Source organism: Hevea brasiliensis, chromosome 4 (genome assembly GCF_030052815.1).
Source record: "Hevea brasiliensis isolate MT/VB/25A 57/8 chromosome 4, ASM3005281v1, whole genome shotgun sequence".
Classification (NCBI taxonomy): Eukaryota; Viridiplantae; Streptophyta; class Magnoliopsida; order Malpighiales; family Euphorbiaceae; genus Hevea; species Hevea brasiliensis.
The window spans coordinates 27,243,386-27,387,564 of record NC_079496.1 but is presented as its reverse complement, the minus strand read 5'-3'; the positions used below and the strand labels follow the sequence as shown (position 1 = coordinate 27,387,564).

The following is a 144,179-nucleotide window of genomic DNA, read 5'->3' as shown; positions in this document are numbered from 1 at the left end:
CTCTGAATCACTGGACTAAACTGCTAAAGTATCAATATCAAGCTCCACCTGTTCTTTGACACCGTGATCTGATTTTACTATTGACTTCTCCCTCTGACTATCCAATGAAGCAGACCCATTAAATGTCACATTCCTGTTGATAATTAATCCTGGAGACTTTGGATCATTGCACCACAACCTGTAGCCTTTCACTCCAGATGCATACCCTAGAAATATACATTTTCTTTCCCTCGGCTCAAGCTTTCCATCTCTCACATAAGCATAGGCAGGGCAACCAAATACTCTCAGCTGAGAGTAATTAGCAGGTGAACCGGATCAAATCTCAAAAGGAGTTTTACACTTAATAACTGTAGATGGAGATCTATTAACCAAGAAACAGGCTATATTAATTGCTTCAGCCCAGAAATCCTTTCCCAATCCTGAATGTGAGAGCATGCTTCGTGCTTTGTCACAAAGCATTCTGTTTATGCGTTCTGCAATACCATTCTGTTGTGGTGTCCTTGTACAAGTGCCATGTCTCACTATACCTTCATTGCTGCAGAATGCATCAAACTCACGATTGCAAAATTCTAACCCGTTATCAGTTCTAAGACGCTTGACCTTCTTTTTTGTCTGCTTCTCAATCATCGTCTTCCACTTTACAAAGGTTGAAAATGCCTCATCTTTTGTTTTCAGAAAATACACCCACACCATCCGAGAGTAATCATCAATCAAAGTCATGAAGTACTTGGCACCGCTCTTGGAACGGATTCTGTTAGGACCCATAGATCTGAGTGGATATAATCCACCATTCCTCTGGTCTTGCGCACTACCTTTTTATCGAACTTCACCCTAGTCTGTTTGCCAAACACATAGTGTTCACAAAAGTCCATAGATTCTGTTTTCTGCTCGTCCAATAAATCCTGCTTGCTTAATACAGATAATCCTCTTTCAATCATATGACCAAGATGCATATGCCACAATTGAGTCTGATTCTAATTATTGCTTCTGGATGTTATTGCAGCTTCCCCTGAAATGGTACTGCCCTAAAGAAAATACAATCCTGAAACCAAACTGCTCTTCATGAGCATCATAGAGCCCTTGCACACTTTGAGAACTCCATTCTTTGCATGGTATCTGAATCCATGAGAGTTAAGTGTCCCAAGAGAAATCAGGTTCCTCTTTAGTCCTGGAACATGCCAACACTCTATAGTTCTGACAATGCCATTAAACATCCTCAATCTGATGTTGCTAATTCCTTCAACAGATAATGCACGATCATTGTCGGAAACACCTTGCCACTCATTTGTTTGTAAGTGACAAATTAGTTTCTGTGTGGACACATGTTATAAGTAGCACCAGTATCAAGAATCTAGGAATTTTGTTCATGATCTGAACTTACAGATAAAATTTCTCTAGCACTGTCATCGCCATCGGAATCAATAAAACTATCAACCACATTCACAGAACTTTCTAGTTGCTTTCCCTTTTTATTTTTCAACTTGGGACAGTCTCTCCTATAGTGAGCTTGCTCTCTGCCCTCAAAACAGTTGGCCTTTTTCATTCTTGACTTAGATCTGGCCTTAAATTTCTTCCTGCTGGAAGAACCCTCCCTTAAATGTGTTCTTCCTCTGGTCACCAAACCTTCCCCCTCAAATCTTTCTCTATTATCTGAAAATTTCTTTTTCAACTCCTTCGATTTTAGAGAATTACTAACATCGTCTAGTAAAATACTGTCTTTCCCATACAACAGAATATCAAGAAAAGTTTCATAGGAGGTTGGCAAAGAACATAACACAATAAGGGCCTGATCCTCACTATCAATCTTAATATCAATATTCTTCAGATCCATAATGATTGAATTGAATTCATCCAAATGTTCTTTAATGGGTGTACCTTCACTCATTCTCATATTGTGTAGTTTTTTTTTAGATACAGGCGGTTGGTCAGTGATTTGGCAGAGTACAGCTCCTCTAATTTCTTCCATGCCGCAGATGTTGAGATTTCACCAGCAATCTTGCGTAGGACATTATTAGTTACGCTCATGAAAATCGCACTCAAAGCTCTTTCCTTTAGATAAGCCTTCTCCACCTCTTTCATACCTTCTAAAAAGTTATCCTCAATTGCCTTTCATAGACCTTGTAGGATCAAGGAAGAATTAATTTTAATCTTCCACAGACTGAAAAATCGATCCACCATCAAACTTCTCTATCTCATACTTCGTTAAATACGACGCCATCTGTAAACCCTAGGTTTTGCGTACCAAGCTCTGATACCAGTTTTTTATAACAAGCATGCAAATCCAAGGCACACACACAAATCGCACAATCACACAGTATTAAAAAGAGAAAAAGAATAATACAGGATTTAACGTAGTTCAACCGTAAGGTCTACGTCCACGGGCAAGAGAAGAGAAAAAGTTCCACTATGATGAAAAGAGTAAGATACAATCAATCAGAACTCTCAAACCCTAACCTCAGTGTGTTTTCCGAATATCTCACAACTCTGTCGCAAAGGGTAGAATATTACTATATTTATACTAATCCATACTACAGGGGCATTGCCCCCGCACCCCCAAGGAGATCAGTGGTGGGCTTCGGGCCCAGGCCGTGCCCTCCGCTATCACCACAGATCTCACTTTTTATCTCAATCGGGTCACAGCGCGAAACTTTCAGGTCAGGTCACAATTCAGGCCCATGAAATCAAAGCCACAAAAAATTATATAACTGTAAGATGTAATTGGAGGTATGGAGCTGAATTATTAATTTTATAGCATGATCTTGAAAAAAAAAAATATTTTTTTTTGGAAAATTAATTTAATTAAATTTAAATAAAATTTTGTTTTGTTTAAATTTAATATGGATAGTTCTTAAATGGACTTAATTAAGTTTAATTGGGCTCAATGGGCCTAAAAAAGCCTTGTTATGAATTTTAAATAGAACCCATTTAATTTATTTTTTGAAAATCAAAATAATAAAATATCCTTTTCTCTTTCCCTCTCCCATACAAACTCTCTCTCCTACTTGGCCCCACTCTCTTCCTCATTCCCTATTGGTGCTGCTCCCTCTCCCTCTTTTCCTATTGGTTTAAACACATCACTCATATCTCAGTCTTAACCAAAATTTACAATCCCAGTTGTTTAAGTTATCTGAACCTTATCACTCTAGGACTCCAAATCCGATCACACCTTTCTCCCAAAACCCTATAAATACCCTACTGAGGTAGAGAAAAAAGGAGGAGGAAAAAAAGAGGAGAAGACAAAAAAAAAAAAGAGAAAAAAAAAGAAAAAAAAAGGAAAAAAAAAGAGATTTAAAAATATTCAGAAAATTTAGAGCTATTTAGAGATATTTTAGAGCTATAGGAGATTTAGAGAGATATTCAAAAGCTTTTTTAGTTCTTTCTTGTTTCTTTTCTTTTCTTCAAGAAGATTTTCTTACAAGATTTCTTAAAGGTTAGTTCTTGTTATTTTCTTTTCAAGATCTATGTCATGTAATATTTAATTCTATATTATTTGTCTTCTAATTATCTTGCATGTTCATGTAGATTATGTAATCATATTTAATTTGAGGGGATACACAACTCTACACATATTCAGTTTTCTATCTCCTAAGTTTTTATTATTTTTGGTTATCTTCTGAATCTACAAAAATTTTAGAAAAATTATATCATATTCTGCATGAAATTTTATTAATTTTAGGATTAAGAATCATTGAAAAAGTTTTTGTATTTTATAAGTTATGGCTGTTTGAATCTAGGGTTCCTACAAAACCTAATTTGCAGAATACCCAATTTGTGAAGCCCATATCTCTCTTGTTTCTTAATATTTTTTTGTGAATTTAGTATCTAAAATTAAGTTTAAAATCTTGTGAATCTTTTTCAATTAGGTTTGCATTCATATCTGTTGTGGTTTATGAGTTATGAATTTTATAAAAAAGTAGTACGATTTTGTCACTAGGAAAACTTACGATTTGTGTAGACCATTCGGCTAGGGTTTTGCTTGATCTATAAATTTTGTGGTCTTGTATGATGTTTTATCTATTTTTTGTAAATTTTTTATGATTTTTAGCCATGTCTAACTATTTTTTAAAAATTAAATTTCTTACTACTATCAATCTGCCAAAATCTAAGAATTGCATGTTTATGCATATTCTTATGTGTTCTTAGGTTCTAATTGATATTTGATCTATTTTTTTGTGTTCTTTTAATTCAAGAGATGTTATGAAGTATTTGGATTATGTTAGAAAACTTAGACCATTAGGTAGTTGTAACTGATTAGAAATTTTAACCCTTTTAGGAGACTAGAGTTAGAATCTAATGTGAATTGTTATTAGTATTTTCTTAAATTCCTTTATTTTTTTTAAGTTTCCTTATTTCTTATTACAAACAAAATTGGCAAGTATCCCTAAGGTAAGTATCAAAGAGGGCATTTGCATAGAGCTAAACGGGAGTAAGTCAGGGATATCATTGTCATACTAGAAAAGAATACCCTTTTTTAATGGTAGCTTGCCCCAATGGCAACTACAATTACTAACAAATAAGTAATCTTAAATTTCTAAAATAATTATTGGCATGAAAATGTAGTAATAATAGGATTTTTGTTTAATAAATTAAAATTAACTTTATTTTTAATTTAACTAAATGTAGTAATAATAGGATTTTTATTTGATAAATTAAAATTAACTTTGTTTTTAATTTAACTGAGTTTTGTAGGTAATTAATTTAAATAAATATTTGATAAATTAAAATTAATCTTATTTGTAAATTAAACTAATATTGGCATATAAAAAAATTTAATTTAATAATTGGTAATTATAAAATAAATTTGCATGTTAGAAATCTTTATTAGGTTGTGATTATTTAGGCCTTATGTGATATTAGAATAAATTACACATGTACATAATTAATTTAGTTTAATCATCCTTAGAGTAACTTGATGAAAAATTAATTAATTAGGTTAAATAGAAACTTATGGTTGTTTGAAATCAAATTTGTTTGTAAATTAAATTCTCAATAATAAATTAATTTTAGTCATCCGGTAAATATCATTTAAATAATTAGCAACTCCATAGATAGAAATTACTTGTTCATGAAAACTGTTTGTAAACAACAACCCTTTTGTGAAATACTTGTGTGTGTAGGACTAGAATTGCATTTTTAGGATAAAGTTTAATTGAGGAATAATAAACAAGACTTCTAGAAATATTAGTAGAGGACTGACACTCAAATTGACAAGGTTAGACCAAGCGTAAGGGGTGTCTAACACCTTTTCCTTATGTACCCACTATCCCTAACCTAGACATTGGGCTATGGTAATGACGGTTGTGAAAACTCTGCAAGGAGTAAGTTACCATCTATGACCCTTGGAAGAAACACTGAATATGTCCCAGTTATTACCCGGGTGGCAACTCCTGTCTATCTATACCTTCATGGCATAAATCTTTAGTACCGTGGTAGTATTATAAGAAGACAGTACTTACCAGTGGTTTGATTCTATTAGGATTGCATGAAGTGCATGTCTAGGAAATATTGTCTAAGGAGGTGGTACTTAAGCGAGACCATTGTGACTCTATCATCTTTCCTAGGCATTACTTGGTGTATTTTATATAATTCTAGTGGATGATATTTTGCCTCACGCCTTACTATGACACCCCCCTATTCCACACAATTGGATAAATGGTTTATTACGGGTTTCATAACACTTTAGGGATATGGAAATCTCTAATGTGTTATGGCTTAATCAATTCATAATTAATACAACCTTGACAAGTCGCACAATTAAAAGTTAAAAACATGACTAACTGGTGAATTAGATGTTAACACTTGTAAAGTTAGTAATGATTAGTGATCTTTCACTAATTAACTTAAGAGAATTAAAATCTCTAAGTATTAGAGATTAGAAGACAACTTTAGGGTTATGGAAATTTTTAAAGTGGTATAAGCAATCTTACTTTTGGTTAAATCCCTAAATGTTAGGGATTATTTTATGCTTTAGGGATATAGGAATCCCTAAAGTATAAAAAGGCTAAGTCTTTCTTTTGGAAGACAACTTTGGAGATTTTACTTTCTTCTTCCTTAATTTTCTCTCTAGCCAAACACTTTCTTCCTTCCTCTTATGTTTAATTTATGAGAAATTAGAAGTTGTCACTCTTCAATTAAAGCTAGAGAAATTGTTTCTCTACTCTTCCATTAAGGTTAAAACTAAAGAAACCTAAATCCTCTTCTTGTGAAAATTGTTAGCCAAACCAAAAGAGGGAGCATAAAAGAATTTTGGTGCAAGCTTGGAGCTTTGATCAAGTTGTTCATGTGGACAGACTAGAGGACCAACAACTAGAGGTCTTTGCTCTCGAATTTGGTGTTAGAATTGATTCTGTGCCTATTCGGGTAAAATCCCTAAATCTTGATATTTGATATGGTTTTAGTTTCTTAATCGCAAATAGGCTGATATCAATTGAGATACATAGTTATAACAAAAAATATATGTGTATTTGCAATAGGAAATTAACTTGTGTATTTTGCATGAAACACTTAGGAATTCAAAATTTAAAATTGCGTTTTTTTGGGCACCCTTGGAGGTGTTTTTCTTTCACCTCTTGCCTAGTCGGGGGTAGGGGAAGCTAAAGAACACTAGAGTAAGGTGCGAGCCCAAAGGAAAATGGAATAAAAAAGAGAAACTCTTTTTCTAAGAACAAAAGAGAGAGAGAGAGAGAGAGAGAGAGAGAGAGAGAGAGAGGGAGAGAGAGACTCTTGAAGCATTATCACATATACAATACTTAAGAGAAATGGGTCTCATATATTGTGAGAGAGAAAGCATGTGCTCCAAGAGCACTCAATATTTTTTTGAAACCATGAAGATCATACACTAACATGTGTAACCATAAAGCAAACATCATAGAGCATGTGTATTTCTTTGCCAATTACCACCAAACAAACTATTGTACGAATGAACTTCTCATCAACAGAGCTGATTCAATGCAGTATCCTCCTCCTCTGTTCTTTGTTACTCATTAATCTCCTTTTTGTGGTTCTAAGCTGCTCATTGGCTTCCTGGTTTTGGCTCTCCTTGTAGTCTACTCTACTTTAGGTGCAAAGGTCTTCTTTTCTTATTTGGGTAGAGGGGTCGTTTAGTTTTTGTCTTTTGATCTTGCTTGAAAGGAGTTCAACATTTTTGCTTGCTTCCTTTGGTTATTTGGTTTTCCACCTTGATTTGGTTTTAGTCTGTCTTTGGTTTACTTTGCCTATGAGGTGTTTGATAAAATACTCAAATGACTATCTATGACTAGTGGCTCTAGTTTGGTCTAGTTATTTTTTAGGGCTTGCTTATCTCACAATTATGATACTGGTATGTTGAAACTGTCAAGGACTACACAACCCCCTCACCACTAATCATCTTAAAGGTATGATTTAAACTCACTCACCATCTGTACTAGTTTTAATAGAAACTAAGAATCAAGCTACTTTTGTGAAACAAAAGCTGAGTAAATTGGAAGATATGCATCTCATAGATCCTTAGGGTATTGCAGGAGGTCTATGTCTTGTTTGGGTGAAATAAGTTAATTTGACAATGATTCACACAAAATAATTTTTTGTTCACTATCGAATTTTAGAGCATCACACTTCTAGGTGCTGGGATTTGCTTTTCCTTTATGCTAGTTGTGATGATGATATTTGAAACCTTCAATTCAAACATTGACTGCCTTATAGAAATGCAGTTGAGACAAATTGTATGTTAGTGGGTGATTTCAACTCTATTCTCTTTTAAGAAGAGAAAATAGGAGGAAATAATGCTACTTAGTCTCAAATTCATATTTTTCAAGACTTTATGAACATATGGGGTTTGATAGATGTGGGTGTCGACACCATATTTTGGCCGATCCCCAGAATCAACAAACTTCGAAACCGATCCCTAGCACTAAGTCTCTCCTTGCCATCTAATCACAGTTTCGATCTCTCTTCACAGAGAGTTGAGTCAATGCTAAGCTCTCGTATCCGTTAAAGCCTTACCGATTTCTCAAATCATTCACCGATCTCTCAAGCCAATTGTCGAATATCCTGACCAGGTAACTACATTCCCGATCTCTCTTGTCAGACGAGATTGAATTAACACTAGATCCTTGCTGCCAGTATTCATGGTCGACCTCCCTTTTAAAAGTTTAGGAATAATCGAGTTAAGCTTCTAATTCGGTTTAATGAAGATCCCGATCTTAGATGTTCAAGCCAAATTTTCAATTAAGTTCTGTTTAACGTTGGTTCTTTACCAATCTCATGCATATTGTGTTTTCCGATCTCTCACACTTAGGATAATAATCGCTTCCAGTTATTTCAATATACTCAGACAAACAAGGGTTTAGAAATTTTCCGATCACAACCATTCATCGAACAAAAAGGCATTCTATTTCATTTCATTGCAAAATTTGTACAAGTTATTCGGTGAGGATCACCGGCTGATCTACATTTCGCTCATCCTCTCCCTCCTCTTCACTATCCTCACCCTCGCCTCCGGGAGCCAGGTCGGCCATCCAAGATAAGTCCTCTTCTGGGTAACGCTTTTGGAGTTCGGCCAAGAGGTCCTTGTGAGCATTCACATAGGCACCAGCTATCCCTGTCACCATTTCTTCGTCTTTCGCCTTAAGCTCCTCGATAAGTTGAGCGACCTGAGAAGCTTCATTGGCGGGCGCCCGGACTTCCCAGGCACGATCCCTTTGGCGGAACATGATTACATTCAGGCTGTCTTCATAGAACTTCGCCCGCCCCTCAACTTGAGATATGTAATCCTGAGCGGATGCGAGTTGGGATCGGAGGGAAGTCACTTCCTGATTCTTCTTCTCGACCTCCTTGCCCAGGCAATGAGCCTTTTCCCGAACTATGGTCTGGTTCACCAGACACTCCACGTTCAGGCTCATGGATCGAGTCAAGATATCGTCAAGGCTGTCAGGGATAGCCTGTCCCGATCCTCCCGAAGGCAGATGGAAGACCCCAAGACTTTGGCAAAATCGGGGTTCTCCCGAACAGTCCGGTTATTCTTCAGGGACTCGATCAACGTTTGAGCGCCACAAGAAGAGGCTCTCACAGAAGATTGAGAAGGACCCCTTTCTGTGCTTGGAGCAACTGGAGGAGGTGGAGGCGGCTCTTCCTGTTGAGGAGGAGATCGGACGGCCGATGATCGGGGCCCCGAAGGTCGGGCGGTCCCTGTACCTCCCTAGGTTCATGGCCAAGGTGTTCAAGCATTTCCGAACGCTTCATCTCCTTTATTTTCCGGGAAATCTCTCTTTCTTTCTTCCGCTTCCTGGAACCCTCATCACCCGCCATACCTGCACAAAGAAGAGGTCAGTGAGATCGCTAAGGTCCTGAGATCTGAGATGTAGGAAATACCGATCGAGGTCGAGAGCGGAAGTTTGCGATCTTGGCGGTGGCGGTGTATGGTCCAATGGTGCAGCTCGGCAGTCATCGCATCTAAATAGGAATACTTTTGAGTGGCAGCCTGATTCTTTAGATCCATCACTATTAAGCTTTCCTCCTGGTTCAGGGTAATGCGCTTCGGAAGTAAGGGCCCCTGGTGCCACCAACGAAGTCCTCAAAGCGGTCGGATTTTTGCTCCTCAGAATAAAGAAGCGGTTCTTCCAATTTTTAAGGGAGGAGGGCAGATCGGTGAAGAGCCCGCAATGAGGCTTCGCCTGAAAGAACCAGTGCTCGTCGTCCTTTCGGTGAGTTAGCCTGTGCAGTTCGGCGAACACCTTAGCCGTAGGTCTGATTCCCTTAGCTCGGCATAGGCCTCGGAAGGCTACTAAGATCCGCCACGAGTTAGGGTGAACTTGAGCAATGAACACTCGGTGAAGTTTTAGGACCTCCTTGAAGAAGTCATCCAGAGGGAACCGAAGACCGGCCTTTAACTGTTCCTCGTATACCATAACCATGTCATTCTCTTTAAAGAAGTGATCGGCTCGGTGATCGCCGTGACACCGGATAAGTTCATACGAATCAGGACGAATATTGTACTCCTGGCTAAACGATTGCAGATCGGATTCTTGCAAGATTGATGGCAGCTCGTCCATAGGGAGATTCTCCCTCCCTGAAGAAGGTGCGTGCCTTGATGGTCCGATCTGCCCCCGAGCTGGAACAGAGACCCTAGGAGGTTCTGGTTGCGAGCTTGGCCCGACCACCTCTTCTTCGTCAGACGACCACGAGAACTGAATGGAAGGAGGGCTCGCAGCTCTCTGACCCTCGGCACCGCTCATTTTCAAAGGAAATAAAGAACTTGAACTAAAAAGAAGATCAAAGCCCTTACCGGAGTCTGATCGGCGTCGGAAGAACTTGAGTAAACGAGAGAACTTTGAGGTTGTGAGCGAGAGATTGAAAATGACATACAGGAGCAAATGGCTAACCCCTCACCCCTATTTATACTCGTCCGAGCATTTAATGCTCACGAGGTTCCATCGATTAAGCGGGACTACTTGGTGTTACGACACGTCTCACGAATATTCCCAAGATTCCATAAAGAGATCGATTAATTATAGAGCGGTAGATCCAGGTGTTTCGAATTACAGATCGGATAAGTGTCATTCAGGTAAAGAATCAGATCGGATAATCATATTAGAGCTCAGAAAATAATTAATAAGATAATAATTGACAAAATAAAATCTTTATTTCCAAAAGATCGGATTACATCATTTGGGCGATCTCAAGAGATCAGAATACATTTCCAAAAGTCTGATTACATCATTTGGGCGATCTGAAGATCGGATTACATCTAATTACATCAAAAGGCCGATCTCTAAAGACCAGCGGAACATCCTATCTAAAGAGGCCCATGTCAATAGTCAACATTGTGACTGATCCAAAGGGTGTCGCCGACCGGAGCTTAACCTGCTGTCGGAACACCCAATGTGGAAGGAAGACGCTGTCGGAACACCCAATGTGGTGAGAAGCCGAATAAACTCGGAAGGGCAACCGCCAAGGGTCGGCGGAACATCAGCAATTTGCTTGGCCAAGATCGGTTCGTCGATTATGCCGGTGGAACAACTCGAGATCGGCACGAACGAGGTCCACAATCCAGATCGGTTAATTGATTCAGTTCTCTCGCCATCATCAGATAAGGTTATTGCTATTATTCGATCACCGGGATTGTAAATTTTTAGTCGAGGAACAAAGGAGTTTATCGGAGAGGGATCAAAAACCACAATCATGGCCGGAACGACCGCCGTAGCAGCTAGAACTGAAAAGTAAAGAGGAAGAGAGTAGAATTGGATGAAGGAAAGTCTCTTTCTTCAGGGGTATATATAGGGGGAAAACGAGCATTTATTGCTAAGCAGAAAACGAAGCGGACGCTTCGAGAATCGAGGGGAAATTAATGCTTTGACCGGACCGAACCTAAGAAAGGGAAAGATCGGAATAAGAGATCGGAAGATGGGAGATCAGCATGAGAGATCGGAATAGGAGCGTGGGAGGGATCGGAAGGCAAAAAGAATAAGACAAATCCCAAATAACCGTCATCAGAATCAGAGCCGAGGTAGTTAAAGCGTGGCAGACGAGATCTCCACCGCACGCCTAAGAATCGCGCATAATCTTGGCAGTGCGGTATGTCATGACAGTCCTGTACATCCCAATCTCCACCATTGATTTCACTTGTAAGGACGAAGTCGGAGCCCTTGGATCAAGAGAGGAGACGACAAGACCAGCGCCTTTCGCTCTTAGCCCTCAGATCGCTCCGGACAAGAGGATTTGAGACCGTCAGATTGAAAGAAGAAAAGGACAAATATTCTGAAGAATAATCTCAGCCGTTCATTTTGGTTCTCTTTAATTCTCAAGCATCCGATCATGTCCTTCAAAATCTTGACCCTCCATCTCCCTCAAAATAAATCCTGACCCTTCACGGGGAGCACCCGATTCCTATAAATACCTGCATGAAAAACTGTTCAAAGGAGAGGACGGGTAAAAAAGAAAGGTAGTTATTATAGCAGAAGAACTCTGAAATTTCATTCAGTTTGTTACTCTGCTACTTAGAAGTGTTGATTAGAAAGACTTTTGAAACTAGTTTTCGGAAGTGTTTTCTTGAAAAGGATTACGAATCTGGAACTCTACATTTTTGGTTTGTTCATTATCCGTCACACTCTCACTTTCACCCTTTATCATCTCTGTTGTCAGTCCCATTGTCCAAGCTCAACTTCATTCCACTCGGTTTTTATCTTAATCTGATTACATTTTAGCTAAGCACCCTTCAGTTCACGATGAACATCAGCCCTCAGGCTAATCAGTCCGCTGTCTTATCACCAATTGTCACCCCGTAGTTATTTCAATAGATTTGGCTCCTTACAGGTAAGAGCTCATATTGCTGTTTTATTAAGTGTTTACGTTTACTTTTCGCACTTTCTTTGTTCTTCTTACGTATGCGATTTTCTCCAAGTTCATTTTGTGCAAAAGAACCCCAAAGAATGTTACTCTCGAGTTATCTCTTTAGTGATTAGTCCATCATTTTATTAATCTTCGTCATTTACAATGCAAGTTTTCTATCTCCTAGTAGCGTGTAAGTGGTTGGGTAAAACGTAGGTAACTGCAACTTAAGGGTCTCTTTTAAGAGAGAGAGCCTGAATAACACGTCAGGAAAATAGCCAAACTATTAGGCTGACGTAAACGGCAATTCGGCAAGATGCCATAAAGTGGAATAAAACCAAAGTAAATGAAACAGAATAGATCGGACATTAATAGGTACTGGTAAAGTGACCTTAGGGGAAGTCAGCAAAATTTAGTCCAGCTTCTCTTATTTAGTCACAAAATATCAATTAGAAGCCTTACCCCCAGCACCTTAGAACGTCAAAATCCTTAGCTTCAGGACCTTATGACATGTAGCTGAAATTAAAATTTGGGAGATCGGAAAGATCCCGTTAAGGTCCCTGTTAATTTAAAAGGAGATTGGAAGAGGGTTCTTATCCGATTCTCAACTCAAAACTTTAATTAAATAGAGATCGGAGGAGAGTTCTTATCCGGTCTCAAATCAAAATTTTAAATAAATACTTAATAGAGATCGGAAGAGAGTTCTTATCCGATTCTCAACTCAAAATTTAAAATAAACACTTAATAGAGATCGGAAGAGATTTCTTATCCGGTCTCAACTCAAAATTTTAATAAATATTAAATAGAGATCGGAGGAGAGTTCTTATCCGGTCTCAACTCAAAATTTTAATAAACATTAAATAGAAATTGGAGGAAAATTCTTATCCGATCCCTGAGCTAAAATTTTAATGAATAGCTAAAAGAGATCGGAGGAGAGTTCTTATCCGATCCTCAATCCTAAATTTTAAATACCCCAAAAGAGACCGGAGGAGGATTCTTATCCGATCTCCTCTCAGAATTTAAGAGAGATCGGAGGAGAGTTCTTATTCGATTCTCACACCTAATTTTAACCTACACGCAAAACAAACCCAAAACCAAAAATGATATGCGACGTCAATTCACTAAGGTTGTCTCATTTACTTATGTATCTGGGTGATCCGAATTTAGTGAAAAATTAAAATCTCCTTTTGACAAAAGGATTAACATGTCCATTTAAGCCCTCCTAACTAATACAAAGTTATATCTACTTACCCTTATTAAGGGACGATGTGGGGTGCCTAACACCTTCCCCACCCGTTTACGGACCCTGAACCTAAAATCTCTGTCTTGAAGTGATTTCATTTCAATTTATTTTCATAAATGGTTTTCTTTAGTTTCCCTCAAAACTAAGGTGGCGACTCCTCACTCTTTCCCACTTCGGTGAGGGTTCGTTCAGGCGACCGCAAAATCCCTTGCGAGAGTGGGTTATTGAGGGCCTCTTACATTTGATTAACCAAATCGAATTTTCAACTAACCGAATTGTTAGATGACTCCAAAATTATTAACCAAACCAAACTAAAATTGAGAGAAAAACGAAATTAACTGAAACTGAAAATATTCAGTCGATTATCAGTTATAATTGAATTAACAAAAAAAAATAAAAAATATATTTTATATTATCAATCAATTAATTAAATATTAACAAAAATATATTTATAATCCTTTTTTATTTATAAAAAATAATAAATATGATTTAATGTTAATAAGAAAATAATTATGAGTTAAATATTATTATAAAATAATAAAAATAATAATTATAAATAAATATATTATTAATAAAATTATAATTAATATAGTAATTAATAGAAATTCAGTTGTTTCGATTAATTCAGTTACCAAATCAATAATAAAATTTTTTTATTATTACTAATCGAAAATCAAATTGAATTGAATTTACTATTACTAAAATAAGCAAATTTCATCAATTTGGTTTTGTTATTTGGTTATAATCGAATAATGCACATCCCTAATAACAGGAGAGATGGGGTAGCTAATATTCAAGAAAGATTAAACAGATGCATAGTCACTTCTTGGCTTTTATTACATCCAACAACTGTGGTAGACCATTTTGATGACCAAGGATCTGTTCATAGACCTTGCTTATTACTACTATTATGCCTTTTGCTATGGAAAAAATTCCTCTTTGTTTTGATAGCCATTGGCAATATAATCAGGAGATAAGATAGCTAGTTATTAATACTTGGTCTCACCTCAATGGGGTTTAAATTTATGTCGTGTTTTCTCTAAATTAAAGAAATGTAGACATAAATTAGTTCAATGGCACAAGCTGAACCACAAAATGCTCAAGCAACAATTGTAAGTTTGCAAGATCAAATAGTTAGAGAAAAATTGACTTCCAAGGGCACTAATTTGGTTGAAATCAAAAGATTAGAACAAGAATTAGCCATGGAAATAAAATGAGAATAAGCCTTTTAGGCTTAAAAGGCATGTTTGAACTAGCTCAAGTTGAGGGACAAAAATATAACCTATTTTCATGCCAAGGGACACAACAGATATAACACCCCCGTTTGCATAGCCTAGTAGATTTCACTGTTCCGGTGACCGGTGTCGGTCCGGACAATTAAAGGGATTAGAACCATACTTAAGACAACTAGAGAAGCCATCAACACAAATAATTAGTAATGTTCAATTAGTTAAGTATAAATAAGAAAAACAGAACATAAGAAGTTAAACGAGCCGAGAGTCACAGCGATGGGTGACCTCCTCTCTCTCGAGCATTTAAGTCGTTTTAAACTCAAGTTTCGAACAGTAAACTGTGACGCAGCGTTCCTTAGTCCCATTATGACCACCGTGGAAAAGAGAACATCACGAACAGGAACTATTAAGCCAAATAATTAATTAGAGAGCCGAAGAAATATTGGATTATTTGCAAGCGGGATGAACCGACGAGGGCAATTTGGTCAATTGACCCGAGTGACTCTGACCTAATCAAATAAAATCGGGAAAAGAAAATTTCAGAATCGAATTAAATTAAATTAAAGAACTAATAGAAAAAAAAAGAGAGGAAAATGAAAAAGTAAAAAGGGTGATGACATCATGCATGACCTCATGCATGATGTCATAAAAGAATTAATTAATAAAAAAATTAATTACGTTTTTGTGGTCTTACATAACCTAAAATAAATAAAGAAAACAAAAGAAAAAAAATAGAAAATCTCTTCTTCTTTCTTCCTTGCACTTCACTTTTCTCCCAAATTCCTCCATGAATGGTCCTCCATTTAAGCTTACATTTAAGCTTAATTTTCTTCACTTAATCCAAATAACTCCCTTAAAAACCTCCCTAGAGCTTGTTATTGCAACTTAAGAAGAAGATTACAAGAAGAAAGAAGAGTTAAAGATAGGGTTTTGAAGCTTTAAGAAAGGTTAGTGTGCTAACTTACCATTTTACTTCTTTAAATGCATATGTAATGGTTGAAATGAGTTTAGAATTTATGAAATGAAATAAAAATATGTGAAGAGGACTAAACTGATATTTCATCCAGCTTGGAGGGAGTATGATTTTGTATGGTTTGAGGGTTTTGAATGAGTGTAGAAACCTTAATTAGTTGAATGATTAGCATTAAAACAATTAAATGTAGTTAAATACAATGATTTAGTGAGATTAGGGTTTGAATGTTAGGGTTTGTGAACCAAAATTTGGAGAAATGCATAAATGATGACTTTGACCTATTTTGAGGTGAAAAATGGTCAATAATGACCAAAGGAGATGTGTTTGAATTGTTGGAAGTAAAGCCAAATTCGGAGGTTGAATGGTCATGCTGCTGGCAGCATGACCAAGCCAACTTTGAAGGACCAAAACGGAAATTTTACAAGTCCAATTGATATAACATCAATTGGAGATGAAAATAGACATAAAATGCCACAATTTTCGTTAAGGAACCATGGCCAAAAACTGACTAAAACTTAGTGAACCAATTGACCAAAGTGAAATGAGAGGAGAGGCTGCCAAACTGACCAAATGAACAGTGTTTGTTCATTTGGTCATAACTCGAGCCAGGCAGGTCAAATTGACCTGAAATTTTACCAGTAGTTAGATCACATATATACCTAAAACTTTCATGAAGAATACAAGTCCAAATTCTGCTAGCAACTAAGTCATTTGGCCACCCCAAGTTAGTGACTCAAATCTGCCAGCACCAAAACTGCCCAGAAAATCTGGGTTATTTTCCATCCGGCAGCCCTGATTCAAAGGGCCATAACTTGAGTTACAAAACTCCATTTGGGGTGATTCAAAAAGGAGAATAAACTTAAGACATTAAGGAACATTTTATATGAAGGAAGTTTTGCCAAATTCCAACAGTAAAATTGCCAATGGAACAGTGCAACTTGGAGTACCAAAACTGAAAATTTGACAATTTGGCCAAAAGGATTTAAGCTTTGAGAAAATGACCAAAACCAACAAATTTAATGACCAAAATGTGGTATGTGGGTGAAGTTGGAGTTCCCATACCTATTAAACCTTAAAAAGTCAACAATTTGACTTGAATAGTGTAGTGAATAGTAACCCGAAACATAAAAACTTCGAGAACGTCGAAATTAGTACATTAAAGCTAGGTAAAAATGAAGTGAAATTTATTTTTGGATTTATGCTAAGTTATGGTACTGAAACATTGTGAAACTGTGTGTTTCAAAAAAAAAGACTTGAAATTCAAAGAGAGTCAAGTCAAGGCTTAAAAGGTTTGTGCATAATAAGAATTGTTTAAATATTTTAATCTCAAAATTTGACTTCTTTGATTATTTATGTCTTGTGTTGCCATTTTATAATCATAAATGTGACTTTGAAAATTGATCAAATTTCTCATAAATTATTGTATAAATTGTTTTGAATTGATTTTATGTTCACACTTAGCATGTGATATCACATTATTCCTCCTCCATTTATGGGGTTGAGATCGTTTATTTTCCTCCCTCTCTGGCTTGCCAGTTGAGGTTGTAGATCGGATGAGTACTCATTAGCTAGCTAGCCATCTCTCTGATTGATTTCGATTAATGGGGTTGAGATTGCTTTGTCGTGGTGTACAACGCGGCATTGATCAGTCAGAAATGGCTTTTGTGTCATGACTTTGGTAAGTTGTGTTTATGAAATTGTTTGATGAAATTTTGTTTGTTTATTAAATTGTTTGACTAAACTGTGTTTAATAGATTATTTGACAAAATGATGTTATTATGAACTTTAATATTTGTGAAATGTGATTGAGAAACATTTAAATTGTGTTTGGCAATGAATGATTTATTTATTACATTTTAAATTTTTATTGTGCACCACTGAGTATTTTTATACTCGTGATAAGCTTATTTTCTTTATGTAAGATAAAAAGCAGCGTAGAGTGAGTGTTAAATCGAGAACTACTCGATTGACTTTTATGCGGGTATTATTTTATACCCTTGTAGATAATCTTGATGTAAATATAAAAATGTTGTATGTATCAATGTAGTTGAGCAGTTGTAAATAAATTGTAATAATATTATTTTGGATTCTCTTCTGTAAATTTAATATTTGTACATATGAATTTTCTGCTTTATGCTTTGTGAATGGAGATATTAAATATTTTGAGATGAGAAATCTTGATTTGTATTGTGAAACTATTTTGAAGTGCATTGAATTGAGATGATTGAGTTATTGAAGGTGGGAGTTGTGAAATATTTTTTGGAATTGTTTTTTTTAGGTATTTGAAGAACTGTTTTCTCCAGTTTCAAACGGAACTCTGTCAAAATTTTTATAAAATTTGCGGCAAAATTTAAATGGACAAAAATTTTTACTAGTCTTTAAGCTTTGAATAAATGGTTTTTAATTCTCACTAAAATGCTCACCACTTTCAAAATGTAAGAAAATCATTTTAAAATCCCTTGTAGGGTACTTAATGAGTTATCGGTAGGTGAAGTTCGGTAGTTCATTAAGTATTCTACGGGATCATGTTATGCCGTACGGAGGGGTAAGGTGTGACATGTTTTAGTGGTATCAGAGCATGGGCTTTCAATAAATTTTGACTATGTGTATGAACATTTTATCGATAAGTACAACTGCTCAAGTGTCTTTAATTGATACATATGACATATTTACATCATGAATATGCACTAACGGAGGTCAACCTCCTTGTGTTTGATCTCAGGAAGTAGAAAATTTTGAAAAAACGGAATGGAAGGAGGAGATCATTCCGAAGAACAATCTGTTTGAGAGTGAGTTCAAGGAAGCGGCCTCCCGAGCGTGAGTGGGTCAGCCACTCCACTCCTGACATCATGATTTCTGCTCAATTTATGCAATGAGTGGCTGCGTTCTTCCGACAAATGGCGGGTAATGGTACCATGTGCCCCAAGCTCGGATGCAGTACAACCTGCACAACGGCTCGGCCCAATATAGCAATATGAAAAAAATTTGGGGCCACCGAGTTTAAAAGTTTAAAATGGATCCTTTGGGAGTTTGGAGCAGATGGTTGGAAAGAATGGAACGAGTTTACAGAAAACTGCAGTGCACGAAAGAGATGAAGTTTGAGTATTCAATATCTCTTCTTCAAGGGGACACATATGGATGGTGGAAGACCATCCCCCACGAGCCACATCTTGACATGAACCAGATTCTGAGGAATTGGTGAAATGGGTTCTGATGCATATGTAGATAAGAAATTACAAGAATTCTGAGTTTGAAACAAGGGGGAACCATAGCAGAGTGAGAGAGACTTCTCCAAGGCTAAGCCACTATCTTAGCTTAATCCACCCCGAGACGGATGCAAGAGGTTTGAGTCAGGGCTAAGGCCAAGTGCGAGGATGCAAGTTGTGGGTTTCGGGACGTAATTTATTTGAATTGATCTCACGAGGCCCTAGAACTAGAAAGGATAGAATCGGAAGAGGGTGAAGGGTCCTCAAGAGAGCGAAGCGAAAGACTACGGGGCAAGCATCAAAGTGGTTACGGAAAGAGGAAGCAGTTTGGGGATCTAGCTCCGTAAATGCTGCAGGGATTTTTACGGCCAAAACCACCACCCGGTCGTCGACCAACAAGCTTCTCGAGGATCTCTATCGATGCGACAATGTGAAACTTGTGGGAAAACTCATGGCGGGGTTTGTTTCAAAGCTTTTGGCGCATGTTTTAGCGTGGAGGCGGACATTTCGCGAAGGATTGCGGATCAGCGGCACGGATTTTGCTACATCGGAAGGATCAAATCAGCAGTCACACTAGAGGGTCACCATCGGTCGGTATTAGAGGTAGAGGCGGTAGGAGTCAGTAGCACTCACGGTAGCAACATTAACGACCAATATCGATGGCGCACCCGCGCAGTCGAGTATATACTATGCGCGTCGAGAGGAAGCGAAACATCGGATATAGTAGCTAGTATTTTCTCCATCCTTGACCAAGATGTGTATGTGTTATTTGATCACGGCTCCACACATTCGTATGTTAGTGCTAGGGTGATGTGTTCTCTTTGGTGTGTACCAATGTACCAATGGACTATGATGTGTAACTAGTCCATTAGGCGGAAGTCGGGTAAATAAGTTATATAGGGATTGTCCTTTGGTGATCCAAGGACACACTTTTATGCGATTTAATTGAAATGCCCTTGAGAGATTATGACATTATCTTGGGCATGGATTGGTTAGCGGTATCATGCGATGATTATTATGGGCGAAGCAGTCACTTTTGGACTTCCTCGGTATGGCGATGTAGTAATACATAGGAGAGAAGCGATTATTGCCTTCAAACATCATTTAATTGGCGAGAAAAATGATTAGAAAAGGGTGTGAGGAGGCATACTTGGCATAGATGTGACACCCAAGTGGGAGTCGGCGAAGGACATTCCCTGCGTATGTGACTTTCGGATGTGTTCCACGATAAATTGCCGAGGATTACCTCGAGAAGAAGTGCAGATGTTATGCAATTGTGTGGACCTAGTCTCCATAACACCATACGAATGGCCTCTGAGACTAAAAGAATTGAAAGTGCGTAAAGAATTGAAGTGCGGGCTTTATCGCCTAGTGTATCACCTTGGGGAGCGCCGGTGTTGTTTGTAAAGAAGAAAGATGGCACTCTCCGGTTATGCATTGACTATCGGCAGTTGAATAAGGTGACAATAAAGAACAGATACCCATTGCCCCGCATCAATGACTTATTTGATCAGTTAAGGGGTGCAGCTGTGTTCTCCAAAATTGACATGAGGTCAGGCTATTATCAGCTGAAAGTACAAAAGCAAAGTATTTCTAAAACTGCTTTCAGAACCCGTTATGGCCATTATGAGTTCTTGGTCATGCCATTCGGGTTAACTAATGCTCCGGCTGCTTTTATGGATCTGATGAACACTATCTTCAGACCATACCTCGATTAGTTTGTTGTGGTATTTATCGATGATATATTGGTCTATTCGAGGAATGTAGAAGAGCATGATAGACATCTGCGGATTGTACTGCAGACTTTGAGGGAGAAACAGCTATACGCCAAATTGTCGAAATGTGAATTTTGGCTGAAGGAGATATCCTTTTTGGGGCACATAGTATCAGCAGAGGGTATTAAGGTAGATCTTAGCAAGATTGAAGCTGTCCTTAATTGGAAGCCACCCAGAAATGTCACAGAGATTTGCAGTTCAAGTTAGCTGGATACTACCGTCGATTTGTGAAGGGATTCTCTATGTTGGCATCTCCATTGACCAAGCTACTTAGAAAGGATGTGAAATTTCAGTGGACGGACAAATGCCAGCAAAGTTTTGATGAATTGAAAAGATGTTTGACAGAGGCTCCAGTCCTGACTTTACCCACACCGGGTAAAGAATATACAGTTTACAGCGATGCTTCTCACAACGGGTTAGGTTGTGTGTTGATGCAAGATCGAAATGTCATTGCCTATGCATCACGCCAGCTAAAACCGCATGAGAGGAATTATCCGACACATGATTTGGAGCTTGCAGCTATCGTGTTTCTCTTAAGATCTGGAGACATTATTTGTATGGGGAGAAGTGCTACATCTACACAGATCATAAGAGTTTGAAGTATTTAGGCACCCAAAAAGAGTTGAATTTGAGACAGAGGAGATGGTTAGAGTTGATAAAAGACTATGATTGTCTGATAGACTATCAGCCAGGGAAGGCTAATGTTGTGGCTGACGCCCTAAGTCGCAAGACTATGGCAAGTCTACAGGTTACTCCTTTGTCTTTAGTATATGAGTTGAGATTATTACATGCCAATTTAGAGATTAATGATGAAGGGCAGACAGCAGTTGCATAGCATGTATAGCCAGTGTTAATTGATCAGATCAGAATGGCTGCTCAGAATGATGAAAAGTATCAGAAGCTGTTGGAAGAAGTTCGGCAGGGCAAGAAACCAGAGTTCTCAATCAGAGATGATGGTTTACTGCTACACCAGGGTAGAATGTGTGTTCCTAATGATGTTAATTTGAGGCAGATCATTTTGAAGGAAGCACATGAGTCTCCTTTTGCTATGCACCCTGGTGGTACAAAAATGTATAGAGGGCTAAAGGAGCATTACTGGTGGATGGGTTTAAAAAGAGATGTGGCAGAGTTTGTATCCAAATGCCTAACTTGTCAGCAAGTAAAGGCAGAGCATCAAGTACCAACTGGGTTATTACATCCACCGATCCGCGAATGGAAATGGGAAAGAATAACTATGGATTTTGTGATGGGACTTCCGAGGACACAGAAGAGTCATGATGCAGTATGGGTCATTGTTGACAGACTAACTAAGTCTGCTCATTTTCTGCCAGTCCGAATGGACTACAGTCTAGACAGATTGGCCAGGTTGTACATTGATGAGATTGTGAGACTTCATGGAGTGCTAGTATCTATTGTATCAGACAGAGATCCTAGGTTCACTTCTAGATTCTAGGGTAGTCTTCAGAGAGCCCTAGGAACTAGATTGAACTTCAAGATCGCATTCCACCCACGCATGCATGGCCACCGAGAGGGTAATTCAGATCTTGGAGGACATGCTACGGGCTTGTGTAATTGAGTTTGAGGGTAGTCGGGATACACACTTGCCTTTGATTGAATTTGCTTACAATAACAACTACCAATCAAGCATTGGGATGCCTCCATATGAAGCTTTGTATGGCAGAAAATGTAGAACCCCGTTTTATTGGGATGGCGTGGGTGAAAGAAAAATGATTGGACCCGAAATAGTTCAACAGACTGAAGAGAAGATCGGGATAATCAGAGATCGACTTAAAGCTGCATCAGACCGTCAGAAGTCCTATATTGATTTGAAAAGAAGAGATATTGAGTATGCAGTGGGTGAGAAAGTTTTCCTCAAGGTTTCTCCATGGAAGAGAATTATGAGATTCGGCAGAAAGGGGAAACTAAGTCCTCGTTTTATCGGGCCATATGAGGTATTGAAAAGAGTGGGTCCATTGGCATATCGTTTGGCACTACCTCCAGAGTTGGAGAAGATACATAATATCTTCCATGTGTCTATGTTGAGGAGGTATCGATCAGACCCATCTCATGTACTACCAGTAGAAGAAATTGAAGTAAATCCAGACCTCACATATGAAGAAGAACCCATAAAGATTCTGGCTTATGAGGTGAAGCAGCTACGGAACAAGCAAATACCATTGGTAAAAGTGCTGTGGAACCATCATTCGGGCCAAGAAGCTACTTGGGAACGAGAGGAGGACATGAGGAGACAACACCCACAGCTATTCAGAGATTGATACTAGGTAAAATTTCGAGACGAAATTTATATTAAGGGGCGGGGGGGGGGGGGAGGAGAATTGTAACACCCCCGTTTGCATAGCCTGGTAGATTTCACTGTTCCGGTGACCGGTGTCGGTCCGGACAATTAAAGGGATTAGAACCATACTTAAGACAACTAGAGAAGCCATAAACACAAATAATTAGTAATGTTCAATTAGTTAAGTATAAATAAGAAAAACAGAACATAAGAAGTTAAACGAGCCGAGAGTCACAGCGATGGGTGACCTCCTCGGGAACGACTGCGAAGTCGTTTTAAACTCAATTTTCGAACCGTAAAATGTGACGCCGCGGTCCTTAGGACCATTATGAACACAGTGGAAAAGAGAAAATCACGAAAAGGAACTGTTAAGCCAGTCAAATAATTAGGTCAGAGAGCCGGAAGAAATATTGGATTATTTGCAAACCGGGATGAACCGACGAGGGGCAATTTGGTCAATTGACCCCGAGAGCTGACTCCTGACCTAACTGTCAAATAAAATCGGGGAAAAGAAAATTTTGGAATCGAGAATTAAATTAAAGAACTAATAGAAAAATAGAAAAAAAAAAGAGGAAAATGAAAAAGTAAAAAGGGTGATGACATCATGCATGACCTCATGCATGATGTCATAAAAAAATTAATTAATAAAAAAATTAATTACGTTTTTGTGGTCTTACATAACCTAAAATAAATAAAGAAAACAAAAGAAAAAAAAAAGAAAATCTCTTCTTCTTTCTTCTTCCTTGCCGCCCCACTTTTCTCCCAAATTCCTCCATGAATGGTCCTCCATTTAAGCTTACATTTAAGCTTAATTTTCTTCACTTAATCCAAATAACTCCCTTAAAAACCTCCCTAGAGCTTGTTATTGCAACTTAAGAAGAAGATTACAAGAAGAAAGAAGAGTTAAAGATAGGGTTTTGAAGCTTTAAGAAAGGTTAGTGTGCTAACTTACTATTTTACTTCTTTAAATGCATATGTAATGGTTGAAATGAGTTTAGAATTTATGAAATGAAATAAAAATATGTGAAGAGGACTAAACTAAAATTTCGTCCAGCTTGGAGGGAGTATGATTTTGTATGGTTTGAGGGTTTTGAATGAGTGTAGAAACCTTAATTAGTTGAATGATTAGCATTAAAACCATTAAATGTAGTTAAATACAATGATTTAGTGAGATTAGGGTTTGAATGTTAGGGTTTGTGAACCAAAATTTGGAGAAATGCATAAATGATGACTTTGACCTATTTTGAGGTGAAAAATGGTCAATAATGACCAAAGGAGATGTGTTTGAATTGTTGGAAGTAAAGCCAAATTCGGAGGTTGAATGGTCATGCTGCTGGCAGCATGACCAAGCCAACTTTGAAGGACCAAAACGGAAATTTTACAAGTCCAATTGATATGCCATCAATTGGAGATGAAAATAGACATAAAATGCCACAATTTTCATTAAGGAACCATGGCCAAAAACTGACTAAAACTTAGTGAACCAATTGACCAAAGTGAAATGAGAGCAGGCTGCCACTGTACAAACTGACCAAATGAACAGTGTTTGTTCATTTGGTCATAACTCGAGCTAGGCAGGTCAAATTGACCTGAAATTTTACCAGTAGTTAGATCACATATATACCTAAAACTTTCATGAAGAATATAAGTCCAAATTCTGCCAGCAACTAAGTCATTTGGCCACCCCAAGTTAGTGACTCAAATCTGCCAGCACCAAAACTGCCCAGAAAATCTGGGTTATTTTCCATCCGGCAGCCCTGATTCAAAGGGCCATAACTTGAGTTACAAAACTCCAATTGGGGTGATTCAAAAAGGAGAATAAACTTAAGACATTAAGGAACATTTTCTATGAAGGAAGTTTTGCCAAATTCCAACAGTAAAATTGCCAATGGAACGGTGCAACTTGGAGTACCAAAACTGAAAATTTGACAATTTGACCAAAAGGATTTAAGCTTTGAGAAAATGACCAAAACCAACAAATTTAATGACCAAAATGTGGTATGTCGGTGAAGTTGGAGTTCCCATACCTATTAAGCCTTAAAAAGTCAACAATTTGACTTGAATAGTGTAGTGAATAGTAACTCGAAACACAAAAACTTCGAGAACGTCAAAATTAGTACATTAAAGCTAGGTAAAAATGAAGTGAAATTTATTTTTGGATTTATGCTAAGTTATGGTACTGAAATACTGTGAAACTGTGTGTTTCAGCTGAAAAAGACTTGGAAATTCGAAGAGACTGAGTCAAGGCTTCAAGGCGACTCAAGTCAGGTTTGTGCACAATAAGAATTGTTTAAATATTTTAATCTCAAAAATTTGACTTCTTTGATTATTTATGTACTGTGTTGCCATTTTATAATCGTAAATGTGACTTTAAAAATTGATCAAATTTCTCATAAATTGTCTGTATAAATTGTTTTGAATTGATTTTATGTTCACACTTAGCATGACAGTATCACATTATTCCTCCTCTATTTATGGGGTTGAGATCGTTTATTTTCCTCCCTCTCTGGCTTGCCAGTTGAAGTTGTAGATCGGATGAGTACTCATTAGCTAGCTAGCCACCTCCCTCATTGATTTCGATTAATGGGGTTGAGATTGCTTTGTCGTGGTGTACAACGCGGCATTGATCGAAAATTTTGTATCATGGCTTAAGTTGTATATGACTTTGGCAACACTGTGTTTATGAAATTGTTTGACTAAACTGTGTTTATGAAATTGTTTGACTAAACTGTGTTTAATAGATTATTTGACAAAATGATGTTATTATGAACTTTAATATTTGTGAAATGTGATTGAGAAACATTTAAATTGTGTTTGGCAATGAATGATTTATTTATTGCATTTTAAATTTTTATTGTGCACCACTGAGTATTTTTATACTCAGCGATAGCTTATTTTGCTGTCGCAGATAAAAGCAAGGAGAAAGCAAGAGAGTGAGTCATTAAATCGAGGACTACTCTGACCATTTTGTACGGGTATTATTTTATACCCTTGTAGATAATCTTGATGTAAATATAAAAATGTTGTATGTATCAATGTAGTTGAGCAGTTGTAAATAAATTATAATAATATTATTTTGGATTCTCTTCTGTAAATTTAATATTTGTACATACGAATTTTCTGCTTTATGCTTTGTGAATGGAGATATTAAATATTTTGAGATGAGAAATCTTGATTTGTATTGTGAAACTATTTTGAAGTGCATTGAATTGAGATGATTGAGTTATTGAAGGTTGGGAGTTGTGAAATATTTTTTGGAAGTGTTTTTTTTAGGTATTTGAAGAACTATTTTCTCTAGTTTCAAACGGAACTCTGTCAAAATTTTTATAAAATTTGTGGCAAAATTTAAATAGACAAAAATTTTTACTAGTCTTTAAGCTTTGAATAAATGGTTTTTAATTCTAACTAAAATGCTCACCACTTCCAAAATGTAAGAAAATCGTTTTAAAATCCCTTGTAGGGTACTTAATGAGTTATCGATAGGTGAAGTTCGGTAGTTCATTAAGTATTCTACGGGATCATGTTATGCCTTACGGAGGGGTAAGGTGTGACAGCAGATTAAGGCAGTAGCCATGCAATGTTTTTTTCAACAACTCAACTCAACTAAGCCTTTATCCTAAAAATTTGGGGTCGGCTATATAGATTTACTTTCTCTGCTCTAAACGATTTTGGGGTAAATCCTCAGAAATATGTAATGCTTCTAGGTCATGTTGTACTACTCTTCTCCAAGTCAATTTAGGTCTACCCCTTTTTTTCTTTTTATTCTCTAACATAATATGCTCTACTTGTCTAACTGGAGCTTCCGTATGTCTACGCTTCACATGACCAAACCGTCTCAATCTCTATTCTCTCTACTTAACTTCAATTGGTACCACTCCTACCTTTTCTCTAATACTCTCATTACAGATTTTATCTAGTCTAGTATGGCCACTCATCTACCTTAATATTCTCATCTCTGTAACTCTTATCTTAGACGCATATGACTCCTTCAGTGCCCAACACTCACTACCATGTAATATAGCCGATCATATGGCTGTATGGTAAAATTTTCCTTTCAACTTATTGGGAATCTTACGATCACATAAAACTCCCGTGGCACGTCTCCACTTCAACCATCCGGCTTTAATCCTATGACTAACATCCTCCTCACATCCCCCATCTACTTAAAGGACTGAGCCGAGATATTTAAATTGATTACTTTGGGACAGTACCACTCTATCCAAACTAACTCCTTCCCTATCACCAGTTTGGCGTTCACTGAACTTGCAATGCATGTATTCTGTTTTCGTTCTACTTAACTTAAAGCCCTTTGACTCTAGAGTATTTCTCCAAAGCTCTAGCTTCCTATTGACTCCTTCTCGCGTCTCATCTATCAGAACAATATCATTCACAAACATCATGCACCAAGGAATACTCTCTTGTATATATTTCGTCAATTCATCTAAAACTAATGTAAAAAGGTAAGGGCTTATGGTTGATCCTTGGTGTAATCCAATTGAGATCGGAAAATCTCTTATGTCCCCTCCCACTGTGCGCACAATAGTAGTTGCTCATTCATACATATCTTTCAACACTTGTATGTACCTAATAGATACCCTCTTTTGTTCTAACACATTCCATAAGACATCTCTTGGAACACTATCATAAGCCTTCTCCAAATCAATAAAAACCATGTGTAGATCTTTCTTCACATCTCTATATTTCTCCATCAAGCTTCTAATGAGAAAGATCGCTTCCATAGTTGAATGACCAGGCATAAAACCAAATTGATTGAGAGAGACAAAAGTATCATGATGTAGTCGATGCTCCACAACTCTCTCCCACAACTTCATAGTATAGCTCATGAGTTTAATTCCCCTATAGTTTGAGCAACTTTGTACGTCTCTCTTATTTTTAAAAATAGGTACTAAAATACTCCTCCTCCATTCATTAGGCATTTTCTTTGAGTTTAGAATCTTATTAAATAATTTAGTTAACCATGCCACTCCCATATCTCCCAAACACTTCTACACTTTAATTGGTATTCTATCGGGTCCACAGGCTTTACCCACTTTCATTCGCTTAAGTGCTTCCTTTACTTCTAAAGAACTAATCATTTTAGTATAATTCACATCCTTTTCTATTGTTCTATAGTCTATATTCACGCTATTACCATTTTGACTATTATTAAAGAGATCATTAAAATAATTTCTCCATCTTTCTTTAATGTCCTCATCTTTCACTAACACTTTGCCTTCTTTATCCTTAATGCACCTAACTTGATTGAGATCTTGACATTTCCTTTCTTTCCTCCTTGCTAATCTATAAATATCTTTCTCCTCTTCTTTAGTTCCAAGTTTCTTATATAACTTTTCAAAGGCTTGTGCTCTTGCTTGACTAACTGCCTTTTTTGCCTTTTTCTTTGCTATCTTGTACTGTTCATATGCCTTATTATTATCACATTTAGGTAATTTCTTATACCATTCCCTTTTTCTCTTCACTGCCTTTTGTACTTCCTCATTCCACCACCATCTCTCTTTTAAGAGTGATCCATGTCCTTTAGACTCTCCAAGTACTTTTCTAGCTACTTCTCTAATCTTTGATGCCATATGTATCCACATATCATTGGCCTCCATATCCAGCTTCCATGCTTCGGACTCGAGAAACTCATTTTTGAACTTCACTTGCTTTACTCTTTTGAACTCCCACAACTTTGTTCGAGCTACACTATTTCTTCTGACCTTACTTGAATTATTCATAAACTTGACATCCAAGACCACTAACCGATGTTGACTTGTTAAAGCCTCTCCTGGAATGACCTTGCAATCCTTTCATAGAGCTCTATTTGTCTTCTGGTTAAGAGGAAGTTGATTTGGCTTCTATGTTGCTCACTTTTGAAACTCAATAAATGTTACTCTCTTTTTATAAAGTAGGTATTTGCTAGTATTAGGTTGTATGCCATAACAAAATCCAGGATGTTTTTTCCCTCCTCATTTTGACTGCCAAAACCAAAACCTCCATGAACATTCTAATAACCTTTCCTATGACTTCCTACATGTCCATTCAAATCTCCACCAATGAAAATATTCTCTTCATTCGATATGCTTTGCATTAAATCATCCATATCTTCCCAAAACCTTTGTTTACTCTCATTGTCTAGTCCTATTTGTGGGGCATAAGCAGTAATTACATTTATTGTTTCTTCTTCTAGTACTAGCTTTGCTAGTATAATTCTATCTGCTACTCTTTTCATAGCTATTATTGCGTCTTTCAATGTCCTGTCTATGATTATGCTCACTCCGTTCTTATTTCTCTTTTTTTCGATAAACCACAGTTTGTACTCTGAATTACCCACTTTCTTGCTTTTCTCTCCTACCCATTTAGTCTCCTGAATGCAAGCAATATTCACCATTCTCCTTTAAACAATTTCCATTCCCGTTATTATAGACACTTTATTGCTTAATTTGCAATCTCATGTAACAATAGAGATGAATGAGCAACTTAATAGTTCTATACCTTTGGAAGAGATAAAGAAAGCAGTTTTCTCTATAAATCCAACTAAGGCTCTTGGTGTAGATAGTTTCACTAGCCTTTTCTTTCAACATTGTTGGCATCTTATTCGAGATGATCTTCATGTTGCTATTTTGGACTTCTTTTACACTGAGAGATTATTACCTGCTTTTAATCCCACAATTCTATCTTTGATTTCGAAAGTGAAATTAGTGACAACTGTGAAAGATCTAAGGCCCATTGGTCTTTATTCTATTTTCTATAAGATTATATAGAAAATTTTAGTTCACAGAGTGCAACCCTTCATGGATTTTCTGATAGGGGAAGAGCAGAGAGCTTTTACAAGAGGTCATTTCATCTCTGATAATATTCTTATTTGTCATGAGATGCTTCATAATTTTTCTTACAAACAAAAGGGATATTATAAGGTTACCATCCTTAACTTGGGTTATAACTGAAATAGTTGTTATACTTCAGACCTCAAATACAAGGGGTCATGATTTTTTTCTTAGGTTACCATCCCTCATTCATAGATCATGAAAGCAAGCTTTTCTTATGATTTAGGATAAGATACAATCTAAAATAGCAGGTTGGAAAGTAAAGCTCTTATCATAAAGACGGAAAAAAACTCTTATCAAAGTTGTCACCCAAACTATACTAGTATATGCAATGAGTTGTTTTCATTTACCTACTTTACTCTATCAAAACATTAACCAAATAATAGCAAAGCTCTAGTGGGGCCAAAATAAAGATGAAAAGAAACTACATTGGATCTCATGAAAGAGAACGTGTGAGCCAAAATCTAAAGGTGGGATGGGTTTTAAAGAACTTTAGGATTTCAATAGAGTTCTTTTATCTAAACAAGTATGAAGTTTGATTGCAAGACCCAATTCTCTATTTCCAAGAGTTATGAAAGGCAAATATTATCCCTTATCTTCTTTTATAGAGGCTACTATGGGCTCAAATGCATTTGTTGGGTGGTGGAGTATCATGTGGAGATGAAGCATATTAGAGAAAGTTGTTAGATGGAGGATTAGTAATAGTACTTCGGATTTATGCAAAACTGAAAAATGGTTCCAAAATATTTTCCTACTTTTTCTAGCATTATGTTGTCTTATGATCTGATATAAACTGGGCATCCCAATTAATGCATCCAAATAGTTGTTTTTGGAATCTTCAAGTGTTGTAAGAAAATTTTCAACATGATGAAGTTCAAAACATTATGGCAATTCCTTTATCTATTTTCAAAAGTGATGATCAACTCTCACAAAATTAAACCAAATCTGGAGCTTATACAATCAAATTTGGGTACTATGTGGCAAGAAGTATCACTCAGCATTCCTCTTCTACTACTGTGGTAGGTCCAAGTCCTATCATAGTGGCTACTAATAAGAGGTTCTGAAAACATATTTGGAATATTCCTCCACTAAGTAAGCCGTAAGTTTTCTTTTGAAAATTTGTTAAGAGTCGATTGCCTTGTGGATAACTAATTCATTAGAGAATTACATATATTCCTCGTAAATGCAAGTTCTATGGAGCTGTTTTTTCATCCCATGCTGATCATACTAAACTAACACAGTTGCTTGTTCATTTATTGTGGTTTATATGGAAGGCTAGAAATGCTCTAATAATTTTATCAATAAATATAGCCTTTTCATGATATTATTTCTAAAGCTATTCAAGCTACTGATGAATTTTTAGCAGCAAATCAAGTAGCAGTTCTGCCCTCCTCATCTTCTCACATCCAGAGAAATTGGTCTCCTCCAAATTTCGATGCTGCTAAAATTAACTTCGATGCTGCTATTGATGTATGTCAAATATAAGTGCAATGCCGCTACAGCTCGCAATTCTTCAGGCCATCCTCTTCATTGATTTTTTCAAAGGCTAGTTGGAATTACTGATCCACTGATTCCTGAAGAAATAGCTTGTAGAGAAGCTATCTTATTGGCAAAAAATAAGTAGTTTTCAAAGGTTATATTTGAGGAGATACTAAGAAAGTTATTTCTTTTGCTAATAGTGGTAATGTTTGAGCTGATCTGTTGGCAACCTTTCATGATATCTCTATCTTCTTGTGTCTCTCAATATCAATTTTTTTTTTGTTACCAGGAACTGCAATCGAAGTGCCTACTCTTTAGCTCATAATATGCTCCACAAGGACTCTTTTGCTTGTAATTCTTTAGAGCAAATAAACTTCGTAATCCTTTCTTTGTCTACTTAAGACTTAATGAATTTATTGAACCTTAGTTTAAAAAAAAAAAGAAACTGCTTTTTGTTTAAGATTTTCTATTATTATTTTTATCTTCCTCTTAAAACTCAAAACAAGGTGAATTATAATTTTTCTTTCAAGTATTTAATTTCTATATTTTAGAATTTATATTAATTAATATATAAAATTTGATTTTATCAATTAGTAAATTTTTTGGTCCAACTTGTCATTAGTGTGAGTTATTATTTAATTTTTGATATTGCTATTATTCATGAGTTGATCATTATATCTTGAAAATTATATCAATTAGTTTCTTCTTCAACTTGATCACCAAACCAAGTGCATATTATTATTATTATTATTATTATTATTATTATTATTATTACACAAATATGTTCCTTCTTAGTCAATGTTGCATTCTTTTCCAGCAAAGTTTTATTGCCTATATTTTTCAAATGGTTGATTATTATGATATTCTCTATCAAGTTAGTAGGAACTTTGAATATGTGGTAGTGTATTCATGTAATAGAGAACACTATGCTAGGAATTATTACCCTGATAAAATAGATTATTTTGATTTGCTTGAGTATTTGAAAAATGTATTAGTATCATGAACATTTCTATTTTAGCTACAAGATTCATCACCCATGAAACTGCAATCTTTGAATCAGACTTTATAATTATCTCAGCAATATTAAAACAAAGCAAGTGCTAGGAGTAGAGGGACAGAGTTCTAAAGTTTGGAGAGAGCTTTTAGTTATGCTTTTAGACATAGTTCTAAGGCAAACTAGTCAAGTAACACTGCCTTTAGATGCGTATAGCCAAGCCAGATGGAGGGAGCTTTGAAGAATTGCAGAAGGGAAGCATTAAAAAGGCATTTGTATAAGGATTGAATAGAGAATGCACCATTTATATTTGGCTTCCTAATCAAATTTTCACTTCTAAAGTAGCAAACGTTGATAGAATTCAGTACAGCTAAAAGTTGAACTAACTAGTTCAAGTTCCCATAAAAATAAATCCCTCTGCATGCCATTCCTAGATTTTGTTTTGCCAGAACCCATTTTCATTAATAACAGTGTCTGGATTGGATGAGAGGATGAAAAGTCTAGGAAAAGCAATTTTCAAAGAAGTGTCTAGAGCCCACTTATCACACCAAAAAAGAGCCCTTCCTCAATTACCAATCAAAAAGTAAAATATTATCCAACACTAAGGAATTGCTAATGTTTATCAATGAATGATATTTGTACATCTCTCTATATTGAGGACATAGAGCTAAGAGGAAGACCACACTTATTTCATTATTTACTTTATTTGTGGTGGTAATGATAAGAGGGCGGCAAATGTACCAACCAATGTTGGGTGTAGTGGTATGACCTATTGTGCTTTTAAAGGGAAAACTCGAGTTTGATCCTTGGGGAAGATATTGTTGGAAGGGGTAGCCATGAACACTGAAATGATTAGTCTTTTGTGAATCATAAAATAAATATAGAGATATACCCTAATAAATCCAAAAAAAAAAAAGGCAAATGTTGCGATGACTGGTCAGGGCCATTAGTCTGATTTTGACTCAAAATGAGACGAAACCCAACTAGTTTTTATTTGAATAAAAGTCCATGTCTTTCAAGATGGTTCAAATCGATTTTAATTTCAGGTTAAACTGATTTGATTTAATTTCCATTTTTTACTAGAACCAAACTATGGACATGATTACCATATACTCAACTACGATCCAAATTGGGCCCAAAATAAAATTGGAAGAGAGTTGGTCAAACTTGAGATCAAAATTAATCAACATTTTATGACAACAAATCAAATTGGAACCATGTTTAAGAAGGGCCAATCCATTTCCTTCAAACCGTACTAAACCAAAGCCAACAATTCGACTAACACTCTAGTCTAGTTTGAAATGCCCTTTTTAAAGAAAAAACTAAAAAAAAATAGATTAAATCAAAACTAGATCAAATTAGAATTGAATGAGAATCATAATTAAAATTTGACTGGAAATGGCAATTTTAAACCGTCTTTGAATTAGACCTATATCCTAATTGGACTTAGGCTAGACTAGGGAATGATGATGGATTATAGTTTACGAGCTCGAACCAAACAAAAAATTTCTTTCTCTTTTGAATCCAACAAAATCCGACAATTCTTGTCTAGTCAGGTTCAAAAATAGTTTTGGTCAAGTGGTTAAATGCATGCCACTCACTTGATGGGTGCTAGGTTCGAGTCTCAACTCTTTTAATCCCTTTATTAAAAAAAATAGAGAATAAAAAAAAATAATTTTTTTTTAAAAAAAAAGAACAAAGTAAATAAAATTTTTAACAATGAATTGACTCAAACTGAATCAAATCAGAACAAAATCAAAATTAAAACTGAAACTAGAATCATTCAATCTGGTTTTTGGCATTAGGTTCCACTAGCCAAAGCCACAGATTTCGGGTAAAAATCAGATCGAAATTGGCCCATAATTGTGGCTAATAGTGACAATTAAGCATGGCTAGAACCAAATTTGTCTAACTGTCTAAATTGACTTGATAAAAACCATATTGGAAACAAACCAAAAATGATTGATTTGAATTCGAGTCAAAACCATTTTTTCCTTTTAAAAATTAAAAAAGTCAATAATTAGATTTTATGAAACCACTAATGAAACCAAAACTGGGAGATCATGTGGTGCTTGAACCAATGAATCAAAAACTATTATTTCTTACTCAATAAATTCGGATTGAACTGACATCTGCCAAATGGCAATTAAAAAAAATAAGCAATTATGAATACCTTTGATACTCTTTAAGTCTTTCATTTTGTCTTGCCATTACTCATGACATGAAATATGTGTCCGATACATATTTATACAGTGTGACAAAAATCTCTCAAGATAAAAAAAACATATTAAATTAAAGGACAACTAAAAAAATACGTTCAAAAGAAAATTCAAAATCATATTCCTGTAAATTTTTATTTAGAAAGTTCACAAGTCTGCACGCGAATAAATGTATTCATATTTATCAAAACTCATACCTGAGTCCAAGTTACATAAATAAATACATGCATTTTTATATGCGGTGGACACTGTGCTAGTTAAAGTATAAATAACTATATGATATCATTATTATTTTATTACATTAAATTTTTCTTGAATGATTAAATAAAACATATGTTGGGAACTTGTACAAGTTCCTACATATGTTTGATGAATCATGGAAACCATAAGTGATGAAAATATTGATGGTCAAGAGTCATGAAATTAGTTTAACTGTAATGAAAAAGAAAAGAAATTAATTTAAATATAAAAATAAATGGTTAAATGGTCCTTTTGGACTAGTTGGTGTTGGTTATATATAACATTGACATGATACATACATGAAACAAACTGATTTACGTTGTACCTCATCAATAAAAACCATGGAAATGGACATGTCTTCAACTCTCTTCTCTCCATAAATAAATCTCCTTGAAACCCGTAAACACCACCCATATAACTTGGACTTGGTCTTCACCATTGATGCCATCTTCCCTTCCCTTCCCTTCTTTCTTTCTTTCTCATCTCTTTCAATAATAATTTCTTTCTTTCTTTCTTTCTTTCCTGTCTAAGCAAAACATGATGAGTCGTTTTATCAAAATTCTGATTCCATAGTCTGCATTTGCAAATGCTTACATTCAGATGTTGTTGCAAGAAAAGATATTGATATATAAGAGAAAAATTAAGAAATATTAGATAATTAATGGCTTCCTTTTCTTCCCAATTTTCAAAGAAAGCCATGCGTACACCTGGAGGCTCTAATGGATCCCAGGGAAGTCGTTCTTCCAATGGGCAAACCGTGAAATTTGCAAGAAGAACTTCCAGTGGCCGTTACATTAGTCTTTCCAGGGAAGACCTTGATATGGAAGGAGACATATCTGGTGACTACATGAACTACACTGTGCATATTCCTCCTACACCAGACAATCAGCCAATGGACACGTCCGTTGCTGTGAAAGCTGAAGAGCAATACGTCTCTAATTCTCTCTTTACTGGGGGATTCAATAGCGTAACACGAGCCCATCTCATGGACAAGGTTATAGAATCTGAAGTCACACATCCTCAGATGGCTGGAGCTAAAGGCTCTTCATGCGCAATGCCTGCTTGTGATGGTAAGATCATGAAGGATGAGAGGGGACATGATGTGATCCCTTGTGAATGCAGGTTTGTAATTAATAAGTATTTTTTATTCGTCAATCATTCTCCATTACTATATTTTACTAACTTTTTAATAAATTAGTGGACAAAAAATAGATTGAATAAAATAATTTGGTGAAATTATTATTACTTTTAAATGTTAAAGTTTAGGATGATAATATCTTATATATTATATTTTAGGTATATTTAGATATAAAATACATTTTTAAATTATATAAGTGAGTATAAATTATAATTTTATTTGGTACCTTCAAATATTATGGTCAAGCTCCGCCATCCTCCTTAATGACAATGTGTGCTTTCCAGGTTCAAAATTTGCAGGGATTGCTATTTGGATGCTCAAAAGGAGACTGGTTTGTGTCCAGGCTGCAAGGAGCCTTACAGAGTTAATGGAGACTATGATGATGATGTTCCAGATTTTTCTAGTGGAGTACTGCCATTGCCTGCTCCTAATAAAGGAGACAACATGACAATGATGAAGAGGAACCAAACTGGAGATTTCGATCACAACAGGTGGTTGTTTGAAACACAAGGTACTTACGGCTATGGTAATGCCTTTTGGCCTCAAGATGACAAGTATGGTGATGATGGGGATGAAGGGCTCAAAGGAGGCATGGAAGAAAATACGGATAAGGCTTGGAAGCCTCTCAGTCGCAAAATGACAATGCCAGCAGCTATTATGAGTCCTTACAGGTAATATATAACGTGCTTTTTTTTTTGAACATTTGAAAATTTTGATTTTGTTCTGCCACATAATGTTCAAATGAAGATGATAACCCTGCAGGTTGTTAATCCTGGTTCGGTTCGTGGTTCTGGCATTCTTCCTGAATTGGAGAGTTAACAATCCAAATGAAGATGCAAGATGGTTGTGGCTTATGTCAGTGGTGTGTGAAATATGGTTTGCCTTCTCCTGGATCTTGGATCAGATTCCTAAGCTTAGTCCTGTGAATCGTTCCACTGATCTTGATGTTCTTCGAGACAAGTTTGAAATGCCATCACCCTCTAACCCCACCGGGCGTTCTGATCTCCCTGGAATTGACATGTTTGTGTCCACTGCTGATCCTGAGAAAGAGCCACCCCTTGTCACTGCCAATACTATTCTTTCAATTCTGGCAGTTGATTACCCTGTAGAGAAGGTGTCTTGCTATATATCTGATGATGGAGGTGCTCTCCTTACTTTCGAGGCAATGGCTGAGGCTTGCAGCTTTGCTGATCTATGGGTTCCATTCTGCAAAAAACATAATATTGAACCAAGGAATCCCGATACCTACTTCAGCCTAAAAGTTGATCCAACCAAGAACAAAAGCAGGCCTGATTTTGTGAAAGACAGGAGACGAATAAAGAGAGAGTACGATGAGTTCAAGGTGAGAATCAATGGACTTCCAGACTCTATCAGGAGGAGATCAGATGCTTTTAATGCAAGAGAGGAAATGAAAATGTTGAAGCACATGAGGGAAAGTGGAGCTGACCCTTTGGAGCCTATAAAGATTCAAAAGGCCACTTGGATGGCAGATGGAACTCATTGGCCTGGAACTTGGGCCTCCCCTGCTCCTGAACATTCCAAAGGCGACCATGCTGGAATACTACAGGTGCCTTCTTTATTTTTCTTTTCTAATGAAATCTATTTCCATCATATAATTGTTGAATATGGATCCAGGTGATGCTTAAGCCCCCTAGCCCTGACCCGCTAATGGGGGGTGCAGATGACAAGATCATAGATTTCACAGATGTTGACATTCGCCTTCCTATGTTTGTATACGTCTCGCGTGAAAAGAGACCAGGCTACGACCATAACAAGAAAGCTGGTGCCATGAACGCTTTGGTAAGAGCATCTGCAATTCTGTCTAATGGTCCCTTCATTCTCAACCTGGACTGTGATCACTATATCTACAACTGCAAAGCTGTCAGAGAAGGAATGTGCTTCATGATGGACAGAGGCGGTGAAAACATTTGCTACATTCAGTTCCCCCAGAGATTTGAAGGCATTGATCCCTCTGATCGATATGCTAATCACAATACTGTGTTTTTCGACGGACAAATGCGTGCCCTTGATGGCGTGCAGGTAAATGATGGTGTCTACTCAAAACTGTAATTTGATCTAAGTGTGACATTTTCAGGAAATGGGAATGAATTTTTCTTGCTTGATGAGCACAGGGTCCAGTTTATGTGGGAACTGGTTGCATGTTCAGAAGGTTTGCATTGTATGGATTTGAACCTCCAAATCCTGACAAGTATGAGCAGAAGAATAAGGATGGTGCTGAAACTCGTCCACTGACAACAACAGACTTTGATCCTGATCTTGATCTGAATCTACTACCCAAACGGTTTGGAAATTCTACAATGCTTGCAGAGTCTATACCCATTGCTGAATACCTGGGCCGACCCCTAGCTGATCATCCTGCTGTCAAGTATGGACGTCCACCTGGTGCTCTGAGGGTGCCCCGCGAACCGCTTGATGCCACTACTGTTGCTGAAGCTGTCTCTGCAATTTCTTGCTGGTATGCGTTTCTTGATTTCCTTTCACTTTCATTTCAACTTCAAAAAGAATACAACAATGTGACAGGCACAAGGCATTCATTTCCGATAAAATCTTGGTTTGATGAGTCATTATGCTTAATGGAATTCTATATGAAATTGAATGTAATTACTGTTTTATAGGTACGAGGACAAGACCGAATGGGGTGATAGGGTGGGATGGATTTATGGTTCAGTCACAGAAGATGTGGTGACAGGTTACCGTATGCACAACCGGGGATGGCACTCGGTTTATTGTGTAACCAAGCGTGATGCATTTCGTGGATCAGCTCCGATTAACCTTACCGATCGACTCCACCAGGTCCTTCGTTGGGCTACAGGCTCTGTTGAGATTTTCTTCTCTAGAAACAATGCCTTTCTCGCCTCTAGGAAGCTCAAAATACTTCAACGCCTTGCCTATCTTAACGTAGGCATCTACCCATTCACTTCTATATTCCTGATTGTATATTGCTTCCTGCCAGCGCTATCCCTTTTCTCAGGATTCTTCATTGTGCAACGTCTTAGCATTGCATTTTTAGCCTACCTCCTAACCATAACTATTTGCCTCATCTCGCTTGCTATCCTCGAGCTAAGATGGTCCGGTATAGGGTTGGAGGAATGGTGGAGGAATGAACAATTCTGGCTCATCTCCGGAACAAGTGCTCACCTCGCGGCTGTTGTGCAAGGCCTTCTCAAGGTGATAGCAGGGATTGAAATTTCTTTCACATTAACTTCCAAGTCTGCAGGAGAGGACAATGATGATATTTATGCAGAATTGTATCTGGTAAAGTGGACTTCACTAATGATTCCACCAATTGTCATTGCAATGACCAACATGATTGCCATTGGCTTTGCTTTTATAAGGACAATTTACAGCACAACTCCACAATGGAGCAAGTTCATCGGTGGAGCTTTCTTTAGCTTCTGGGTGTTGGCTCATCTGTATCCTTTTGCTAAAGGTTTGATGGGAAGGAGAGGGAAAACGCCGACGATTGTGTTTGTTTGGTCTGGTCTCATTGCAATCACAATCTCTTTGCTCTGGATGGCCATTAGCCCGCCGTCAGCAAACGCAACGACTGATAGCAGTGGGGCAGGATTTCAGTTTCCATGAGCACAAAACGTCTTGGATAATGTATGTTACTGTCCTTGTAGATTCAATTGTAGAATTGAAGAAATCATCGACGTGAGGTCTAAGAAACAAGCAAGTAAAAGAAATTTTTGCAATTTTTTTTTCCTTTTTCGTTTAGCTTTCTAATATATGTTGTAAACTAGTAAAAGGGCCAAAAAGAGGCACAGGAAACAGTTGATTAATATTGAAAAAGACAAGTGAAACATCAATGTTTATAAAACAGAACATTATGTTAAATGTACCTGTGATAGTTTAATGTAAAAACTATGGTAAGTGGTTTTTGCAAAGACAATTGATATCATATCTCAGTCGATTAGAACAAATTTGCATAGAGATTGCAATTTTCCAAACCACCATTCCCCAACTTCTACACTTAAAATTTTGAATGCTTCACACACATGGTCCACTTAAGTTAAAATCAGATAATTATCAAGGCTACCAACACTAGATCTTTTGCTCCAGATTTGCATGACCTTGCTGTCTAACTTATTGGATAGGGATATGACTTCTTAACTAAAAGATAAAATCAAAGCAAAGACTTCTTAGCCCAATTTGATTTACAAAGCAGCTGTCTGATAGAACATAACAAATGGCTATTTCAAAATACATGAGAATAGTATAGTTGAACTTGCATGTATTTAATTCCCTACCAAATCCTCCTTCCAATTGAAAGCAAATGATAAAAAAACACGTTTAGAGATAGTTGTGAGAAACTATAATTACAGAATGAAAAAGACTAAAATGTAAATATACCCAGTGTCTCAAGCTTCGACTGTGAGAAATGACTAAACTCCTTACACTACAAAATTTTACTCCAAACTAGCTTTTTCTGACATGGAGGGAATAACGGCCAACTGTGCTTTAAGTTACAACCATCTCTGGGTTCTACACATCTGACTGCTCAAATGGGACACGCACAAACAACTGCCCATGCAGGGTGACCACAGCAGATGTCTGATGTGGATCAATTCTTGAAGGTAAGCTGACAACCTGTAAGCAGAAACCAATGTTAAATTTGTTTAGGATAAACAGTATAAAGTCTAGTAGTCTACATGGTACTCATTTTCAATTCATGGAATCAACAAGATCTACACGGATTTTCATTTTCTTCCATTATAATGTTCTTCATACAAAAGTGATATTTCAGTATTTACACTTAATTGAATTAGTGAATAAAATGGTCTTTATACTCTCCAAGTGACCTAAACTTGGTAAGAAACTCTGATGGACCACACACAAATACAAGAAACTTGAATCCATTAATCTTTCACAAACCTTTTTAAAGGGTGTGACACCCCAAGGATTATCCAGTTGCTCTGGTTGACCAGATATAATCAACCGTCCTGCTGGATCAGATTGAACATGCACCTGAAAAGTAAATATTATTGGCATAGAAAGCAAGAACTTGTACCAAAGTTCTTGAAAAAATATGAGAAAAGTTCATGGTGTTGTGAAAGGAGATGACAAAATGAGATTAAAAAGAGGGCTTTGAGATGCGTCTTACCTCCTCACGCAAAAGCCCTGGAACTAAAGCATATATTTCAAAGCAGTCATTCTGTGTATGGTCAAAAATTTAAAACCCAATTTTAAACTCACTATGAGAAGTTTAAGGATCAATATATTAGAGTATCCTAACTAATACAATTAGAAGTAGAGAAAATCTTACAGTTCTTTGCACATTGATCTTCACCCAATCAGCTGGAGGTCCAATGTCAATGACCATAGTATCCGCCCTGCCAAAAGAAAACGCCAATTTCAGCACTTTCAAATTGAGGATATTATGTTTCACAATCAATCAATGCCTATGGCAACAAAGTAACAAGTGATCGTAACTGCAGTTTCATTGTTTTCATGTGAGGAACATGGACAGCACGCTCAACATTCGATGGCTTTTTACGCTTCAGTAAACCTGAGTCAACAATCCAAGTTCAGAAAGAACAATTTTGCATCTGAAGTACTGAAGATGCTGATCCAGTTAATTAGTCATACCATTAGATTTTAGCTGCTTGTCACTCTTTGGTGTAGAATTCAAGTTCTTGTCCTAACTCACAAAAAGAAAAAAGAAAAAGAAAACAAAAGAAATAGCAAATTAAGGAAAAAGGTCTTGCTGAAATGATGACAATGCTACACGCGATAGACCAAGGCAAAAATTAATAAATATAAATCCCAAACAAAAATTTTAATCAAGTTTAGAAGTTGTCCACACACCTTGATGATTGGATCACAAACCTGACCATTATTAAGAAGACGCTGGGAGTGCCATCCCTGCATGGCACGAGCTGCAGCATCCCTTCGTGCCCTACCTGATCCAGGAGCTTGACTTCCTGGTGCCTGTAATGAAATTTATTAGGAAAATAAACTTGACTCCTGACAGAAACAAATTTAAATTCATACGAATAACATAATATATATATATATATATATATATATATATATATATATATATAATCTTCACCTAAGGAAGCAACAGAATCTACATTCAAATTACAAAGATAGAAGCAAACATGCAAGGAAATATGCAAAACAAAAGCAAATGAAATGAGTATATTTTGCACCAAAGCTATCCAGTAAGGTTACAACATCAAAATCATGCCTTAAATAACCAATCCTCAAAGAAGGCAACCAGAAACAGGCCCCACACCAATCTAGTGTTATAACAGACAACCTTCCCACTTTCGAACCATCATAAAAGGAGTCCAGAAAATTTCTCTCCTATAACGTAACTTTCCTACTGCAACATATCCTCCTCCGCATAGCAATTTGTTCTACTTAAAGATTAAAGTCCTCAGTGCAACCGCATTGCATTGATAGATGTTATACTAAAATTGAAGAATATATCAACAAAACTTAAACCTCCATAGTCTAGATACACAAAAGACGCAGGCTAAAATTATCTGAATTAGCTATTTTCAGATTACCTGATTTTCAACCCTAATAGGCTCTGTCACGGAAGCATCAGAAAAAGGGAGCTCCCCACAATGCATTTTATGCTTTTCATATTCAAGTAATGCCTGCAAAAAATGAACCTGAGGAAGTGCACAAAAGAAATAGAAAGCTACAATTCCACTCCATGTTGAAAGCTCTTTCAAATAGCATGAATGTTGAAAGTACTTAATTAGACTAGAGTGTTAGATTCTTCGTTTTATGACATATAGAAATGGAAAATCTTTTTTAATGTGCCTATACCCACTCAATATCTCTGGTAGATCCTAACACAAATTATGTATGCAATGAGGATGACAATCATTGATACAGTTTTTCCATAGATATACTTAGCAATTAGAGCACAACCTTCTCATAGAAAATTCGGAATGTCCACGAGACAGTAGTGCAGGTCCTGTTCAATCAAAATCATAATGAAGAATTAACTTAATCCAAACTAACTGAGAAAAGTTATGAAAAAAGCGGTAAATTTGACCATTCATATTCAAACCAGAGCATAGATATTGAGGGGGTTTGTAAGATTCTGGTAAATAAACTTATGGAATCACAGTTATAGGAACACTTCCTGCCTGCATGTAAATCCAACAAACTCAAAGAGACAATGACCATCAATGAAAGCAATAATCATCCAATCAGTTTTCAACTCTTGCAAACAATGAGAATAACACAATTATCCGCAGACAACCACAATAATTTACTATCTAAGCATCCAAATGTAAAAGGTAAACGCAATTCTCTTCTAATACCAGAAACTGTTCAATAATATAGAAGTCAGTGTCAGATATCAAATAAAGTCAGAGTTATCCTTACTTTGGGGGTCTGAATGATTCTCCCACTTGCCGCCATAACTTGCATGAAGTCACCTGTAAATGGTCACAAACAAAAAAAGAAACCTCATAATACCTTCCCAGAACCAACAAACAGATTTTCTAAAGATTTATAAGTGATTGCAAAGTCACATCAAACCACATTTAAGAAATTTTGTGTTTTCGATCAACAGTAAGTTAACAATATTCTTCGGCAAGTGGTGGAAAGATAACTAAGCAGATACTGAAAATAATGATAATGAAAAAAACAAAACCCAATTTAGCAAGTCATTTAGGGAAAAGCAGTTCAAAAAAAGTACCTTAGGGAAAAGTACCAATAAGGACCCATTCATAAAGGTCAGACACATTTTTTACCTTTACACCTTCACTTTCTGAAACTCTTTTTCCAAACAAGTTCAATTTTGTAGAAGAAGTTTTCTTAATATCCTCCATACCATTCATCATAAAAAGACCACGCAAAACCCTGCTACTTTTTAAAATTTATTTTTATTGTCAAGCCATTATCAGTAATCCTTTTATCATAAATAGTTAATAGTAAACACCCAGTTATTAACTAAGAAAAAAAAAGTGCTAATTATGAGAGAACTAAACAAGGATCATATGTTTTTCACTTGTCCTTTCAAGAAGACAGTATGTCAAGAACTACTGTAACATGCTTTATTATAGAAAAAGGGTTAATAATGTTTGATTAGGTTCGCATTTAACTGTACCAAGCATTTGAAGTTGTGTAGTAAATTATTGGACATAGAACAGTTGGAATTTTAACAAATTGTACACTGTTAGTTATTGATTAAAAAACATTAGTAGTAATACTTTTAATCTGAGTTCTGAAGCAGGAGAGTGAGAGAGAGCAGTTTGGGGGGGGGGTGGCCAGTCCGATTGTGTTTGGGGTGGGGTAGGGAGATAACAAGGGACAGAAGCTTTTAGTAAATCTGCTTATAGGAAGGATTATGAAGGGCATAAATTATTTTGTCTTGCCATTGGCCTAGTAGTCTAGTGAGTTAGTGCTTATCCCATAGTACAGGAAGTCAAGGGTTTAAACACTAGCTTCCCCTTCCCCTTTAAGAAATTTCCAATTAAAAAAGTTTTGTTTTATAAATTTAAACTAATTTGGGGAAAACAACTCAAAAGAGATTTCATTGGAAATAAAAGTTCAATTCTGTATATTTTTTCCTTTAAAAAAGAAAGGTAAACTTATTGGTACATTTCCCAATTATTTAACTTGTTCAATGAAATGCAAACTGACAAATACAGAAAGGGAATTACTCATCACAAAAATTGACTGATTAGTTCCCTTTCCAATCTTAAATTCAAGTATTATTCATTTATATATGAATACATGTCAGCTTGTTCTGACCTATAAGATTTACCATCCACCATATGGATATGAAAAGATAAGATGATATTGACCTCAAAATTACAGCACAATCATAATAAAGTAGAAAGCTTTTATGGCTCAATTGAATAAACATATATAAGCTGCACACAAGTGCATACACACAGAAGAGAGAAATTTAAGTTCCAGAAGTTTAATATGTCTGACATAGTTAATCAATTAAGAAGAATCTAAATTAAGAATCAATTAATATGCCTAATATGTCTGACATAGTTAATCCTTTGAACTATACATATGATCTATATTTTTACTATAACAAAGGCATGTACTTCTACAAGGCATTGCAAACAAATGAAGCCTGATAGGAGATGGAATAATTGTCATATAGAGACAGAAAGAAGGCAAACCTGTTCATAGCCTCCCAGTTTGACCACTGCATTCCATAACCTAAGTTAAATGAAATGGCAGGATAAGTAACATTTAGTTGGAAGGGTTTCTAATGAATAGCACATAAGCTTTCAAAATAATAAATAAATTAGAAATAAATAATAACAACTTACTTGAGCAAATTCAATTCTTCTTTGTAGAACTTTGGGGCCTTGAATTCTAAGTTATTTTCTTTATAAAAAGTTTCAACCTCCTTTATAAACGCAGCTTGCTCCTCTTCTGTTCCAGACTCATAACCCTCAGCTGAAGAAGGTTCAAAAAGGAATGATTTGTTTGGAGTGTTCATGGTGGCTTCATACTCTTCATCCAAGTTGGGTTTTGGCATCTCCTTTTTAATCTGTGGTGGAGACAAGTCCACCTTGGTCACCACATCTTTCACTGCCTCCACATTCATATCATCATCAACTTTCCCATCATGTAAAGACTTCTCATTCAAGAGATGGATATGACTATCCTCATTTTTAACATCCGCGTCATTGTTAATTTCATTGGCACCATTGTCAGCATTATCCTCAGAATTAAATTTCACATCTTGAAGGTCACCATGCATTCCATTGGCATTGGCTTTGGCTTGGATGTTACCACCACTAGTTTCATTTTCATGGATTTTACTATCGCTAACAGCTTTTTCATCCTTGTTATGAAAAGTCTCAGGACTTTTGGCACCAGGAGCATCTGCAACCTTTTCAGCTGGGATTTGTTCTTCTACTTGAACAACTGCGCAGTCCATTGCATCTTCGGTAACATCATCCTTGTCCTCAGCCCTCATTTTCCCATTTTCAACTGGGTTTTGAGCTTCCTGATCCCCAGGGTGAGACAAAGGATGCTCTTTGGCTTCCCCTTCAAGTAGTGCATCATTTAGATTGATATTGAGTGTTTCGTCCACATCTTTCCCCGCTTCTTTGGCATACACCATTTCATTACTAGTCATTTCTGTAGTAAAAAGTATAGAATAGCAACCAAAATTCGTATAGAAATTTAACAACCAACCCAACCACCCTTGTTAAAGAGAATGAGAGCTAAAACCCTAAAAAAAGAAAAAAACAAAAAAAAATCAGCTCCCAAAACCAAGAAACAAATGAAGGAGAAAATTTCGAGCAACTTACATATTGAGAAGAAATTACATGCAAAATTGGTAAGAAAATCAAAAATTAAACAGAAAATAGAGGGGAAAAGGGGGAAAAATGCGATGGAAGAAGAAGTATACCCTTTTGAGCGTAGAGCGTCTAAAACGAAGTATCAGCCGAGTCCAAACACAACCTTTTACCCAGAAGCCAAAGAATAAGCAACTGAGAGACTTGGTGTGCTTGTGTTTCTCTATTTACTTTCTTTCGCTTGTGTTTTCTTCCTCAAAGAAAAGAAATGGCACAGTGAAAGTGTTTGGCAGAGCAGGGAAGGAGAGAAACCAAACAAGGAGAGAGTTCAGAGTCTCTAGAGAGAGAGAGAGAGAGAGAGAGAGAGAGAGCAAAAGTCATGAAAGCGTTAATTTTTTTCCAATATTTATCTGTTATTGCGTCCATGTCCATCTCCAATTCTCCCGATTCAAAGCAAACAGTCGTTTTTTTTTTATAACAAAAAAATTAAAAAAGGAAAAATTATTAGTTATTCCACCTATTTTAATAAAATTAATTATTTTATTTTAATAAATACAGAGCAATTATTATTGATTGTCTTGTTTTACTTTCATCCTAATCTTTAATTTATTATTATCAAATTTTTAAATTTTAATTTCATAAAAATCTTTTCACCTATAATAAGTTAAAAATAATAAAATTATTTTTTTATTTTTTAAAGATAAAATTATCACTTTGTCATTTTCATTTTTCTTTCTTAAATTGAATAAAAATTAAAATATTAATAAAATATCACATATTAATAAAATAATATTTAAAAATTTAAAATTTCTTATTATTTTTTCTAAGTTTTTATAAGTTAAATTTTAATTAATAATAAATTATATATAAAATTAATAATTTTATTAAAAATATTTATTAATTAATTTAATCATTAATGTAAAAAAAGAGTGAAAAGGAGAAAAATAGTGATTTTATTCTTTTTGAGAGAATAAATGTGTAATTTTATTCATTTTAACCTAAAAATTTTCTATTACATGTCAGAAAAATTTTTGTCAAATAAAATTAGAGTTCAAAAATTTTATAATAGCAAAATAAAAATAACTAAAATTGAAAAATGATTGATTAAAATTATTCAAAAAATACATTAGCTAATCTTTATATTTTTATTCTATTTATTTTTTAATTCATCTTTTCAATTCAAATCAATTTTTTTATTAATTAATATATTTAAAAAAAGAAAGAAATTACTATTATCAAAGAAAATAATTTAAAATTTTGAAAATAAAGATACTATATAATTGTGTTTTCAAATTATAAAAATTAAATAAAATTCAAACTAAAACTTAAAATAGTTACAAGATTAAAAGTCAACAAAATAAAAAGATAATTACCAAGTAATGTTGTCACGACCCAACCTATGTGCTGGACCGACACTAGGACTTGAGTCAGCGTAAAACCCCCTAGGCCGGTAGTAAGCCTAACTATTCCTCAATCCAATTCTAAGACCCATTTGGTCTCAATTTCAAGAATTCAACCGGACAGAGTCCAGCCATAAAATGGACCATTGAATTGGGAGTTTTTAACTCGCTAGACTTGTAAACAAAATGTATAATAAATTGGGGAGCTCAACTCACTTTTCACATAATCAAAATGTCATAACTCAAACGGAAGCTCAGCTCACTCATTCAATACCTTCATGCATACATTTAATAATTTTATAAGTTCAACATAACTTTTATAATACAGGCCCAAAATAAAAATAAGTACTTCTAACACATGTGGAGTCTAAAATTTAACTCAATTGTATAAAATACATTAAATACTATTAATGGACCTGCGAAGAAGAAGAACAGGTTAGCCACAACAAATAATCCTCCTATAGCCTGAAAAAAATAGATGAACATGAGTGAGCATTCGACTCAGAGAGTAAAATACTAATTTTAACCACAATTTCTATAGCTAACTAAAGTTAATGCATCCCAAGGAATGTAATGCAATATCATCATTATTTTCATACAAACCACATCATAGTACTAAAAAGGCAATTTAGAGCACTCACCCACTCAACACTATTCAAATAGTACATATATGGGAGCTGATCCCCTATACAGCTATCTTAATTCAGCCTCTGCCAGCGAGTGTCTCTCAAGCCGGACTTTCGCTTAATAAATCAAGTGCGGAGTCCCAACGAGTGTTTCTTAAGTCGTGTCTACGCCGACTTATCTATAAAGGACCGGGTCCCAGCGAGTGTCTCTCAAGCCATGTTTACCTGTCCTGTCCATATCCAATACCATACCACACGCACGCCAACGCATACACACTGCTCCAAATTACCATAAACAACATCCATGGCACTTCATCAATTATGAATGCAATATAAAACGTACCTAGTGTTTAACTACATAGATACATATTTATAAATGATGCATGAGCATGCTTGAATATATAATAATATCGAAATTATAATTAAAATTAATATTTTACTCACTAACTTAACCGAGGTCACTGCGGCGGCTGGGCGAAGGAGGAAGGCTGTCCTGGCTCACCTGACAAATTTCATTGAAATTATTTAATATATTTAACTCGATACAAGCTTGAAAAAGACCAAAGACACCCTAGATCGTGTCAAAAATCCTGCAGAGTCTCTCCTATACCTAGGACCTACCCAACCTGAAAAAGGGTTCAAATTGCACTTCTATATTCACAAGACACACATCCGTAACTCAATCACATCACATGGCCCCTCCTGGGCTCACCCAAACAGTTAACAATCACAATTTAAAAAATTATAATTTAGTCCCTATAATTACCCCTTTTGCAAAAACCACCCAAATGACCTTTAAAATTCTAAAATTTTGTCCCGCGGTTCTTAGCAATATTATAGAGTTAACGCAAAAGGAATTATATTTTTCTAACCTACTACAAATATTTTATAGATTTTTAATCGAAATCAAGCACTAAATAATTAAAAAAAGTGGGGGTTCGGGTTTACCTATGCCAATTCCGACACAGGAGACGCGCCCGGGACGTCTGAAAACGGTGGAATAGCCTATAACCTCGACCCAATTCGAAAACTTTTTTGGTAGCCTGTCTGGCCGGCCCAAAATTACAGACCCGAGCAACTATTGAATTTCCATGAATTGAAAGTACCTATGCGAAGCCCACAACACGGGGGTTAGTATATAATTTTTACGGAATTTCTAAACTCATTTAATGCTCAGAAAAATACTGTGAAGTCTCGGGGGACCACCGAAAAACTGTATCGGAAAAATTTGAAATGGGTATTGCCACGAAGTTCTTGATGAGTGGAGTGCTCCGGTACTCTCGAATTTTTGATGGGGTTTACAGTTTTCTAGAAATCTAGTTCGAAAGTCAAAATGGACTAAAACTTTCCGAACAAAAATTAGACAAACCGCTTGATGGATTTTGGTGTTCTTGATGTCTATGGAAAGCTCTCGAGGTGTAGAAGTGTTTTGGGACAATACCAGGTCAGATTGGTGGTCGGATTGGCCGGAATCGGCCCAGGAAGGTGAAGTGGCGCGCTGCTCGCGAAAGCGCCTATGGGCGTATTTTTCTGGCGCTACAAGCGCAGCAGCGCGAGAAGGAAGGGCTGAGGTGGTGCGCCAGAGAGCTGAGGTGGCTGGGGGACCAAGAGAAGGAGAGATGAGAGAGAAAACGAGAGAGAGAGAGAGGGAGGGTGTCGGGGTTGTGCAAAGAAGAAGAAAAAGAAAAAGAAAATGGTCAGGTTTGATTCGACCGGTCGGATCCAATCAGGTTCAATTCGGCTGGTTCAATTCAAGATACCAGAAATTAAATTTTTACTTTGCTCTGGGATAAAAAATGAGGTCCAAAAATTTCGAAAAAATTCTATAAAACTCAAAAAATTCATAGATTCTAAATATATTTTTGGTTTTGCCACGTGGTCTTTAAATTAATTTTTTAAAAATCATCAAATTTTTATATTTTCGAAAAATCAAACCGATTTCTAAAATCCGAAAAATTTCAAATAATTTCCTAAAATTTAAATAAATAAAATATTAATATGTACCCATAAAACAATTAAATTAAAAATTAGGGGTGTTATAAATGTATTTTTTATTTTTTAAATAAAAATAAATAAATATTAATTTTGATAAATAGAAAAGACTAAATAATGATTAAAAAAAAAAAGGCATAGATGGCTTGGAATGAAAAATTCCAATTCCAATTATAACTTCAGGTAGGCCTCTTCTGGTGGAGAGTCCAGCCCATCATCACTTCCCAAACCCAATCCTGATTCTTTATGGATCTTTATGAATCTTTATGAATTAGATACATCTTAAACCATGCGCCCCTTTTTTAGCTGTTGAGAAAAATAATGTTTTTAATATATTAATTAGAAATTATTAAAAAATAATTTCAAATTAAATTTAATAAATTTTAAATATAATAATATTAAAATAATAAAATAATTTTATTTATTGTAAAAATAATTTGATTGACAAACGGGCGAGTCAAATATTGAGTATATCAATTATAAGTATATTAACTATGGGACTGCGCTTACTAATTTTTGAATTTAATAATTGTGAAAACTGATTACACTGAATATAGATTTACCTTTAAATATAATATAAGTGTGAAAGATAATTAAAATTAAAAAATAAAATTATATTGATTGCTGAATGAAATTACAAGCCTTTTAGAAAGTAAAATGCAATAACTTAAAAATTAAAAATTATTTAAAATTAAAATTTATAATAAATATAAGGGACAAACTGACTGCTGAAGTCTTCGATTGAATAAACTATTGGAATTATTAGATTATTGATTTATATTGTTAGATTGAGTTATTAGATTATTAGGACTATAAAGTTGCTCATCTGATATTTACAGCTCTCCTTACAAATATTTGAAACCACTCTTGAGATTTATCTCCTAGCAACTCATAATTATTTACTAATTTATCTTCATGCTTTTAATTAATTAAATCAATAGAATAAAGTTAATTAAATTAATTTTATAAAAAATTAGTTTAATTAATCTTGAGCTTAAAAATAATTAATAAATAAAATTAATTATTTTAATGCAAATAAACCTTTTCAAATTATTTTTTCAATAAAATTTAAAATAATACTTTTTTTTTTTTCTGAAAAATTCTTGTAGCCCTCTAACCTCAATTTCAAATAGAAACTTTGTATTTCTTATCTAAAGCATTGATAATTAACTTAGTTCTACAAAGGAATCAATTACCGTCATGTATATAAAGTAATATTATTTTGTATAAAATTGACCGAAACTCATTTTACTTATTTCAATAATTTAAGATACAATTGAATTATTGTTATTAATTCAGGATGTAATTATTAAAAAAATTTAATTCAGGATATAATTATAAAAATTATAAAGTTTAGAATTTTTTTGCCTTTTTTCTTTATTTTTTTTGTAATTTTTAGAATTTTTCTTTCAATCCTTGAAGAAATTTTGTGCTTTAATCCATATTATTTAAGAAAAATAAGAATAAGCAATATTAAAATAACTCACTATTAAAAGCTAAAAAGATAAAAATTAAAAAATTTATGATGCTTGGAAGAGAATTTTAGAGTTTATAATTATTCTAGGGTTTTACTTTAGAAAATTCTCTTTTAATTTTATAATACTTTTAAACAAAAAAGTAATAAAATAATTTATATGGGGACTCGCCTATTACCATTTTTCATTTCATTTCATCCTTTAAAATGAATGAAAATTATTATTTTTAAAATTGTTAAAGTTCCTTGCATTATTTGGAGATTCATCGGAAGAAAATAATAGATTGGAAATTCGTCAAAGTAATAATAAAATAAATTTTACATTCATTAGAAAATTAAAAATATTAATAATAAATTTTAATTTAATAATATTAATTTTTTTTATAAAATTATGAGATCTTAAATTCTATTTATTTTATAAAAAATATTTTTCACATTTTTTTAGGGTTTAGGATACTTAAAAAAATAAGTTAATAAAAATATTTTCTTGATTTAAGAGAAAATTATATCATTTTTAATAAAAATGACTTTCTTTTTTAAATGAAAAAGTAATTTTTTATTTTTTAAACTTTAATATTTTTATTAAATTGTGATAATACTTATTTATTATATAAACATATATCATTATTTAATATTATATTTAAATAAATAAAAATATTTTCAACGTCTTACAATTAAAATTCAAGTCAATTATTAAAAAAAATTAAAAATATTACGCAGCCAGAAATCCCAAAATAACCCAACGGCTAGAAAGTGAAAGATAGTGTAGTTAGGTGAAATAAAAAATGGTTGGAAATAGGAAAGAAAATAGAAGAACAGAGCATCCAAATAAGCCTAAGAATCTCATCCGTCTCTTTGGAAAAAAATGAAATGAATCCATTTTAAACAATTTCGAGAAAGGAGATAACTTAAGAAACCATTTTATTCCCTAAAAACCCTAGAATTCTTTACCAAAGATTCTATCTTTTCATTGTGAATTCTTGGCATTTGGGTTATAAAAGGCCAGTTCTTTCCTTTTAGTTATATTTACTATAATATGCCCATTAGATTGTAAGATTATACATTGTTTTATGCATAGAATTCGCATCCAGATTTCGAGTTTAATTCATTGGATTCAAAAGGATAATAAGGAAAATGAATTGTTTGAATTTGATATAGGCTTAAGAGGAGCAATTGTTGGTGGTGATGATGATGTTGTAGACATTGAGCATCCTGTTGATGATGAAGACATGCTTGATACTCCTCCTCCTACTATTGCTCCTCTTTTTAGGGCTATTAGTGGAGAAATTTTCCTTCCTGAGGGTGACCTTTTGGATCTTGAGCCTTATGAAGGTATGGAATTTGAGTTTGAAGAGGCTGCCAAGGCCTTCTACAATTCCTATGCTAGGTGTGTGTGTTTTAGTACCCGTTTTAGCTCGTCTCAACGTTCTAGGCGTGATAAAGCTATGGTACAAAGGTAGTTTGTGTGTGCCAAGGAAGGGTTTAGGCATTTGAATGAGAGGCACACTAAAGATAGAGAAATTAAGCTGCCCCGAACCATTATTAGAGTTGGATGCAAAGCATCTTTATTTGTGAAAATGCAGGATTCTGGGAAATGAGTTGTGTCTAGGTTTGTCAAAGAACACAATCATGAGCTGGTCCCTCCTGATCAGGTGCACTGCCTCCATTCTCATATACAAATATCTGGTCCTGCTAAGACCTCAATTGACACATTGTAGGCTGCTAGTATGGGCCCTCGTAGGATTATGTTTGCCTTGATAAAGGAGTATGATGGAATTAGCAAAGTTGATATTGCAGAGGTTGATTGTCGGAATTACACGAGGAATAATTGCTAGGAGCTTGGAAGGAGATATCCAGCTCCTTTTGGATTATTTGAGGTAAATGCATGATAAGAATCCCAATTTCTTCTATGCTATGCAGGGGATGAAGAGCAGTGTACCGACAATATGTAATGGGCTGATCTAAAAGCTAGGACAAACTATACTTACTCTTGTGACACTGTTACATTTGACACAACCCACCAGTCCAACAAGTATCGATTGCCCTTTGCTCCATTCATAGGGGTCAATCATTACGAACAGTTTGTTTTGTTTGGTTGTGCTTTTTTAGTAAATGAAACTGAAGCCTCCTTTGTCTGGATGTTCAATACATGGCTTATAGCAATGCATGGCTACCATCCAGTGTCAATCACCACTGATCATGATGCAATGATAAGATCAGCCTTCATGCATCATTTCCAAACACCCACTATCTTTGCAAATGGCATATCTTCAAGAAATGCTGGAGAAGTTATCCCATGTGTTTTTTAAACACCCCAACTTTGAGGCAGACTTTCATAAATGTGTTAACTTGATTGAGTCAGTTGAGGTTGCAGGACACCTTTTGTGCAGAGATGTCCATAACTCACAAAGCGAAAGCATGAACTCATACTTTAATGGTTATATCAATGCTTCAACCAATCTGAATCGGTTTTTTAAGTTGTATGAAAAGGCTTTAGAGAGTCAGAATGATAAAGAAGTGAAAGCAAATTATGATACAATGAACACTGCACTAGTTTTGAATAATCTCCGATGGAGAAACAAGCATTCGAGTTTTACAACAGAAAATTATTTATGAGATTTCAAGAGGAACTAGTTGGGACACTAAATTTCTTGGCATCTAAAGCAGAAGATGACGGGGAAAGCATTACATACCAAGTAGCAAAGTTTGGGGAAGATCATAAAGTGTACTATGTTCAATTCAATGTTTTAGAGATGAAGGCAACTTGTAGCTACCAAATCTTTGAGTTCTCAAATGTTCTTTACAGGCATGTTTTGGTAGTCTTTAGACTAACAAATGTGCTTACCAAGAGTAGTGTTACATTAGAAGAATGTGCCACCGATGTAAATACCAATTATCTAGAATCTCACACTGTTCGATATAATACCTTACGCCATGAGGCCTTCAAATTTATATATGAAGGTTGCCAGTCCCTAGACACTTATAATGCGGTAGTAAGTGCTCTACAAGAGGCTATAAAAAGAGTTGCACTTGTAATGAAGAGTGAGGGGCTATGATGAATGGTCATAGTAGAGGGGAGTTGACAGGTAATGAAAGTAAGATGAATTATACTAGTGGGACTCATGTAGGGAGCTCCACTCAATGCTTGTCTGAGGTCTGAATCTTATTTTGATATATTCATTATGACTCCTTGCCATTAATCTCCTTACTATTCTATGATGAGCATTGCATTCATATATTGATGTCCCTTATTTTATTTTATACTAAAACCTATGATTTACATACAATTTCTCTGCACTTATCTGTTACTTATTACTAAATATTTGTTCTTCTATATAGTTCCCTTTTCTTCTTAATTTTTTTTTTTGAGTTTGATGTGAAAATCCTGTGACTTAAATTTGCAAGTTGAATTTTTTTTTTTTTTTTTTTAATTTTAAGAGCCTTGCTCTACTCCAAAATACGTTAACTACTAAGAGGAGGGTATGATCAGAAATGTTACTAAATTATTAAGATGACCAATATTCTTTTGTTTTACCTGTTAAAATTAATTCTCTAATTTCATATGTTACTAATGTTGTTTTTCATGTTCACTTCACTTAATTTGAAGTGTTCATTATTATTGATCACTTGCATCCTGGGAATTTTTGTTTTTGTTCCAATTTCCTATATAAGACTAATTGGGCTATTTCTATGCCATAGCTATGCTAAATAAAGGCAAATTCCGTATCTATAAATTGATACATGATATTTCATTATTAATGGACTACTTGCACGATTGCCTAGTGTGCTATAGTGAGATTTTTATAAATATTCCAAGTGCTTGATGTTCACATTAGAGCCCAAATTTAATAATCGTTTTCTTGTTGCATAGTCAGCAATTAGGTAAGACAAAAATTAAGAATTTGTAAGTTGGCCTACTTATCATAATTTATCACAAAGTCAATGTTGGACCTAAGTGTCTTCACCCATGTTTTGATGATAATAAACAATTAGTGTGCTACTAATATACTTTAGAAGTGTTTGTGTTGAGTTTGTAGGCCCTATATTTAAAATTATCAAATTACTTTAAATCAAAGTTAAGAAAGAGCAAGATAAGGAAGCAAATATTTATGAGACCCTACAATGTAACTTTTATTTATTTTATATCTTGTAAATCTCATTTAATTAATTGTGTTGGCTTAAGTCTAGATGGTACTAAGAATGTCTTGTTCAACTTAGTTTTCACCTAATTCTTTATCAAGGGAAAATTAAATAAATTTTTCAAAAATTCAAAATTAATTTTGAAAAGTATTTTAGTTGCAAAATACATTAAATTAGCTTTCCAATGGTTCAAACGGATTAAAAATCCGAGTTCGGATAAAAAAGTTATAAGTTTTTTAAACTCTTAATTTCTTAGTGTCTTTACTTGTAACTTTTTCTTGACCAAGGGGGAGTAAAATAAAATTTTTATATTTGGGAAATGAAAATTTGTTTTTGAAAGTGTTTTCATTGAAAATTTGATCAAATTAGCTTTTCAACGGTTTAAACAGATCGAAAATCTAAGTTCTGGTGAAAAAGTTACACATTTCCGAAGCCTAAGTGCTCTTTTGACACTTTCTGTCGAAAGAGCACTTCAGCAGCCGAAAGTGGGAACTTTTAACCCTCAAAAACCATGATTTAAATAATGAACTTCAGCAGCTGAAAGTGGTTCGGCTGCTGAAGTTCATTCTTTAAATCATGGTTTTTGAGGGTTAAAAGCCATTTTGTCTAGAGAGCACTGTGGCAGCAAAAATTGGAAACTTCGACAGTCGAAACTAACTTATCAAAAGCTATTTTTTGGCTCTCCAACCTTTAGCAGTCGAAGAAAATAACTTCGGCAGCTGAACCTGGATTTCTGAAACTAGATAAAACAGAGCTTTGGGTGGTTGAATGGCTAGTTTTGCATTTAATGTACCCCCAATGGTTATTTTCTTGCAAAAACTATAAATGTGCATCATTTATGACTGGAAACTAGTTTTACAACAACAATCTTTTTGGAAATTTATTGTGTCCTAAAGATTTTCTTCATTCTCTCTCTCTAGAACTTGAACTACCATAGTTAGTATTGAGAACTTGATATTTGAGTTGTAAATTCTTTGTTCTGAGAGTTCATTCAAGGTTGTTATGAGCACTTATTGTAATTTTGAGTGTGATAGAGCTTTAAATAGCTCTTGAGTGTAAAGGAATTTGTAAAAGAGCTAGGGCTTGCTCTTGTGGTGATTGTAAGGGGTTTATTCTTCACCCAAAGAAGAATTTTAGTGGAGTTAACTCTCAAGGAGGGCCTTGAGGATAGGACATAGGCTTGGAATAGCTGAACCTCTATAAATTTCTCGTGTCATCATTCTTCCTCCACTTTTTTTTGTATTTAAATTTCTTTTAGTCTTTAATTTTGCAATTAGAACCCAATTCAACCCCCCCCCCCCCTCTTGGGTTGCTATAAGGGACAACAAGTGGTGTTAGAGCTAGTCTCCATTCTACAAGATTTAATCATCTTGGAGTAAAGATCAATGGCAACCCTCAATGCACAAGAAGGTCAATCGGTGGTAAGACCTCCTTTCTTTGATAGTAATGACTTCTTATATTAGAAAAATAGGATGTATTATTTCCTTAAATGAGAAGGGGTTGACTTGTGGGATGTTGTAGAAAATGAGCCATTCACCCTAACTAAGATTGTAGATAGTGTGCATATAGCTCAGCTTAAGGGTGAATGGAGTGAGCAAGAGAAAAGAAGAGTGGCTTTAAATGATAAGGCTATTCATGTTCTATTTTGTGCATAGAAATGAATATAATAAAGTGTGTATGAAGTCTACTGCAAAAGAAATTTGGGATGCTTTAGTGGTTACTCATGAGGGCACTAGTCAAGTAAAGGAGAATAAGATGGATTCCCTTATCTACCAATATGAATTGTTCAAGATGAAGTCGGATGAAACCATAAGTGAAATGTATGATAGATTTGTAGAGATTATAGGAGGAATTAAATCTCTTGGGAAGACATTCACAAATGAGGAGCTAGTAAAGAAGATTTTAAGAAGTCTTCTTAAGGAGTGGATACCTAAAGTAACTTCACTCAAGGATTCCAAGGACTTGAGCAAGGTACAACTTGATGAGCTCTTAGGAAATCTCATTGACTATGAGATGACCCTCAAAAGAGAGCAAGTGGAGGAACTTAACAAAGCCAAAAGGACCATTGCCTTCAAAGTATCTTCCAAAAACTCAAGTGATGAAGATGATGAGTTTGATGAGGAAGAATTGGCTCTAATGACAAGGAGAATAAGGAAGATGCTCTTTCAAAACAAGAAGTTCATCCTAAAGATGAACTTCAAGAAGGACAAGGGAGAAAGTAGCAAGAGGGATCCTCCCATATGCTTTGAATGCAATAAGCCGGGTCATATTAGAACGAGTTGTCCCAAATTGAAGAAGCCTTTTAAGAAGTTTAAGAAGAAGGCACTTAAAGCAACATGGGATGAAACAAGTGACTTCGAATATGAGGAGATTGGTGATCAAGTTACCCAAATGTGCTTTATGGTAATGGAGGAAAGCTCTAATGAGGTAACTTTAAATGATATTGTTGTTGAATTTTCTTTTGATGAACTAGTTAATGCTCTTAAAGTTATGAATAATGAACTAGAATTAAGTCATAAGAGAAATAAACTTTTGAAAAGTGAGCTTGCTAGTTTAAGGAAGGAGAATGAGACCTCATCTAAGGTTGATAGATCTTTAGATAGTAATGTGCAAAAATCCTTAGATGAGCTTTCATTAGAAAATGAGAAGTTGAAAAATGAAATTGTTGAGAATGAAATTGTTGAGCTAAAAACTTCTCTTTCTAAATTTGCTAAAGGAAAGGACAAACTTGATGCAATTTTTGGACTCTTAAAGGTCTCCTAACATCAAGTATAGACTTGGCTATAGTAAATTTGCCCAAGCACCTCCTTCCAAGACCATCTTTGTTAAAGCATCTAGTTTTAATGAGCCTAGTCCTCAAATGCCTAATCTAAAGGGTTCTAATCCTAGAGGACAAGAACCAAAGACATCTAGTGGAAATGAAACTACAAAGATCTCAATTCATTAAAATGCTTCTAGACAAAATGTAAGTAGGACATATACATCTAAGAGAGTTGCACCTAGACTGAACTTTTATAAGGGACATGTTACTAGGCCTCATAGCCATCATTACACTCACCATGCCTCATGCTCACATGCATATCATGGACATAAAAAGAATGGTCACATGAGACCATATTCATGCTCTCATGCATATAGACTAAGCATAAGAAGGTTCAATGGTGATTGTCACTATTGTGGCAAGTTTGGTCACACCAACTATAGGTGTGCCATTAGAAAAATCCATCTTGGATATGGTAGAATATTTGATTTTAGTGATGGAACTACTAACCCCCAAGGACCCAAGTACATTTGGATACCTAAAGTAAATTGAATTATCATGTGTAGGTGTGCTTGAAATCCTCAAAGCTTAAAAGCAAGTGGTACTTGGATAGTGGATGTTCAAGACACATGACTGAAAATACCAATCTCTTCCTTTCACTTGAAAAGAAAGATGGAGGTAGGCAAGTGACTTTTGGTGACAATGGTAAAGGTAAAATTGTGGGAATAGGTAAAGTTGGTAAGGAAAACTCCCCTATTCTTGACAAAGTGCTTTTGGTTGATGGTTTAAAGCATAATTTGCTTAGTGTTAGTCAATTATGTGATAAGGGCTGTAGAGTTGTTTTTGAGTCTAAATCTTGCTTTGTGTCTAGGATGAGAGATAACAAAATATTGTTTATTAGTGAAAGAATTGAAAATATTTATGTTATTGATTTACATGCTTTGTCTAACAAAGATGTCAAGTGTTTTGTTTCTATTAGTGATGACTCTTGGACTTGGCATAGAAGGCTTGCACATGCTAGCATGGACCTTCTTGCAAACTTGAACAAGGATGAGCTAGTTGATGGGCTACCAAAGATCAAGTTTTAAAAGGATAAGGTGTGTAATGCATGCCAAATGGGTAAGCAAGTCAAGAGCTCTTTTAAATCTATTCATAAGGTATCTACTTCTAGACCCCTTCAATTGTTACATATGGATTTGTTTGATCCTCGTAGAGTGGCTAGCTTAGGTGGTGCATATTATGCCTTGGTGATTATCGATGACTACTCTAGGTATACTTGGTTGCATTCTTTGCTCATAAGGATGAATGTTTTGATATTTTTGAGAGATTTTCAAAAAGGGTTCAAAATGAAAAGGGTTTTCAAATCTTTTCTATTATGAGTGATCATGGTAGAGAATTTAAAAATGAGAAATTTAAAAAGTTTTGTAACTCACTAGGGATCACTCACAATTTTTCCTCTCCTAGGACTCCCCAACAAAATGATGTTATTGAAAGAAAAAATAGAACTCTTTTAGACATGGGGAGGACTATGTTAAATGAATATAATTTGCCTACTTATTTTTAGGCAGAAGCCATTAATACGGTTTGTTATGTTTCAAATAGAGTTTTGATTAGACCTATTTTGAAGAAAACCCCTTATGAGCTATGGAATGGCAAGAAACCTAAAATATGTTATTTTAGAGTTTTTGGTTGTAAATGCTTCATTTTGAATACCAGAGATAATTTAGATAAATTTAGCTCCAAAACTGATGAAGGTATCTTCTTGGGGTACTCTACATCTAGTAAAACATATAGAGTCTTCAATAAGAGAACCTTAGTTATTGAGGAGTCAATGCATGTTGTATTTAATGAAGCTAACCCCTTTGGTCCTAGAAAGGATATTTCTTGTGATGATGATGTTGTAGGTAATCTTGATAAGTTGACTCTTGAAGATCCTTAATCTAGTAGAATTCAATATCAACATGGAAGATCCCTTGAAGGACTTGGGAGTTGATCAAGTTGAGCTTCAAAAGCAACAAGGTCAACCAGCTCCATATCAAAAAGTTCAACAAGATCGACCCAAAAATTGGACATTCAAAAAGGATCATCCTAAAGACCTAATCATTGTTGATACATCAAAAGGGGTAATAACTAGATCCTCTCTTAGAAATATATGTAATAACCTTGCATTCATTTCTCAAATAGAACCTAGGAGCATAGATGAGGCCATTAATGGTGAGAGTTGGGTACTTGCAATGCAAGAGGAGCTCAATTAGTTTGAAAGGAATAAGGTTTGGACCTTAGGTCCTAGGCCAAAGGATCATCCATCCATAGGCACCAAATGGGTGTTTAGAAACAAATTAGATGAGGATGGAAACATAACTAGGAATAAAGCTAGGTTAGTAGCCAAAGGCTATAACCAAGAGGAGGGCATTGACTATGATGAAACCTTTGCTCCTGTAGCCAGATTAGAAGCCATTAGAATCTTGCTTGCATATGCATCATGCATGAATTTAAAGCTTTTCCAAATGGATGTTAAAAGTGCTTTTCTAAATGGTTTTATTGATGAGGAGATATATGTTGAGCAACCTATTGGCTTTGAAAATCATGAGTTTCCAAACCATGTTTTAAAATTGACTAAAGCTTTGTATAGTTTGAAACAAGCTCCTAGAGCTTGGTATGAAAGGCTTGGTAACTTTCTTTTGCAAAATGGTTTTTCAAAAGGAAAAGTTGATACAACTCTCTTTGTTAAAAATCATGTAAATGACATCCTTGTAGTACAAATATATATTGATGATATTATATTTGGTACTACTAATGAGTGTTTGTGTGAAGAGTTTGCTAATACCATGAAGAGTGAGTTTGAGATGAGCATGATGGGAGAACTCAAGTTCTTCCTTGGGCTTCAAATCAAACAAGCTAAGGATGACATCTTGATCAACCAAACCAAGTACATCAAAGAATTGATGAAGAGATTTGGAATGCTGAATAGCAAGCCAAGTAGAACTTCAACAAGCACAAACACCAAACTTGACAAGGATGAAAAAGGAAAATTAGTTGATGAAAAGCTCTATAGAGGTATGATTAGTAGTCTCTTATATCTCACAGCTAGTAGACTGGACATTATGTTTTCCGTATGTTTATGTGCACGTTTTCAATCATGTCCTAAAGAGTTTCATTTGCATGTTGTTAAACGTATTCTTAAATACTTGAATGGTACATTGCATTTAGGTCTATGGTATCCTAGAAATGCATCCTTTGATTTATATTCCTACTCGGATGCCGACTTTGCTGGAAGCATCCTTGATAGGAAGAGTATCTCAGGTACTTGTCAACTCCTAGGACACTCTTTAGTTTCTTGGTGTAGCAAAAAACAAAACTCGATTTCACTTTCCATGGCTGAAGCCGAATATGTGATTGCGGGTCTTTGTTGTAGCCAAATACTTTGGATCAAGCAACAACTGAGAGACTTTAAAGTATCTCTTGCTCACATTCCTATTAAATATGATAACACAAGTGCAATCAATTTGACCAAGAACCCCATACAACATTCTAGAAATAAGCATATAGACATTAAACATCATTTTATACGTGATCATGTATTGAACGGTAATGTTGTTCTTGAGTTTGTTGATACAAATCATTAATTAGCTGATATCTTTATAAAACCTTTATGTGAAGATAGGTTTAATTTCATTAAGAGAGAATTAGGAATGCTTGATAACCTTGATGCTTGAGATTGTGATTTACTGTTCACATTACTTTTCACATGACTGTTCAGGTGAACAAAATATTAGTTTCCTATTTTTGGCTGTCATATGAACACAATACCATTCCTCATTAATTTACATTGTTCTCCTTGATTGTTCTATGAAGGTTATTTACCAAAATTCTATTGTTGCTTTGAATAGACTCCTTGGTGGTTTTACAAGTCCTATGCAAATGAAATTACTAAATTTATATTTTAGTCCTTTTAGCTCTTTAGGCTATTCTTGAGAATAGCTATTTATGCTACCTCTAGATTGAGCATACACTAGAGTGCATTTTGATGATGCCAAAAAAGGGAGATATATAGCTAGTAGATGAATAGTTCCAAATTTTAGGCTTTAAACATGATATATAAATGATGTTTTAGTGGAATATAAGTTTTAGGTATACTTATATGATGCTTCTTGGTAATCCTTTGATACATATTCTGAATTGTTTTTGATATAGAAATGACTTTGCATCATCATTCACCTAGGACTCGTGGCATTGCATTCATTGAGTCAAAGCCTCTCTTATGTGCTCTCTAAATTTATTTATTAAGGCACAAATTATTTTTGAAAGGGGGAGTACATTAAGGGGGAGAATTTTTTAAAAACACACTTCACTTGTGCTTAATTTTCCTCATCCACTAATTGTTTGTCATCATAAAAAAAGGGGAGATTGTTGGACTTAGGTGTCTTAACCCATGTTTTGATGATAATAAACAATTAGTGTGCTACTAATATACTTAGGAAGTGTTTTTTTTGAGTTTGTAGGCCCTAGATTCAAAATTATCAAATTGCTTCAAATCAAGGTTAAGGAAGAGCAAGTTAAGGAAGCAAACATTCATGGGATCCTACAATGTAACTTTTATTTATTTTATATATTGTAAATCTCATTTAATTAATTATGTTGGCTCAAGTTTAGGTGGTACTAAGAATATCTTGTTCAATTTAGTTTTCATCTAATTCTTTGTCAAGGGAAAATTAAATAAATTTTTAAAAAATGCCAAATTAATTTTTCAAAGTATTTTAGTTGAAAATACATTGAATTAGCTTTCCAATGGTTCAAACGGATTAAAAACCCGAGTTCGGATAAAAAAGTTATAAGTTTTTTAAACTCTTAATTTCGTAGTGTCTTTACTTGTACCTTTTTCTTGACCAATGGGGAGTAAAATGAAATTTTTTTACATTTGGGAAATCCAAATTTGTTTTTGAAAGTATTTTTATTGAAAATTTTATCAAATTAGTTTTCTAACGGCTCAAACGGATCAAAAATCTAAGTTCCGGTCAAAAAGTTATGCATTTCCGAAGCCTAAGTGCCATTTTGACACTTTTTGTCCAGAGAGCACTTCAACAGCCGAAAGTGGAAAGTTCGGCTGCCGAAGTTCATTCTTTAAATTATGGTTTTTGAGCGTTAAAAGCCATTTTGTCCAGAGAGCACTCCAATAGTTGAAAGTGGGAACTTTGGCAGCCAAAAGTGACTTTTTAAAAGCTATTTATTAGCGCTCCAACCTTCGGCAGCCAAAGTAAATAACTTTGGTAGCCGAACCTGAGCTTCTGAAACTCAATAAAACAGAGCTTTGGATGGTTGAATGGCTAGTTTTGCATTTAATGCACCCCCAATGGTTATTTTCTTGCAAAAACTATAAATAGGCACCATTTATGACTGGAAACTAGTTTTACAATAACAATCTTTTTGAAAATTTATTGTGTTCTAAAGATTTTCTTCATTCTCTCTCCCTAAAACTTGAACTACCATAGTTAATGTTGAGAACTTGATATTTGAGTTGTAAATTCTTTGTAACATCCTCCCGGTAGCAACTCCGTACATTCTACTGTTTCGGTGACCGGTGTCGGTCCGGACAGCTAGAACGTCCGGAAAAATATTTAAACTAAAGTCAGGAACCATAATTAACTCAAATATTAACAAGAAAAATTTAGTAAAAATTTTAGAAATAAAATACAACTAAGTTAAATGAGTCGGTGCCCAAGCAATGGGTAACCCAGAGGGAAGTTGCGGTTCTCGCAACGAGGAGCCCCAGACCTGGGGGAAAAATTATAAAATAATTTTTGGGACTCCAGAGAAGGGTCATTGAGGTTCCTATGGCATTAGAATGCCAAGAAAATATTTAGAAAAATTTTACAATCTGTACAGACAATTTTGACCCGTTAAGCCAAACAGAGGGCATTTTGGTCATTTCGCCTTCAGAGGTGATTTTTGGCCGACTTGTCCAGTTGAGTAAATAATTATTATGATCTAAAATATGAATAAATATTAGTAAAAATTTAATTAGAAATGAGTTAAAGAAAGAAGAAAGAAAAATCAAATAAAAAGGCATTAATGACATAAGCTTGATGTAATTAGAACCCCTTAGCCAATCAAATTAAAGGAAGACATTTATAATACCTAAATGGGCAGAAAAAGAAGACCATTTTAGAGAATTTTCTGCAGCTACTCTTCTTCCCCAATAAAACGTTTCATGCTTCTCTTTTCCCTTCTCCATTTTCATGCTTACAAAGCTTGAATCCACACCCTTTCTCACCTCAAAACCCTAAGTTATCTTCACTAAAATTAATCCACACACCCTAAGGAAGCTTTTGGCAGCCAAGAAGAGGAAAGAAAGTGAAGGTTTAACAAGTTGGGAATTTTATCAAATAAGGTTAGTGCATATTAACTTCCTAATCTTGTTTACTTATTGAAATTTAGTTTGAATATGAATAAATAATTATGAAATTGAAGAAAATCATGTGTGAAATTGAGAAGCAAATTTTGGCCAGCACTTATAGGATGAGGAATTGATGAGTTTTATTGGGCTAAAACCTAAATACAAGCTTAGATAATGACATATGAATGATTGATGACCTTAATTGGGATGTGTTGCATGATTCATGGATTGGAAGCTAGGGTTTTGGGAGTGAAAATTTGACTTGGCTTATGAAATGATTAATGGACATTCTAGTGGTCAATTAGTGACCATTTAAGGCAAGTTAATCATAATTTGAAGTGAGTTAATGCATGGCAAAACTGAAATGGAAGGCTGCCCAATGAGTGCAGCAGGTGGATCAAATTTCAGTCCACTTGGACTGCCATATCTTTGGCTGTGTTGGTCCAATTGGTGTTTGGCCAATTGGACATGAAACTAGGCTTATAATGGCACATTTTTGCTGAAGAAACTATGCCCAAAAGACCAAAGCAAGAGGACCAAAAGTTGGCCCCAATCCGGACACCCTGCAACAGCACCTGCAGAAATGACCAAATAAATAGTAACTGTTCATTTGACCATAACTCACTGTAGATTTGGTCAATTGACCTGAAATTTTTACAGCAACAAGTTAAGACATAGAAAAACAACTTTCATGAAGAAACTTACCCCAAATTATGATCAGAACCTAATCAAATTATTGAGCAAAGTGAAGTTTACTGTACTGAGATTTCCAGAATTTTCATTTGAGCATCAATGTTTGGAGGACTATAACTCTCTCTAGAAAACTCAGATTTAGGCGATTCTTGAACCGATGGAAACCTAAGGAATAGTAGAACATTTCATATGAAGAAAGTTAGACCAAATTAGGAACTTAACTTGATCAAATTACTGACCAAAGTTGGATCACCCATGATAGCAGCATGAACAGTGCACGTGAACAGTAAACTTATTTTGGCCATAACTTGAGCTACAAAACTCCAAATGGAGTGATTCAAAAAAAGGAATTCAACTAGACAAAATAAGGAACATTTTCTATGAAGTAAGTTTTGTCAAATTCCAACAGTAAATCGACCAATGAAACAGTGCAACTTCAGAGCACCAAAACCGAAAATTGGTAATTTTGCCAAAATGAACTAAGCTTTGAGAAAGTGACCAAAACCAACAAGTTTTAAATGAAAAATGTAGTATCTTTGAAGTGCCAAAGTCAATGTACATATTTTCTATACAAAAGTCAACATTTTAGTTGACTAATGAAGTGAATAGTGACATGAAAACTTGAAATAAGCTTGGAAATGGATTTGGTAATTGATTCCAACAAGTTTTAAATGCAAAATGTGGTACATCGGGAGTGTTAAAACCAATGTACCTATTGTCTATGCAAAAGTCAACATTTTTGTTGACCAATGAGGTGAATAGTGACACCAAAACTTGAAATTCAAAATTTGAAATTAGAAATGCATCTAGGGGACTTTAAATTGCAATTGGCAATTAATACTAGTAAATGTAAAACTCAAAATGTGGGATCTTGGTGTAATTAGAATTAATATATCCATTAAGTATAAAAAGGTCAACATTTTGGTTGACTAGTATGGTGAATAGTAATCAAAATGATTAGTGAATTAAGATGAAGACCTAGAACCAATTCTAAGCTTAAATGCTTAGAATTGTATGACAAATATGGACTATGCATCCTAGTCAAAATTGTTAAAAAAGAAATTTAGGCCATAAATTTGAAATCCATGAAATATTCATGGATTACTTGAAACATGAAAAATAAGTCACCTAATTGATGTGAATAGATAGTTAGGGCATATATGCCCATCACAAATGGAATTCATAAAATATTAGTAACTCAACTTGAAATATAAAATTTGTAATTACATAAGTAGATTCTTGAATGTATAAATGAGAAAGGAAAAATGTTTTGAATACAATGGTACGTGTGAACCATTGTTTAGAATTGTGATCAATATGAATAACATAATGAATGGATAAATAAACCATATTAATGTATGAATGAGACATTAGTTCTCATTATTGTAAAGAGGAAAAGTATTTTGAGTACAATGGTATAAAAGGATAATTGATGTGAATTGTGATCATATAAATGATCAAATGAATGTTTGAATTATGATTGAAATTTATCATGAAATAATGAAGTCATAAAGCACAATATATTAAAGAATTTTAAATTATCAAATGCCCTAGTATACCTAACAAGATTGGTTTGGATAGTTTGGCATGCCAATAGGGTATTGTTTTAGCAGTACTGCGAAAGGCTTTATGCCTGTATTCATGGCTTTATGCCCGTATTCATGGCTTTTATGCCCGTATTCATGGCTTTTATGCCGATTATGTGATATCATGGCCTTTTAGCCATACTGACTGCATACGTGGTAGACGTTCTGCGTCCCATGGTATGACGCCCGAGGCACCGCTGTCCAGTGCCAACGACCGTTATCCATCCATCTTCTAGTATAGGTTACTTGGGCGATCAATTAAAGTATTATTCAATTCAGCTATGTTAATTTAAGTATAATGAAAATCAATTACAATTTAATTAAGTTTTGAATTAATAAGCAAAATAGATTAGAAAAAGAAACTTAAGAAAAATATAAATTGCGTAACTGCATGACTTGAAATACAATACGATAGAATAAATTATATACCGCTAGTATTACTGAAAAGTTATAAACTAAGCACTTCCAAAGAGGAACAAACTAGTATATAAGATCGTTGATACTAGAAATACCATACCAAATTAAATTGATTCTTGAGTATCTGAATTATCATTTATTTCTTTCTTTACTTGTATATATTATTTCGTTATATTATTGCACCACTAAGCAGAAATGCTTAGCGCGATGGAATTGCTTCTCGCGCAGTAATCAAGGTAAAACCAGAGGACTGTCGATCGAGATTTTTGGAGTCCAGATCTGGAAGTGTCGAAGAGTTCAAGATTGTCACCTCTCAAAGAATGCATGTAGATAGGGCTCATTTTATACATGTTATGTATATTGTTCATTCCTAGCACATTGTAAATTATTTGTATATCTTGTACAAAATAAACTCATGTAATTAACCTATGAATTATGGAAGCTATTCAAAGTAAGTATTTTAGTATGTGAATTGAATTTGAGTTATAATGAGATTATACTTGTGAATATTGAGATATTGAAAATCTAATAAGATTTCTGAGAAATCTGGATACTGTATTGAGATACATTATGTTTGAAAATTTTTGAGACTATTAAGTTTGAGAAATTGAGTATATATTGAAATTGTCTTTGGCAGTTCAAGAATCAAGTAGTCCAAATTACAGCCGACACTTTGTCGGATTATCGTTAAAATTTTTGAAATTTCTAATTTAGTTAGATTTTGATAAAAGTAAAAATAGCCTAAATCTTCAATAAAGTTTTTGAATAAATAAATCAAGGACTATAATGAAATCAGATAAAATAGAGTGCTCCGGCACACTGAGTGGCATAACTTGCTCGGCTACACTGTAGTCGGGTAAGGGGTGTCACATTCTTTGTTTTGAGTGTAACACTCTCACTGTAGCAATTCCGTACATTCTACTGTTTCGGTGATCGGTGTTGGTCCGGACAGCTAGAACATCTGGAAAAATATTTAGACTAAAGTGAGGAACTATAATTAACTCAAATATTAACAACAAAAAGTAGGAAAAATTTTAGAAATAAAATACAATCAAGTTAAGTGAGCCGGTACCCTAGCGATGGGTAACCCAGTGGGAAGTTGCAGTCCTCGCAACTAGTAGCCCTAGACTAGGGAGAAAATTCATAAAATAATTTTTGGGATTCCAGTGAAGAGTCATTGAGGTTTCTATGGCATTAGAATGCCAATAAAATGCTTAGAAAAATTTTTCAATCAGTACAGACAATTTTAGTCTGTTAAGTCAAACGGAGGACATTTTGGTCATTTCGCCTTCAGAGTTGATTTTTGGTTGACTTGTCCAGTTATGTAAATAATTATTATGATCTAAAATATGAATAAATATTACTAGAAATTTAATTGAAAATGAGTAGAAAAGAAAAGGAAAGAAAAATGAAAGAAATAGGGAATTATGACATCATATGATGTCATTAAAAGTGCTCCCACCAATCACATTTGAACAAGCTATTAAAAACCAATTAAAAAGAGGTAAAATGAGGTCAAAACTAACAAAACACAATATGCTCTTCTTCACCTCAAATCAGACGTTTCCCTTTGCCAAACCCATTCCTGCATGGAAGCTTAATGAAAGCTTCAAACCTCACCTCATCTCACCTTGAAACCACTATCTTGCTTCACAAAAAAGTGATCTTGCATCTTGAATAACCTCTAGCCAACAAAAAGAAGAAGAAAGAAGGAAGCTTTGGAGACTTGTAAGAGTGAGCAAAAGAGGTTAGTGTCCAATCTCTTAGCACTTTTACTTGATTCATGCTTAATGCCATGAGATAAGTAGAAAATGTAAGAAAAAAAATTAAAAATTATGTGTATCCATCCCTATAAATTTCAGCAGCCTAGGGGTGGTTAGGGTTTGATGAATTTACTTGAAGTAAAGTGTTTATGAGCTACCCATAGCATGAGATGAGTGCTTGAACATGATTGTGTAAGTAAAATGCAAGTATAGTGCGTGAATAAACTTGAGAACTGGGACATTTGAATAACATTAGGGTTTGCTCATATAATGGTATGTTAACCTTGTAATGGTCAATTAGTAACCATTTGAATGTGTGAGAGGAGGAATTGAAGTGAGTAAGGATATTGGAGTGAAACTTAGGCATGCTGCCCTTGGTGACCTGCAGGACTGGTTGTGAGTCAAGCAGGTTTGGCTAGCTATAAATAGAGTTGTATAAGTTCAATTGATGCAAGGCCAATTGGACATGAAACTAGACACATAATGGCACAACTTTGGTGAAGAAACCCTACCCACAAAACAAAACCAAGTTGACCTAAAAATTACCCTAATCCGAGTGACTTGCATTCTGCCTAGGCAAAATGACCAAATAAATAGTGTTTATTCATTTGGTCATAACTCAGTGTAGAAACGTCCAATTGACCTGAAATTTTACCAGAAGATAGCTGAGATATAGACCTACAACTTTCATGGAGAAATCAAACCCAAATTTTCATCATAACATGTTCAAAAACTGACCTACAATCAATGTAAAAAAAAGGGCAGAATTAGTTCTGCCCAGAAAATCTAGAAAATTTATAATCCGGCCAGTTATGGTGTTTAGGCCATAACTTGAGCTACAAAACTCCAAATGGAGTGATTCAAAAAAACAAATGTAAATAGACACAATAAGGAACAACTTTCATGAAGATAATTTTGTCAAATTCCTACTGTACAAATGACCAATGGAACAGTAAACTTAGTGCTTGAAATCTAAAAATTGTGAATAACTAACACTAAGCTTTAAAATGGAATTGGCAACTAATGCCAACAACTTTAGAATGCTAAATGTGGTATGTTGATGATATTTGAACCAATATACCTATTATCTATGAAAAGTCAACATTTTAGTTGACTAATGAAATGAATAGTAACCTTATATATAAAGTACAAATATTCAAGAAATGACTTTATAATATGCCCTAGTAGGCCTAATGTGATTGGTTTGGATAGGTTGGCATGCCAATAGGGTTCTGATAGCAGTACTGTGTATGATGTATGGCTCCATGCCATTCTGTGATATGATAGCCTGTGGCTATACTGATTATGATGTTATACTTGGCTTTATACCTTATTGCTTTTATGGCTTATTAGCCATTCTGTTTGCACACCGGGAGACACATTGTGACCGATGGTGTGACGGCCCGAGGTATCTGGTACCCAGTGCTAGTTTACCCGTTTATTCAGTCTGGTCAATTTGTATAGGTTACTTGGGCATGGAAAAGTATAATTGTAATTGAACTAATTATTAAAGAAAATAAGGAAATGAAATATCAAAATAAAGATTAAGAATGATTACAATAAAATAAAGAAGCTCAAAATCATCAAGAAAACAATTAACAAAATGCATGAAGAAGTTAATATCATAAAATGTAATTAGCCTGCGACTAAACAATAAGTTAGTAATTATTTATTTTTTTCCATGAACATAATAACTAGGAAATTATTATTTTTATTAGCATATCATCTTGCCTTGTATTATTGGCACCACTAAGTTTTATGCTTAGTGCGTCGCTTTTGCAACGCATAGGTACTGAAGATTTGGATAGAGGGCCTAGTAGACCATAGATTGGGTAAGGCCGTTCACAGTTCTGCATAGTGTCCGTGTCATCTCACAGACTACAGTGCATTGGTAAGACACTAGGTCTCATTTTGTATTTTGTGATTTTTGTAAGTTTTGTAATTAAACTCTTATTTTATCATGTGTATTTGAAACAAATGTAATATAATTTTGTATTAATGTAAGTACTTGTAACTTGTGATTATAAATAACATATGAGAATTTATTTATGATTTGAGCATGATGATGATGTGAAATGAATAAATGACAAAAGGAGGAATTATTAATGAATTGTTGTAAATTGATGTGAGAATTGGAGTTGTGATTTGAACCATTATTGGAAGTGTTTTTTATAGGTTCCAAAGAACTGTTTTCTCTATTTTTAGCCGGCACTCTGTTGGATTTTCTATAAAATTTTCAGAACTGCAAATTAATTTATTATTTCAATAAAAGATCTAAATGAGATCAATTTCATAAATTTCACTTAATAAATATAATAAATAAATTAAGAACTGATAAATATCAATGAGATAAGTTATGGTGTTTTGATACACTGTGTGGCATATCTTACTCGGCTACACTGTAGACGGGTAATGGGTGTCACACTGAGAGTTTATTCAAGGTTGTTGTGAGCACTTATTGTAATTTTGAGTGTGATAGAGCTTTAAATAGCTCTTGAGTGTAAAGGGATGTGTAAAAGAGCAAGGGCTTGCTCTTGTGGTGATTCTAAGGGGTTTATTCTTCACCCAAAGAAGAATTTTAGTGGAATTAACTCTCAAGGAGGGCCTTGAGGAGAGGACATAGGCTTGGGATAGCCGAACCTCTATAAATTTCTTGTGTCATCATTTTTCCTCCACTCTTCTTTGTGTTTAAATTTCTTTTAGTCTTTAATTTTGCAATTAGAACCCAATTCACCCCCCCCCCCCTCTTGGGTTGCTACAATGGAGAACAGTCAATATTATTAATAAAATTCAAGAAAGATGTAACACCCCTTATCCAATCTACAGTATAGCCAAGCAAGGAATGTCACATTCGGTGCCGGAGCACCTTATCTTATCTTGTCTTATTCATTATTAGTTTTAATGTCATTATATTTTAAATTACTATATTTTTATGGGGAAATTGATAGAGTTTTCCCTGTTTTATTAACCTTCAACCTGTTAATCAATTACCTGTTTATAAATCTCATAATAATTTCAATCAATTCAATTCATATCATTTCTCATATCATCATGTATTCATATACTCATTTTATGTATAATCCATCTCATTTCATTCATAATGTTTATGTACATGATTTACATCAATATATTACAATCCCCAAAATTTAATTATAAACTTTATGATTAAATACATAATACAATGACAACAAGATTTCCTGTAACTCATGGGCCCTACCAAAATATGCTACTGAGGTGACAACTCTCCTACTACAGATCTGAGCACTACTGATCCTTATCTCCAATACCTATGCATGGATAAACCAACGTGCTAAGCATATTGCTTAGTGGTGTAATAATATAATGAAAATAAACTAAACAATAAAAGTACAGGTTTCATGTGTGTAATATCATAAATATTATGTTTATGTAATTTATTCACATATCTATGTATATTTCAAGTTTACACATTTTTGGTGATCTTTGGAACATTTAGTTCATTTGAATCTTTTTCATTCATTTAGTTAACATCCAATCTTATTATTACTTTTTAATACCCAAGCAACTTCTAACAGATTATTAAGACTGGATATACAAGATTATACTAGTTAGATACCCCATGTACCTATCAAATATACATCTGTTAGGCATAAAGCCAGTGGGCAGGCATAAAAGCTAGTAAAACATGTCAAGCGTAAAGCCAGAAGAATAACCATATCAGACATGCATTGTCTATCAGTGATAATCCATGAAGTAGGCTCGAAAGCCATGGGCAGTACTGCATCTGTGGTCCCTAATCGACATGCCAATCGATGTAACCCATACACTAATGTTTAGGTATACAAGGGCAAATTTGTATCATTAGGTGTTCATAAATCTCAATATTTTATCACATGTGTTATTCATGCTTCATAGCATTAGTACTCTATTCATAGTGGGAACATGTGTCCTAATCACCTATTTATGTAGTTCATATAATAATTAATCCATTTATGTCAAGTTCCTATCACGTTTCAAATCATTTATGAAAGTTTCATAAGTTTCCAAAATTGATGTTTTAACTTTCCCTAGCAATTTGGGCAAGATGTAAATTCAGTTTGGCCTCACTTTCTTCATGAAAGTTGTTTCCCTATGTTTGAAATTTAATTACCTTTTTGAATCATTAAATTTGAGGTTTTGTAGCTTTATTTATGGTGAAATTACCAAGGACTGTTTCAGGGTACTAAACCCTACACTTTCCTTGTTTCCAGGATTTTACCAAGTCTTGCAACTAGTATCTAAGCACTTGAGGCTCAGAATTGGTTTCAAGTCAAAACAAAGTTTTAGGCCTTGATCTTAGGTTTCTAAATCTTTTTGAATCACTTCATTTGGAGTTTTCTAAAGAAAGTTATGGCCAAATAACCATTCGGAGGTCATACGGCACATTTGCTGGAATTCAAGAATTCTAGCATTGTCACTTCTAAATTGTTCTAACAATATCCCTAAGTTGCCTTAGGATTTGTGTAACACCCTCACTGTAGCAATTCCGTACATTTTACTGTTTCGGTGATCAGTGTCGGTCTGGACAACTAGAACGTTTGAAAAAATATTTAGACTAGAGTGAGGAGTCATAAATAACTCAAATAATAATAAGAAAAATTTAGGAAAAATTTTAGAAATAAAATACAACTAAGTTAAATGAGCCGGTGCCCTAGCGATGGGTAACCCAGTGAGAAGTTGCGGTCCTCGCAGTTAGAAGCCCTAAACCCAGGAGAAAATTCATGAAATAATTTTTAGGACTCCATATAAGAGTCATTGAGGCTTCTATGGCATTAGAATGCCAAGAAAATGTTTAGAAAAATTTTTAGATAGTTACAGACGATTTTGGCTCGATAAGCCAAATGAAGGCCATTTTGGTCATTTTATCTTCAGAGATAATTTTTAGCTGACTTGTATAGTTAAGTAAATAATTATTATGACATAAAATGTGAATAAATATTGCTAAAAGTTTAATTGAAAATGAGTGTCGACACCATATTTTGGCCGATCGCTGAAATCAATAAACTTTGAAACCGATCTCTAACACTGAGTCTCCCTTTGCCAAATAACCACATTTCCGATCTCTCCTCAAAAGGTATCTAATCAATACTATGTCTCCATATCATTTAAAGCCTCACCGATCTCTCAAACCAATTGTCAAGTCCCCTGATCAGACAATTATATTTCCGATCTTTCTTGTCAAAAGAGATTGAACCAACATTAGGCCTTCGTGCCATCAGTCTTATTACCGATCTCTTATTTAAAAGTTTGGGAATAATAAAGTTAAAGTTCCAATCCGGTTTAATGATGATTCCGATCTTAAGTGTTCAAGTCAAATTTCCAATTTTAATCAAGTCCCGTTTAGCGTTGGTTCCCAGTCGGTCTCATGCTTATTGTGTTTTCCGATCTCTTACACTTAGATTAATAATCACTTTTAGATGTTGTTCTGATATGCTCAGACAATCAAGTGCTTATGCAATTTAGAGACTTTCTGATCACATCCAATCATTGAACAAAAAGGGAATTTCATTTCATTTCATATTAAAATTTATACAGGTCATTCGGCTAGGGGATCACCCCCAGCCTGATCTACATTTTGGTCGCTCCCTCTCTCACCTTCAGCCTCCTCCTCACTATCCTCACCTTCGTCCTGAGGAGCCAGATCTACCATCCAAGAGAAGTCCTCCTCGGGATATCGCTTCTTGAGCTCGGCCAAGAGATCCCCATGAGCGTTCACATAAGCACTGGCCTTCCTCGTCACTGCCTCTTCTTCTTTTGCTTTAAGCTCCTCAGTGAGGCGAGGGACATCAGCAGCTTGGAGCGCCCGAACCTCTTCAAGAACATGGGCTTGTTCGGCCAGCTTATCCTCGTAGAATTTCATCCACCCCTCAATTTCAGATATGTAGTTTTGGGCGGACAAAAGTTGAGATCGGAGGGAAGCAGCTTCCTGACCCATCCCCTATTTATACCCGTCTGAGCATTTAATGCTCACACTGTTCCAAGCGGTGCATCGGTTAGCGGGATTCACCAGCTTTTTTTCTGAAACGTCTCACGAATATTCCAGAAATTCCATAATAAGGAGAGATCGGCTAGTTATAGATCGGTGAATTGAGGTGGATGTTTGGAAGTGCCGATCGGTTAAGGGCTGTTCAGTCAGGAACCAGATCGGATAAACACATCAGAGATCGAAAAATAGTCAATACAATAATAATAAAAATGATAGCTGTCAAAATAAAATTTTATTTCTGAAAAAGTCCGATTACATCATTTGGGCGATCTCTAGAGATCGGATTACATTAAAAGTCGGATTACATCATTTGGGTGATCTCTAGAGATCAGATTACATTAAAGGTCTGATTACATCATAGGGGCGATCTTTAGAGATCGGTGGAACATCCTATCTAATAAAGGCCTATATCAAAGCCTAGTCTCGTGGCTGAATCAAAAGATTTGTCTGGCCATAGACAGCGGATAGATGTACAGCTCAGATGGGGTGATTATGACTCTCATGAGGATGGAGAGTCATCGCCACTGTCATCGACCAGAACCGAGCTGTAGTCGGGACACCCAATGTGGTGAGGAGCCAAATGAACTTCAAGGGGCAATCACCGATGTTAAGGGGAATATTAGCAGTCTTCTCGCCCGAAATCAGTTCGCCGACTATATCGGTCGAACGATTCGAGATCGACACGATCGAGGTCCTCGATCCAGGTCGGCAAATTAGTCCGGTTTTCTCAATGTCATCAAATGAGGTTATCATAATTCTCCGATCACCAGGATCGTAAATTTTCAGTTGAGGAATAAAGAGGACAATCGAAAAAAGATCAAAAGCAACTATCATGGCCGGGATTATAGTCGGAGCGGTTAGAACAGGAAAATATGAGAAGGAAAGAGGGGAAAATGAAATGCGGGAGGATTTCCCGTTGGGGGTATATATAGAGAAAGTCTGAGCATTTATTTCAAGCAGAAAACGAAGTGGATGCCTTAGGAATCGAAGGATATAAATGCTCTGACTGAATCGGACCGGATAAAGGGGAAGACCGGAGTAGGAGAGGTCAGAAGAGGGGAGCCCGACATGAGAGATCCGAAAAGGATCGTGTTAGAAAGATCGGAAGGGAAGGGAGGTCGGAAAACAAAGGGAATAAGACAACTGCCGCTAAATGTCGTCATAATCAGAGCCGAGGTAGTTAAAGCGTTGCAGACGAAATCTCCACCGCACGCCTCAGAATCGCCCACATTACTGATAGGTGCCAGAGTATGTCATGACAGCGCTGTGCATCCCAATCTCCACCGTTGATCTTACTTGTAAGGACGAGCCTGGGGCCCTTGGATCAAAGAAGAAGACGACAAGACCGGCGCCTTTTATTCCTAGCCCTTGAATCGCCCCGGACAAGAAAATTTGAGCCATCAGATTAGAAGAGAAAAAGGACAAAATTTTCTAAAAAGGATCTCAGCCGTTCATTCTGATTCTCTTTAATTCCCAAATGTCAGATCATGTCCTTCAAAATCCAAACCTTCCATCTCCCTCAAAATAAATCCTGACCCTTCATGGGGAGCACCCGGTCCCTATAAATACTTGCATGAAAACTGTTCAAAGAGGATGAAAAAAAAGGGGTGGTGACTATAGCGGAAGAACTCTGAAACTTAATTCAGTTCGTTACTCTGCTATTTTTAAGCTTTCATAAGAAAAACTTTTGAAACCAGTTTTCTGAAGTGTTTTCTTGCAAAGGGATTTTTGAATACTGAAACTCTCCATTTTTAGTTCGTTCATTATCCTGTGACACTCTCACTTTCAGTTCTTAGTTATCTTTATTTCCACTCTTATTGTCCAAGCTCAACTTCATTCAAACTCGATTATTATTTTGACCTGACCGCATTTTAGAGAAACATCCTTCATTTCAAGGGGAACCTTATCCCTCAGGCTATTAGCCCGCAGTCCTATTACGTTTTGTGATTCTGTAGTTAGTTCAATAGATTCGGCTCCTTACAGGTGAGTGCTCATATCGCTACTTTATCAAGTGCTCATTTTGATTTTACGTATTTCCTTTGTTTTTTTTATGTATGTAATTTTCACCAAGTTTATATTGCGTTAAAAAATGCGGAGAAGGTTATTCTCGAGTTTACTTCTTTGTTGATCAGTCCATTCTTTTTGTTAATCTTTGTTACTTCTAAATGCAAGTGTTTTAATCTCGAGTAGCGTATAAGTGGTTGGATAAAATATAGGTAATTGTATCTTGAGAGTCTCTTTAAAATAATAAAAGGTCTGAATAATAAGTCAGGAAAATAGTAAGGTCGAATCACTAGAATAACATGAAAGACGATTGGGCAAGAAGTCACAAGGTGGAGTAAAACCGAACCTTAGATAAGCAAATGGGATAGATTGGGTGTTACTTGCCAAAAGGTGCTGTTAAGGCGACTACATAGGAGGTCGGTGAAATTCGGTCTGTACCCCCTGTTTGGTCATGGGGTACCAATGAGTTAAAAGAAGCCTCATTCCGGTCCCTGGTATTGTTGGATGCCAGAACCCTTAGTCTTAGGCTCTTATGATGCATAGCTGTAATCTGATTTTAAGAGGTCGGAAAAATCCTTATCCGACTCTCATTCAAGTAAAAGAGATCGGAGAAGAGTTCTTATCCGATTCTGAACCAAAATTTTAGCAAATATTTAAAAGAGATCGGAGGAGAGTTCTTATCCGATTCTCAATCAAAATTTTAGCAAATATTTAAAAGAGATCGGAGGAGAGTTTTTATCCGATTCTCAACCAAAATTTTAACAAATATTTAAAAGAGATCGGAGGAGAGTTCTTATCCGATTCTCAACCAAAATTTTAACAAATATTTAAAAGAGATCGGAGGAGAGTTCTTATCTGATTCTCAATCCAAAATTTTAATAAATATTTAAAAGAGATCGGAGGAGAGTTCTTATCCGATTCTCAATAAAAAAAAAAAAACCTAATTTTAACCTAAAAGAAATCGGAGGAGAGTTCTTATCGGATTCTCAACCAAAATTTTAACAAATATTTAAAAGAGATCGGAGGGGAGTTCTTATCCGATTCTCAATCCAAAATTTTAATAAATATTTAAAGGAGATCGGATGAGAGTTCTTATCCGATTCTCAATCCAAAAAAATTTCTAATTTTAACCTAAAAGAGATCGGAGGAGAGTTCTTATCCGATCTCCAATCGAAATTTTAATCTAAAAGAGATCGGAGGAGAGTTCTTATCCGATTCTCAAATCGAATTCTAACAAATATACAAAATAACCCCTTAAACAAAACTGATACGCTACAGTAACTCACTAAGGGTTGTCTCATTAATTTATGTATTTGGGAAACCCGAATTAGTGAAAAATCAAATATTCCCTTTTACCAAGAGGATTAACATCTCCGTTCGAACCTCCTAACTATTAATTTTAGTTTATAAAGAACTTGAAGTTAAATCTGCTTACCCTCATTGAGGGACGAGGTGGGGTGCCTAACACCTTCCCCACCCGTTTACGGACCTCGAACCTAGAATCTCTGTTTTTGAAGTGGTTTCATTCTAATTCATTTTCACAAATGGTTTTCTTTAATTTCCCTCAAAATTAAAGTGGCGACTCCTCACTCTTTCCCACTTCGGTGAGGGTTCGTCCAGGCGACCGCAAAACACCTTGCAACAGTTTGGCGACTCCACTGGGGATAGGACTTTTCTTCAACCTCGGCCCAGAGGTCCAAAAACAGATTTAATTTTATGTTCCTATAAACTAGAATTATATTTAGATAGGTACAATTTACGAAATTCGAAAACCTTAATCTATTAATGTTTGTTATTTCCTCTAACCGCTTTGTTTATTTTTGTTTTATATCCTACAGCATTCTCCGTCTAAAAAGGAAAAATAAGAATCCCCCTGTATTGGGAAGAGGTAAAGGTATCCCTTCACACACTGAATACTCACATAATGTCCTCACATACTTCAGCCCTATACCTGGGCTTTTTTACCCTTTTAGGAAAGTAGGAGGGGGTCATGTAGCGGTACCCGTGGGTTTTACCCCATTAGTATCCGTGAAGGCTTCTGCTCAAATTGAAACTCATTCTATTCACTGTGATACCCGTGGAACTTTCTCGACTGTATCATGGGGGATAGAATGGGGCTCTACTGTTTACAGTAGGGGCAATTTGGGAACCTGTGGCTTTTAGAAGATTAGACCTTGAGCTAAACTTTCACGATAGTTGGAAGCCGTAGCAAGCTACCTTATAAGATAGAACTATCCAATTAGGTAGCACCTAGCCGGTACTAGGACTCTCCTTATTTTAGGATAAAAGGGGTATACTTACTCTTACCCTATTCTGTTTGTGTTTTATTTAGTCTTTATTTTTGAGGGTAATCTTGAATCATACTGTTAAGAAAACCTACACACTTTCCTACTTTGATAAATGTGTAGGTGTCACTCTGCCAACAGTATAATTCAAAATTACCTGAATTTATCCTGCTAATAAGTTTTTCCTGCAGGCATCACCAAAATAAGGTCTGTAAAAGGATAAGCATCATTTTTAGCACGGCATCCTCGAGTCAGTCGGCAGAAGAAGTTCTTAGACCAGAACATTGTTGAACCTATGAGGCGGTTCGGGCCATGGTTTAGCAAAATTGTGAATGAATAGTATGACTCCCGTAGGAACCCCCTTGCTAGGGTTATGCGAAAAATTGAATGTGCTATATGGACAAGTACCACAAATGTGCATTCAATCCAGTCATTCACTGTCAAACTATTGAATGATGCCATGATAAAAGTGAAGCAAATATTCTTCTGCAGATTTCACTCTTGGCTCTCAGATGCCACCGTATCCTTTGTCCACACCAGGACCCTTTTAATTTTTAATTCAAAATTCATTGAAAAATTTCCTTTTTTACTCCCTGCAAAAAATCAACATTGCTTCAAACAAAGCAAGCCTAACCAGACACGCAGTTCAACCTAGACGAGTGTACTTAACAAGATCATGAACAAGAAGGTTAATAGAAGACCAGGAACAAGTCCAGAAACTACAAGGACAGGTTTCCGAATTGAAAGACCAAGTCTCGGAGCTCATGAGACTAATGAGGGAAATGTCCCATAATAAGCCTGCTTCAGACCCTAACTTACCACTACCTCCCCCACCCTAACTTGGTTGTATTTTATTTCAAAAATTTTTACTAAATTTTTCTTATTAATATTTGAGTTAATTATGATTCCCGACTTTAGTTTAAATATTTTTCCGGACGTTCTAGCTATCCGGACCGACACCGGTCACCAGAACAGTAGAATGTACGGAGTTGCTACGGGGAGGGTGTTACAACTCTTCCCCTCTAATTTAAATTTCGTCCTCGAAATTTACCTGACTTAAGTAATCGAGGAGTTGCTACCTCCTTGTTTCTTCACTTCCTTGTATCACCTCATCAGTGTCTGGGTTGGGCTCTTCCTGAGCTTCCATAGCATATACTTGTGGTGCCACCCTGACTTCGGGCTTTTCAACTGTCTCAGAAACAATCTTCTGTGTAATGTCAGCCGTTTCTGCTCTACCCGATCTTTTACCCCTTTGAACTATAGGGGAAGGTCTATCAACTTGTACCGGAGCTATTGAACCACTCCTCTGAGGGCAATCTCTTATGAAATGATCCGTAGCCCCACATTTGAAACACTCTCCGCTTAACGATGACACTCCTCTGTGTCTTCTACCGCAATACATACATTCAGGCTTTGGGGTTGATCCCCTTGTTATTGTGCCCGGGGAACTAGCTATAGATATTCCAATCTGGCCTCTGTGGCCCTGTGTCTGATCTTGTGAACTAGAACCCTTAAACTTCTTACTATCAGTTGGTATACTTGACTGTCCTGGGCCCCTTTTCTGCTGTCTCTCCCTTCTGGTCTGCTCACTGATTCTTACCTTTTCAACCTTTATTGCAGCTTCCACTAGCTTGGTAAATTCTGTGATTCCCAAGGCAGTGAGTTGGATCTTGATGTTGTCATTTAGTCCCTCTTCAAATCTCTTGCACCTTTCGCTTCATTAGGGACTATCTCCCTTCCATAGCGGCTCAATCTTACGAATTCTTCTCATATTCGCCACCGACAACCGTCTCGCCAAAGTTAATAAACTCTCTTCTTCTCTCTTCTAGGTATACATTACCCACATATTTCTTCTTAAATTACGAAAGAAAGAAGTCCCAAGTTACAGACTTCCGTCGCACTTCATCGACACAGTGTCCCACCATTCGTAGGCATCGTCTTGTAACAAGGATACAGCAGCTTCTAAGTTCTGCTCTGGGGTGTAGTGGAGTTGTTTTAAGACTCTGCCCATTCTGTTCAACCAATTTTCTACCGCAATGAGTCATCTTCTCTCTTGCCATAGAAATCCACCGCTCCAAACTTTCTTAGCCTTTCCGGATGTGATTTACCGTGGAGCCGGTGGTGGTGGTGGTGCCGGCATTACCCCGCCATTTGTCTAAAGAAATCGGCCATTTGTCAAACATGGCTCGTGGAGGCCGAAAGGTGCTCGCTTGAGCCGGGCGGAGCAGATTCTCTCATGCCCCCGCCTCACCGGCCGGTGGAGCATGACTCTCCACTTCCTCCTCGACTGCTCTCTGAGATGAAGGGTCAATATCCTATTCAAAATAAGAAAGATAAACAGATCTGCATTAGTGTCACCTCGACTCTTACAAATGCAATGCATGGTATGGACTCAATCTAGGCCCAGAAACGCCTAAACCGTGCTCTGATACCACTAAATGTGACACTTACCCGACTACAATGGCAGCCGAGCAAGTTATGCCACTCAAGGTGCGAGCACTCTATTTTATCTTAATTCATTTTTATCATAGTTTTGAAAATAATTTGTGAAATATAATTCATTTACTGAAATTGTAATTTATTTGAGGTTCCGAAAATTTTAAAGAAAATCCGGCAGAGTACCGGCTAAAAATGGAGAAAACCGTTCTTCTAACTGTGGAAAAACACTTCCTATATTCTTATTCATTCATCTCAACTCCATTTATCAAAATCTCAATATTTTTCAGTTCACATTCATTTCTCAATCATTCATTTCATGTGATAATCATATATATATCACGGATAAACATTCACTTTTTCATTTACAAACACAATTCTCATTATTTACATGAGCATCAAATTACATTTCATAAGTTCATTTACACATGAGAAAATAAGATCAATTACAAAATACCAAAATGACACCTAGTGTCCTACCAATGCAATCAGAGTCTGTGAGGTGACACGGACACTATGCAGAATCAGCAGGATGGACTTACCCAACTGTGGTCTATCGGCTCTCGATCAAGATCTTCAGCACTCACGCGTTGCAAAGCGACGCGCTAAGCATAAAGCTTAGTGGTGCAAATAATAAAATAGAAAGAAATAATATGCAAATAAAAATCATAATTTCTTAGCCATTGTGTTCATAAGAACTGAATAATTACCAACTTAATGTTTAGTCGAGGGCTAATTACGTTTTATGATATTATCTTCTTCATGCATTTTGTTTATTTATTTTCTTCATGATCTTGAGTTTCTTTGTATTCTATCGTAATCATTTCGATATTTAATTTTCGTATTTTCTTTAACAATCAGTTCAATTACGCTTATACTTTTCCATGCCCAAGTAACCTATCTTTGGACGATCGATCGATAAACGGGTAAACTAGCACCGGGTACTGTACTCGGCCGTCACACCATCGGTCACAATGTGTCTCCGGTGTGCAAACAGAATGGCTAATAAGCCATATAAGCAATAAGGCATAAAGCCAAGTAAAACATCATAATCGGATAGCCATAGGCTATCACATCACGTAATGGCAATGAAGCCATACATCATACGCAGATCGCTATCGTAACCCTATTGGCATGCCAACCTATCCAAACCAATCACATTAGGCCTACTAGGGCATTTGATACTTTTGAATTCTTCAATTTTTGAATTTCAAGTTTTTATGTCACTATTCACTTCAATAGTCAACAAAAAGTTGACTTTTGCATAGATCATAGGTGCATTGGTTTTAACACTCCCAATGTACCACATTTTGCATTTAAAACTTGTTGGTTTTGGTCACTTTCTCAAAGCTTAGGTCATTTTGGCAAAATTGCCAATTTTTGGTTTTGGTGCTCCGAAGTTGCACTGTTCTATTGGTCGATCTACTGTTGGAATTTGACAAAACTTCCTTCATAGAAAATGTTCCTTATTTTGTCTAGTTGAATTTCTTTTTTTGAATCACTCCATTTGGAGTTTTGTAGCTCAAGTTATGGCCAAAATAAGTTTATCGCTCACGCAATCGCTCATGCCGCACTTTTGGGTTTTGGCAGATTTTGGTCCAAGTGTGGTCAGTAATTTGACCAAGTTAAGTTCATAATTTGGTCTAACTTTCTTCATATGAAATGTTCTACTATGCCTTAGGTTTCCATCGGCTCAAGAATCGCCTAAATCCGAGTTTTCTAGAGAGAGTTATAGCCATCCAAACATTACTGCTCAAATCAAAATCTGCAGAGTTGCAGGTTTGAACAGTGATTGTGACTGCCATTTGGGTTAGGTTCTGGTCATAATTTGGGATAGGTTTCTTCATGAAAGTTGTTTGTATATGTCTTAACTTGTTGCTGTAAAAATTTCAGGTCAATTGACCAAATCTACAGTGAGTTATGGCCAAATGAACAGTTACTGTTCATTTAGTCATTCTGCAGGGGCTGTTTGCAGGGTATCCGGATTGGGGCCAAGTTTTGGTCCTCTTGCTTTGATCTTTTGGACATGGTTTCTTCAGCAAAAATGTGCCATTATAAGTCTAGTTTCATGTCCAATTGGCCAAACACCAATTGGACCTACACAGCCAAAGTTATGGCTGTCTAAGTGGGCTGGACTCACAGCCTCCCTGCTGCTGTCACTAGGCAGCCTACCACTTTGGTTTGTAACACTCTAGTACACTTCAATTTATGATTAACTTACCTCAAATGGTCACTAATTGACCATTAGAATGTTCTTTAACAATTTCATAAGCCAAATCAAAATTTCACTCCTCAAAACCCTAATTCCCACTATAAATGTTCACAACATACCTTAATTAATCACTTTCATTCCTTACATATATATATATACCTTAAAACATACTCTCTAGTTCACTCTAAGTCCATCAAAACAATCTAATTCATTCCTTCCTTAGGGCTGCCAAAAATTCATGGTATACATACACATGAATTTAGTCCATTTAATTTACCATTTCATATCAATTTCAAGTTCCTAACATGAAATAAAAGGAATACTTGCATAAATAAGCACTAACCTCACTTGTGACCTAACTTGGACTTGCCCAACTTCAAAATTTCCTCAAATTTCTGCTGCCTTATGCTTCCTCAAGGTTTAGGGATAATTTTTTGTGAAGGAAGTTTAGGGTTTTGGGGTGGAGAGCTTAGGGAAAATCAAGCTTTGAACAAGAGCTTTCATGGAGTTTTTTTCTTCTCTCTCTCTCTCTCAACGTTTCTGCAGCCCAAAGATGAAGATGGCTGTCCACTTTTTCCAATTTTTATCTCCTTTTATTCATGTTTAAGTAGTTTATAATGATGTGTCAAAATTTGGTTGGGTGAAGATATTTTAATTGCATCATGCTCATGTCATAAATATGACTTTTATTTCATTTTCTTTTCTTTTCTTTTCTACTCATTTTCAATTTAATTTTTAACAATATTTATTCATATTTTAGATCATAATAATTATTTACTCAACTGGACAAGTCGGCCAAAAATCGCCTCTGAAGGCGAAATGACCAAAATGCCCTCCGTTTGGCTTAACGGGTCAAAATTGTCTGTACCGATTGAAAAATTTTTCTAGGTATTTTCTTGGCATTCTAATGCCATGGGAACCCCAATAACCCTTCTCTGGAGTCCCAAAAATTATTTTATAATTTTTTTCCCGAGTCTAGGACTCCTCGTTGCGAGAACCGCAACTTCCCTCTGGTTACCCATCGCTAGGGCACCAGCTCGTTTAACTTGGTTGTATTTTATTTCAAAAATTTTTACTAAATTTTTCTTATTAATATTTGAGTTAATTATGATTCCCGACTTTAGTTTAAATATTTTTCCGGACGTTCTAGCTGTCCGGACCGACACTGGTCACCGAAACAGTAGAATGTACGGAGTTGCTACGGGGAGGGTGTTACAGAGTTGACTGAGAACCCTGCAAAGAAAAATGCCAATTTTGGTAAAAAGAAGGAGGGTGATGTGCATTCCATCACTCGGCAGAACAATCACTCCCCACTTCCTCAAAATAATTACCGGCCATATCCTCCCCCTCATGGCCAAACCATTGCAAACATTCCACCCCCTTTCCCAAATTATCCTCACCCACGCCCACAGTATCCACCACCGATAACTTACCAGCCCAAACCTCCTCCACAAACCACTCAACCCAGACCACCCGAAAATAACACAAGACCCCAAAGAAACCCTGATCCACCTCTCCCCCTCCCACTCAACGAAATGTACTGATACCTCATCGGTATAAACCAACTAGTGCCGATTCCCCTTGACCCAATTCAGTCGCCATACCCCAGGTGGTATGATGCCACTGCCCAGTGCGAGTATCATGGAGGGGCACAAGGGCATTCAACCGATAACTGCGGGGCACTCAGGGGAAGGGTGCACGCCCTAATCAGAAATGGGTGGTTGAAGATTGAAGGGAATGGTTCTCTCCCCAATGTTAACTCAAACCCATTGCCCACTCATGGTACAGGCAATGGCGTGAATATGATAGAACCTGGGGATGAAAGCAAAGAGTCTCCTCTAGAACCATCCATTGATGTCATCCATCTTGATTCCTTGTATGAAGCTCTAGTCTCGCCAATGGCTGAAGAGCAAGAACTAGACAACTGGACAGCAGAGAACATCTCTGTACTCAATTTCGAGTAAAGTACCTTTGGTTATCTACACTTGATCATTTTATCCATGGTGGCAAGTGTAATACTATAAATGGACCCTTTTCTTATGTCATAAATATTAATGAATTAATAGCGCATGTTATATCCAATTCTCTTCTTCTTTCCTTTTTGAAATCCATTCTTATAATATATTCCATTTTCATTTCTTCAGGACCATTCATCAATTAACACCTAATAATTCAATAGACTCAGAAATTCCTCTGGTTAATTTTGAAATCCCCGTAACTGCCATTACTTCAAGTGATTCTGAGGTGGAACTCACAGAAGAAAGAGATGAAAGAGATGAACCTTCTCTAGTGCCTTGTGGGGACGAAACGTGCACCGTAAACTTAGGCACGGAAGAAGTGAAAAGGGAACTTAAGGTTATGGAGAGTGAAGAATTAGAAGATATGATCAGTTTGCTCAAAGAATTCCTAGACGTATTTGCTTGGAGCTATGATGATATGATTGGTTTGGACCCTCATATAGTGATGCACAAAATTCCCTTAATTCTGGGGACAATCCCGGTAAAGCAGAAATTAAGAAGAATGAATGAGGTCAAGAAACAGTATGATGCTGGGTTTCTGGAAATAGTTAAATATCCCCAATGGATAGCTAACGTTGTCCCAGTAATGAAGAAGGATGGGAGAGTCAGGGTGTGCGTTGATTACAGGGATCTTAATAAAGCAAGCTTGAAAGATGATTTCCCTCTCCCTCACATTGATGTGTTAGTAGACAATGTTGCGTGATTGGGCAGGTGTTCGTGTATCGATGGGGTATTAGGATACAATCAAATCCCAATGGATGAGGAAGACAAGGAGAAAACTGCTTTTATCACTCAATGGGGGGTATTTTGTTATCGGGTCATGCCTTTCGGGTTAAAGAATGCTGGCGCCACCTACCAACGCGCTATGGTCACATTATTCCATGATATGATGCACAAAGAAGTGGAGGTGTACGTGGATGATATGATCATCAAATCCAGGGGAGAAGAGAGCCATGTGCAGGTGATGAGGAAAGTATTCGAGAGACTCAGGAAATATCACCTGAAACTGAACCCTGCCAAATGCATATTCGGAGCTAGATCTGGGAAATTGTTGGGATTCATAGTGAGCGAGAAAGGAATAGAAGTTGATCCGAACAAAGTTCAAGCCATTCAAGAGATGCCATCCCCAAAAACAGAAAGGGAGGTGCGCAGTTTCTTAGGGAAGTTAAACTACATATCAAGGTTTATTTCCAATCTCACCGCTAAAGCTGAGCCTATTTTTAGACTACTCCGAAAGAACAAAACCACTCAATGGGATTCAGTTTGTCAAGAGGCTTTCGAGAAAATCAAGCAATACCTGTCCAACCCACCAGTATTGGTTCCGGCGGTGGCAGAAAGGCCGCTGATTCTGTATATGGTAGTCCAACAAAGCTCAATGGGATGTGTTTTTGGGCAACATGATGATACCGGCCGAAAGGAGAGGGCTATTTATTACCTGAGCAAAAAATTCAATGATTGTGAGTCAAGGTACTCTTTCTTAGAGAAAACTTGTTGCGCGTTAGCCTGGACAGCAAATTGCCTCAAACACTACATGTTGAATCATAAGACATGGCTCATTTCCAGGATGGATCCTATTAAGTATGTATTCGAAAGCCCATTCGTGCCAGGAAGGATAGCCAAATGGCAGGTCATACTCTCCCAATATGACATTGTCTATATGACCCGAAAAGCAGTCAAAGGTAGCGTGATCGCTGATCTCCTAGCAGAAAACCCTATCCAGGATTATGAAGCTTTGGATTTTGAGTTCCCTAATGAGCATATTAACGAAGTAGACTGCGAAGAAGAAGAGCCAGCTGATGGATGGGAAATGTATTTCGACGGAGCTATCAATTTGTCCGATAGTGGAATCGGAGCTGTATTGGTATCCCCGGATGGAAAACATTTTCCGATAGCTATCAAGTTGAGATTTGACTGCACCAACAACATCGCAGAATACGAAGCTTGTGTGATGGGATTACAGGCTGCCATCGAAATGAAAGTCAGGAAGTTGGAGGTATATGGAGACTCAGCCCTGATCATTTATCAAGTCAAGGGAGAATGGCAAACTAAGGATCCGAAGCTAATCCCATATCAGAAGTACTTATTGGAGTTGATTAAGAAGTTCGAAGAAATCTCTTTCACTCACCTTAGTCGAGACAAGAATCAATTTGCAGACGCCTTAGCCACCCTGGCTGTTATGGCTCAAATGGAAGAAGGGCAGACGACTCAGGTATTAAAGATTAAAGCAAGGAGTGAGCCGGCTTACTGCTTCATGATCGAAGAAGAACCTGATGGTAAACCTTGGTATCATGACATCTTGTTTTACATTAGAACCAGAGAATTCCCCTCGGGGACGAGCAAAAATGAAAAGATGATGATTCAGAGATTAGCATTGGGATACTTCCCCAGTGGAGAAATTCTATACAAAAGGAGCTCCAACGGTGAATTGTTGAGATGTGTGGATGCAAAAGAGGCAAAAAGAATCCTTTTCAAGACTCATGAGGGAAACTATGCAACCCATGCCAATGGGCATATGATGGCTAAGCAAATCATGAGACGAGGATATTTTTGGACTGCCATGGAAAAGGATTGCGTTGAGTATTTCCGAAAGTGCCATAAGTGTCAAATCTACGCAGATCCAATAAACGTTCCGCCTCACCAATTGTTCAACCTCGTTTCACCATGGGCTTTCGCAATGTGGGCATCGATGTGATTGGCCCCATTAACCTTAAGGCATCAAACGGGCATAGATTTATCTTGGCAGCTATCGATTATTTTTCTAAATGGGTCGAAGTGACATCATATGCCCACATTACACAGAACACATTTCTCAAATTCCTCATAAATAATATCATCTACGGGCACGGCCTCCCCAATGAAATCGTCACTGACAACGCCAGGAATTTGAATGGTCCGAAGATTCAGAAATTATGTGATCAATACAAAATCCGACATCTCAATTCCTCACCATACCGTCCCCAGATGAATGGAGCAGTGGAAGCCGCAAATAAAAATCTCAAGAGAATAATTCGGAAAATGACAGTCACTTATAAGGATTGGCATGATATACTTCCCTACGCCCTTCATGCATACCGGACTTCTGTAAGGACATCAACTGGGGCAACCCCATACTCACTGGTTTACGGGATAGAAGCTGTACTACCTATTGAAGTAGAAATTCCTTCCCTAAGAATTCTGAAGGAATCAGGGATTGATGAGTCAGAATGGATCCAGTCAAGGTTGGACCAATTAAACTTGCTAGATGAGAAGAGGCTAGCGGCGGCATGTCACGGGCAGTTATACCAAAGAAGAATGGCCAGGGTATTTAACAAAGGTGTTCGCCCACGTGAATTTCAACCAGGGGACCTAGTCCTGAAGAAAGTGCTTCCGAATCAAAACGATCTCCAAGGTAAATGGTCACCAACCTACGAGGGACCCTATGTGGTTAAAAAGGCATTTTTCTGGCGGGGCCTTGATCTTGACCCACATGGACGGTGAAGAATTTCCAAGACCTGTGAATACAAACACCGTCAAGAGATACTATGCCTAAAAAAAAAAAAAAAAAATTTCTAGGGGTGAAAACCCGAAAGGGCGCTCCTTGTGCGAAAGAAGGCAAAAACCCTGGAAGGGTGCTTTCTGTAAAATGAGTGAGGGACGAAAACCCGAAAGGGAGTCCTGAAAGAGCGAGCAAAAAAAAAAAAAAAAAAAAAATCTAGGGGTGAAAACCCGAAAGGGCATCCCAAGAACCAAAAGGGAGAAATAAGGAAGGGGACATGAAATCGAGGATGAAAATAAACCATCATGGCATGAGGCTCTAGAGTACTTGAAATAAGGGCAGTTAAGGGACTTCAAAGCTAACTACAAGGAATATGTGAGATCTATCCTTGTACCCTTTTTTCTTTAAAACTGTATCTTTGCTTCTTAAAGCCTTAATAAAGTCATCCTTTCTCTCCAATCTATCTTCTTCACGTTTCAATTTGTCTTTTTTGCTTTATCTTTATACTCACACTCTAATGCTATTTTCTCTGCGCTATTAATCAGTTAAGATTTTGCCATAAGATTAGGATTTGAAAATAGATAACCTCACATACTTTACTATGAGATTTGCAGGGAATGGCCTAAAAAAAAAAAAAAAAAAAAACTAGAGGTGAAAACCTGGAAGGGCTCTTCTAGTCAAATGGGCAAAAGGAAAGTGAAAACCTGCAAGGGCGCTTTTATCAAAATGAGAAGAAAGTCAAGAACAGAAAAGGGGCATTCGAAGAAATAAGGTCATAGGTCAAGTCTTGTAACTCGTCCTCCATTAATCATTGGCCTTCGGGATCCTGTTAAGTACACTTTGTCGTGGAGGAACTTCTCGTGTCGAGATTAGACTTACTTTGTAAGTTGATTTTAATTTTTCTTCTTTTAAATTTCCTGTCAATCAACCTCTGGTTCCTTGATCTAAGTTGATTTTAATTTTCTTGCATTTAAATTTCCTGTTAATCAACCTCTGGTTCCTTGATCTAAGTTGATTTTAATTTTCTTGCATTTAAATTTCCTGCTAATCAACCTCTGGTTCCTTGATCTAAGTTGATTTTAATTTTCTTGCATTTAAATTTCCTGCTAATCAACCTCTGGTTCCTTGATCTAAGTTAATTTTGATTTTCCTGCATTTAAATTTCCTGTCAATCAACCTCTGGTTCCTTAATCGAAGTTGATTTTAATTTTCCTGCATTTAAATTTCCCGTCAATCAACCTCTGGTTCCTTGATCTAAGTTGATTTTAATTTTCTTGCATTTAAGTTTCCTGCTAATCAACCTCTGGTTCCTTGATCTAAGTTGATTTTGATTTTCCTGCATTTAAATTTCCCGTCAATCAACCTCTGGTTCCTTGATCTAAGTTGATTTAAATTTTCCTGCATTTAAATTTCCTGTCAATCAATCTCTGGTTCCTTGATCTAAGTTGATTTTAATTTTCCTGCATTTAAATTTCCTGTCAATCAACCTCTGGTTCCTTGATCTAAGTTGATTTTAATTTTCCTGCTTTTAAATTTCCTGTCAATCAACCTCTGGTTCCTTGATCTAAGTTGATTTTAATTTTCCTGCATCTAAATTTCCTGTCAATCAACCTCTGGTTCCTTGATCTAAGTTGATTTTAATTTTCTTGCATTTAAATTTCCTATTAATCAACCTCTGGTTCCTTGATCTAAGTTGATTTTAATTTTCTTGCATTTAAATTTCCTGTCAATCAACCTCTGGTTCCTTGATCTAAGTTGATTTTAATTTTTCTAGCATTTTAATTTCCTGTTACCAACCTCAGGGTGCCGACCCAAGTGGGTTTTAGTTTCCTGACTTTAATTTCAAATTTCAAATTTTAATCGTCCAAAATATGGATCTAAATCTTTACATAATCCCTACACGGAAATTTTTTCCAGTAGGAATTATGTAAAGAGGGGCAGCTGTCGACACAATATTTTGGCCGATCCCTGAAATCAATAAACTTTGAAACCGATCCCTAACACTGAGTCTCCCTTTGCCAAATAACCACATTTCCAATCTCTCCTCAAAAGGAATCTAACCAATACTATGTCTCCATATCAATTAAAGCCTCACCGATCTCTCAAACCAATTGTCAAGTCCCTTGATCAGTCAATTATATTTCCGATCTTTCTTATCAAAAGAGATTGAACCAACATTAGGCCTTTGTGCCATCAGTCTTATTGCCGATCTCTTATTTAAAAGTTTGGGAATAATAAAGTTAAGGTTCCAATCCGGTTTAATGATGATTCCGATCTTAAGTATTCAAGTCAAATTTCCAATTTTAATAAAGTCCCGTTTAGCGTTGGTTCCCAGCCGATCTCATGCTTATTGTGTTTTCTGATCTCTTACACTTAGATTAATAATCACTTTTAGATGTTGTTCTAATATGCTCAGACAATCAAGTGCTTATGCAATTTAGAGACTTTCCGATCACATCCAATCATTGAACAAAAAGGGAATTTCATTTCATTTCATATTAAAATTTATACAGGTCATTCGGCTGGGGGTGATCTACATTTTGGTCGCTCCCTCTCTCACCTTCAGCCTCCTCCTCACTATCCTCACCTTCGTCCTGAGGAGCCAGATCTACCATCCAAGAGAAGTCCTCCTCGGGATATCACTTCTTGAGCTCGGCCAAGAGATCCCCATGAGCGTTCACATAAGCACTGGCCTCCCTCGTCACTGCCTCTTCTTCTTTTGCTTTAAGCTCCTCAGTGAGGCGAGCGACATCAGCGGCTCGGAGCGCCCGAACCTCTTCAAGAACATGGGCTTGTTCGGCCAGCTTATCCTCATAGAATTTCATCCACCCCTCAATTTTAGATATGTAGTTTTGGGCGGACGAAAGTTGAGATCGGAGGGAAGCAGCTTTCTGACCCATCCCCTATTTATACCCTTCTGAGCATTTAATGCTCACACTGTTCCAAGCGGTGCATCGGTTAGTGGGATTCGCCAGCTTTTTTTCTGACACATCTCATGAATATTCCAGAAATTCCATAATAAGGAGAGATCGGCTAGTTATAGATCAGTGAATTGAGGCGGATGTTTGGAAGTGCCGATCGATTAAGGGCTGTTCAGTCAGGAACCAGATCGGATAAACACATCAGAGATCGGAAAATAGTCAATACAATAATAATAAAAATGATAGCTGTCAAAATAAAATTTTATTTCCGAAAAATTCCGATTACATCATTTGGGCGATCTCTAGAGATCGGATTACATTAAAAGTCAGATTACATCATTTGGGTGATCTCTAGAGATTGAATTACATTAAAGGTCTGATTACATCATAGGGGCGATCTTTAGATATCGGTGGAACATCCTATCTAATAAAGGCCTATGTCAAAGCCTAGTATCGTGGCTGAATCAAAAGATTTGTCCGGCCATAGATAGCGGATAGATGTATAGCTCAGATGGGGTGATTATGACTCTCATGAGGATGGAGAGTCATCTCCACTGTCATCGACCAGAACCGAGTTGTAGTCGGGACACCCAATGTGGTGAGGAGCCAAATGAACTTCAAGGGGCAATCACCGATGTTAAGGGGAATATTAGCAGTCTTCTCACCTGAAATCAGTTCGCCGACTATATCGGTCAAACGATTCGAGATCGACACGATCGAGGTCCTCGATCCAGGTCGGCAAATTAGTATGGTTTTCTCACTGTCATCAAATGAGGTTATCATAATTCTCCGATCACCAGGATCGTAAATTTTCAGTCGAGGAATAAAGAGGACAATCGGAAAAAGATCAAAAGAAACTATTATGGCCGGGATTATAGCCAGAGCAGTTAGAACAGGAAAATGTGAGAAGGAAAGAGGGGAAAATGAAATGCGGGAGGATTTCCCATCGGGGGTATATATAGAGAAAGTCTGAGCATTTATTGCAAGCAGAAAACAAAGCGGATGTCTCGGGAATCGAAGGATATAAATGCTCTGACTGAATCGGACCGGATAAAGGGGAAGACCGGAGTAGGAGAGGTCAGAAGAGGGGAGCCCGGCATGAGAGATCGGAAAAGGATCGTGTTAGAAAGATCGGAAGGGAAGGGAGGTAGGAAAACAAAGGGAATAAGACAATTGCCGCTAATTGTCGTCATAATCAGAGCCGAGGTAGTTAAAGCGTTGCAGACAAAATCTCCACCACATGCCTCAGAATCGCCCACATTACTGACAGGTGCCAGAGTATGTCATGACAGCGCTATGCATCCCAATCTCCACCGTTGATCTTACTTGTAAGGACGAGCCCGGGGCCCTTGGATCAAAGAAGAAGACGACAAGACCAGCGCCTTTTATTCCCAGACCTTGAATCGCCCCGAACAAGAAAATTTGAGCCGTCAGATTAGAAGAGAAAAAGGACAAAAATTTCTTAAAAGGATCTCAGCTGTTCATTCTGATTCTCTTTAATTCCCAAACGTCAGATCATGTCTTTCAAAATCCAAACCTTCCATCTCCCTCAAAATAAATCCTGACCCTTCATGGGGAGCACCCGGTCCCTATAAATGCCTGCATGAAAACTGTTTAAAGAGGACGAAAAAAAAGGGGTGGTGACTATAGCGGAAGAACTCTGAAACTTAATTCAGTTCGTTACTCTGCTATTTTTAAGCTTTCATAAGAAAAACTTTTGAAACCAGTTTTCTGAAGTGTTTTCTTGCAAAGGGATTTTTGAATACTGAAACTCTCCATTTTCAGTTCGTTCATTATCCTGTGACACTCTCACTTTCAGTTCTTAGTTATCTTTATTTCCACTCTTATTGTCCAAGCTCAACTTCATTCAAACTCGATTATTATTTTGACTTGACCGCATTTTAGAGAAACATCCTTCATTTCAAGGCAAACCTTAGCCCTCAGGCTATCAACCCGCAGTCCTATTACGTTTTGTGATTCTGTAGTTAGTTCAATAGATTCGGCTCCCTACAGGTGAGTGCTCATATCGCTGCTTTATCAAGTGCTCGTTTTGATTTTACGTATTTCCTTTGTTTTTTTTTATGTATGTAATTTTCACCAAGTTTATATTGCGTTAAAAAACGCGGAGAAGGTTATTCTTGAGTTTACTTCTTTGTTGATCAATCCATTCTTTTTGTTAATCTTTGTTACTTCTAAATGCAAGTGTTCTAATCTCGAGTAGCGTATAAGTGGTTGGATAAAATGTAGGTAATTGTATCTTGAGAGTCTCTTTAAAATAATAAAAGGTCTGAATAATAAGTCAGGAAAATAGTAAGGTCGAATCACTAGAATAACATGAAAGATGATTGGGCAAGACGTCACAAGGCGGAGTAAAACCGAACCTTAGATAAGTAAATGGGACAGATCGTGTATTACTTGCTAAAAGGTGCTGTTAAGGCGACTACATAGGAGGTCGGTGAAATTCGGTCTGTACCCCCTGTTCGGTCATGGGGTACCAATGAGTTAAAAGAAGCCTCATTCGCGTGGATGCCAGAACCCTTAGTCTTAGGCTCTTATGATGCTTAGCTGTAATCAGATTTTAAGAGGTCGGAAAAATCCTTATCCGACTCTCATTCAAGTAAAAGAGATCGGAGGAGAGTTCTTATCCGATTCTCAACCAAAATTTTAGCAAATATTTAAAAGAGATCGGAGAAGAGTTCTTATCCGATTCTCAACCAAAATTTTAACAAATATTTAAAAGAGATCGGAGGAGAGTTCTTATCCGATTCTCAACCAAAATTTTAACAAATATTTAAAAGAGATCGGAGGAGAGTTCTTATCCGATTCTCAACCAAAATTTTAACAAATATTTAAAAGAGATCGGAGGAGAGTTCTTATCCGATTCTCAACCAAAATTTTAACAAATATTTAAAAGAGATCGGAGGAGAGTTCTTATCTGATTCTCAATCCAAAATTTTAATAAATATTTAAAAGAGATCGGAGGAGAGTTCTTATCCGATTCTCAATCCAAAAAAAAAAAAATCTAATTTTAACCTAAAAGAGATCGGAGGAGAGTTCTTATCGGATTCTCAACCAAAATTTTAACAAATATTTAAAAGAGATCGGAGGAGAGTTCTTATCCGATTCTCAATCCAAAAAAATTTCTAATTTTAACCTAAAAGAGATCGGAGGAGAGTTCTTATCCGATCTCCAATCGAAATTTTAATCTAAAAGAGATCGGAGGAGAGTTCTTATCCGATTCTCAAATCGAATTCTAACAAATATGCAAAATAACCCCTTAAACAAAACTGATACGCTACAGTAACTCACTAAGGATTGTCTCATTTATTTATGTATCTGGGAAACCCAAATTAGTGAAAAATCAAATATTCCCTTTTACCAAGAGGATTAACATCTCCGTTCGAACCTCCTAACTATTAATTTTTGTTTATAAAGAACTTGAAGTTAAATCTGCTTACCCTCATTGAGGGACGAGGTGGGGTGCCTAACACCTTCCCCACCCGTTTACGGACCCCGAACCTAGAATCTCTGTTTTTGAAGTGGTTTCATTCTAATTCATTTTCACAAATGGTTTTCTTTAATTTCCCTCAAAATTAAAGTGGCGACTCCTCACTCTTTCCCACTTCGGTGAGGGTTCGTCCAGGCGACCGCAAAACCCCTTGCGACAATGAGTAGAAAAGAAAAGGAAAGAAAATGAAGGAAATTTAAAAATATGACATCGCATGATGTTACTAAAATGTCCCCGCCCAATCATATTGTGACACCTATCTATAAACTTAATTAAAAGCATAAAGTGGGTAGAAAAATTGAAGAAAACAATTTGCTCCTTCTTCCTCAAATAGCCAGCCGAAACCTCACTTCTCTCTCCCTTCATTGATTCTCAACCAAAGCTCCATTTCCCTCTCCATTTCACCATAAAACCACTAGCTTGCTTCACTAAAATTCGTCCTTGCAACTAGAGCAAGCTTGAGGCAGCAAAAAGGAAGAGAAAAGAAAGAGTTTTAGAAGCTTAGAAATTCCATCAAACAAGGTTAGTGCATATACTTCTTTCCTTCCTTCCTATCTTTTGTTTAGAAAGCTAAATTGAGTTCAATTTGTTGAAGAATAAAAGAAAATATGTATGTATAACCAACCATGAATTTTGGCAGCTTTAAGTGAGTGATGATTTTGATGATTTAAACTGAATTAAATTGGTTTAATGATGGTGTTTGAGGAGTGTGTATGGATTAGAGGTTGAAGTCCAAGTGTTATGCATGAGTAGGAAAATTGAAAATTTAGGATTAGGGTTTGGGCAATAAATTTATGATTTTGCTCATATAGTGGTGAAAGAAAGTTCTAATGGTCAATTAGTGACCATTTAGTTGTGTTTGAGCAGGAAATGAAGTGAATTGTGCCATGGGAATTGAAGTTAGAAGTGCTGCCTTGAGTGACCTGCAGGGGTGGGTGTGAGTCTAGCAAGGTTGGACAGCTTTAACTTGAGTTGTGTAGGTTCAATTAGTGCAAGGACAATTGGACATGAAATTAGAAACATAATGGCACAACTTTGATGAAGGAAACCTGTCTAGAAAACAAACTTAGGATGCTCTAAAAATTGACCAAATCCGGGTAGCACCAATTCTGCTTGGGCAAAATGATCAAATGAACAGTGTTCATTCATTTGGTCATAACTCAATGTAGAAAGGTCCAATTGATCTGAAATTTATATCAATAGAAAGCTTAGGCAAATTAGAACAACTTTTATGTAGAACACAAAGTCAAATTCTGGACTTAACTAAATGAAATTGCTAGCCAAAATTGAAATGCCAAATCTGGCAGAACCAAAAATTGCTCAGAAATTCTGGGTAAAGGCAATCCGACCAATTATGGTGAAATAGAAATAACTTGAGCTAGAAAACTCCAAATGGGGTGATTCAAAAGTGAAATGTAACTAGACACAATAAGGAACAACTTTGATGAAGAACATTTGGCCAAATTCTCATTGTAGAATGACCTAATGGAACAGTGAACTCTAGCACCCAAAATTGAAATTTCTAATTTATTTTTCATTGGTTAGAAGTATGGATAGACAACTAATGCAAACATTTTTAGGAACCAAAATGTGGTAAATCTATGTGATATAAACTTGTGTAACTATTACATATGTGAAAGTCAATATTTTGACTTAAATGACCAAATAAATAGTAACCTTACATGTTAAGTACAAATATTCAAGAAATAACTTTGTAATATGCCCTAGTAGGCCTAGATTGATTGGTTTGGATAAGTTGGCATGCCAATAGGGTTCTGATAGCAGTATTGCATATGGCTTCATGCCATTCTGTGATATGATAGCTTATGGCTATACTGATTATGATGTTATACTTGCCTTTATGCCTTATTACTTTTATGGCTTATTAGCCATTCTGTCTGCACACCGGGAGACACATTGTGACCAATGGTGTGACGACCCAAGGTACCTGGTACCTAGTGCTAGTTTACCCATTTATCCAGTCCGGTCAATTTGTATAGGTTACTTGGGCATGGAAAAGTATAAATTTAATTGAATTGATTATTAAAGAAAGTACAGAAATTAAATATCAAGATAAAGAACAAGAATGATTACAATAAAAAGAGACTCAAAATCATTAAGAAAACAATTAAGAAAATGCTAGAAAGAGTTAATATCATAAGATGTAATTAGCCTTCGACTAAATAATAAGTTAGTAATTATTTATTTCTTATAAGCACAATAACTAGGTAATTTTTACTTTTATTTGCATATTATATTTTCTTGTATTATTGGCACCACTAAGCTTTATGCTTAGCGCGCCGCTTTTGCAATGAGTAGGTACTGAAGATTTGGCCAGAGAGCCCAACAAATCACAAACTAGGTGAGACTTGTATACAGATCTACATAGTATCTGTGTCACCTCACAGACTTCAGTGCATTGGTAGGACACTAGGTCCCATTTTGGTATTTTGTACTATTTGTATTTTGTAATTAAACTTTTATTTTATCATGTATAGTTGAAACTCATGTAATATATTTTAATATTAATGCAAATATTTGTAATTTGTGTTTATAAATGAAAATGTAGTATTTATTTTTGATTTGTACATGATTATCATGTAAAATGAATGAATGATAAATAGAAGAATTTATGAGAAATGGTTGAGAAATATTGAGATTATGTTGATATAATGGAGTTTGAGAATGATTGAAAATGTATTGGAAGTGTTTTTCATAGGTTCCAAAGAATTGTTTTCTCTATTTTTAGCCGGTACTCTGTCGGATTTTCTATAAAATTTTCGGAACCTCAAATGAATTTATAATTTCAATAAATGACTTAAATGAGTCAAATTTCACATTGCATTTCATAACCATAAAGAAACAAATTAAGGAAGGATACAAATAATTGAGATAAAATATGATGTTCCGGTACACTGTGTGGCATATCTTGTTCGGCTATGCTGTAGACGGGTAAGGGGTGTCACAATCTGGGTTCTGGTCAAAACACAAAAGTTATAGTTCTATGCGTTATAAACATTTTGGCTTTGGAATCACTGTATTTTCAGTTTTGTAACTCAAGTTATGGCATTTTTGCCAAAACTGATTGGGTACCTAGATGGTCAGGATTTCAGGTATAGTCCAGAATTTAGGGTAGGTTTCTAGATCAAATTTGTCCAGTAATTTAGTTGAGTTAGGGTCATAATTTGGCTCTGGGTTCTCCATATGAAATGTGCTCTATGTCTCAGGTTTCCATAGGTTCAAGAATCAGGTCAAGTGGAGTATTCTACAGTAAGTTCTGCTTAATTTACCAAACACTATTCATATGATCATTTCTACTGGTCCAGAATGTGTCATTCCTGATTCAAGCCTAATTTAGACCAACTTATGGTTAGTTTCTAGGCAAGCTTCCTTCATGATATTTCTAGCATAATGTCTTAGGTTTAATCTCCAATTGGCCTCACACCAATTGGAGCAATGTAGCTCAACTTATAGCCATATAAATCCACTGGACTCAGAGGTCCAGAATTCCTACACAAAGGTCACACTTCCAATTTTTCAATTCAACTCAATAACCAACTTCAAATCTCAACCAACACACATCAATTGGTCAATATTTGACCTCAAACACATCAATTGAGCATCATAGCATCAAATCCCCAAATTTGTTCAAAACCCTAACTTCATAATCACAATTTCATGCTACCATATGCAAATCAACATATAAATCATGTAAACACATTAAAGAACACTAATTGGCATGTTCTAATTCATCAAATCATCAAATCCCCAAACTCCTTCAAGCTGCCCCAAATTTCATACCCCTCTTCATGCATGATTTCTTTCATTTTATTTGCAATTTCAACTTATTTAAACTTGGTATCAAGAATTAAAGAAGGAGAAAGTCAAGTTTAAGCACTAACCTCACTTGACCAATTCTTCCTTTTGCCAAACTTCAATATTTTTCAATTCTTTTGCTTCCAATCACTCTAGCTAGGTCAATTAACAAGTTTTAATATTGGTGGTTATGGAAAATATGAAGAGAAAAGTAAGAAATTGAAGCTTGAAATGAAAGAAAATGGTGGAAGGAAAATAGAAGAGAGGTTTAGCCAAGCTTTAAGGGAAGAAGAAGATGATAATCATGCATTTATGTCATTTGTCTTTTTGTTTATCATATCCATTCAGTCATTTTAAATAAATATTAATTATAATATTATAATTATAACAATTTAATTATTGCCTTCTATGTCCCTTTTTAATTTTCCATACAACTTTCATACTTTTAATTCATTTTCAATATTTTAATCTCCCTCATTTTAATTGACATTTAGATCAAAAACCAACTCTGAGAGTGAATTGACCAAAATGCCCTTCATCGGGTTATAGTCAATCTTTTTCGGTAATACCGATTAAGTCCATAACCCGATGGTCACTTTAATTTTTATACTACTTATCTCTATTTGTTTTCATTCTATTTTTAGTCCTTAGACTGGCTTTGAATAGTACTATTCACTGACTGAAAATGGTACTATTCAGAGTTTAGAAGTTAGGGATGTTACAGAATAACCTCGTATACTTGCTAGCAATGTGTTGGAAGATCCCTTTTATTTCATTCCCATGGGACAACAAATCTTAACTTTCATAATTTGACATTTGGTTAGTTTTCTAATTGGTAATTCACCCAAAAGCAATCCATCCTAAACTCATTTTTCTATAATATTTCGATATTGATGACATGTTTCTTAAGATTTCTCTTTCTTAAATTTGGTACAAATATCATTTTACTGACAATTGATATGCATTTTCCTTGAAAAAACAAAGAAGTTTGATAGACTTCAATGCATTTTTATGTTCCTCATGTCTGGTATGACAATGTGGCTTCTGGTTACATGTATCATGAGCTTCCAAGGCACATTTTTTAAACTCATCTTTTCATTTATAACTTTGCAGGACAATATGGATAAGAAGATACAAGAACTTAATAATGAGCTGGAGTATGCAAATCAAAAGTGTGAAGTTTATCGGGCTAACATACTTTTAGTCTTAAAAGGCATAGAAGACCATAAGATACAATTGTCAATTAAAGTGCAAAATATAAAGATTAGTATGAAAGACAATATCTAAAAGTGCAATGCAGTTTCATAATGTGGTTTGTTCTTTCCTAAAATTAATTTCCAAGTCAATTTGATCACTATTCTCTAAGCCCTATTGACCTTTTGGGTAGTGTAGATTTTGTGAAATATTGCTATTAATGTTCCTCTTATACAGATAACCTCCTGTCTAAAACATTTCTGTAGAATTTTCTTTCAAACTTGTTATAATGCCATAATAGGAAACATGATGAATCCTAATTTCTTCTCTTGCATGCACATTTATATGTTGATTCCTCGTATCCTGGAGGAAAGAAGTCCAGTATAATGCCTCACTGATGATAAAATGGTTGCTAAGTTTCATGATAAAAAATTAAAAGAGAATCTTGCATCAAACTAAAACCACAACAGGAAAGAGTCCACCATGATAGCAATGGGTTTGTTGATACATTGTTGCCATGTTGCAAAAGGAGATATTTTGACTTCTTTATTATATAGCAAAGGTACATCCAAGAGAAGCTTGAATTATGTTAATATCCCATATTAGTTTGGAATAGGGTAGCGTGCCCTTATAAAGTTTTGCACTCCTACTTCTCTCATTTGAGCTAACTTTTGGAATAAATTGGGTCCAATTCATTTCTTAAAATAGTATCAGTGTCACGATCTGATTCCATGGGCCGAACCAGCACTAGGACTTGGATTGGTATAAAGCCCTCGAGACCCACAGTAAGCTTCACTATTCCCAAACCCATAACTAGGGCCAAAATTAAGGCCTAACTTGCAAAAATAAAATAAAATATTATATTTTTATTTGGGTCAACCCAACCCGATAACCATCAGAAATCAAAGCTAGGGGAGCCGAGCTCAACCCTGATACCATCATGTACAAACTATTTAATATCATAATAGTTTTTCATTAATTAATACCATAATGCATAGCTCAATGTCACAGTGGAGTTTTAGTTATTAAACAAATAAAAAAAAAAAATAGATACAAGAAACTGTTAAACTAAGAAGCAAAACCTGCGGAGGAAAAATGTAGGTTACACTTGAAGAAATAAACTCGCTCCTCCTGTAACCTAGGAAAAAATATTTGAACAGAAATGTGTATTTGACTCAGAGAGTTTAGATTAATTATAAAAGTAATTTCTATAATTATATAAAATTAGTGCAATCCTACTATGAAATACACATCCAACACATAAAACAATTAATTCACCCGATATTCGTACGAGAAGTTAATTTGAAGCTACTTACACACCTAGTGTATCACATCAATATATATATATATATGGGAGCTAATCCCCTATACAACTCTCTTAATCTAATACCTATCAGCGATGTCAACTCAAGCGGGACTTTCGCTTAATAATCCAAATGCGGAGGCCAACGAGATCAACTTAAAGCTGTACTCACTCTAACTTATCCATATATAAGGATCGAGTTTCAGCATGTAACACCCCTCACCCGTTTACAGTGTAGCCGAGCAAGGCGTGCTACACGGCGTGCCAGAGCACCTGATCTTATCTGATTTCATTATAGTTCTAGATTTACTTGTTCAAAAACTTTATCTGAGGTTTAGGCTATTTTTACTTTTATCAAAATCTGACTAATTTGGAAAATTCAAAAATTTCAATGATAATCCAGCAGAGTGCTGGTAGTAATTTGGACTAACAGTTCTTCTGAACCTGCCAAAAACAATTTCAATATATACTCAAATTCACAACTCAGAATCAGTCTCAAAATTTTTCATACTCAATCTCAATAAGAATCATCATGATCAGATACTTAACTCATATATCAAAATTCTTACATTTTATTATTTTACATAATTTGCCAACTAAGTACATAAATTTATCCAGTACAGAATATACAAATAAAATTACAGTTACTAATTCACATTACAATAATAGCAGTAATTATAATTTACAGATTATAAAACATGCTTAAAATGAGCCCTATCTACATGCATTGCTGAGGAGGTGACAACCTTCAATTCTTCTGACACTTCTACAGATCTGGACTCCAAAAATCTCAGTCGACAGTCTACTGGTTTTACCTTCAGTACCTGCGCGAGGAAGCAATTCCATCGCGCTAAGCATTTCTGCTTAGTGGTGCAATAGTATAACAAGAAATAATATATACAATAAAAGAAAGAAATAAATCATCATTTCGAATATCCAGGAATCAATTTAATTTGGTATGGTATTTCTAGTATTAACGATCTTATATACTAGTTTGTTCCTCTTTGGAAGTGCTTAGTTATAACTTTTCAGTAATACTACCCAGTATACAAATTATTCTAACTGTATTGTATTTCAAGTCTCTACGATTCTGCGATTTATATTTTTTTTATGTTGCTTTTGCTAATTTCTTTTACTCATTCATTCAATACTTAATTTAATTGTACTGAAATTTCATTATACTTAACTTAACTTAGCTTCTTGAATTGAATAATGTTTTAAATGACTGCCCATATAGCCTATACACTGACCAGACTGGATAAACGGATATACTAGCACTGGATACCTAGTACCTCGGGCCGTCACACCATCGGTCACAAAGTGTCTCCCGGTGTGCAAATAGTGTGGCTAAAAAGCCATATAATCATTTAGGCATTAAACCGAGTATAATAACACAAACTGTATAGCCATAGGCTATTAAAATCATAGTATGGCATAATAAGCCATAAAACACAGAATGACGTAAATTCATTTACAGAACAGCTGTCAGAATCCTATTGGCATGCCAACCTATCCAAACTAGTCAACTAGGCACATTAGGGCATATTACAATGTTACATATTTAATTCTTTATTCATAGGGTTTATACATCTTTATGCCTTTCACTAGTCAATAAAATTATTGACCTTTTTATGCATCATGGATAGGTTGATTCTAGCATCGACATGTCACAATTTATAATTCAATATTATGTCAATATAATGCAATTTACCCTTTTCACAAGTTGGCATTCATTGCCAAATCACTTCAAGCATCATTTTATGTAATTACCAATTTTCAATTTTAGTGTGCTAGATTTGTCTAGCTTAAAGTCCTATTTCCCTTGGTTTTTAGCTTCTGGTCAAAGAAGAAAAATTGTAGCTCAATCTACTAAAGCTGGACAGATTGCACCTTTACTTCAAAATTTGGTCAATTTCTCAATTTTTTTGTGCTAGATTTGTCTAGCTTAAAGTCCTATTTCTCTTGGTTTTTAGCTTTTGGTCAAAGAAGAAAAATTGTAGCTCTATGTCTTATTACACGCGGGATAAAATTTCAGGTCATTTCGAGTTGTATAGACCAAGATATGGTCAATTTCTCAATTTTTGTTTGCTAGATTTGTCTAGCTTAAAGTCCTATTTCTTTTGGTACTATTCCCTTTAGTTCATTTCATTAGTCAACCTATAATGTTGACCCTTAATGCACTCTACGTGAGTCAATTCTATTGTTACCAATATGTCACATTTTATAGCCCTTTAGTGTTGGTATATGCTACCAATTTCATTTCCAAGTGTATTGCATTTTATTGCAATTTACCGGATTTCGGTGTACTATTTTACCTAGCCAGACGACCTAGTTCCCTCAGTTTTCGGGTTTCGGTCCAAACTACAAACTTGTAGGTCTATGTCTTATGGATCGCAGGGCAAAATTTCAGGTCATTCTGAGTTATGTAGACCAAGTTATGGTCATTTTACTATTGCTGGTCAAAATGTATCAAAATTGGTCACTTTAGGTCATTTTAGGTTCGGCCAGTTTTTGGACCCGAACTTGTGCAAGCTTTTTGACTTGCTTATGGTCATTTCTTGTAACACCCCTGATTTTATATATTATTATTGGGCTTCGTGTAGGTATCCTCAATTCACGAAAATTCGACAGTTGACCGGGTCTGTGAAATTCCGGCCCAACAGACCCGTTACCGGAAAAGTCTCCGAATTGGACCGAGGTTTTGGCTAGCCCCCATTGTCAGACGTCCCAAGCGCGTTCCCGAAGTCGGAATCGGCAAAGGTAAACCCGAACCTTGTTTTTACGTAATTTTCTAGTGCTTAAATAGGATTAAAAATCCGTAAAATATTCGTGGTAGCTTAGAAAATTATGATTCTTTTTGCAATAGCTTAGTAATATTGCTAAGGACCGCGGGGCAAAGTTTTAGAATTTTTAGAGCTTATTTGGACAGTTTTTGCAAAAATGGTCAATTATAAGGACTAAATTGAAATTTTACATATTGTGATGGATGATTGATTTGATGGGCCCAGGAGGGGCTGTGTGATATGATTGAACTGTTGATGTATGGATTGTGAGTATAGAAGTGCGTTTTTAGCCCTTTTGCAGGTTGGGTAGGTCCTAGGTATAGGGGAGACTCTGCCGGATTTTCGGCACGACTTAGGACGTAATTGGTCTTTTTCTTTATTTGTATTGAGTCAGATTGTATTAAATAAATGTAATATGATTGTCAGGTGAGCCGGGACAGCCTTCTTCCTCCGCCCAGCCGCCACAGTAATTTGTCGTCAAGTCTGTGAGTAAAATATTAATTTTAATTGTAATTTCGATATTATTATATGTTCAGCATGCCCATGCATCACTTATATGCATATATTTATTTAGTTAAACTCTAGGCACGAATTATGTTGCATTCATAACTGTTAATGTGCCATGAATGTTGTTGTGGTAATTTGGAGCAGTGTGCGTGCGTTGGCGTGCGTGTGATGTGGTGTGGACTATGGATAGGGCCAGGCGATCCACGGCTTGAGTAATTCATGGGACCCGATCCTTCGAGGGTAGTCACGGCTTGAGTAATTATTTGGGACCCTCGATTTGGTTATTAAGTGGAAGTCCGAGCTTGAGTAATTCGGCACCGTGTTGGATTTAAGAGAGAGGCGTATGGGGATCAGCTCCCATATGTTATGATTGATACTACAGGGTGTGTGAGTGCTCCAAATTACCTTTTTGATGTTATGATGTGAAAATGTTGTGTATGTTGCATTTCACTCTACAGGTTGCATTAGTTTCAGATAGTTATAGAGATTATAGTTAAGATTGATATTTTACTCTCTGAGTCGACTGCTCACTCTGTTCAAAAATTTTCTGAGCCACAGGAGGATATTTTGTTCAGGTTAACTCGCCTTTTACCTCGCAGGTTGTTTATCAATATTGTGTAATTTTAATTACTCCTAGAATTTCCGCATGTGTTAGCAGTAATTATTTGAAATTGGTCTGTAATATTATATTCATGTTGGACCTGTAAACTTAATATTTTAAGTCTGTTTGATGGATTGGATGAGGGAGCTGAGCTCCCATTTATTATTATGTTGATGAGTATGTGGAGGGTGAGCTGAGCTCCCCAATGGATTGTTTATTGTGTTTACAGGTCGGGTGAGTCGAAAACTCCCCGTTTTAAAGTCCATTTTATGGCCGGACTCTGTCCGTTTGTTTTCTTGATATTGGGCCCAAATGGGCCTTAGAGTTGGGTTAATGAATAGTTAAGGCTTACTACGGGCCTCGGGGGCTTTAGGCTGGCCCAGGTCCTAGTGCCGGTCTGGCCCATAGGTTGGGTCGTGACATTTCTGGGTTTGGGTGTCTTCATAAGACTTGTAGATATAGGTCTTAACTATTCATGGTCAAACTTTCAGGTCAATTGGACCTGTTTTGAGTGAGTTATGGCCTAAAAACTAACTGCTGCCCAAATGGTCGTTTCGTGCCTTAAATGCACTAATCCGGATTTGGTCACTTTTTAAGGTCAGTTTCTAGGCAGAATTTTGGCAACCTTTCTACATGAAAGTTGGCCTATTTGGTGTCTAGTTTCACCCCATATTGGCCTCATATCAATTGGGTTCATAGTTTGGCACTTATGGCCTCATTTAGGTGCTGTCTTCAATACACAACCTGCACAAAGCTCATACACTCCCAATTTAATGTTCCTTCTCCTCCTCATTACTACAATATTCAATCAACAAAACTTCCATACATATATTGTACACAATCCCAGCAAAAATTTTGGGCAGAATACTCAAGTGCACAAGGCACACAATACACCATTAAACTTCAATATTTTCATCCACCGAAATTCAACATACTTCAATGTTAATATTACACATATACTTCAACATATTCATACTTCAACATCACTTACACTTGCTGCCCACAAATTGACATTCACATATATCATTAATAACCATATATTCACACACAATTTCATGCTATTAGGGGCTGCCAAACATGGCAGTTTGCTCAAGGCTTCAAGGTTCCATTTCACACCTTTAATCTAAACACTACATGTACATACTTGTGCACAAACTTACTACAACTTTCATTTGGACAATTCAACCTTCATTTTCATTCATTAGAAGTAAAAATAACTCAAGCTCAACAAGGGTTCATGGCTGCCCAAAATGAAGCAACATCACAAATCTCCAATAATTGTTTCAAACCATAATTTAAATTTCTCAATTTCAACCAATTCAAGTCCTATCACTTCCCATATATATACCCATATCAAACATCATCTTTAAACTCATCTACATCATTTAAACACATCAAAATCCCATGAATGTCTTGGCTGCCGAAATGAAGGGCTCACCAAATATACATTAATTTACTCAATTTCTTCACAAATCAACTCACCCAAAGCTCAAAACAAGATCTAATGAAAGAAAATGGGGAGATTAAGCACTAACCTCATCTTGGGCTTGATTAAACTTCACCAAAACTCCTCTTTCTTGCTTCCTACATGCTGCCCATGATGTGTAGAACAAGTTTAATGAAGGACTCTTGAAGAAATGATGGCTTGATTAATGGTGCATGAAGGCTTGTATATGGGCATCCATGGATGAGCTTGGGAGAGAAAATAAAATTCGGCAATGCTGATGAAGGAGTGAAGAAGATGAAATGGTTTAGTGGAAAATGCTGTTCACTTATGGTTTTATACCCCACTAAACATTTAAATAATAGTTAAAATAATTAAACTTTCATAATTCTAATTATAGCCCCATATTTCCTTTAATTGCATTTCATTTATAATTTCATTTTTCATTAAATTTTCAAAATATAATACCACTTATTTTTCATGGACATTTAAGTCAAAAGTCAACTCTAGATGTCAATTGACCAAAATGCCCCTCTTCGGGTCAAGTTCGGACTTTTTCGGTAACACCGATTTACTCCCTGTACCGCCGATTTCTTTAATTTTTATTTTTCATTTATACTAACTTTCTAATTTTTCTTTGACATTTTCTAAGTGTAATATCATTTATTTTTAATGGAGATTGAGGTCAAAAGGCAACACTATGTGTCAAATGACTAAAATACCCCACTTCGGTTATATTCCCGATTTTTCGGTAATACCGATTTTTGTCTGTTTCTCGATTTTTCATTTTTCTTTGTACTAATCTATTAATTTTTCTTTGATATTTATATTATCAATTACATTTCAATAAACCTTTATTTATGTCTCAAAATTAAATTCAGAGGGTTCTCCAGGTCTGGGTCGACAACGGCCTTCCAGTCTGATCACCCATCGCTGCGGTGCCGGCTCGTTTAACTTAGTATCATTTTCTCTCTTTCATTTTTTTGTTTGATTTTTCTTGTATTTTCTTTTTATTTATTTCATCATTATATGTCTGTTCACTATCACCGAAGTGTAGTTCCAGACATCCTAACTTGCCTGGACTGTTATTTAGCCACTAGAGCAACAGAACGTACAGAACACGTACAGTGGGGATGTTACACAGCAAGTCAAGTTCCAACTGTGACTATCCCTCCTACCCATATCCATATCCATATCTGCACCATATTCACGTCAACACACACACATAGCTCCAAATTATCCTCAAGGCGACAATCACAAATAAATAACAATAATTAAATATGCAACAACTAAAATGTCTCTAATATATTAACTATTTATGTACATAATTAATTATTTATAAAATGCATGAGCATGCCAGATATATAATTGATATTGAAATTACAAAAATAATCAATATCCAACTCACAAACTAGTTAACCCATTTACAGCTAGTCCGGCTGGAAAGAGAAGACGGCCATCATCGATCACCTAAACATACACATGGACTTCCATAAAAAAAATGACAAAATTAAATAAGTAATTCAAACTATAGAATCAAAATAAATTCTAAGGTCTTGCTGAAATTTCAGCGAAATTTCTCCTATAACTGAACCTAACCCCCTTGCAAGAAAAATGCAACCATAGCAACCAACAGGGCCTCAGGCTCACAATAACAATTATAATGCCCATCCAGGGCCTATAAGAATCTTAATCTAGGTCCAATCCTTCAAACTCTCGCTCGGGTCTCTAACTCCTCAACAGTCCAAATAATTATTTTAGCACTTCATAAATTATAAAAATATTCCTTGAGGTCCTCCATATTGTCCTTGTATTAATTAAAATTATTTTATTTAATTTTACTAAGGTAGGAATATTTTACAAATTTAATCAGTTAGCTTAATTAAGGCACAAACTATACAACTTGAGTTAGGGATTGCTTTTGCAAATTCTGCTACCTGAAATGCATCCAGAATGTCTAAAAATGCTGTGATTGACTATAATATTGACTATGTTTTGAGACGGGCCGTCAAGCAACTGGATTAGGCTGAAAACTCAATCCCGAGCACCTCTAATCTAACATTGATTTGATTATATCTAAACGAAGCCCATAAATTATTAATAATTATCATACAATTATATTTAATTTACAAACATCGAAAAAGGTCAAAATCTCACTAAGCGATCTAGACCGTCTGATTATCGCCTCTTTCAAACGGTGTCCGATCGGAGCGGGGTCAATCTCATCTAGAAGGTTTCATAGCTTTGAGACCATTGGTGGTCTCGGATTGTTGATCTAACGGTCAGATCATTGATCCAACGGTTGGATTATCCTAGATCTGATCAGAAACCTTAAAAAACCCAAAACTTCTCTTCTCCAAAACTTTTTCCTTCCAACCATCATTTGCTGCAAAATTAGTGTCAAAAGAAAGCTTTTAGAATAAGCTTTCCAACGCCACTAAGCAGGCCTTGATCAGACGTCGAATGAAGTTGAAATCACTCCTGAAAGCTTTTGCCCCTGCGCGCGTATTGAAGGAGAAATTTCCTCCATTTGCGCCGCTGCTGGTGCCGCTCCGGCTGGCTGGTGGCTAGCCAGCATCGCCCAGGGTGGTGGCACCCCTTGTCGACCATGGGTGGTGGGTGGTGGCTCACCGACAGAGAAAGAGAGGGAAAGGGAGAGAGAAAAATAATGTTGCTGCCTTTGTTTTCTTTAATTTGGGAATGAATCTGGACAAGCATTTGTTTAGATTCATTCCTAAAAAGTTTTAATTCTTTTTTAATACTTGATCTTTTTTATGTTTTTAAAATAAGTCCCAAATTTCTTTCAATTGGGTCTCAAAATTCAACTATATATACAATTAAAATATAAAGAAAATACAATAAATAATATTGATAATAATAATCAAATTAATAACGATAAATCAAATCTTAGAACTAAGGTTAAAAATAATGAAATAATATATTTTGTTAATTGGTTTAACATTAATATTTAAAACTAATCATTTAAATTAAATTTGGATTATTAAATAATTTATAAAATATGTTTGGAAATAACATTAAATATATATAAATAAAAGTTTTACAAAAATTATAAATTAGTTAGATAATATTAAAATAATATTTAAATACTATATAAAAATATTAAAATTTATATTTTAAAAAAAATGCTGGTTATTACATTATTTCCCCCTTAAGAAAAATTTATCCCCAAATTTTCAAACAAACAGGGGATCAAGAAAAGAAAGTTATTAGAACAGGTGCGAGCATTGCTCCTCCAGCTATGCAAAGATGGTTAAAAGCACTTTGCTTGCAACTATCCCTATTATAGCACGCTAGCTACCATCCTTTATCTGAAACTAGGCCATTACATCTGAGTACTTGTTGATCTTTTTCTGATATCTCTAGTACCCACTATGCTTCCACTGCACTCAGATATGGTATATAGCAATACTAGTCTTGATTTCCTTCTATTACCAATCTCTGTGGTGCAAAGATGTGAATCATATTGTCTGCTTTACAAAGTCTTATGAAGTGCCCTTTTGATATAACTACTTTTATACGTAACTTACCCGAGATCATTACTGATTCTGTTAGCCATTGAAACTTTTGTAAGACTTTCTCCATGCTAAAAGCACCTGTACTTCTTAATTCCATAATATTATGAACTTCCCACTTACTTCACGCCACTAACAAGGTCCTTGTACTGACTCCTACCTATCTCATAGGAAATCAGCTATGGAGAGTTCCATCCAAAAGCCAAATGTTCCTTACACCATTTATAGACATCGAAAAGTGAACTGGTCTCTCTTCTGACTTAGCAATAGTTTATGTAATCTCGAGCTACCCAATCAACATGACTTATCATATCCTCATCCTTTCTTAAAAAGGGAATTCCTTGACTTCTGCTTGAAACTTCTTACTATCTGACATACATCCTCATACATTGGTACTTCGATCGAGGCTCTATCGCCCCCTAAACCTGCCATTTTACCATAAATTTTCCATAATTTTTCCTAAACATCCCTTAGCGTCTCTCTCATACTATTTCTTTTTATCTTTTCTCACTTTATGCCTTTTCTTTGAAGATATCCATCCCATCAATGTTAACTTTAACCTTTTCATTATTTCTTAATCCTAACTTGATTTTTAAATCCATTACTTCCAAAATTCTAACTCTACAATTAGTTTCCATTGGCACATACAACATATCGTATAACACTATAGCACTAACCTATAACTCATTTTATGGAACTCAGGCAATTCACCGTGGATGATCCTTCCTGTACCACCTTCCTAACTTGACCATTAAATATTATCATTCCCTACTATCTTTTATAGGGAATTTCTCTTCATAGTTAAATAGGTATTCTTGAACCTATAAGTTCTACCTAAGCTATCATGGTAGTAAGAAATGTGTGTTGTACCACAATCCTAGACAAGATACTTTATGCATTCATTTTCCTTGATATAGCCACATCTATTGTCTATAGCTTTCTAGACTTTAGCCTCAAATCTGCCCATGTCTCTTGATCCTCCTCTTCAATTTTTCATCATCTCTTCGCAACTAATGTGCTCTATTATAAGATATCAGCTGTACCTACATTTTGCTATACTATTGTCCTACCTAACATATCATCTTAGAATTTATAGTCTCTTCTTATTTTCTATTTGTCCTCTACACATATAATCACTTGTCTAGTGCCCCTTATATTCTGCTATGTTCTGGAAGATAAAGCACTGATAGATTCTTCCAGAATTAACTCTAGTCTTGCCAACAATCACTCCTCTAATCCTTGTACTTTTTAATAACTTATGAGTAACATCTATACCTATCCTATCCTTTCTTCTACTATTATTCTGTTGCATATTATCAAATTGTCTCTCATTTTTCCTTACAAATTCAACCTGTTGGTCACATTACAAACACTTGCCTAACCTTTTATTACAGACATTTGAATCCATTAAGTTGTGTTTTATTCAACTTACTACCTATTGACTTCGCTTCTTTGTTTGATAAGATAGTTTGAGTTACTATTACACACCCTCTAGCTATTACCTACTTTGGTTGCAAATTTCACCTAACTTTTTTCATACTATCAATAGTCTAAAGGGTCCTTGTCACATTGCCCTTATTTTGCCTTAGGGATAGCAAATAGACATAGTCTAATCCAGATCTTATAACTCTGAGCTCTATGTTCTGGCTCCTAATACTGCACCAACTATGACCTATTATGAGTCCTGCACTTTTAGGTTTTATACCATGATAAATGTTCTCCCTAATGCCATCCTTTTCTAAGCTCTTTATCTTTACCTTTCTGTTTATCTCATTTACCTTTCCTAGAACTGCATTTTGCTTCCTCTGTATCTTGACTCTACTCTTCCTAATCTTACCCTAATATGGGCTTTTTAGTTTTTTTTTTTTATTATTTTTTTTAAGCCAACTCCTTTTATCTTACCCAAATCAACTTTAATTATTCTATTCTTTAGCTCTATCCTCTTTCTTGACCTAACTGTTATGTTAGAAACTTATATCCCTTCACTGTCTTTATCAAGTCATCAACATCTTTATGTTACTCAGAATTGGTCCTTTGACCACTCTAGCTAGCATTTTCACTGGTATTCGGGTTATACTGCATCTGCAACCAACTGTCCAAATTTTCATTTCGACACTTCCTTTATTTACTGGCACTCTGTAATTTGTCTTTGCTAACTTACTACCCTTAAAATTATTCTGTTTAGAGTATACTCTTGTATTGAGCACTAAGAAGTTAAAGAGGAATTTAAGAAGTTGTAGCCATCCATTCATTGTGTGACCTCTGTTCCTATCCTTTAGACTATATACTACCCCTTACTACCTCAAGGAGGGGATTTACAGTAATTATATTTTTTCATATTCACTCAATTAGCTAAAATTTAAGGTACTGGGTACTCAAATCCGTCATTCAATTTAAAGGCTTTACATCCAATATGATCTAATCACTTATGATTCCTACAATGAAACTTGTACCCTCTCCAGGGTACCTGAGCCAATAACTCTCTACCTCACTTTATGTCCCATTTAGGACACTATTTTGTAGGTCACCATCATCAATAGTAACCTTTTATCTCGTCTGAAAGGATAAGACCATAACTTACATCACAATTTACTGTAAAAGAGGTACTGCATCTGCCACCTTGCCACAATCATGTCAGACTATCTACTCTCTTATAACACTGCAAACCCCTTAAAATGTCATTCCATAAGCTATGAACATCATTCATAGCATCTAGTCTCCTCTTAGGGAAGTAAAGTCATACTTTATGCCTTGCTGCCACACAAAGAAGATACTATTTTTACTAATCTTTAAGCAAAGCATCCATTGTAATGCCAAATCTATCCAAGACCCCATATCGGAGACCAGATTGTCTCACTTTGTAGGTGTTACCTTTACTTTGTGACTATATTGAAACCTTTAATCTTATGGCAATTCCTGATATAACTCTAGCTCATGCTAGGGCAACCAAGTCACTAACTCTAGTTGCCACCCAATTATGACCTTCGATATTCTAGCTCAAGGGTTTAAACCTCTAACTAGGAGTTCCAAACTCTTGTGCAAAAATAAAACTCTATTTTGGCATGTCTATACCAAGCTAGAGGTTATCTACAAACACCCTCATCAGGGAACACCATGGGAATGCACACAGCTCTACACAATAATCCCATGTTGGTATTATAATCTGCACCTTACAGCACAACTTACAGGATCCTAAGGAATTACAGAAGAAGATGAAATAGGATCCTATACTCCACTTGTGACAACTTTAGGTATACACTTTCCCATTAATCTAGAACCTAAGCTCTAATACCAACTTTATCAAGACCAGATTCCATGGGTCGGACCGACACTACTACTGGGGTCGACATAAAACCCTCGAGGCCTATAGTAAGTCTCACTATTCCCAAAACCATAACCAAGGCCAAATTAAGGACCAATATGCAAAAATAAAATAAAATATTATATTTTTATTGGGTCAATCCAACCTAATGACCATCAGAAACCAAAGCTAGGGGAGTTCAGCTCAACCCTGACACCATCATGCATAAACTATTTAATATCATAATAATTTTTCATTAATTAATACCATAAATACATAACCCAATATCACAGTGAAGTTTTAGTTATTAAATAAATAAATAGATTCAAGAAACTATTAAATTAAGAAGCACAACCTGTGAAGGAAAAATGCAGGTTAGATTCGAAGAATTAAACTCGCTCCTCCTATAACTTAGAAAAAATATTTGAACAGGAATGAGCATTTGACTCAGAGAGTTTAGATATTGATTATAGATGCAATTTCTATAACTATCTAAAATTAGTGCAATCCTACCATGAAATGCACATCCAATACATAAAACAATTAATTCACCCAATGTTCACATGAGAAGTTAATTTAGAGCCACTCACACACCTAACGTATCACATCAATATATATATATAGCTCTCTTAATCCAATACTTACCAGCGAGGTTAACTCAAGCTGGACTTTCACTTAATAATCCAAGTGCGGAGGTTAGTGAGATCAACTCAAAGTCGTACTCACCCTGAATTATTCATATATAAGGATTGAATCCCAGTGAGTTAAGCTCCAGCCGTGACTACCCATCCTACCCATATCTATATCCGCAACATAGTCACGCCAACACACACACACTGCTCCAAATTATTCTCAGGGCAGTAATCACAAATAAATAATAATAATTAAATATGCAACAACCAAAATATTCTTAATATATCAACTATTTATGTGCATAATTAATTACTTATAAAATGCACGAGTATGCCAGATATATGATTAATATTGAAATTATAAAAATAATCAATATCCAAATACAGACTGATCTACTCATTCGCAATTGGTTCAGCTAGAAGGAGAAGATGGTTGACACTGATCACCTAAATATACGCACGGACTTCTATAAAAAAATTGACAAAATTAAGTAATTAATTCAAACTATAGGATCAAAATAAATCCTAAGGTCTTGTCGAAATTTTGGCAGAGTCTTCCCTATAACTGGACCTAACCCCCCTGCAAAAAAAATGTAACCACAGCAATCAACAAAGCCTCTAGCCCATAACAACAATTATAATGCTTATCCGGGGCCTACAAAATCCTAATCTAAATCCAATCCTTCAAACTCTTGCTCGGGTCCCTAACTCCTCTACAGTCCAAATAATTATTTCAGCACTTCATAAATTATACAAATATTCCTTGAGGTCCTCCATATTGTTCTTGTATTAATTAAAATTATTTTACTTAATTTTACTAAGGCAGGAATATTTTACAGATTTAATCAATTAGCTTAATTAAGGCACAAATTACACAACTTGAGTTAGAGATTACATTTGCAAATTCTGCTACCTGAAATGCGTTTGAAACGTCTAAAAATGCTAGAATTGGTTGTAATATTGACTATGTTCCGAGACGGGCCACCAGCCAGCTGGATCAAGCTAAAAACTCAGTTCTAAGCACCGATGAGCTAACATCGATCCGATTACACTTAAATGAAGTCCATAAATTACTAATAACTATCATACAATTATATTTAATTTACAGGCATTGAAAAAGGTTGAAAATCTCACCAAGTGATTTGGACCGTCTGATGATTGCCTTTTTCAAAAGGTGTCCAATCGGAGTGGGGTCAGTCCCATCTCAAAGGTTTCATTGCTTTGAGTCCATCGATGGACTCAGATTATTGATCCAACGGTCGGATCGTCCTAGATCTGATCAGAAAACTTGAAAAATTTAAAATTTCTCTCCTCCACAACTTTTTCCTCTAACCATCATTTGCTACAAAATTGGTATCAAAAGAAAGCTGTCGGAATGAGCTTTCCAATGCCACCAAGAATGCCTTGATCGAACGTCGGATGAAGCTGGAATCATGCCTGAAAGCTGCTACCCCTATGTGTGCATTGAAGGAGGAATTTCCTTCATTCGCGCCACTGCTAGGGCCGCTCCGGCTGTCTGGTGGCTCGCCGGCATCTCCCAAGGTGGTGGCGGGCCTCGTTGATCATGGTTGGTGGGTGGTGGCTCATCGGCAGTAGAAAAAGGTTCCAGGGGGGGGGGGGTGTGGTGGTGTGGAACAAGTTGACGGGAGAGAGAGGGGAGAAAGAGGGAAAGGGAGAGAGAAAAATAATGTTGCTGCCTTTTTTTTTTATATACAATCTAGGAATGAATCTAGACAAGCATTTGTTTATATTCATTCCTGGAAAGTTTTAATTCTTTTTTAATCCTTGATCTTTTTTTATGTTTTTCAAATTAGTCCCAAATTTCTTTCAATTGGGTCCCAAAATACAAATATATGTATAATTAAAATATAAAAAAATACAATAAATGATATTGATAATAATAAGCAAATTAATAACGATAAATCAAATCTTAGAACTAAGGTTAAAAATAATGAAATAATATTTCTTGTTAATTGGTTTAACATTAATATTTAAAACTAATCATTTAAATTAAAATTAGATTATTAAATAATTTATAAAATATGTTTAGAAATAATGTTAATTATATATAAATGAAAGTTTTACAAAAATTATAAATTAGTTAGATAATATTAAAATAATATTTAAATACTATATAAAAATATAAAAATTTATATTTTTAAAAAATTCAGATTATTACAATCAAAGTCTCTCAACTAGTGTTTGGACTCTCCATAAGTATTCTACGCTCCAAATATTTGATCTGAATGTGTGAGAGTGAGTTAATATACCAAATTGGTTTGAAGAAGGGTTACACTAGACTGTTGAGACAATATTTTAGATAAAAAGTTTGGTATGAAGCATGTTCAAACCCCATGCCTGTAGACTCAATGGTCATTTTAGCTTTTGAAGTTCAATATGCCTTTGGGAGGTAGGAACATTAATTGCTGATGTGACCTTACTTGCAAATGATCATATTAAGTTGTAAGATTAGCAAAGAGCGAAATTGTTAAATGACAATGGCAAAGAGAGCAAGTTTCTAAAGATGGGTAAAATTGTTAAATATTGGGAGATTAGCAGGAAATTTATATATATATATATATATATATATAGAGAGAGAGAGAGAGAGAGAGAGAGAGAGAGAGAGAGAGAGAGAGACGATTCACTTGAGGATCTCTGTCCTATTTTAAAATTTTGACTTAGTTTTGGTCTTACCAAATCAAGTTGCTTATATATATATTGAGAAAGCATAGCTTGAAATTATTGACTCTTAAAGGCAAGTAAATTGACTCATTAAAACTTCAACTTTTACAACTAATCATTCAACCAATGCCCTCCAATATACAAAGAAAATCATCATATTCAAAAGTCTGGAAATAACTTGGAAAAAAGCAATGAAAACTAATTATTCCTTCTTTATATATATATATATATTGCATATCTTCAAATTCTTTAATTATATTCTTGATTATTTAATCCCCGCTTCCTTCTGCATATTCATCTTCTTCCTCCATCTATCAATCTCTCTAATGGGTATCCAAAATCAAACTTGTTGGATTTCACTTATAATCTTTTCCAATCTTGCGTTTCTATCTGCTTCCTCTTTTTCTTCTTCTTCTGTTGTTGCTGCTGAGCAATTTCATTTCAATTTTCTAAGTTTTCATAAGGAGAATACGAGTTTCTTGAAGTTTGAAGGCAGTTCTTCCATCAACAATGGAGCTCTTCAATTAACTCCTGAGTCCCTTAATGAAGCTTTCCATCAGACTCACATCAACAAGTCCGGTAGGATCTTTTATCCTGAACCTTTCAGGATCTGGTCATCATCATCATCTGATGCAATATTAGCCTCCTTCAACACTAGTTTTGTCATTAACATTTACAGAAAATTTGAGTGGATAGCAGGTCATGGCTTGTCTTTTCTTATAGCTCCAAATTCTAGCATTCCAGCAGAAAGTTATGGTCAGTGGCTTGGTCTCACAAATGCCTCCACTGATTCTAACCCTGAAAACCACATTGTAGCAATAGAATTCGACACCCTGAAGCAAGATGACATTGATGTTTTAGATGGAGATCACATTGGGCTAAATATCAATACCATCAAATCAGAAAAGGCCGTCTCGCTCGATGAGTACAATCTCACACTCTCTCCTCCACCCCCAGGTGCTAACTACAGCGTCTGGGTTGATTACAATGGCACCACCAAAGTGATGCAGATTTACATGGCTAAAGAAGGAAATTCCAAGCCACAAGAGCCTATTTTAAGCCACATCATTGACCTGAAAAAGTACCTGAAACAAGAATCTTATTTTGGGTTTGCAGCTTCCACAGGGGATCCACAGATTGAATTAAACTGCGTGCTGAAATGGGATTTTCAGATAGAAAATATCCCAGAGGAAAGAGATGAGAAATCTTGGTGGAAGATTGTTGTTGGGGCAGGTGTTCCAGCAGGAACCATAACAATGATAACAGCAATATATGGATGTGTTCATTGTATGAGAAAGAGGAGATCATCATCTTCATCGGGATCAAGAACAGGATCTGCTGAAGCAGAAGAGCAAGCAGAGTTTGGAAAGTTGAAATGGTTGCCAGGTATGCCAAGGGAATTCAAGTACAAGGAATTAAAAAAGGCTGCAAACAACTTCCAGGAAAGTATGAAGCTAGGGGAAGGAGGATTTGGCATAGTTTATAAAGGTGTCCTCCATGAAAAAAGCAGAGAAGAAATTGCTGTGAAGAAATTTTCCAGAGATAATATAAAAGGAAAAGATGATTTTCTTGCTGAGCTCACCATCATTCATCGTCTTCGCCACAAGAATCTTGTTCGTTTAGTTGGTAATTACTATTCCTCATTTCTATCACAAACTTATTTTTCAATCACTTAAAATTCTTAATATTTAATTTTTTTCCCACAAATTAAAGTAAAAACTATTATTTAATCTTTTTATTTTAATAAAATTAATCACTTTGTCTTCTTACTTTGAAAAATATATTAGTTAATACAATTCTTTTTATTCTGTTTAATCTTTAATTTCTATATTCAAGTTAAATTAAGTTTTTTATTAATTAATTTATTTAAATAAGAGATAAATTGACATTACGGAAATAATTCAAGACTTAGAAAATGGAAAGATTATATAATTATGTTTTTCAAATTATAGGAATTAAATGAAATTCATACTAGTTTTTAAATGATCAAAAGAACTAAAAAGTAAACAGAATAAAAGTATAAGGACTAATCAGTTTAAATCAAATTTTTGTTAGATAATTTAATTTCAAAGAAGAGATAAATTACCATTATAGAAAAAATTCAAAACTTAGAAAATTGAGAAATTATATAATTATATTTTTCAAATTTCATGGAATGAGTGAATTTCAAACTAGCTTCTAAATGATCAAAATAACTAAATAGTAAATAGAACAAAACAAAAAGTATAAGGACTAATATAGGAGGATAAAATAGTTAATTAGTGATGAGATAATAATTTTTCAAAATTAAAAATAAATAATATAAAAAGGATAAACTATAATTTTATCTCTAAGATTTGACAAAACTTATAATTTAGTTCTTGTATTTTTAAAATCAAGCAATTTAATATTTAAAATTTGACAAAATTCATAACTATTCCCTACGGTTAGAATTTTATTAACTTACCATTAAATTTATAAAAAATGATAAAAATATATTTATTTTATTTTTAATTTAAAAATAATTTAGTTCATAAAGTTTTGTTTTTTTAATAATTTAATTTTTATATTTTATTAAATTTTAAAAATTAAATTACTTATTTTTTAAAATATAAAAATTAAGTTATAAAATTTTAGTATTAAAGATGAGTCATCGGATTGAGACCAATACTAGATGACAAAAGAAAAATAAAATTTAATATTGAAGTCTTGACAAGTTCAAAAGTTGGGTGCTAAGGCTTTACAAAGCTTAAAAGCAGACGGCCTGCGAAGACTTTGGGTATGGAAAGGTCAACCAGCCGAGTTTTCAAAATATTTTTCTCTTGCTTTTGATTACTTGCAGAAGCAAAAAAGCAAAGTCTAAATCGGTTCGGCTGGAATCAGTTTTACATCAAAGTTGATAGTTTTAGTTTAAAATTTTGAAGTATACATAAGGATTTGATTAATTTTTTTAAAAAATATTTATTTTTATTTTATTTTAATTTTGTTCGATTTTAATATACATTCAATTTAATTCTTTTTAATTAAATTCAACCACTGATTTTTTTTTTAATTTTTTAAAAGACAAAATTTTGATTTTAGTTTGAATTTGAACATAATCAAACTGAATTAATCGATTTTACTCATATTTAAAATCAATTTTATCGATATGATTTTTATTGATTCTAGCTTAATTTCACTTTAAAATTGAATTGGTTTGATTTTAATTTTAAATTTAATAATAACCAAATCTACGTCTAAAAGTCTTCCCTTTTATTCTTTATTTATTTTCAATTCTTATCCTAGAAATTATATGTTCTACAAGAAGTCTTATCAAATGTTTTAGAATTTTAATCCTTTTTAGAAGTCAATTTAATTGGATTTTTAACTTAAATTAGAAAGCTTAGATGATTTAAAATATTATCTTATCATTCTTTATTATTCTATATCTACATTGGCTATTTTTTTTTCTATAAATAAGGTTTTATGTAATATTATAAAATCCTAATCAAAATTACTTATATCAAAGAATTATGAATCAGTTTTATCTTTGATTTTATTTTAAAAGTATTATTTTATTTATAAATTCATATTTAATTTTATAATTAAATAAAGATTTTCTTAAAAAAAATATTCTCCTTTCTTAAACATATGCATGTAAATCGAATGTTGTCTGCAATATTAGCAAATGATTCAAAATCAAATTCCACTTCTGATGAACAATTTTCTCAAATACATTCTTTACAGGATGGTGCTATGAGAAGGGGAAGCTTCTTCTAGTTTATGATTTCATGCCAAACGGCAGCCTGGAGAAGCATCTATATGAGGCTTCCGAGCAGGAAACACTGAATTGGAGTCGTCGACGCAAGATACTGGAAGGAATAGCATCTGCATTACATTACCTGCACAATGAGTATGATCAAAAGGTCATTCACAGAGATCTCAAAGCCAGCAACATCCTGCTTGATAAGGATTTCAATGCCCGGCTAGGTGATTTCGGCCTTGCCAGAGCCCTGGAGAATGAAAGAAACTCCTACGCTGAGCTAGGATTAGGAGGTGTTCCAGGTACCATGGGGTATGTTGCTCCAGAATGCTTCCATACAGGAAGGGCTACCCCTGAATCTGATGTATTTGGTTTTGGGGCAGTGGTCCTTGAGGTTGTGTGTGGCAAAGGTCCTGGAACCAAGATCCATCACAACCAACATCTTTATTCGTTGGTCGATTGGGTTTGGATGTTACACCGTGAAGGGCGTATTCAAGAAGCTGTTGATGAAAGACTAAAGAATGATTTTGTGGAGAGCGAATTGAACAGGCTTTTACTTTTGGGATTGGCATGTTCACATCCCATAGACAGTGCAAGGCCTAAAACACAGGCCATTCTTCAGATTGTATCTGGAGCTTTGCCACCACCTCATGTACCTCCATTTAAGCCTGTCTTCACATGGCCTTCCATGAGTAACACTGGCAACACCGACACATCACTCTCTGGCAGCACACTTTCTTCTCAAAGTAGTGGCAGAACAAAAAGTCTAACAATATTGCAGAGGACATCATCTAATCTCCCAGTATAGGGCATTATGCAGCTGGAGACATGGAGCCTCATGACTGATAAAAACATAAGAGTTTCTGCAGAAGGAAGCCAGTTTTACAATGGGGTTGCTTTTTATAAAACCCATTTGTTCTACATTTCTGACGATCTTATGTGTAATGGCACTCCACATATGAGAATTTTCTGTATATCAGTCCATCAGTCTTCTAAATTATCAGGTCCTTGGAAGCCTACTAGTGTATACTTGTAATGTAGGTACGTTGTAATCAAAATATGAGATTTCTAATGATTGTTTTCTTGTAGTTTAGTAGTCAGCATTTCAAATGCAGTCGAAAAGAAAAAGATTATGTTTCAGCCAGGGTAGAGGCATGTCTCATTCCACATTTGTTCATATAGTCTGTGCCTAATTGGTTAAAATATTACTAGGCTGGATATGATCAAGAACCCAATTATGCACCACAAATTGCATTCTACAAGGTAGACCCACCAAGAGTTGATTTAGAATCGAAACCAAATTGATTCAACCAGGAACCAGGACTGATCAATATAAGATTGATCAAAACCAACTTTGAACTAGACCAGAACTAGTCGGTTTAGTTAAGGGAAAAACTAGGTTATTTTAACAAAATAAAAGAAAAATATTGAAAATATTTCAACTGATGAATTTAATCAAACTAGAACCAAATCGGGGATCATGTTGTTCTAGTTTTGGTTCCCTTGAACCTTGAATCAAAATTGTCAGTCCCGAGCTAATTTAACCCATTTGCCGCCCCTACTACATAGTGGGGGGTTGCAATTCTAGTTCTACTTCTGAGTTTGCTTGAGAACCAAAAATTGAATCCAATTGTTGCTGCAATTTTGATTCAATTCTTCAACATTTCGATTCCTATTTGATTCTTTATACTTCAATTCCAATTTGACCTGGTCCAATTTATGTTATGAAAAGTTGTACTTAAATTGCCATTTAAGTTTTAAAATCAATCGCAAATATATAATATATCATATAATATATATTTTAGCTATTTCTTAATTGTACATTCTTTGACTATAAAATACATATATAATTAAGGATTAAACATATAATATAATATACTAATACACTTATAATTAAGAATTATAATATAATTTAATGTATTTATAATTAAAATTATTAAGGAAATGTAAAAGAAAGAAAGATAATATATATATATATATATATATAAACTTATGTATAAAATTAGATTTTTTTTTCCAATTCTAGTTAGTATGGATTTAGTATATTTTGATTTAATTCTTAATGAAAAATCAAAATAGTAAATCGGACCATTCTTCCTTCTTCTTCTTTTTCCGTTCTTTCTTTTTTTCTTTCTTTTCCTTTCTTCCTTCCCTTTCCTGATTCTCCTTTCTTCCTTTTGCCGTTTCTTTTTTTTTTTTAAGAGTATGTTTGGGAAGGGAGAAAAGTAAGAAGGTAAAGAAAATGTGAGAAGAAAATAAATTTATTTTTCATTTTTTTGTTTGGATTGAGTAGAAAATGAAGGAGGAGGGAAAATATTAGAGGGAAAATAAAAATATTTTATCTTTTTCTCCTTTCTCTCCAAAATGAGGGGAAAGTAGGAGAAAAATGTTCAAAAATACAAAAATACCCCTATAATTAATAGTTTTTTTTTAATTTAAGGGTAAAGTTGTAATTTTACTATTCATAAAACAACTTTTTCCTCTAATATTTTTCTCTCCCAATCCAAAGAAGGGGAAGGAAAATAATTTTTATTTTCATTCCTTACTTTCCCATTTTTATTTTCCTTCCCTCTTTTATTCTCCTTCCCCCCTTCCCAAACATAGCGTAAAGCTGTTGGACTATCAGAGAAAGTGGCCAGCTATCCCACTTTAAGAGGAAAAGTTTAATTTGGTCCTTGATCTTTCCATAAGTCCATTTTATACCCAAAAATTCAAATCTTCACTTATAAATCCAATTTCCAAATTTAACTTCCTTCACAAAACATTATAAATTTTATTTCTATTTCTAATAACAACCATATTTAATATTTTCACAAAAATTGGGTGTTACTATGTTGTCTCTTTCTCTACAGGTATGGAATGATGGATTTGGGTATTAGATCTATAAGACAAGAATGAATACTGGGTGACTTAGTTGACAATTACTCTGATGCTTAGGTTAGTAATGGGAATTTGAATATAAATGAATAGGATTAATTAGATTAGCATGCATACCTGATGACCCTTATATAAATTTTTAATGTAGATTCCTATTAGAATTAGTGCTTTGTGATTGAGTAGGATTAGAAGTTCACCCTGTCTGAGAGTTCTCATGTAGATGGGATTTCCATCATGGCGATTATCTCTAGATCCTTATTTTTTACTGTGATCCGAGTATCTAGGAATATGCTTGGATGAGCAACTCTTTTTACAAGTGTCCAAATACCTTGTGGTTACTAAGTTCGAACTGTACATTACTAAGTTATCCGTTACTCACCTTCGAATACTACTTTGATGGTTATAGAATCATTTCTGTATTGAGATTTGCAATAGAAACAACACAACCAAAGAGGATTGGTGTTGTGCATAGCACGTGGTCAGTTAATGTTTATTATGGTATTGGTATTGCAAAATGAAAAGGTTCATGTGCTTGTAGAAGAGCTTACACCAAATCATTAGCCAATTCTTTAATCCTTTACAAGATCTTAATTGGGATTTGGTTGGTATTAATTAATTTTTTCCTTCACTTTAATTCCTTGATAGTTTAGTTAAGCTGCTGAAATATCAAATGCTTGGTGTTGCACATGTTTCTATTAATTTAAATGGAGCTCTAGTCTATACATAGCAAATTACAAATTATTATCATCATCGGTTACAAAAATAAATAACATAAATTATTGTGGTCATCATGTGAATTTTTCTTTTTTTTTAAAAAAAAAAGAGATAGATATTTTTTTTTTCAAGATAAATAGGTATTTTATATTTAATTTCGTTAATAAAAAAGGAGAAATCTCATAGTGTTATTAAAAGTTATTGACATGACAATATTTTTGGGGTAAAATATGTAAAAAAAAAATATCATGTAAATTTTTTTATGACAAATAAGTACTTTATATATATATATATATATATATATATATATATATATATATGAAAACAAAGTAAAAGCTTCTTTGTTTAGTATTCCTGTCTTTTTTGGAAATTTTTAATTTTTCTTTTTATTTTTTTTATATTTTAATTGAATCAATTAATACATATTTTTTGAAATTTAAAATTAATATTCATTTATTCATAATTAGTTATGATTTTAAAAATCTTTTTATATTAATTATATTATTAAAAATTGAAAGTTGAATGTTGATTAGTATTTTTTATTTCTTAATTATTAATATATAAAATTTTAATTATTTTAAATATTATTTTAAAAAATTGTTTAATATAAAATATTAAAATTTTAATTATTACACTAATTAATCATGGCTTATTGTGCAATACCTAATTTTCTGTTATTAATATGGAACATTTTTTCGTGTGCGTGTTTTTAAGGTGCGTTGTAACGTTGTCTATATTTATTATACTTATATGTGATTTAATCTTTTTTATATGTATTTTTTTTTTTAAATTCTCATACTAATTAATTAATAAACCATAAAAATAAGAGAAGTTTTCTTTCGGTGCAAGTAAAATAATACAACAACACTAAGAAAATTAAAGTAAGGATTTAAATTAAAACTATACAAACATCTAAGAAAACACTTTTATTATATTTTAGTTATAAGAATTTAAGTAAATAAGATGTTGATTAAAAAAAAAAAAAAAGCAAACAAGATGTATTCTTATTTATTAATAATGTCTTTACTTTGTCTAAACAATATTCAAAATATCTGCTTTGTTGTTAGGTATAATACTTTTTGCTCATAAATTTTTTATTATTTATAATTTTTTAAAAAATTTAAATTAGTCTTGACAACATTAAAATTTTTTTTAATTTTTTGTTATTATGGCCAATTCCTTAATTTTCAAAAATTTTAGTTTGATCTTAAATATCTATTATTTAAATTTTTTATAATCAAAATAATAGTTAAAATAAATAAAAATATTTTTATTAATATAATTATTTTTAAATATAAAAAATAAATTAATTTAAATTATTAATAATATAAACCAGTGTAACGCGCAAGCATGTTACTAATTAGTAAAGAGAGGATAAATTATATAACTTCATTAAAATAATTATTAACATTTATTAAAAGAAGGGATTAAATGGGAAGATTTAAAAAAAAAAAAGATAAAGAAAAAAATAATGGAAAATGAGAGAGAGAGAAAAGTTTTTAAAAGAAAAGAAAAGTTAATGTTTAATCTATACATATAAAAGGAAATGAAAGATTAAATAAATTTTGATATTTAAAAATTTCAAAAGATAAGAAATATTTAAACATTAAGGATACAATATTTATATTTAAAAAATATTTTTTATTGAAAAGTGATATTTTTATTCCCTCAATTTTGTTAAGAAAAGAAAATAAGATTTAAAGAAGTAATTAATCACTCTTTTTTTTTTTTTTTCATTTTTAACCCATCATACTCCCAAACAAAGAATAATTCATATTGCTTAATGTTATTATTTTCTGCTCCTTCATTCAAATGAAGTGTTAGTATGGACACTTAATATGATTTCAAATAATGATTCTCCTTGAAAACTTCTCTCTTTAAAATTTTTTGTCCCTAAACTCTGTCAACTCACAACTAGATCTAAGAGAGGAGTTGCTTCTTGTTGGTGATAAGCCCTCTCTCTCTCTCCTTTAAATATTTTTTTTCTTTTTTCCTTTATTTATTTTTGTATTTCTATTTTTCTGTATTTTCCTTCAATAACTCTCAAATTTATTCCTTTCTAGAATGGATATTGAAAATTTATTCTCAAATATATTTTTGTTGATATATCTTAAATTTATTTCTCCCAATTTTTATGCTTATTTCTTCTATCGTGAGCGTTTGGTTTTAGTTATCATAGATAAAAAGTATGATCTATAACACCCTCACTTTAGACAGTCCGTACGTTCTACTGTTCTGGTGACCAATGTTTGACCGAACAGCTAGAATGTCTAGAACTATATTTAGACTAGAGTGAGGAGTCATAAATAATTAAAAAAATGGTAAGAAAAATCAAGAAAAAATTTTAGAAATGAAATACAACAAGTTAAATGAGCTGATACCTCGGTGATGGGTGACCTTAATGGGAAGTTACTATCTTCACAGCTAGTAGCCCTAAACCCGAGAAAAATCCCGTGAAATAATTTCTAGGATGCCAGAGAAGAGTTACGGTGCCCTAGGTAACATTAGAATACCAAGAAAATATTAGGAGAATTTTTAAGATCGGTACAGATAATTTTGGCTCCTTAAGCCAAATGGAGGCATTTTGATCATTTCTTCTTCAGAGATAATTTTTTGCCAACTTGTCCAGTTAAATAAATAATTATTATGACATAAAATATGAATAAATATTGCTAAAAATTTAATTGAAAATGAGTAGAAAATAAAAGAAAATAAAATAAAGAAAAACTTGAATTTTGACATCATTATGATGTCATTAAAAAGGCCTCCACCAATCACAACACAACAAACATATTTAAAGTTATTAAAAAGAGATAAAATGGGATTAAATGAAACAAAAATCTGCATCTCATCTCCTTCATTCAGCCGATTCTCCCTTCTCTCTCCTCACACCATTTTCATGCAAACTTCTCACTAGAAATTCTCTTGAAAAATCACCATAAATTCCAAAGGTTGTTTCATTAAAACTCCTCCTTATAGCCTAAACCACCTCTAGGCAGCAATTGAAAGAAGAAATTAAGAAGTTTTTACAAGCTTGGAAGATTGATCAATATAAGGTTAGTGCTAACTCTTACATCTTTCTTTTTACTCCATGTTAGGAAGTTAAAGTGAATGAGAAATTGTTAAGAAATTGAACAAAATACTTATGTAGGATTATGTATGAATTGTGGCAGCTAAGAGAGGGTTAGGGTTTTGATGGTTTAGTTGCAATGAAGTTTTTATATTAATGTAAATTAATTTGTACATATAAATTAGAGTTGAATGGAGTTGAATCTTTTTGAGTTTGCATGAGAATGAGATTTGATCAATTAGGGTTAGTATGAAAATTAGGGATATTGTGTTTGAATGGTTAATTGGAGTTTTAATGGTCAATTAGTGACCATTTGATAAAGTTTGACCCTAAATTGGAAGTAATTGTGGCCTTGAAATTGAAAGAGGTATGCTGCCCCCATTGTGCCAGAATACTGGACTTGAGTCCAATGTATTCCTAGGATTATAACTTGAGTTATGTTACTCCAATTGGTTTAAGGCCAATTAAAAATGAAACTAGACATAAAATGGCATAACTTTGATGAAGAAACATGGCCCAGAAAACCAACATAAGTTGCCCTAAAAATTGACCTAATCTAGGTGACTAATATGTTGTCCCTGGAAATTGACTAAATGAATAGTATTTGTTCATTTAGTCATATCTCACTATAGAAATATCCAATTGACCTGAATTTTATATCAATGAAAAGCTTAGACAATTTAGAACAACTTTCATGTAGAATACAAACTCAAATTTTGAACTTAACTAAATGAAATTGCTAGCCAAAGTTGAGCTACCAAATCTAGCAGAACTAGGATTGCCCAGAAATTCTAGGTACAGGTCAATTCGGCCAGTTATTGTAAAATAGCCATAACTTGAACTAAAAAACTCCAAATGGAGTGATTCAAAAAGAAAATTAAAGAAGACACATAAATGAACAACTTTTATGAAGAAAAGTTTATCAAATTCTCACTGTAGCTTAGACCATTGGAACAGTAAACATACAACACAAAAACTGAATTTTTGAAAATACTTCTAAAAGGCTTTGATTTGCAATTGGCAATCAATGCCAGCAAACTTAGAATCCAAAATATGGTATAAATATATATCAAACATTTGTGCACATATTATGAATTAAAAAGTCAACTTTTGAAGGAAAATTGTCAAGTGAATAGTAACTACTAAAAACGTAAGTTGCTAATGGGGTCAATGGTACCCCACTTAAATGATTTAATGAAGGTTTAAATTATGTAAATGTGTAAATGAGGTTTGTAAATGAAGGTTTAATTTAATTTGAAATGTGATTTATAAATGACTATAAATGAAATATTAAAGGTATAAATGATGTGTGAATAATATTTGAAACTTAGGTTCGTTTTATGAATACAAATGAATAAGTTTGAATCTAGGTACATATAAATGAAATTTGCCTGAATCTAGGTACATGTAAATTGGTGTAATAAATTAGATAAGAAATTGTAAGTGATAAATAGATAATGAGATTGATAAATAGTGAACTATATAAATGAATTATATTAATGTACGAATGAGATAGTAATTCTCATTATTGGAGAAAAAAATATACTTTGAGTACAATGGGACATAAGAATAATTGATGAGAATTGTAATCATATGAATTGTAATCATATGAATTGTAATCATAAGTATAATCATATGAACTATACAAAAAAATATACTTAATTTCATCTCTCTCTTCCATTTCACATGAATTCTCACTACTAAACCCTAAGCATCTTTCATTAAAACTTATCTACACCCCTTGGAAAAGTGTTTGGCTACTAAGAAAAGCCAAGAAAGTGAAGGAAAATTTAAGATTGGATGAGAGAAAATTCTGCTCACACAAGAGTTAGTGCTAAATCTCTTACTTCTCTCTTCATATTTTTAATTTAAACTTTGAGTTAAGTTAGAAAATGGAGAAAATTTGAAGAAAATATGCATGTTAGGAACATTCTAATTTTCGGCAACCATGGGGGAAGGTTGAGAATTGTTGATTTGATTGAATTAAATTTCTTGGGAATGATGTTTGATAATTATATTAGAGTTAGATATTGATTTGTGTATGTTAGATGAAGTGATGGATTGTTAGGGTTAGGATTTTGAGATTTAATTGAGGATTTTAATGCTTAGATGTTTAATTTAAGTTCTAATGGTCAATTAATGACCATTTGATGAATTTTGACCTTAAATTGGAGACCATTGTGGCATTGGAATTGAAATGGTATGCTGCCCAATTGTGACAGAATTTTTAGACCTTGAGTCCAGTGTGTTTGGGCAGTCCTAATTTGATTTGTGTAAGTCCAATTGGTGCAAGGCTAATTGGATGTGAAACTAGACACATAATGACATAATTTTGATGAAGAAACCTTGCCCAGAAAACAAACTTAGGATACCCTAAAAATTGACAAAATCTGGATAACCAACCTGCTGGTTCTGGAAATTGACTAAATAAACAGTGTTTGTTCAAATAGTCATAACTCAGTGTAGAAATGTCCAAATGACCTAAATTTTATATCAATGGAAAGATTAGACAATTTAGAACAACTTTCATGAAGAACATAATTCTAAATTTTGACCAGAACTTAATGGAATTATCCACCAAAGTCAAGATACTAAATCTGGCAGAACCAGGATTGCTCATAAATTCTGGGTACAGGTTAATCCGGCCAGTTATGGTAAAATGGTCATAACTTGAGCTAGAAAACTCCAAATAGAGTGATTCAAAAAGAAAACTAAAGAAGACACATAATGGAATAACTTTGATGAAGAAAATTTTGCCAAATTCTCACTGTAGTTTAGACTAATAGAACAGTAAACTTAAGTTATGAAATCTGAAAATTTTGAATAACATAAAATAAGCTTTGAAATGGTATTGAAAATCATTGCAAACAAAAATAAAATGTAAAATGTGGTATATTGGTGAACTTAGGCTTAACAAATCTATTATGAATCAAAAAGTCAACCTTTGAATGGAAATAGTCAAATGAATAGTAACTACTAAATTATGTGAAGTAGAAAAACAAACTATAAGAACCATTGTAGTTGTTAATATAGGATGTGGTAGGTAAAATAGTGAATGGTGAAGTTGAGTGACCCCAATGATATAGGAAATGGTATAATAAATTAGAAAGCTATTGTAATAGTTAAGATATAGATAATGTAAATAGTTGATTTAAATTTTTGAATTTGAGTGACACTAGAATTTAAGGAAAATTTAGCTAAATTTGAAATCCATGAAATATACATGGACTACTTGGAATATGAATAATAATTTATATAAATAGAGCAATAAATAAATGAATGTATAAATAAGACTTTAGTTTCCATTATTGGAGAAAGGACGAGAAAAAGTATTTTGAGTACAATGGTGCATGAGAACCATTGTTTTGAATTGTGATAATTATGGATAACATAATGAATATATAAATTACGATGAATGCATAAATTATGTAAATATTAGACTTAGAGATTTATATTTCTATTATGAAAAAGATTAAAATGCTAGAAATTATAATTAGAACCTATAATTAAATAATGAAACTTATGAACACTTAATGGTACTATGTGCCCATATATTGCTTAGACACGTGTGTCAGATTAGATAAATTGGCATGCCAATATGATATTGTTTTAGTAGTACTGCGAAAGGCTTTATACCTGTATTCATGGCTTTACGCTCGCACTCATGGCTTTTATTCCCGATTATATGTTATCATGACTTTTTAGCCATACTGACTGCATACGTGGTTGACGTTCTGCGTCCCATGGTATGACGGCCCGAGGCACCACGATGTCCAATGCCAATGACCCGTTAACTAGTTTAGTCAGCATGTCATAGGTTACCTGGACAGTGTAAATTATTGAAATTATTTAAGCATATTAGCAAATAAAAACATTAGAAAGTATTAAATAAAATGTGAAAAAGAGATTAGCAATAGAAACTTAACAAAAATATAATTTGCAGAATCGTAGAGAGACCTCAAATACAATACTCCTAGTATAAAATGTATATTAAATATTATAACTGTAAGGCTATAAACTTAGTACTTCCAAAGAGGAACGAATTAGCATATAAGATAGTTAATAGTAGAAATGTCATTTTAAATCAAATTGATACTTGAATATTTAGAATGCTTGATTCTTTCTTTATTTGTATACATTATTTCTTGTTATATTATTGCACCACTAAGCAGCAATGCTTAGCGTGATGGATTGTTTCCTTTGCGCAGGTACTGAAGATAAAGCCCAGTGGATATGAAACTTGGATCTTAGAGTTTGGATCTACAGAAGTGTCAGAAGTGTATAAGGTTGTCACCTCTTCAACAATACATGTAGATAAGGCTCACAAAAATTATTTTATGTATTTATAATTAGGTATTATGTTGAAATATAAATTATGGAATTGTAATTAATTTGTATGTTATGTAAATTATAAATTATGTAATTAATGAAATTTTGAAAAATTTGATATATGAGATAAGCATGAATGAATATGCATGGTAATGAATAAGAATCGAAATGTATGGACACTATCAGAAATGATGAGCATGGATGAGATCTTTATTTGAAAATATTATTGAAAATTTCAAACAGGTGAATAGTGAAATACGTCAACTGATAATAAAATAAGGGAAACTCCGCTAGTTTCTCCGTAGAAAAATAATTGATATTAAAATATAATGAGATCAAATTATTAAAGGAATAAAGTAAGATAAAATAGGTGCTCCGGTACCGAATGTAGCACGCCTTACTCGGCTACACTGTAGACGGGTGAAGAGTGTTACAAGCAGCTATTTAGAAATTATTTTATCGTCCAAATCCAATAAAATACCAGTAGCTACTTAGAAGATTTATATATTTTATTAATATCATTTTCAAGCAGAAAGATTCAATTTTATCATATTAAAAGATCAATAAATTTTATTATCTATAATAGTAAATTCTATACCTGATTTATAGGAGTAAAGTCTAGTCTCTCTTGTAATTATTTGTAAAACCTATAGTTTTAATATTACTAATAAATTTATATTTTTATAAAAAAATAATAATGATTCTCATTGAATTGTTGTTGCAGGTGAGAATGTATTTAATGTTGGTAAAATTTTTCCATATATTTATTATATTTGATTTAAATTCCTTGACTTTCAATATTAAAAATAAGATATTTCACTATTTGGTAACATTTAAAAAAAAATAATAGTTTTAAAAACTTTTTCCATTCATTTTTTTTTTTAATTTTATTTTAACCCTTATACTTACCTAACACATATGGAATAAGAAAAGGACAACGACACTAGAAAATCAAAAAATATTATAGTTTTGTCCTTATATTGCAGCTTATTTATTATTTTACTTTAATAATATAATTTAATATTTATTTTTTTTATATCTTATATTCTTAAAAAAATTATATTATAAAATTTTATTGATGATAAATTTTAATTAATTATGTTAAATGTATTAAATTTTGAATAATTATATATTTTTAAAATTAAATTAAATTTTATTGCTTAAATAATTATTAATTATTTCTTTATTAGAATAAGACAATATAATATCTTATATTCTTAATATCAATCCATATAATTTTTTATTTGATAAAGAGTATAAAGAGAGATATACCACTTAATTTTAAATTTTGAAATAATTTTATGAATATATTATTTTATTAATTTTTAAATTATATTAATTTAAATCTTTTAATGTCACGTGATGACAAGTGACTTATTTCTATAAGTCCTTTTGCAAGATTTAGTTTATATATGTATATATACCTGAAGTTATAAATTTTAAAATTTTAAAATTTAAAAAGAATTTTTGATAACTATATATATATTTTTTAATATGAGATAAGATCTTAATAGTTAAAATTTAAAAACTTTTAGATAAAAGGTTGATATTTGATATGATACAATATTTTTTATATAAAAAAATAAAGAAAAAAAAATTATGTAACATGGTGATTTTTTAAGCATTTTTATTAAGTAAGATCACTTATTTATATAAAAGAAATAAATTTAAAATTATCAAACAAAAAATTAAAAAAAAACTCCAAAGAAATTATTTCCTCAAATAATAAATCAAAACATTCAACAACATTTTTCCTTTAATTATTTTTTAATTCTCAACGTTATACTTAAAGTTGAGTAGGACAATTTATTGAAAAACCAAAAAAAATAACGAATTTGAAAATTAATATTTATCATATTTCCAACAATAATTAGAATAATTAAGTTTAGAAATACAAATAAAATTAATTAATTAGGAATAATACTATAAAAAAAAATTATAGGTATCATTGATTGGATCCATCATTATGTTTCTGACAGGATATATTATGGACAAGCTTAACCGTGGTTAACTATTCAGAAAATGTTACACACTTTTAATAAAGGCCAAATACATCATTTGGTCCTCTTGATTTTTTCAGAGAAAGTTATTTAGTAGTTTAATCTTTCTTTGTTAATATTTAACGCTTAATTTTTATAAAAATGTAACATTTAATTACCTACAATTGTCAAACTAAAGGTCATAACTAATACACGCAATGATGTGGAAACTAAGGCTAATATGTTTGTTTTTTATATGGCCACGTGTATTATTATTGCTAAGTAAAATATTTTAAAAAAATGAAATTAAAAAGAAAAAAAAAAAAAGCAAATTGGGTAATATTAATTTAATCCTTAAAATAACCCTAACATCTCATTTGTTTTCTTGAAGATTTTTCTTCTTCCTCTAAAACAATTGATTTTCTTGATCAATAATCACCATAGAGCTCAAACTGGTCAGAAAGAAGCACTTCATTTCAGTTCTCTATTCTTTCATAGGCCTCTAGAACGTGGAGTAGTCAACAAAGATGGCTTCTTCATCATTGCCCTTGCCACTAACTTGAATTGTGAACGTTGGTCAACTATACTTTCGTTGAGAAAATGAGTAGTTGGCATCAGCCCATGGTTTGAATAAAGAACAAAATCATACCATTCAATTTTAGTTCAAATGCAATCATAGAAAGTTAGAAACCTTGAAGAAAAAAAAAAAAAAATTCAAGACCAGAACTTAAGATGGGTAAGAGAGAGCAGTGCATAAGCCTGTAACATAGACCGAAGATCTGTAGAGCTCTCATGCGTACTTTTCAAAGATTACACATTCACAGATTCACAAAAAGCTCTGCGAGTGAATCCACTCACACTCTATTGGCTATTCGATGTAGAAGAAGAGGAAGAGCTGACAACCGATGGCAACGTCATAGATGACCATGGAGCCAACTGATTATCAGTATCCTCCTCGTCACCGGTGGAAAGATCAACGTTATCAGTGCTTACATCATCCTTAGTCTCCTTAGATTTTTCTTCTTCTTCTTCTTTAAGATTAGCTCCACTTGTACATCTATTGCAGATGGAAACAATGTGGCCGAGTTTAACAGAAGTGGCTTTCCAAGGAGTGATAGATTGATAAGTCTGGCAGAGGATGTTGCGCGTGTCTAGCAACCAGAAGGTCGACTCTGTGAACTTTAGCATCATTTTAAAGGAAGAAGAAAATCTACAAAATTAGGGCATTCTTCGATTTTAACTATTTTTTTTTTTCTTATTAGCTTAATTTAGGAGTCTTAACTCCGCCTAAGTAGTTTGCGCTTAGCCGGTCCCAAGTCCGGATAAAGGAGGAGGGTTGTGGTAGGTAGGTGACAACCAGCATAAAAATTTTATCACATCTTATGATATGGATTCAAATGATATAAACGTTGGGGCGTCCTCTACTAACGACGTGCTACATCGGAGCTCGGATGTAGTGAGAAATATGCAAGGGTGTAGGGCGTTCACCGAAAGAGACGCTCCATGCCGGCGCCCGGGTGTGATGTTAAGTGAGCAAGGGTTCCCACATCATGGACGGGTGTGGGTAAAGAAGTTAGTCCATAGGATAGACAGTAGAACAGATAGTGGAACAGAACACAAGATAGACATAGAAAACAATAGAAGATATCATAAAAAGAGACCAATTAGGAAGGAACATGATAGGAGGAGGATCAGGGTTGGTACTTGGAATGTTGGATCACTTACAGGAAAATTAATGGAGCTTGTGGATACCTTAGAAAGGAGAAGGGTGAATATTGCTTGCATTCAGGAGACTAAATGGGTAGGAGAGAAAAGCAAAGAAGTGGGTAATTCAGGGTACAAACTGTGGTTTACCGGAAAGGAGAGAAATAATAACGGAGTGGGCATAATCATAGACAGGACATTGAAAGATACTGTAATAGCTGTGAAAAGAGTAGGAGATAGAATTATACTAGTAAAGCTAGTACTAGAAAGAAAAACAATAAATGTGGTTAGTGCTTATGCCCCACAAATTGGACTAGATAGTGAGAGTAAACAAAGGTTTTGGGAAGATATGAATGATTTAATGCAAAGCATACCAAATGAAGAGAATATTTTCATTGGAGGAGATTTGAATGGACATGTAGGAAGTGATAGGCAAGGCTATGAGAATGTTCATGGAGGTTTTGGTTTTGGCAGTCGAAATGAGGAGGGAAAAAGCATCCTGGATTTTGCTATGGCATACGACCTAATACTAGCAAATACCTACTTTATAAAAAGAGAGTTACATTTAGTGACTTTCAAAAGTGGGCAACATAGAAGCCAAATTGACTTCCTCTTAACCAGGAAGACAAATAGAACTCTATGCAAGGATTGCAAGATCATTCCAGGAGAGGCTTTAACAAGTCAACATCGATTAGTGGTCTTGGATGTCAAGTTTAGGAATAATTCAAGTAAGGTCAGAAGAAATAGTGTAGCTCGAACAAAGTGGTGGGAGTTCAAAGGAGTAAAGCAAGTGAAGTTCAAAAATGAGCTTCTCGAGTCTGAAGCATGGAAGCTGAATATGGAGGCCAATGATATGTGGAAACAGATAGCATCAAAAATTAGAGAAATAGCTAGAAAAGTACTTGGAGAGTCTAAAGGGCATGGACAACCCTCAAAAGAGAGATGGTGGTGGAATGAGGAAGTACAAAAGGCAGTGAAGAGAAAAAGAGAATGGTATAAGAAATTACCTAAATGTGATAATAATGAGGCATATGAACAGTACAAAATAACAAAGAAAGAGGCAAAAAATGCAATTAGTTAAGCAAGAGCACAGGCCTTTGAAAAGTTATATGAGAAACTTGGAACTAAAGAAGGGGAGAAAGATATTTATAGATTAGCAAGGAGGAGAGAAAGGAAATGTCAAAATCTCAATCAAGTTAGGTGCATTAAGGATAAAGAAGGAAAAGTGTTGGTGAAAGATGAGGACATTAAAGAAAGATGGAGAAATTATTTTAATGATCTCTTTAATAATAGTCAAAATGGTAATAGCGTGAATATAGACTATAGAACAATAGAAAAGAATGTGAATTATACTAGAAGGATTAGATCTTTAGAAGTAAAGGAAGCACTTAAGAGAATGAAAGTGGGTAAAGCCTGTGGACCCGATGAAATACCAATTGAAGTGTGGAAGTGTTTGGGAGATATGGGAGTGGCATGGTTAACTAAATTATTTAATAAGATTCTAAACTCAAAGAAAATGCTTGATGAATGGAGGAGGAGTATTTTAGTACCTATTTTTAAAAATAAGGGAGACATACAGAGTTGCTCGAACTATAGGAGAATTAAACTTATGAGCCATACTATGAAGTTGTGGGAGAGAGTTGTGGAGCATTGACTACGTCGTGATACTTCTATCTTTCTCAATCAATTTGGCTTCATGCCCGGTCGTTCAACTATGGAAGCTATCTTTCTCATTAGAAGCTTGATGGAGAAATATAGAGATGTGAAGAAAGATCTACACATGGTTTTTATTGATTTGGAGAAGGCTTATGATAGTGTTCCAAGAGATGTCCTATGGAGTGTGTTAAAACAAAAGAGGGTATCTATTAGGTACATACAAGTGTTGAAAGATATGTATGAAGGAGCAAGTACTATTGTGCGCACAATGGAAGGGGACACAAGAGATTTTCCGATCTCAATTGGATTACACCAAGGATCAGCTATAAGCCCTTACCTTTTTACATTAGTTTTAGATGAATTGACGAAACATATACAAGAGAGTATTCCTTGGTGCATGATGTTTGCGGATGATATTGTTCTAATAAATGAGACGCGAGAAGGAGTCAATAGAAAGCTAGAGCTTTGGAGAAGTACTCTAGAGTCAAAGGGCTTTAAGTTAAGTAGAACGAAGACAGAATACATGCATTGCAAGTTCAGTGAAGGCCAAACTGGCGATAGGGAAGGAGTTAGTTTGGATGGAGTGGTACTGTCCCAAAGTAATCACTTTAAATATCTCGGTTCAGTCCTTCAAGTAGATGGGGGAAGTGAGGAGGATGTTAGTCATAGGATTAAAGCCGGATGGTTGAAGTGGAGACGTGCCACGGGAGTTTTATGTGATCGCAAGATTCCCAATAAGTTAAAAGGAAAATTTTACCGTATAGCTATACGACCGACTATGTTATATGGTAGTGAGTGTGGGGCATTGAAGGAGTCGTATGTGTCTAAGATAAGAGTTGCAGAGATGAGAATGTTAAGGTGGATGAGTGGTCATACTAGACTAGATAAAGTTCGTAATGAGAGTATTAGAGAAAAGGTAGGAGTGGTACCAATTGAGGATAAGTTGAGAGAAGGGAGATTGAGGTGGTTTGGTCATGTGAAACGTAGACATACGGAGGCTCCAGTTAGACAAGTAGAGAACATTAGGTTAGAAGATAGAAAGAGAAAAAGGGGTAGACCTAAATTGACTTGGAAGAGAGTAGTACAACATGACCTAGAAGTATTACAAATTTCTGAGGATTTAATCCAAAATCGTTTAAAGTGGAGAAAGCGAATCCATATAGCCGACTCCAAATTTTTGGGATAAAGGCTTAGTTGAGTTGAGTTGAGTTGAGCTTAATTTAAGAGTCTCGCTCCTATAATGAAAGCGTGCTTCCAAGCGATATGGTAAATAAGATTTTAGGCGTTAAAGGGTTACATTTTATAAAAGATTAAATGTTAGATATTAACAAAGAACTGACTTTTCTATAAAGATTAAAGGCTAAATGAAGCAATTGGCCTTAAATAAATGAATATTGTTATACATAATTAATTAGGAAGCTTGGCTGCGAAACAAGCATATTATTATTATTATTTTTTTATTAAATTTAAATAAGAGAATACTAGGAATCTGTGGGGTCGGCGCCGGCCGTTCACCATATATATATTATATATAATTTTTCCAATTCAAAATACATTATATTCTAATTAATTAAATGTGGACACAGATGAGTAATTAATTAAGAAATTCCCTTCCAAAAGTCAATACATTCATTCTATTACTAATTAATTGATTAAAATTAAGTATTGACTTAATTTTATACTTTTAAAAATCTGGCAAACTGCTTATAAATAAATATAATAAATTTATTATTTAATTCGCTCCCTTGTAAAATCAAAGACACAGACCCACAAATATATATATATATATATATATATATATATATATATCTGTGTGTCTACGTCTTCTCCTCCATCATCAACTCTCTCATATTACTCGCAGCAGAAAATCCTTTTCAGTTTTCATTGTTTCCAGAGAAGAAGAAAAGAAAACACAAAACAAGCTTAATAAAAATCAGGCAAAATGATCTCAATGGTTTATTCAGGCTCTGAAATCTGCATGGTTACAATTGTGTTCTACACATGCATTCTCATTCCACTGCATCAGCTAAAGCAGAGTCTCTCGAGTTTCTTGTATAAATTATCATATAGGCACAACCACCACACCTCCTACTGCTCCTCCTCATCATGCCTTCCTCCAGCTGCCAGGTTTCAAGATTTGCAAATGAGTCATAGCAGTGACAGTGCTGTTACGTGCTCCATTTGCTTGGCGGATTTTGGGTCTGAAGATTTAGTCACCCAACTGTCAAGTTGTAAACATGTCTTCCATTTGGATTGCATTGACAAGTGGTTCCATTGTTGCCAATTTACCTGCCCACTCTGCAGATCCTCATTTCTCTTCAATTGAATTCTAGTTGCTTAAATGGGTTTACTGTTTCCTGCTTATTCTTTTGCAGCTTCTCAAGAACTATGTTTGTCCTATCTGAGATTTCTTAGTTCAATAGGGCATTGTTTGGTTTAGCAGACAGGTGATTAGCAGTGAAATGCTAACAGCTGCCAACTTATAAAGGCTAAAACCTGATAGTTGGAATACAATCCATTGATCATAGTTATAGTTTCCACTACAATTTGCTTTTTGCCAAATCATTAGGTGATTTATAGAAAATGTATTAGAATAATGTTGATATGAGGATTTAGTTTGTGAATTATTAAGCGCCCGTCTAGTTTGCATACTGAAATAGAAATTAGCGTTAGAATCGGTATCAGTGAAATTAGAAACGAAATGATAACTTTTTATTTATGTTTGATTCATTGTGGAATCAGTAAGCTTAATTTCTTAATTATTATTACTAAAATTTCTTTTATTTATATTTTAATTAATAATTTAGATAAAAATTGATTTTAATTAATAATTTATATAAAAATAGATTTATATTAATAATTTATATTTTAAATTTAAAAATTTTATAAAAATATTTTAATTCTATTTATTTAAAATATACTATCCAAAAATTTATAAATATTATTATAAAAACAAAGTAATTTAGAGCTTGTTTGTATTAGCATTAAAAAACTTAAAAATTAGGTCTTCATCTTCTCACCAAAATAATTAAAAGGAAAAAAGTCACGATCTTGGTGACTTCATGCGTCTATTTTTCTTAAATTTTATTTTGAATTAAAATGTTAATATAGAAAACTAGACTTCGCAAGATTTCTGATGGTATAAATTTGATAAAGTTTAGACTTCATTTAATAGGTGAAATGGTTGTCCAAAGTCATTTCATTAGGCCTAAATATTTATGTGTTTGCTTTTAGACAGCCTTACTTGTGATAAATTTTAATTAGATAAAGGATTAATTAATAAACTCAATCAATAATTTTATTAGGTTAAAAGTTTGAATTTTACCAACCGCCTTTCTTAGTAGGCGAGGCGATCTGTAAACTCCATTGTAATTCCTTATTGAGGTTAGTGATACGTCCTGACCCGAGTGAAACTTTTCTCACCTAAACTTTTGAATTTCAATGAATCGTAGAAAATTAGATATCTCAAACTTTTTTAAGATGTATTATAAGCCTAAATAAATACTCTCATTAAGTTGAGATTTTAAATTTTACCGACTGTCGCTTTTAGTATGCGATTTATAAATTTCACTGTAATCACTCAATAAAAAATAATAATATGCCTTTGACCCTGGAATTGGGAAGTCTCCCCTTTTATTTAAACTTTTGAATTTCAATGAATTATAGAAAAGATATCTTAAACTTTTCTAAGATGTATTATAAAGCACAAATATGATAAAAACCGGGAGATAATAGAGCTTTAAAAATGTAAAGCGGCAAAAAAAAAATTCTGAACTTTGTCTTTTTTATAAATATATTTTAAACTATTTTTTTAGTAATTGCAACTTGAATTTTGGACTTCAATTCAATTGGATTTTACTGTTAATATCGCCGTTTTAATTTCTAAATTAAAATAAATTAAATCCTAATTAAAAATAATTAATTAATATAAGCATAAATTAGAATTAAAAAATTGATTAATATAAACACCAGATTTGTTTTGCCCTCTGCGGGGCGCACTTTCTTATTTATGACATAAGAAATTAATTAATTGGGATTTTGGGTTAAGGTCTCTTCTTCTCATGGCAAATTCTGGGTCTGTGACTCTGGGTTAACTTTCTATTTCTCGCTATTTTTTTTATTATTGTTAAGATCAATGTATTAGACGGGCTTAGAGGTTTACCCAACAGAGGAATTGAATTGATAAGTTAGTAGTTCAGTCAACGAATTGGTAACTCAATCAATAAATTTATTAGATTTATTATTCAAAATTTTAATTGATTTGAAATATCTTTTTTTAATTTGAGTAATTTTATCAATTATCGAGGATTTGGCTTTATTTTTTGATGAAGGGCTTTTATCCATTGCGCTCTCATTAAAGAAGAGAGACTTTGAAAGAATATAAAATTTAAGAGAAAAAAAATTCTTGTCCATGAGAGAGCTCTTACCAATGAATTGAAAACACTTAGTGCAGCAGTTGTAATATTAAATATATTGAGTTGCGTCTAAAAGAAAATGAGAGGACTAACTAATATATTTACTATGAGCAATTTATAATGAGTAATTCCTTAGCTGTAATTGGGTTGATGGGTAGTATAATTTGAGCTTGTAATTAATGATTATTTATTTGACATATCAGTGAATGTAGCCCTATGTAGGAAGGGTGATTTACGTAAATAATAGTGTTTTATGTTTGCTTTATTTCTTTATAATTTACACACTTTTGCGGTGCACAATAAAATCATTATAAAATTAATTAAAAGTATATAAATTAATTAAAATTAATTAAATATAATACTTATTAATATAAATAATTAAATTAATTAATTAAATTTTAACATTTATTAAGCTATATTTATATAATTTTAATAGTGTTTTTAATTTTTCTATATTATATATAAAAATGGGAAAAGGGTTTGCCAAAAATGTCATTGATTTTTTAAATTAATTACAACTACATTTTTATTATCTAAATTAATTTTAATTGTTTAAAAATTTAAAATTCTTAGTTCTACTTATTATTAGCTTCAATTAAATATAAAATTTTATAAAGATTAATTAACTAAAATAAAAAATTAATAAGTCAAAATTAAAAAATACAATTGATTTATAATCTATATCTATCTATCTATCTATGATCTATAATTATATAAAGGTAGGGGACATTGGAATACCCATGATGATTTATTAACATGATAATAAAAGATAAAATTTAATTTGCTATTAAAAATTAATTTATTTTTATCTTTTTATTATTTAAATTAATTTATTTTTATGACTTTTTTATGGTCAATTTTTAATTAATTATTAAAATTTATTATTTTATTTTAATATAAGAAATATAAATATGATAAGAAGATATATATTAATAATGTTTTTATTTACTTAAATGCAATAAGTAATGTAATTTATAAGCAAGTGAAAAATTAAAAAGACGAGAGGGAAAAGGAATTGTACTTAAACATTATATTGACAGAAACATGCTCCATTGCTGATTGCTTATAAATTACAAATGTATTCATGTTCATACATTCCAAACAATGATGATACCTCAAAAATAAAATACTAATATTTATTTTTATTTGTTAAAAAATGAGATCTTACATAGTGGAAGGATTTATAAGTTCTTCTGATTAATATGTAACATCAAGTAGTTTGATCTTCTTAATTACTTACAATTCATAAGCATATTAAAATTTTTGCTATGAGCATTATAATATTTGCTTTGTCCATGATACTAACACTGATATTAGACAAACCTCAGCATTTGGTCATTATAGATATGATTAGTGTAACGATCGGGCTCCAACCACTAGAGGAATTATCCGCTTTGGCCATAAACCTCACGGTTTAATGGAGAACTTCCCATAAGGTCACCCATCCTAGATATGATTAGTGTTTTACTGTAAACGTTTAGATTATGCAACTTATTTCGTTTGGTAATGCACTTTTTTCATTTTCTTTTTATTGTGATGGCTATTAGTATATTACCCCTTGATTATAAAGTTAATTTTTTTTTAAAGTACTATATTTTTTAATGAATTAAATTAGC

General features: G+C 34.5%; 4 protein-coding genes and 1 pseudogene across 7 annotated transcripts; 3 read left to right on the top strand and 2 right to left on the bottom strand.

Annotated features, from left to right (window-relative positions):
• The first annotated feature begins 35,294 nt into the window (after positions 1–35,294).
• LOC110642368 (cellulose synthase-like protein D4) lies at positions 35,295–40,060 on the top strand. The gene is made up of 6 exons (XM_021794388.2): positions 35,295–35,909; positions 36,210–36,596; positions 36,688–37,492; positions 37,561–37,965; positions 38,058–38,401; positions 38,562–40,060. The coding sequence occupies exons 1-6, from the start codon at positions 35,449–35,451 to the stop codon at positions 39,526–39,528; spliced, it is 3,369 nt and encodes a 1,122-aa protein (XP_021650080.2). The 5' UTR covers positions 35,295–35,448; the 3' UTR covers positions 39,529–40,060.
• A 12-nt stretch (positions 40,061–40,072) lies between these two features.
• On the bottom strand, positions 40,073–46,569 carry LOC110642376 (AT-rich interactive domain-containing protein 5). Of its 4 annotated transcripts, none has more exons than XM_021794405.2 (13): positions 46,307–46,569; positions 45,213–46,126; positions 45,060–45,099; positions 43,300–43,352; positions 42,838–42,883; positions 42,465–42,557; positions 41,755–41,877; positions 41,536–41,587; positions 41,380–41,455; positions 41,213–41,279; positions 41,051–41,101; positions 40,822–40,914; positions 40,073–40,536 (listed from the first exon to the last, which is right to left on the bottom strand). In XM_021794405.2, exons 2-13 carry the CDS (start codon positions 46,028–46,030, stop codon positions 40,432–40,434), a joined length of 1,617 nt encoding a protein of 538 aa, XP_021650097.2. In that variant the 5' UTR covers positions 46,031–46,126; positions 46,307–46,569; the 3' UTR covers positions 40,073–40,431. The 4 variants fall into 4 exon arrangements, 3 of the variants coding, with proteins under 3 accessions (XP_021650097.2, XP_021650116.2, XP_021650106.2); XM_021794424.2 differs by having other exon boundaries at positions 41,776–41,877; XM_021794414.2 differs by having other exon boundaries at positions 45,213–46,032.
• A 3,050-nt stretch (positions 46,570–49,619) lies between these two features.
• On the top strand, positions 49,620–101,405 carry LOC110642638 (protein FAR1-RELATED SEQUENCE 5-like; annotated as a pseudogene).
• Positions 101,406–118,346: 16,941 nt separating this feature from the next.
• Positions 118,347–122,963, top strand: LOC110642393 (probable L-type lectin-domain containing receptor kinase S.5). Its single transcript, XM_021794439.2, has 2 exons — positions 118,347–119,724; positions 121,804–122,963. Exons 1-2 carry the CDS (start codon positions 118,425–118,427, stop codon positions 122,625–122,627), a joined length of 2,124 nt encoding a protein of 707 aa, XP_021650131.2. The 5' UTR covers positions 118,347–118,424; the 3' UTR covers positions 122,628–122,963.
• Positions 122,964–135,649: 12,686 nt separating this feature from the next.
• On the bottom strand, positions 135,650–135,979 carry LOC110642648 (uncharacterized). The gene has a single exon (XM_021794756.2). The coding sequence runs from the start codon at positions 135,977–135,979 to the stop codon at positions 135,650–135,652; it is 330 nt and encodes a 109-aa protein (XP_021650448.1).
• Positions 135,980–144,179: the final 8,200 nt, after the last annotated feature.

What these genes read in the sequence shown, in the direction of transcription:
- LOC110642393 (XM_021794439.2), top strand. Translation starts at nt 118,425, where the DNA reads ATGGGTATCCAAAATCAAACTTGTTGGATTTCACTTATAATCTTTTCC. An exon ending in GAATCTTGTTCGTTTAGTTG is followed by an intron (nt 119,725 to 121,803) that starts GTAATTACTATT and finishes CATTCTTTACAG; the next exon opens with GATGGTGCTATGAGAAGGGG.
- LOC110642368 (XM_021794388.2), top strand. Translation starts at nt 35,449, where the DNA reads ATGGCTTCCTTTTCTTCCCAATTTTCAAAGAAAGCCATGCGTACACCT. An exon ending in GTGATCCCTTGTGAATGCAG is followed by an intron (nt 35,910 to 36,209) that starts GTTTGTAATTAA and finishes TGTGCTTTCCAG; the next exon opens with GTTCAAAATTTGCAGGGATT. An exon ending in GTCTCTGCAATTTCTTGCTG is followed by an intron (nt 38,402 to 38,561) that starts GTATGCGTTTCT and finishes ACTGTTTTATAG; the next exon opens with GTACGAGGACAAGACCGAAT.
- LOC110642376 (XM_021794405.2), bottom strand. Translation starts at nt 46,030, where the DNA reads ATGACTAGTAATGAAATGGTGTATGCCAAAGAAGCGGGGAAAGATGTG. An exon ending in GAAGAATTGAATTTGCTCAA is followed by an intron (nt 45,100 to 45,212) that starts GTAAGTTGTTAT and finishes CATTTAACTTAG; the next exon opens with GTTATGGAATGCAGTGGTCA. An exon ending in GAATCATTCAGACCCCCAAA is followed by an intron (nt 42,884 to 43,299) that starts GTAAGGATAACT and finishes TTGATTGAACAG; the next exon opens with GACCTGCACTACTGTCTCGT.
- LOC110642648 (XM_021794756.2), bottom strand. Translation starts at nt 135,979, where the DNA reads ATGATGCTAAAGTTCACAGAGTCGACCTTCTGGTTGCTAGACACGCGC.